This window comes from Plectropomus leopardus, chromosome 6 (genome assembly GCF_008729295.1).
Source record: "Plectropomus leopardus isolate mb chromosome 6, YSFRI_Pleo_2.0, whole genome shotgun sequence".
NCBI lineage: Eukaryota > Metazoa > Chordata > Actinopteri > Perciformes > Serranidae > Plectropomus > Plectropomus leopardus.
This window is the reverse complement of record NC_056468.1, coordinates 25,863,040-25,966,351: the sequence shown is the minus strand read 5'-3', so window position 1 is coordinate 25,966,351 and position 103,312 is coordinate 25,863,040. Positions and strand designations below refer to the sequence as shown.

Genomic DNA, 103,312 nt, shown 5'->3' with positions numbered 1-103,312 from the left:
ATGACCTTCTCACTCTCACTGCTCTTTGACCTTCAAAGGAAACGCAGCTTTAGCATTGCACTACTGTGACACTCACAGTCACGATGGGCCATTGGAAAAAAAGATCAAAATCAATACAGCAGATAGAGATTTTTTAAAAATGTATTCTGCAGTAGGGTTGCAGCAATATATCAGTTTTAAGGTATATTATGATATTAAAGTGGACGGTTATCATACTGTGTTCATTTGCTTATCTACAATATTAGGGGGAGTAGAAGGACAACTTAAACTTTATTTTAGATCATTTCAAAAAGGAGACTTTTTACACATAATTTAACAAACTAATGTTTTCAGGGTTTCAATTATAGTTATAACAAAATCTAACCCTTCTGTTTTTATTTCTTAGAAGGTTAATTCTGTCTGATAATAATAATAATTCTCTAATACCGTAAAACCATGATATTTTCTGGTTAAGCATGATCGAGGAGAGAGTGGGGACGACAAGCAGCAATGGGCGGCAGGTTGGAGTTAATCCCGCAGCCGCTGCAGTGAGGATGTAACTTTTGTACATGGGGTGTCCGCTCTACCAGATGAGCTACTGTGTGCCCTGTGCACTTCCTTGTAATACAGTGGGATTTAATTAAAGTCAATTCAAAGGGGCTTTATTTGCCAGGGACACATGTTCACATTGACAAAGCAAGTGCATGTGTCACTGCTAATTGGGTGACACCTCTTACACACCCACCAGAAAACGCACCTCAAAGCCTGTTGCATGCCATTGTAACAAACATGTCATTAAACTGATAAAAGCGGTGCACAAGATTGAATGTGCTCAATGAATATGCAAAGAATGCAGATACATTTAAAAAAAAAAGATAGCTGATGAGTTCTTTGATTGCATTTGGTCCAATGTGTCTCTCCACACAAACTGTTTACTTGCCTTTCAAATGTTGGTCAATACTAGTGCGCTAGAATAAACAATAATCTCTTAAAGGGCTCTGGTCAATACTAGTCGGACTACAAACAGACTACAAACAGATACCAAAATCTTGACCCGTTGCCTACAGGTTCTGTATATGTATGAAGATATCTATTTCTAAACATAAACTATAGCTCTACCATTGACAGTTAGGTTGGAGATTTGGGTGTGTTATGCAATTAGCCGCTAATGTGGCCTTGAACTGCTAGCTTCAAGCAGAGATCAGGAACATTGGTCTGATAACCTCAATTCTTTTCAGCTCTGCAGCTCCAATTTTTTGTTTTTTTTTGTCAAACTTGTAACCTTGCAGCATCACTTAAGGCGGGTTGACAGACATTGTATCTTACAGTTCCCCAAAGTGAAACAAAAGGCTTTACAAAACTTTGTTTTTCTACATATGCAGTTGTGCGCTGCCCAAAAATCGTTGGAGGCCCTCTTAAAATGAGAACTACAACATTACTTCTTGTCAGGCAGAGAGCCTGAAACAAGATGAGGTTTACTATTGTAGGACTATTGATCCATTTTCTTCATCCATTAATGTATTCATTTGTGTGTGCTCTTTGATGCAACGCTATTAATAATGCAGATTCACAACATTTGCCACTGAGAAAATCAGCATTACATCTTTCTCTCTCTTTTTCTCTCTCTCTTTCCCTCTCTCTTTTACTCTAACACACGCGCGCGCGCGCGCCTCACGCTCCGCCTTAAATTCCGCCAACTCCAAGATCAGCGCGCATCACCAGAGAGAGATGTTGTGAGTGAGTGTTAGTGTGCGTGTGTGTGTGTGTGTGTGTGAGGGAGAGAGAGAGAGTTAACCACTGTCAAAGCCGATTACAGTCTATCGGGTCTGTGATTCTGTCACTGTGTCCACTTGCGGGTTCTCCTCCATGTGAACGAAACGCCTTTCGCTTTCTCCTGCTTGTTTGTTTATAGTAGCGCGTTTTTGTTTTGCTTTTTTGTTTGTTTTTTTTGTAAGCAGCATGGATTCATTCTAGTGTTCGTGGGACTCGGACATCTTTACTATGAGTTCCTGTGCAGAAGCGCTCCCGTCAGCGGGGCAACTTTTCGGTGCGCTACGGCGCCGCTGAGCCGCGCGTCTCTGGGTGGGAAAGTTCACACGCAACCCCTGGCTTCGGTTGTCCCAACTTTCTTCTCTCTTCCAAAACGTCAAAAATGCAGAAGAGCGTCCGCTACAACGAAGGGCACGCGCTCTTTCTGTCGGTGGTCGCGCGTAAAGAGGGGACTAAGCGCGGTTACCTGAGCAAGAAGACTGCAGAGAACAGCCGATGGCACGAGAAGTTCTTTGCCCTTTACCAGAATATACTCTTCTACTTCGAGAACGAGCAGAGCGCGAGACCTGCCGGGATTTACCTGTTGGAAGGATGCACCTGCGAGCGCGCGTCGGCGCCCAAGATGTCCACTACTGGGAAGGAAGCGCTGGAGAAACAGGTGATTGTTTTAAAAGAGCAGAGGGATGTCAAAACTAAACCTACCGTTACTAAAAGTTCCAAAATCTTTTTTTTTAATCAGATGGTGCAACTTCCCAAAATCTGCTCAAAGCTCGTGACATTATTATGCTGCAGTCACTGATTGTAATATGACAAATGATTAAAAGACAAGCACGCCCAAAGAGATACATATCTAGAAGCTAATATGTTGCTTTGTAACAGAAATTTATATTGATTACCGCTTGTTTGTTAAACTTTTTAAAAACCAGAATAATGACAAGTACAACTTCAAATTGTTTCATCAAACTGATGTCCTTGTGAAAAGAGCAAGTGGCTCATGCAGCATCTAAGTGGCTGCAGCAGCTCTGCATCTCTGCTCTCTGGTTTTAGCATCCCTGCAGCATCAAGTGCTCCAAGTGCATCATCCCTGAACAGGTGATCATCCCCCAAAGACTTACATGTGCAAATGGGAGCAGGCTGGTAGGAGGGTTAGGTTTCCCACTGCTTTTCTGAATTCAAAACAAACAAAAAAGTATCCTCCTTTATATGCATTTCTCTCATTTTTTACTCTCTCTGACATCATGAAATTTGCCAATCCCAGCTACAAAGCATACTTTATATGTAACCTGTTGAGTGTGAATTCAATACTCTTTCACATTTTCATCATAAATGGAGTGAAGTGATTCTAAACACCACCTATGTGGATTGGTCAGGCACTGTTGATATGTCTTTGTAGTTAACACTAAAAATAATTTCAATTCTGATGGGAGGAAACCAAAGCAGTGCAGCAACAGGTTCTTGTATTTAACCTCCTTAACGCTTGCACATGCATATTTTATATTTTCTTGATCCAGCACTTCAATAAATCTACATCATCTTTACATTTAATTAAATATTCATTTGCAGGATGCCATGTTTTTATGGCTGCAACATTACATCAAATAGAAATGCTTTCATTTAGCTACACATATTGCAGCGTGGCGTCTTTAGAAAGCTTGTGATCTAAACTGCAATTTGTGATATACCTCTGTGGGTTTAAGTTATGCGTGTTTGTCAACCTGCATCTGAATCCTACAATGCTGAGGAAGGTTAAAGGTTTAGGACTTTAAAGCAGTGATATGCAGGGAAGTATTCTTGAGCAAATCTGTTGGCGACTGCTCCTGGAAGTTGCCTTAGTATTGTTGCTCCAACAGTTAGCTGGATCTTGTTGCTAGGAAACATTTGAATTACCATTTGCACATGTATTTCATTGAGAAAAAATGAAAAGCACATACACTGATCAGAAGGATATTGTCAGTCCTATCAATCAAAGCATTAATCATTACAGTTAAACAAAAAACAAACAAAAACTGTTATGCAAAAACTGCTTCATTAAAGTAATCAGTGAAACAGAATAATTTCTGTTTCTGATCCCAGTTTTCTGCTGGCCTCAGAGGCTGTGTGTGTGCACAGGCATCATGCCCATTAAAATGTAGGGGGAGCGATACACTGGAGAGCATTGACTTTTTTACAGTTTGAGCAAGTATTTAGGAGACAGTAAGCGGATGCACAATTAATCATATGAAAGGTGTGGAGAGGGCCAAAATAGCCATCAGTCATTGTCACTTCATCACCAAAAAAAATCTGTCCCCACTGACTCCCACCTACTTATAAAGGAGATGTCTGTCTCTTTAAATGTACAGTGTGTGTAGAGACAATTCATTCCAGATGTATGCAAATGGAGAAAAGGCTTCAGGAGAGCCAGGAGATGGCAGATTGTGGGTTTAATCAAGTCATACATAAAGCAAGATGTCTTTATTACTGTAATGGAGTTGTTATTAATCATGATGAAAGGAAGATAAATCTCTGTTATTTGATGGCAAAACTACATGTGGTTCCAACCACTAATATGATGTAAGCCAAAAAAACCTGGCTCTTATGATGTTACAGAGCTTGGCAATTATAATGTCTTATTTTATCCTCAGTCATGCTGACTGCCCCCCAACCCATGATGAAAGGAAGATAAATCTCTGTTATTTGATGGCAAAACTACATGTGGTTCCAACTGTTTAATTAGGGTTCTTTTCAATCTGCCCTCAGCTGAAACCTCATGTGCTGCAATATAACTGTTTAACTGGAACACACTTTAACTTTAACACACAGGAGGCACCAAATAATGCTGACATTTTATGGTTTAAGATGCTGTGTGTGTGTGTGTTTGTGTGTGTTACGTGAGTCTCACTGAAGGAGAATTTCAGAGTTCAGCCTGATCCGGGGCTTTATTCGTTGTGTGCGGGTTTGTTAGGATACAGTAAGAGAAGGCCTTCCATCTCTCTATCTCTTGCTCTTCACTGTGTTTCTGTGCAGTGGAGTGAGTCTGCCAGCAACCTGCAGTATCACACCCCCACAGTGAGCCACAATGCAACCACACAAATAACACAGCCACTGCGCCTCTCACTCTCCGTTGTACTCTCAGATAGACACAAACCCTTCAAATAATTTGGAGAGCAGTAACACTGGTCTGAATGGTTTCCACAGCGACAACTGTGAACATGTGCATGTATAAAACGGCTGTAGATTTCGCTGTGTATAATTTTCAAATCATCCCTCCCCCCATCATCAAGCGTGGGGTGGGTTATTGATCCCAGAGAGAAGCACAGTTCATCAGAGGCCATGAACCAGGGGAGATGACTGTTCTATGCAGTACAGTGTAGGCAGTTTCCAGATGGCTGCCCATATGTCAAATTGTGCTGAGCGATTCAAAGGCCTGGTGTTGCTTTATTGAATGACAGTTTGTCATGTTCAAACAAATGAGCCAATCATTCATCATTCGATTTTTGTAGGACTTTGTTGGTCTGTGAGTTGGGAGCATCATCTGATTGAGTCAGAGCCAGGATCCGAGCAAATATATAGAAACAAAGCATCTGTGAAATCAATGTAGCTACAGAGGCTGTTTTAAACTGAACAGAAAATACAGCCCTAAAATATATATTTTTTTAAAATGCATTAAAGAGGTTTCTTCAAAGAAAAGTTTTTCTTTGCTTATACTCCTCACAGGTTTAGGAACTTTATATTATGGAAATGTATCAGTTGTCCCCTCTGGTAAGGAAAGGAGTTGGATTGTTGTTTTCCCTTGATTTCCTTGTGCAGAGCAAAAATTAAACTGTAAACAGGCCTCACTTGTCATGTTAGAGGTGGCTGTGGTTCAGAAGGTAGAGCAGAGGTGGGTTGAGCAGGTGGAACTGCAGGCTTACTGTGGTTAGTGGTTGCCCACATGTCAAAGTGTCTCACAAAGTGGACTGCTCCTGACACTAACACAGCAATACTGTGCATGAGAAAGATACATCAATAATGTAGGCTACTGGTAATGAAACGAAAGTTCAGTCAGGGTCGGTATGGTGGCCCTGAGGTGCTGAAATTGACAGCATCAGCATCAGCATCAGCTTATTCCTACAAACAAAAACGCAGTTTTTAAAACCTGCTATTTTTGTAATTTGTTGTTATGATTTTCTGTGAGTGTTCACAGGGGTTGATCCAGTGTAAACATTTTCAAAACCAGTTCGATATTAAAATGGATTTTACCAGGTGTCACACCTGACACAGCAGCCACCTCTGAGTGGAACATAATGATAATGAATATGCACCTCAGTTATTTCATGTAAACAAACCATGTAAATATGGTGTCAGCTGGGCGCTTGAGATCAGACTGGAGACATGACCATTTAAAAGATGGTTGAGTAGACTACATGCAATCTTCCTACATTTGTAACATTACTTTTTAACAGAAAACACGTATATATTATTGTTATATTATCTAAAAGTGACACAGTGACAAAGTGATACAGTATAGCCATAAGCAAGTGGGTTGTTATTAGTGATGGTCATTTCCGAGCAACTCTCAGCTCACTGGAGATTTCCCTCTATCCATTGTAGTGAAATAAGGAGGTTTCATATAGATAATTCCTCGTAATCATAAATAGAAACAAGGCATCCAACAAAACTTTGTCTCAAAATGGCAGCACTGTGTCACTTGGAGCCAGTTAGGACATCCCTTTCATCAGCTTCAAATACAAAATGTTATGTTTTCCTGAGAGACTAAATCTACCTTGCCTTTTCTTGCCACCCCAAAAAACACATGAACTCCCTAGTAAACCAACAAAATGTGCGCCACTTTTCCCCCTCCCACCTTTTATTGAAATCTGATCTGCTTCGTGTTGACGTGCTCAGCTCCGCAGCTAATGTGTAAACAAGTGTCTTGTCAGACACAAGTGGCTCCATAAGACAGTTTATAAACAAACATTAAATTGATCATGTTGTCATACTGCTTATTACTAATGTAATACAAGCTTGATTTAGAGCTGTGACGCCTGATCTAGCCCACTTTTCAAATTTCTGGAAACATAATGACAAATGCTAGGTCTGCTAGTTTGCATTAAAAAAAAAAACGGTTTAAGCTCATACACCAAACTAGAGCAATAAAACAGAAAATCAACCCAACTCTTGTGTTTACCTGACACAGGTGTTTGTGTTGTATTTACAGTCTGTCACATGGTTCCATCTGCCCTCTTGACTATTTTTCATTACTTTTTTGTAACAATTTACAATTTGTTTTGAAAAAGAGAAGATGAAACATGAACTTGTCTGTTTTCCTGACAGTGCCTCCAGCAGTCTTACTCAGAAGAAAATAACATTTTAATAACCTTTCATTTTTCTTTCCAGAACTGAGTGTAGCCAGAAAGTTGTGTATACTGCAGCAAAAAGTTTTATTCACTGCCAAATTTGGGGCTGTGTATGAAGGCATTGCACGTGTAAAATAATCAAAACCAGCTTTCCCTATTTATTCAAAATGACAGACAATATGATGTGTTGTGGCATTGTGTTTTCTAAAGTGTCATGTTTTTTAAAATGCCATTGTTGCAATATTTTATTTTATGTTATTACCAAATTAGCTGTTGAGGTGCTCAAATTTGTGGTCTTTCCTCCATCTATGCTTAAAGCACCTGTCTGTGGTGCAGTGAAATTCGTCAGAGAGTTAAAGCATGGGAGATAGAGGTTAATTCAAACCTGTTTAATCTGGCTGGACTGACTTTAATGAAGTGTGTTTTTGTTGAGTTATATGCACGTTGGGGTTCTTTTCAACAGTTTCTAGTGACACTTAAGAGCTGAAGTGCCAGTGCTGACTTCCTGATGTGTGTGTGTGTGTGTGTGTGTGTGTGTGTGTGTGTGTGTGTGTGTAATTGTTTCTATTAGAAAGCTCGTCAAGCTCTAAACAGCCCTCTCAGAGCCTCATGTTTTTGCTGTTGCCCGCACTAATCGTCTGTATCAAGGAACCCATGCTTCCCATATTACTGCAGTCTGATCTGCTTTCCTCCGCAGGCTGCTTTTCATTTTCCTCTTAAGTCTTCTGCCAGGAGTTTGAGCCATTATGGACCTCATTAGTGTCAGATAAGAATTTACAGCTGCCATATGTCTGAAAATCTCTCTCTTGTGTTTGAAATACTGCACTAATCAAAGTATGGATGACAACGAGGGTGGATTGTACTTTCAACAAAACACTCCTGGTACAACATCATTGTTCTTGATCTAATTTCTATATGCTCCCTTCTTCATAAAACATATTGTCTCCATTTTGTCAAGATGTTTGTGAAATGGTACATCTTTGGGAAATACGCTTAGATGTTTTTTTTCACGGGGTTAGATTAGTAGATTGATGCCACACTCCTGTTTGTGTGTAGCTGTGGAGCTAAAGCCAGGAGACGATCAGCTTAGCATAAAGCTTAGGCTCTGTCAAAAGTTTAAAAAAAAAAGGTTAAGTTATGAGCTATAACTGTTTTTGAATGGCAGCTGGGAGCAGTGACTTCTCAGAGTCTTGTCATCACTGTGGGGTTACCAGGCAACAGTCTGTAAAGTATCTAAAGCTGTCTAAGACATGAAGAGGAATAAAGTATAATATTTCCCTCTGAAATGCAGTGGAGTAAAAGTAGAAATAACATGAAAAGAAAATACTCTAGATACCTAAAATTTGCACCACTGCTATTTACCATATAAGCTTAGTCAATAAACTTCTCTCTAGGTGGAATTAATATATTCTTGACTGTCCTACTCATTAGGTGAATGGGTACATGTGCTGCACACAGCATGCCACAACAGCAGGCGAAATGTCTTCAAGAAACTCAAGCATGTCCAGTTGCCTTTGATATAGCGCCTTGCATACAAGACGTTTAGTGAACACTGTAAATTGTAGCGTCTACCAGTAGTTGGCGTGTGGGGTGTTTAAGGGGCATGTATAATTTGTAGCTACAGAAAATTACAATTACAGTTACAATCAGGCAGAACCACTTCTTCTTCTTCTGCTTTTTCTTCTTCTTCTGCTTCTTCTTCTTCTGCTGCTTCTTCTGCTTCTTCTTCTGCTTCTTCTTCTGTTTCTGCTTCTGCTTCTTCTTCTTCAAGTGGCAGAACCACTTCTTCTTCTGTACCGTATGTAGTCTATTGAATGACTGGCATTTTCTCAGTTAGACTGAAAAAAAAAACTTTCTTCCTCCATTATATTTCTGGCAGATTATATGTTACACTGCGGGTGGAACCACTTTGCACAAGTCAAGAGTTTTATTCTGATTGCATTCTCTGTGGCATGTAAATGCAGATCTTATTGGATCACTGTTTTTAGCATCCATTTAAAAAGTTTAGTTGGAATCTCTAATCAGAACGATTTCAATCAAATTGAAGAAATATTGTCTATGTAATCACAGCTAATGATGTTATATTAACAATAGATCAGAGGACTATGCGTGATGTGAAAGTGCTTGCTTTCAGTGATTAACCCGCAGAGAATTACCATCAGACTCTGCAGAGCTTTTAGTGTCTTTTAGCACATTGTTTGTTTGTTTTTGTTTGACAGCTCATAGCTTGACTGATTTGTTTCACTCCCACTGCTCTCTTTAGTGTCGTTTTCAGCAGCACTTTTTATCCACTTTCTGCTCAGCTCCAAATTTTCTGTTTGGCTCCAAAATGGCAATATAAAACAAATATGTTGCACCGTATTGATCAGCCTGTCATGAAAGCTGAATGTGGCAGGGCTAAAGTTGTTTATAAAACTGGTCAGTCACCACATTGCCTCAGGTTAGACAGTGGAGAGGTGAGAATAATACATAACACAAACATCCAGCAGGTATAAGTTTATATTTCAGTACATCTCCTGAACGGGCGCTGGGCTGTTCTTAGGGAAGCCCCTGGTGATAAAAGCTCTTGGGACATCGAGCCTCTGTACTATTCAGTGGCGTTATTGTCATTGCTGAAGTTGCCCCCATCTATTATACAAGCTCCTCCTGTCACCAGCTACAGGTGCTGATGTGGAGTGTTGGCATTGAGAAAAGCAAAAATCATCCCGCAAGGAGTGTATAAAACAAAGTTTTGTGTCAGATAAAAGGATTTTCAAGTAGTTTCATGTGTGTTTGTTGTCTGCCGTGCAGTTTATGAGCAGTGTATTTTACAGGATAAGGTTAGGCGCACTGGCAATTCTCAAGAATATAGTAAAGCAGATTTACGGTGTGTTAAGACACCTCCCACTCCTGTGGGAGTCGTAGAGCAGACTCTCCAATCCAGCATCTATTGCATTAAGGCGTCAGGATGTTTCCAAACAATTCCTCCTGGCGCTGGAGGGACAAAACAACTGTAAAGCAACAACAAATGTGTTAGATGGGAGAGAAAGGTTGATGATAGCTGTATATTATGTGTGTCTGTTTTTGATTTATGTAGAGTTGGAGGACAGCAGTGAAAATACACAGTTGAGGAAGGGAGCTATCTGTTTAATCTCCAGATAAACAGACAGGTAATCCCTGATCAGAGTGCTCTGAGGCAGCCGCAATAGTTATTAGTATACTCATATACTGTATAGTGTGTGTATGTATGCGAGTTGTGCATGTGTGAACATTTTGTGGGTGTTTGTTTGTGAGTGTGAGAGAGACGGCCCCATACTTTGTTAAAAAGAACTTTTTTGGAGGAAGTGAACAGCATGGAGGGCAATGAAGAAACAGCGGGATGTGGGATGTTGATTCAGTGATTGTCACATTAGCTGGTACATCATTAGTGGAATTCAGCGGTTACATAAAGAACTACTGCTGCTGCTGTTGTCGGATTAATGTTTTGTATCTTTTCGCAATGACAAGTCTAGGGGATTAAAAATCTGTTCTTGTCTTCGAAAGTGAAGTAAAGCTGTTTGGATATCTAGAATTACAATATGGGTCTTATAGAAATATACAAAGAGGGGAAATTTTAAAACTCAAGTGAGAAAATGAACTGTGTCAAAACTAGGTATAGCCATAAGTGAGCTAGTACACAAGTACTTTGAGCATCAGTACTCATTCAGTGTACAGTGCATGCAAACTACATGTGAACTTGACTTTAAAGGACTTGACACACTAATGTTGGTCAATGTTGGGCTGTTGGTGAGCATCTGTCACCCACGTCACTGCACTGTGTCCCACACTGTTGACCCTTGTTGACATTTTTTCCCACCAATTCAGCATGGGATGGCTGTTGCTGAGAGTGGGTTGTCCTTTAATCTGAAGGTTGGGGGTTCGATCTCTGGCTCCTCAAGCCAACTTGTCAAAGTATTCTTGGGCAAGATACTGAACCCCAAAATTCTCGTGATGGCTGTTTCATGAGTGTGTGAGTACATGTCAATGTATAAAAACTGAGTAGCGGTTGTAGTGTAGTGTACAGTAGCCAGCATATAAATGTGTGTGAGAATGGGTGAATGTCACTCGTAGTGTGAAAGCACTTTGAGTGGTCAAAATGACCAGAAAAGTGCTATACAAGTGCAGGTCCATTCCATTTACCGTGTTGGATTGGCGGCAGAAATGGCAGTTTCTGTGTCCGTGTCGATGAATGAAATCACTGACACGAGGAGAGAAACAGAAACAGCTAAAGTCAAGAGACAGTTAGATCAAAACAAACTTGTTATATGAGTTCAGACTGTTTTTCTTTAGCCATTGAGCTCTTGAGCAGAAATATTTCCTGATGTTTTGTGTTGTTGTTCACTGGCGCATAATAAATATGGTTTGTTCTTTCAACATTGGATTGTGTTGTTAATGTGCTAACTGGCTAACTAGCATCAAGACAGTCTTCCGCTTCCTCTTTTTGAATGATGAGTACAGGCAACTGCTGTCTGCTGTAATGACGAGTTATGTTTTCTCACACAGGCACAGAGAGCATACATGGTTGTTGGCTGTCAGTTGTAGTATTTTAAATGTGTTCATATGCGACTTTTTGGCCAAGACACTGATGTGGGGCGATGTTGGGCAACACATCAGTCAGCTTTGTCGCTACAAGTTCTTTAATATATTTTTGGCGTGTCTAAGCCTTAAATATATAATCCATATTTATATATATTTTTCTATTTAAAAAGGAGTAAAATCGTATTATATTATAGAGGTATGTGTAGTGCATAGCTTCGGTCAGTGCTTCTCTCAGTGTTTTGTGTTTATCATGAGACTACTGTTAATTGGCTTGGTGTTAGCCACTGCTGTGTTAGCACTTGCTATCTGGTTGAACTGACCAGATGGAAAGAGAGCAGCTTCAGACTCTAAAGACAGTCCCTCAGTGCTGCGTTTAACCTATGTAGCACCAAAAAGTTGAAACAGATGAAGTATCATGCTATGGTAGCAGCAGAGACTATGCAAACATGCCGCTGAATCAACCCTGAATGTTGAGGCTGAAGTGAATAATGATGACAAAACCCAACCTACATTACCACAAACCGCTTGGAGGTGGCTGGGGTGCTTTTTTGATCGACTGGAATGCTACTCAGCACAACTAGTTGTGGAAATTCAAATCAGTAAGGCATGATTTGATTTGGCGCGGCTTAAGGTGCCAATCAAAAAACTCTTCTGGAGGTTTGTCATCACTTTGAGGTTGCTTTGAGTCCAGGAGGGCCTTCTAAAACCAAAAATTACATTTTGGCTTTTGTATGGATTGAACAAACATATAACTTGTTAACATGTAAGCTTTAAAGATGCTGCTAGGCACATTTTGTCACCTTTGGACAGAGCCTCACTAGCTGTTTCACCCTCTTTCCCTTCTTTATGCTAAGCTAAGTTAATTAGCTGCTGGTTATAGCCTTATATTTCACACGATATTTGTGCATCGATCTCATCTGAATCTCAGCAAGAACGCGAATAAGCATTTTTTCCATGAAACTATTTATTATAGCACATATGATGGATGACACCTGGCCACTTATTAAAAAAGATGCATGGGTGTGCAGTTACTGCAGCCCTCTGTGCAGTAAATAAGTTCAAATTTGTAGTATTGAATGCAGAAGGTTTTCATGACAATAGCAGTTTGTCTCTTTGCTTTTGTCCTTGGAGCATTTTATGAAGCATTCGGCACAAAAAGTACATTATTGCCCCTGTGGGAGCACGGCAGAAGCTGAGAAATGAGAGGAAAATAAAGAGATGAGAGGCAGATTGTGAGTGTGATCCAGAAGACTGGTGGGTGGAACAAGTGAACCCACATCCCTCCTATTTATCTCTCTAAAGCTTCTTCTCATAAATGACTTTCATTGTTTTAGTAACCGATTTAACCCTTACAATGGCCAAGAACATGTTCTACATCCAATTCTAGACATGATATTAATCTCAGTCTGTCATAAAAACCAAAAAGATTCTATTTGCAATATTGGAGTTATTTTGAAAAATGCCCACAGTGTTTGATTATTATGTACCTTTAATTACTCTCATGTGTTTTGGAGGAATATTATCACACTCTGCTTGGTCTTTTCAAACCTAAATAACTGATATTTGTCGTGAAAATAATAATAATCACTTGCTGGTTGGGCCATTTTGTTCTGCCATGAGAATGCCAACAACAGGTGGTTTAAGATTAGCTCTGCTTTAATCATCGCTCACGATCTCTACTTGCAGTTCTTTTGTAGTATCCTATATTCTGCTGTCTTTTCTTCTTTAAAGAAAAAAAAAAACACAACATGGTGCCTACACTCCCACACATTCACAGAGGAAATCCAGTTTATGGATTATATCAGTTCCCTCTATAGTCTCACATACACACGCATTAATCTGGTCTCCTCTCTGTTGTATTTCTCTGTAATGGTAATTATCACCCTGTGGGATGCAGGATCACTGAGCAGTCTCTGTTTCACCAATGCAGTGCAAAGGTGGAGACGCATTAGACATCAGCCTCCAGTGGAGTCCGTTGTGTTAAAACTGCTTGTTAATGATTTTTCTTTTCCTTTCTACTTTGTTATCTGTGCATATGGATCTGGAGGATAGGATGAGACAAAAAAAAAACTTTCTACTTTGAAACTTATTAGATGTTAACTGCAAACACTGTAATTGGTTTTTCCTGCAGCACTGGATTAAATTTAATAACCTTTAGTAGTCCACGTATTCGTTGATGCTCTGTAATAACTTTTAGTTTGCTGTGCCTTCATGCAAATAACAGTTTGTCTTTGTACTGTTGCATACCTATTTGCACTATTTTTTGCTCAGTGGTGGCAGTGTCTCTTCTAAATATTTGCTTTTCTGCAAACCAAGTTCAAACGAAGTGAGGCCAACCTGAGTGGTTTGGCACTGATATTCTCATGAAACACACAACCACAAACATGCACCATACAGTACTGTATAAGGAGGTTAGGCACGATGATCCATTTCTCTGACCTACCTGAGAGCTAGTTCCACCAACACAACTTTTGCATAGCGTTATTTGTATGACACATTTCTCAGAATTAGTGAACAGCCTTATTTTCATGTTAATATTAAATAACCATGCCAGTGGTTATGCATTTGTACCACAAAATATTTGCAGGTCACATTGAAATCAGTCAACCATTTGCAAGCTGCAGTATTTTAGGAATTCTTCCCCAGCAAAACTCAGCTGAAGACGCAAAACGTGACATCTGCAGAGTTTTGCTGGCTGCTAAGCTGTTTCTTTAGTACACTAAAATATGTTTCTGAAAACATTTGAAGCAAGAAACAGGCAATGCAGTAACAGATTCGTGATTCATATTTGATCAGCAGTGCCTAGTTTGACAGTTTGACCAAAGTTCAAAGCAGTGATTGACAGCTGCTTAAAGCCTCCTACAGACGGTGAGATTTTAGCAATCTTCAGAGTTTAGTGTAAGCTACCCTGTGCAACATGGATGTAATAAACTCGGGTAAGACATCAAGTTTGATGTATGCAGATTGTGCGATGACATTACTGACGGAATTGCAGGCTATGACAAAAACAAAACATTGTCAGCATGCATCATCCATTTACATCGCTGTAGTGGTAAGAGCAAAATGTAGGAAGTAGAAATTTATTAGCATCTACTAGCATTTAGCACTGTGGCAACCATCAGTGCATCATTTCATGCTGCATTTCTGTTGGTTGGTTAGTAACAGCAGTCACTCAGTGTGATGGTCATCCAGAATTTCTGACACTGTCAGAATTTTAACTCAGGCTGTCTTTAATCGCAAGACCTTGACAACGGCCATCCTTGAACCTCTCTCACTATGCAATGTAGGACTACCATTTTAGAGCCATGACCAAAAATATGCATCACACGTTTCTTTCATGTTGGTCATCTATTGTCTTGGACTTTGCAAAATTGCACAGTGTATACAGGGCTTTCAAGACTCCTGGGCTCTAATGAATGTTTTCGTTCACATACAGTAAGGCCATTAGAAGTACTACAAGGCATAAGAGTAGGCACAGGAGTATGCCTTTTTCCACAGATTATCTGTCTCATTCAGTGTTGTATGAATATAATGAACGTTCATTTTTATAAAAGTTGCCAACTTTAGCTTTTAAGGGACTACTTAGAGGTTTTCATGTTTTGTTGATATAAATGGAAACAAATTGCTATCTGGAACAGCATGAAAATTACATTTGAAGATCCATAAGTGTATGTATACTCAAAAGAACAGATGATTTGTAGTTAACGAGAAAGAAATTAAAGCATTCTGGTATTGTCTTTTAAAAATGATCCATCATGGCAGAAACAGCTCCAGTTTCTCTGTTCTGTTCTAGCCTGTACTTAAACTATACTATAAGTGCTCTATGTGAATGTGCTGTTTCTTTATTATTATTGTTCAGCCAGCCTTTCAGTACTTTCAGTGTATAGATATTTAGTCCTAGTGGGGATTAAACCTTTAACACTTTCAGCATTCATGCCTCCTTCTGCCCATTGAAGTGAACAACATCAAAGCAGTAAAATGCCAGTCACTCTGAAAGGCTGAGTGTGAGAGCTGAGAAAAAAAACACAAGGTCCATCTGTGGTACTGTACAACACAATTTGGCCTCCCATCAGTGCAGATACCAAAGCAGACAGCAGTGTTGCATCATTAGTTGCTATTCCAGTCCCCTAATCATCGCTGGATCCCAACAACATTCTGTCATCTCTGCATTTAAATATTTATAACATGCGAGTATTTCTGGATCCCCCAGCCGTAGTTTGCCTAATGAATCAATTACCAACAAGTCCAGTTTCATCTTTGACTCTTTAATCTTTAATACAGAAAGACGTATTTCATCACAGTGCCACCATGAACCTCAGGGTGTGTGGTAGGTTTTAATTTCCGTAGTCTTTGTTGGCCAGTGAAATGCAGTCTCACTCCTCACCTCTGTTTTCACAGATTTAAATGACTGACCCCAAATTCCTTCTGAATAATAAAAGTTGCCTTCATTTTGCCTGTGTCTTGCACATTGGTGGCAAAATGCACTCTTTTGTGTCACACCGTCAGTTTCACAGTGTCATTTTCCACAATAGCTGTTCCTCAGATTAGGTGAAAAAGATGAGTAGTAAATTGGACGTCAGTAGCATAAAGAGTGCAAGAGTGGAAAAGAGTCTCTGTCTCTTTGTTTCTTTTGCTTTTCCACTCTGTCTTTATTTGTTTAAATGAAATCTCTTACAGTACAGTGAAGACCCTGAGGGATGGAGGCTACATTTGAGCTGATCTGAAGGGAGAGCGAGCCGGTCGTCCTGAATGGTACTGTAGAGTTTGGAAGCTGCGTGTTCACAGCTCAGAGAGAGTCGGACCTCTTACTGCTTTAACATGTTCCTTTTCGACTAATGAGGGCACAGTGCACTGTAATTCATTGCACTGCATTGTTAATGTTTTCAATGCCATGAGGTCCAGCGTGATGCAAAAATCTGCTGTAAAGGATGTGATACCATTAAACTTTAATGATTGCCTGGGGGCAACTGGGTCACTGCTGCAGCACATAGGAGTATAAGGCAGGGTTAAAAACAGTAAATAAAAACAGGATAAAAATATGTAGCAGACATAAAAACTGACAAGTATGTATGAGAAACTGGACTTTGCACGTAACGAAGAATTTGGTGCATTACAGTTGTATTATTTAAACTAGAATGTGAGCTTATATGAAAACAAATTATATCAATATATACCATATGAAGTATAAACACTGATGGATTGTTACTACATTTACTACAGCACTGTACATAGAGGTTTTCTGTGGAGTTTTCTGTAAAAGAATCAAAGTTTACATTCACTTTTTCTCACCAAAACACATTGTGCATCCTTGGGGAACAGACACTTTGCAAATGTTTTATGAGGAAGGAAATGCATTCCACCTCTTTTGAATATTTTAAATTGTGCATTGTTTAAATCCATGTCTGCTAGCTTGCTGTCTTCTTCTTCACTGCCTTTGTGAGCACACTGCTGTGCTCTTTTGCTTCCTTGTTTGCATGAATGACACAAACAAAACAAAACAGGGACACATTTGTAAAAAAAAAAAAAAAAAAAAAAAAAGATTGCTCTATAGTACTATCCACACGAAATCTTGAAGTACAATTTTTGGTACTTGCACTTTGCTTACATTTATCTCTCCACTTCAAATTTCTAGTATTTTGTGTTCTTCGTTCTTGTTTAGTGTTCTTGTTATTAAGTTCATTTAACAGATACGGAGTATTTCTATAGGACTTTTATTGCAGCAGAGTGGTAATGCTGCTTTCACTTAAAGGTCAGCGGTGTAGGATTTAGAGACATCTATTCACAGAAATGGAATATAATATACATAGCTATGTTTTGCATTAGTTTATAATACCTACATATGGAGCAGGTCCTCCTCCATTAAGTTCACTATGTGGTTCTACAGTGGCCCAGAGGGATCAAATCAGAGACTGGTTCTAGATAGGGCCATTTGTTTTGGAGTTCTATTGGCAGTGTTATCTTCCCTGTTTCCACCGATTCCCCCCACAAAACAAATACACAACTTAGACAAACAATAATGATGATAAATAACAAAAAAGAGAATGTTTTGTTTGCTAATTTGCATATTTCGTTTTCTTCTTTGCTTCTGGGCTTTCGCATTTTCATTTGCTCTTACTCTTGTGCTTTAAGTTAGTAGGGGACGCTTGCCTAATGCAACCAGTGTGCTGGGTCCGTCACTGCAAATTTGCAGTCGGTCAGTTCACTGCAAAATGCCCCCCCCCCCCCCCCCCACACACACGCACACACACACACACACACACACACACTCCCCTTGTGGGTGGCAAACTAGGCAGCTGCCTAGAAAATCAGTATCTCTGCTTTGTAGTTCTCCTACACACATGTAATAACAACATGAGAGATCTTTGTGACCAAAGCAACCATACGAGTCAGTATCAACATAGTGTGAAATATTTTTGTCTTCACTCTGATAAGGCTTTGAAAGGTTAGATTATAAACCCTGATATACTGTGCTCTGCATTAGCAAAATTGTTTTATTTTCTACTTGACGCTGCTTCCTTCTCACATCTAAAATTGCTGGATGGATCAATAAAAGCACTAAATGAAAAGAGGCTGCGCTGAAGAGCAGAAAATGGAAGTGCAAAAACACAGCGTAAGCGTCAGATATTGGGTTGCCATGGAAATGTTATCTTGTTAGGCGGTGACACAATTCAGAAATATGTACTTGGTTAAGAAATATTATGTAACCGCTCCCTCTCTCGACCCTTCCCTGTCTCTCTTTCTCCCTGTCAAAGGCTGTTAGAGCACCGATTATTGTTGATGTAATAAAATCCAGCCAGCCAGTGAATCGGAATGACAGATACATAAAAAGCAGGGATGGGGGGTTGGGGGGAGAGGTGGAGGAGGGTCTCTGAATGTGTGTTCCAATAACCTTGGTGACTCTGTCCTCAGTCCATTCCCACTGCAGGGGCCCGTCCATCCTCCTTCAGGATAAACGTCTCTCCTCTGGACTCAGTTTGGTTCACTGAATCCTTACTGAGAGAGACACAAAGAGAGGGGATGTGGGAATGGAGGAGGAAGAGGAGGAGGAGTGGGTTTCGACAACAAGAGAAGTGAGGACGCTGGTTCAGCGGGGCAGAGGAGGCGGAGTGGGATGATAGGTGAAGTGCAAAGAGAGAGAGAGGAGGAAAGAGGTGGTTGGATGATGAGAAGTGGAGGAGGAGAGAGAAAGTCCATGTGAAGCTTAGTCTTCTCTGTCTTCCCTGACTAAGAATAGCAGCTCTTCTGCTAACCCAGTGCCCCAGGACATGACCATTTGAATAAAAGCCTCTATCACTTCACATAATGCCTGGTGTGTGTGCTCTAATGTAGGTGTGTGTGCTTGCATGTGTAAGTGTGGGGAAGTATTTTGAAGGCAGATACTTAGGGAAATTTAGAATAATAAGAGAGACAGACAGGACCAGAGAAAGACAGAGAGAGAGAGAGAGATAGGCCTAATTGATGTTGATGATAATAGGCTGGTGGAGAAGAGAGGCACAGACGAGACTTGATGCTTTATTTCAATGAGCAAATAACTCCGTCATTTGTGTCGAGCCACCCACCCTCCTCTGGTCCTGTCTTCCTCTCTGTCTGTGTGCTCTGCCCGCTTCATGAACGACCCCTGGAACTTTATATGGGATGAATCTGGGCAAAAAAAAGAGTGTGAAAAGCAAATGTACTTGAACACCATGTTTCCATATGTGTGTGCCATATGTCTGATTGGCTGTGACATCTCAAAGGAGCAACCAAAACATCCCGTGCTGTGATATGAAACCATTGTTGCAGCTGAGGCGTTCGGTGTCATGGTCACACATATAAACAGCTTATTTCTCTTTCTCTCTTCAGCATTACTTCTTCATTGTGTTCGGTCATGATGGACAGAAGCCTCTGGAGCTGCGGACCGAGGAGGAGAGTGAGTGCGATGAATGGGTGGAGGCCATCCAGCAGGCGAGGTACACACAAAGTATTGCATAAAGTGTACATGTGTGCTTTACCCTCTCTGTTTTGTACAGCAGGAAAAATGACATCACACAGTACGATGTGATGTGACAGAACATTAAGATTAGAGAGCTATAATATGGCCAAACTGGTGGTTTCTCGTTTTCTAACCCATTAGATATGAATCATGTAATTTACTGCAAAGCTGATTGTGTTCCAAAGAATATTAAACTTTTTGTGCCATGTGTCTATCCATTAGATTCAGTTATTTCAGTGCGGTATAAAAGATTGGAAAATTTGATTTATATCTGCAGTAATCCATCTTATTTTCATTTGTAAAGCTGACATTATTGTGGCATGCAGTCACCGCAACAACTTTGGAAACCTCCTCCTCGTTGGTGTGTTCAAAGAGGCTCAGACATTTAAGGTTTGAGATTTAGAGTGTAGACATGGCTCTTATAAAAAAATTAAAATGATAGTTTGGGATTTTTGAAGTGGGGCTGTATACTTAGTCAGTGTATTACATGCAGTAAATGTCGGTGCAACACCTGTTTGCAGAAACAGATGAGACGAGTACCCAACAGTTCAACATTGCATTGCTGTGGACTCATCACATATTGTGGCTTTGCAGTGGACTTCTGCATCTAAATACTATGTTTTAGGTAACCCTCTACCTCTGCTGTATACACTCTGGGATGCCACTATCGTGATGTCAACAAATGCAAAAAACATAGCATTCAGACGGGAAGGTAACACTGGACTCCTGCATGAAAGTCCATTGTTTGTGGGACCTATCCATCGTTCCTTCCACCTGCCCCACAGGCACCCTCACGCTTTTATGTTATGTTGTTATTGGCAGCCTTTCAGCCTGACGCTGTGCTGCTACATTTCATGCGGATGCGACAAGCTCCATCTGGCCATGTTCTCGAGTTATGCCGCCTGAGGGTGAAACTAGGCACAGGTTCAGTGGAGGGAAGTCTACCACATTTCATCCACACATACTACCCACATTATTTTGATATAAAGCGTGTTGAAAATCAGCGAAGTATCCTTTTAAAGTGAGCTGAACATCTGAATAGGACTGGACCAACTTTAAGGTTAATAGTAACACCCATGCTATTCCCCCTATGACAAGTCGAAATAATTGCTGTGAAAAAGGAAGTCACTGTGCACTGATATATAGTTTTCACTTGCAAATCTGAGCCATTATTTACTTCCAATGCAAAGAGGAAATTTAATTAAAAACATTCAACAACCCCAAAAATATCAGAAAATGAAAAAGAATGCACATATGTTGCAAAAACAATATAAAAGCAGTCAGTATGGTCCTTAAAAGTTTCTGAAAACTTACATTTTTTTCTTGACTGAACAAAGCTAGTCTAGTTAAGTTCAGAAAACGTTCAAAGGTTTAGTCATTATTATTATTAAGAGTTTAACACTCAAAAACTGACCAAAAATCCCTATCAAGAATGTGTGTTTGCCGCCTGATAAGGTTTAAGTTATAGTTCTGAAAACATAACAAAACAATCTCACAACTGGCACTAGATTTCGATTCAAATGTTGCTCAAACAAATGGGTGCATTGAAATATGTGACATCAAGTTTACCAACAGTCTGCCCACTCCAAACCTCTGAGAACAGTGAGGGCAAAAATACTGACATATCATGTGAAAATAACTCTGACCAGAAAATCTTGTGTTCAATAAAGGCCCCATTTCTCACAGTGAGAAGCTGTTTGAGAAAACAGGTTTATGGAGCTTTTCACACAGAATGGATCATTTGAATCCCCCCCAGCATTCATTTCAATACACTTCAAAACATCAGGAGGTTTTGTAATTCCTCTCTTTTACTGCCACAACACACAAAGGGAGACAGATTAAAAAAATATAAACAATCTTGTAAAAGCTGCTATTCAGTCATGTTTATGATATAAGTGTCTAATATAAGTCATGTCTTTGTATATTTTTCCCCTTTTTCTTCAGTTACTCTGACATCATCATTGAACGAGAGGTGTTAAGGCAGAAGTACTTCCACCTTGTACAGGTAGTGGAGACTGAGAAAGTGGCTGCCAATCAGCTGCGCACCCAGCTGGAAGATCAGGACACAGAAATCGAGAGGCTCAAAGCAGAGGTACAGCATGCATGTTAAGACACGAACACACACCTACATACCTGACAGGTGTCCATTCAGTAACTCTACCTCTTCTTAGGTGGATTTAAACTGTGTAGCAAACAACCACTGCGTGTGTGCATTTCCCGAAACATTGAAGACAACATTAAGTCCTGAGCACTGGAAGAGGCAGTGTAGTTGTTGATGTCTTTTCAGTGTTCTTTATTAAAATAATCCTCTTGGGCCACAGTTTGTTTGGCTTTGCTGTAGACACGTGAGTTCCTCTTCCTCTGTTATATTTCTGATACATGTGTAATTTTGAATTGAACTGTGGGACCAATTTTGTATATATATAAGTGTTATAAAAAAACAAGCAACCAGAGGTATTAGAATCCCAAACAGGACTAAAATCATAACCATCGCAACTCTAGACAGCATATGTATATCCTTTAAAAATACAAAAATATAAACTTATCTTGGTTATAACTACCATAACAGGTAGCTGATGGTTTTCATCCACTGCCCCTTCATCCCAAAGGTGCACACTAAAAAAATGCTGGCTCAATTTTAAGCCAGTCTGGGTCAATCTAGCACCAGTTCACTACTGTGTAAAGGTAATGCATACCCATTACCATAAAAACCACAAGGTCACCAATAACACCCCCAAAAATTTTGAGTTATTTTGTACCAGTTTCAGTGTTATGTCCTATATTTCCAATATATATATATATATAGTATATATATATATATATATATATATTTTCTATATTTGGTAATCAGTTATTTTTTGTAATCAGTTTTTGACCCAGTTTTAGTGTTATTTATATAATTTCCATTAGGTTAATCAGTCATACCAATATGTGTTATTTTGATCCACTAGTGGTGTGACATTTTGGTTGGCTCCTGAACATTACCAAAAATTATGGTTACTTTTACCCAGTGTGATGTTATTTTTGACCTTTATATCTTACCATTAATTAGACCAAAAAATGTTGTTTGTTTTTTTTTTTTTTTATAAAAAGTAGGTTTAGTGTTATTTTTGTTTTTATACTGGGTTATTGACCCATATTCAAAAGAGTTTTCCTGTGAACTAACATACATTTTGCATTAACATTCACTGTCATTTAAAACACATCGTTTTCATCCTGGTAGTCTAACAAATACGAGTCCTTTCTCATAAAACACTCTGATGTCTTGACTATCTTGAATCATGCTTTGTTACATCTATACTCACTCACTCACTCATCAGCACCTCAACACAACTCTGTTGCTACCCATCACATGCACACTTGCTACCCATCACATGCACACCCACCCCCACACCCACACGCACACGCACAAACACACACACACACACACACACACACACACAAACATATGTACATCCCTGCGTGTGCTTGTGTGTGCGTGAGTGTTAGTGTGTGTTCTCACAGCTCTGTTTATGGCAGTGGAGGAGTGGAAGTGAACGTTACCCACCACTGAGCGTAGGTGGAGAGGCCCAGCGCTCAATAAAGACAGTCCATCAGCTTCCTCACAAACAGCTGTCAAACCATTACGCTTATCAAACACAGCACGTTTCTGTTCAGCCCTCACAGCATGATAAATCAGACACTCACACACAAAACACAACTGACCTCTGTAACATTGCTGATCAGAACTAATTACAATTCTCCCTGACATGCACAAGCGACGGCAGGTAATTATTGGTTTACGATAAATAGATCACCAGCACTAATTGTTCCTTAAGTAAACAATAAGTGAGCTTACTTTAGATCCTGACATCACTTTGCTACTTTTGTTTTGCAAATTTTCAAACAGTGTCATGTCATACAGAACAGTGCAACACAGCTTGCTCATTAGATATGCCACATCAGGAACTATATATCTCGGTGCCCTTTTTTGTTTATTTATTAATATTGTGACATTAATTTAAACCATATTACCAGCCAATGAGTGTGTAAACTGACCTCCAGAAGAGGTCATCTGTAACAGTGATCCTTTTTTGAAGCACTTAATTTTATGCATTAAATTAATTTTATTATTTTGTGAAAGTTTTCTGCAAGAAAGTTAGTATTTGGTACATATCTTGCTAAAATTGCTCAATTTAAACCCAGTAATTAATTTATTATGTTGAATATTATGCTTGCCTGTAGACAAATTTCACTGTGCTGCATGTTCAGGCGATCTGATTTGCATAAACAAAAAGACTGTCTAGGTTATTCTAGCAATTAAATGGAATTAATTAGCTGAAGATGCACCAACTCAACCTAATTAAAAAGTTATTTTTAGTAAACTAGGAAGCTGTTGGAAAATTATTCAAACATGATTGACTCTTACAGTAAAGTTTAACATATTTCCTGTGATTAAATTTCACATATTTTCTGTGATTAAATTTAGTGTCTGTTGTCATGTGAGGAGAGATTCCTTCGTAGATTTTCTCTGATGTGCCTCATAAATAAGGTGCTGCAGGGTTTGACCCAGTCAACAGTAAAAAAAACCAAAAAAAACAAACTGCAAACCAGGAAAAGGATACATTACATTTTTATAAAATTATTTGGTGGATTATTAAACCACGGGGTTATGGTAAGGAAAAAAAAAATATTTTGGCTTGAAATACCTGCTTTTTATGGCACAATTTGGCAAAAGACGCAGGAATGTCTCCGTAGAAAAATAATTACTTTTTGTGGCACTACCTCAGGTGGAAACACAGCAATGTCTTGGTAAAAAACAAGCACTTTCTGTGGCACTATTCCAGCAATAAACGCAGAAATGTCAAAAGCATTTGCTTTACATGGCACTATCCACAGTAGAAAAACAGTTATCATTCGCTAAAACACAACAGATTTTGTTGTTGGTTGGTCTCAAACAGTGGTCAAACACCATTCACCATCCTCTCCACTGCTGGATGACAAAGTCATCTCATATACTGCGCCACTTTTCAACCATTGATATAATATGATGAGACATACAAATGTATGGTAGGCTTATTCGGGGTTCGCAGAACCATACAATGCCAACATTTACTTCCAGCGACTGGGCTGCAGAGTTACTCTGAATGTACAGGTGCTTGATTAAAATTGAATTCTAGTCTAAGCAGCAGTTTGGCCGAAGGGAAGCTGTTTGCTTGTTCAGCCAGATGCTAACATCTCCACAAATCACAGCTTGACCGTCATTTCCAATTCAGTGGCAGCTCTTTTAGTCAATAATGGCTTGTATATTTTATATATTTGTATAGGCTATATCTGTACTCAGGAAGAAACAACACTAATGGATTAGCCTGCTAGCCTGCTTTTAGGTGTAATTCCCCCTCAGAGCAACAAGTGTGGAAGCTTCTCCCTGCTACACACACTGATTATATCTCTTTGGCAGGACACAGTGAGCCCTGTTGATAATGAAAATGCTAACGACACACATCTTATATTAGGAAACATCTGCCTGTGTAATTGGGCTGCTCATGAAAAAAGGATTAGACTTTGAGAGCCAGTGTGCAGTTGGTGATCCATCTCATTAAAGCATACTCTTGTTTATTTGTTTATGTGTGTGTGCTGCTCCATGTTTATGAATAATTAAACCAACTAGCCACTGTAACTGTCAACAGTTGGCAGACTGGCTCCTCACTCCTGCCATTTGCATGAAAGCGCTAGTGGATAAGAAAATGAAGATGAAAGTGTGTGGCTGGAAAAGGCTTTGGTTTTGTTTTCGTGCTTTTCTCCATCTGTGATAAACTGACGCTGTCAAGAGGCCTGAAAGTAAAAACAAATAGATGGAAGTGATATAGTACCAGAGCCAGTTGTAACCTCCGCTGGTTTAATTTCTTCACTGAAGATAGCGTTGCCAAGAAAAACCTTTTACCGGCTCTGTTTGAAGTTAGTCATCACTGTTATTTAAAGAGAAGTTGTGCTATCTATTATTAGATTTACTATGTGAAATGATTTTTTTTCCTCAGTGTAGTAACATTTTAAGTTTGGTCTGTGTGGTGTATTCTCTTTGTGATGTGTTTCGTGTACGCCTCGGCTTTCAAACCTGCAAGATGACATTAGCTTTGCGGTAGGCAGCTGGCTTCTTCTCACCTGCAGCGAGTAAATGTCACATGTCTAAAGGCTAATCTGACTCTGCTGTGTGAAAAGTCGGAGCATTTCATGGCTGTAAAAACAAGAGCTGTCTTTTAAAGTCTTTAAAAGGCCTCCACATTACGGTTTCCATAGATTCATTTGTGCTAAAATTATCTTCCCCTGCGGAGGATTATACTTATACTAGGATTATACGGCTGTGCACTACAATGCACTGCAGGTGATCAGGCACACATAAGCCTTAATTTGCTTACTGTCACCAGCTGATAGCAGCTCTCCTCTTTCATTGTCTCTTTCTGAATGAAGGAACCAGATTGTCAAAGATGAGGAAGTCTGATGTTTATCTGTCTATGTTGGTGCAAACACCCCAACAGCTCACAGAGCATGACTGTCACATGTACAACGTTAAACCAAGTGTCTCTTTGTCCCTTTAGAAATATATCTTTATGAATAAAAGGTGAATTGTGTAAAATTTAGGGGGATTTGGTGGTGTCTAACGGTTGCAACCAGTTAAAACTTCTCCCAGGTAAAATTCCTTTGTTTATCGGGGGCCTAATTATCCACAGAGGTTTTGTCCTCTCCAAAACAAACACACAAACAAACAAACCAGGCAATTAAAACAGCTATAAACACAGAATAAAATGCTTTTATGTTAAAAATCAGTGAATGTCTGACACAGTTTGGCATCTTGGGGACAGGCTGCTAGTCCACAACATGCTCACCCCTTTTCTCTCATAAATATATGTGTGCTCACCCTTTTCTAGTGCAGATGTTCAGGCAGTTTTTTACCAGTAGCCGAATTATCTTGACAGACCTGGTAATTTAAACTAATCAAAAACCAAAGACAGCAGTTTCAGTTTAAAAATCCACGTATTTCCAACATTGCATGTCGCTTCAGGCTGTTAGTCTGACAAATGCTAAAGTGAAGTCAACTTTTTTTCACTGATATTTTAAGATCCAGACATTCAGGATTATTCAGGATTATACACTAAAGAAAACACACTTGTTATATTGTATTTCATTTCTGCCAATATATCCACCTAAATCTTACGCACTTGTTCTTCAAATCTGATTACTTCCTGCTTTGGCTCAGAAGACCATTGTTCCAGTTTAATTTGATTTTACTGTAATTTATTAGCTCTTTTGTGCAGACATTTAGTCACCCACATCATGATCATATTGTTTCTGACTGAATTTCTCTTAAAAGATTATCGCTCTGAACAAAACTAAGGAGCGAATGCGGCCTTACCATGTCAATCATGAAAATGAAGACCCGGATATCAAAAAGATCAAAAAGGTAAGTAAATATTTTCAGGGCTTCATGTGTTTTGGTTTTTTTTAAAAAATCTTTTATAACCCATCTTTCTTAGTTTCTCACCCAGGAGTTCTTGAATGAGTTGTGTGCAAGCATGTTGCATGCACAGTATACACCTTTTCTGTATATGACTGTGTCTAAGTCAATATGCTTGTACTTCCTTAGGTGCAGAGCTTTATGCGGGGCTGGCTCTGTCGGAGGAAGTGGAAGATCATCGTCCAGGACTACATCTGCTCTCCTCACGCTGAGAGCATGAGAAAGAGGAATCAGATCGTCTTCAACATGGTGGAGGCAGAGACTGAGTAAGTCAGTACTTTGCAGGACATAAAAGATATTCCCATTTTGTAATTCAGCTTTCAATGGACAATGGCAATTGAATTTTTAGAAAATGTGTGGTATCAGGTGATGTTAAAAGTTGATCTAAAATGACCTACTCTGAGATAGAAGATTTTATGCATATCAGCCATCATTCATGTGCATTTAATGGATTGAAGGATTGAAGTGAAATTAATCACAGTTAGATTTTCAGAAACTGATAAACTGAACAATAACCTACATTAATTTTTTTACTTGTGTACACACACAGACACACACAGACACACACACACGCGCACACACACACACACGCGCACACACACACACACACACACACACACACACACATATATATGACTGAATGCCATTTGGTAATGCAAGAGAAACTGATAGTTGAAACCTGAAATTAAAGCGATCTGTGAGCACCACTTACATAAAATTATCAGAAATGTATTTGTACAGTTGTGGGCAAACAGGAAGACACATTCAGAAATTATCAATCTAAGCTAAAACAAATAAAGAAACATTTAGTAAATTTTATCATTGAATGGTAGACAATATTTGAAGTTATATTCCAACATTACAAAACCTAACTGCTGAAAATTAACTGTTGAAAAAACCGATGGCTTCATTAAACATATTTGCTCCTATACTGTATGTGTTCTATCTGCTATAGTTCTCTGTTTAGATCTAAAGCCAGATATTATAAGATTATGCATATGACTTTGTTTTTCTATTTGTCTGTGTATGATTGTGTGTGTGTGTGTGTGTGTGTGTGTGTGTGTGTACATTTCGACTTTGCCCCATCTTGCATGTGTGTTTATGTTTGTGTGTTTGTGTTTGTGTGTGTGTGTGTGTGTGTGTGTGTGTCATGACAGGTATGTGAACCAGCTCTATATCCTGGTCAACTGTTTCCTCAGACCTCTGAGGATGGCTGCCAGCTCCAAGAAACCCCCCATCAGCCATGACGATGTCAGCAGTATCTTCCTCAACAGGTGTGTACATGTTGCGCCTTTAACTATAAACTGTATAAAATAATGAATATTTGATTAGCATGGTGCATTTACAGCTATTGTTAACTGTGATAATGCCAATGCTAATTTTTACTAGCTAAAACCAGGCTTAAAACCATTGCAATAAAACATACTTAACAAAAAAACTAAACATCTGACTCCTTAGAGGGACTTTTTAAGGTGACCAAAATGTTTCAGGTAACTTTCATGAGCTGAAAACACACTGAAATAGCAACAGCTACGGCTATACCTATACTCTGTGAATCTGGGGTCATAGTAACACTACCTAAGCAATCTTGTTGACGTGGTAACAACTTGTCAACAGACAGCACCCACCTGCCAGTCAAAGCAACCACACCCTAAATTATGGATAACTTTAAGCCTCAATGACGTTTAAATTGGACAGTTATATTGAAAATAACCCCCTGTTACAGAGGCCAATTATCTATAGAGACAAAAACTGCTTTTTGTTTCAGGCTGTAAACATGTTTATTAATGGTGTAAATGTGGGCATCTTAACAAGGGTTTCCCCTTGAAAGTCGGAGACTTGAACTATCAGTCGCGGGCCCTAACTTGATTGAGATTGCTATATTTCGAGCAGTTGGGTTTTTTTTCTGTGCAGTATTCTTCTGAGGATGTTTTGGTCTTTAGATTTTGCTGCAGAGTGAGTGCCCAGAGAGAGACTGCACCGTAAGGTGAAGAAGTGGTGAATTTACTGCTCATAGTTAATGACAGTTAAGGTTAATGGGATACAGTCAGTGTTGTTAGCTTTGATGTGAATGCCTCTGTCACACTGAATATCCTGTGGAACCTCATTCAAACTTTAAAACTTTGTATGGAAAACAAAACGAATCATCAAATATTCATTCTGAACTGAAAGTCCTAATATTAACATGCTGCAGGGATGCTTCTATGGGGATTCACTTGCTCGAGGAGTCAGTCTCAAATGGCCATTCAATGAACTTGGCACTTCTGTGTTGGCTTAATTTTTCAGCTCCAGAGGTTGCTGCTTGTTTTTATCTGAATCAGTGAAGTGTTAGTCACGCTGGAGGCACAAACAGTGACAGATACTGAAGATTTAAAAAACAAACAAACAATAAAATCATTTCGTTATTTTGTTTTTTCACACTCTTCCTTCAGTGAGACCATCATGTTCTTGCATGAGATTTTCCATCAAGGCTTGAAGGCGAGGATAGCCAACTGGCCAACTCTGGTGCTGGGTAAGCTGTTACTCACACAACACACAAATACACACTGTGTGCAGCCACTCGGGGACATCAAAGTCAGGTTTTCAGTGGTCCTGTTTGTCTCATTCAAACGTCAGTCTTGACGTCTACTGGCTTTCACACACACACACACACACACACACACACACACACACACACACACACACACACGCACACACATGCTCATTTCCCTATCTCAGTCAGCAACGAGCACACTCATTGTCTTGACAGACAATGACCACCCAGACCAGAAGGCATCCCACAAATTCAGCTCCCAAAACAGAAGCCCCCTCGACAGATAAGCATCACCTAGGAGACAGACTGCTGAAAGACACGGCAGCAAATTTCTTGTGACAAATACAAAAAGAAAAGGGTCGACTGATTAAACAACCTTATCTGACGCTCTGCTTCAGGCTGACACTGAATATAGATTTTTGATCAACAATGCGTTGTAGATCATATATATTTCTACAGTTCTTTCAGGAAAGATTGGTTCCTTTTGTAAGTTTACTGTACAAAAAGCTAAAAAAAAAATGTATTCAAAAGGAGATGCATTTCTATTGTTGGGGTAAAATTGTGTAACAATGTCATATACATTTTTTTTTGGTTTACAACACATTTTTTTACACATCTGAATGATTTCTTTATTTCTTTTTTTTCTTTTTTTCTTGGAGATGAGCTTCGATTGTTAAGAATGTAGGACAGGCATAGGCTATATAAGCTCTTGCTTCTGCCCAAGCCTTTCCAGTCACTACTTAGTATGTAGATTGTTGATTTTGTTCTTACTTGTTGGATTGTTCATGCTTATTGTAATATGGGATGACCAAATAAAATAGTAAAACCACTACTACTTCTTCTTTTTCTTCTTAATCCCACTAGTGGAACTAAAAAAATGTTGTATAAATATCAGTACTATATACAGTGTGTGTGTGTGTGTTTCTGTGTGTTCTAGCTGACCTATTTGACATCCTGCTGCCCATGCTGAACATCTATCAGGAGTTTGTGCGTAACCATCAGTACAGCCTGCAGGTTTTAGCCAACTGTAAGCAGAACAGAGATTTTGACAAGCTGCTGAAACAATACGAGTCTAACGCTGCCTGTGAGGGAAGGATGCTCGAGACTTTCCTCACATACCCTATGTTCCAGGTAGATCATCAGCTCACACACTTTTTTACAAAAATACAAATGCCTATGTTTTGGGGGTTTTTTCCAAATCCTTTTTATATTTTAATATCTTTGTTTAACATTGCATTTTTCTCCCATAAGATTCCTCGCTACATCATCACCTTACATGAGTTATTGGCCCACACGCCTCATGAGCATGTGGAACGCAAGAGTCTTGAATTCGCCAAGTCCAAATTAGAGGAATTGTCCAGGTACGTGCCTTGTTGTCAGAGCTTTTCCTGGCACATTTCGATATTTAACGCTGAACTAACTGGTATGTTTGTGTGTTGCCAGGGTAATGCATGACGAGGTGAGCGACACGGAGAACATCCGGAAGAACCTTGCCATAGAGAGGATGATAGTGGAGGGCTGTGACATCCTGCTGGACACCAGCCAGACCTTCGTCAGGCAGGGTGAGTCTTTATCAGGTCACAGTACTGCTTACCAGACAGCAAAGCTCTGGAGGTTTTTCTGACAGTAAAAACCTTCTGCCTGTCAGCCTGCGAGCTGAAAGCAACAGTACCTTGGTGATGCTCAGTCACTGAATCATGACATTGGCTTCTGTAATTATTTCTACTGGGGGAGATTTGTCTCTCTGTCAGTTTTCCCAATGAAAACACGATTCTACAAATTGGCTTTGGTTCTCCAAGCTAACTTCTCAATTATTATTATTATTAGTAATTATTTACATTTTTATTTTCAACACACATAACTTAAAATAACAATATCTTCTAAATGAATTATTCCCAAGCATTTCAAAATAGAATTTACTCACATTTCAAGTACAATGTTGCAGTTTCCTTCATGAAACTGTCAGATTAAACCAATTCTCCTTTTTTAAATGAAAAACCTTTAAACGCTTGTACTGGCTTCACTTTCAGTGCAATTATTGTAGCTTGTTTTTGTCAAAAAGGCATGCCACATTAATATACTGTAATACTGTAATGCAAAATTATAGCTATAAAGACACTTCTAGTTCTCATTGTCTTACTGTGAAGATACATGTCTGTGATCACAAAGTCATTTTGATCACCTTAATCTCAAAATCCCCAAATTGTACTGTAGTTATCTACAATTGCTCAGAGCAACAAGTAGTTGGAGAAACAGTGCTATAAAGGCACTGGTCCAAGACCTGCAAAATCTGTGCTCTTAAGAAAGGCACTGAAGCACAGTTTGCGCTAGCAGTCGTTATTAGAAGTTGATAATTGCTACATTAAATGGGAAATAGCATTTTTTTTACCTAACTGGACATAGTATTTTACAATATGCCTCTGATCTACCCATTCACACACACACACACATATTTATACACCAATGATGGTGGAGCTGCCGTGAAAGACGCTGGTCTGCCTGAGCAGATAGAAGAAGCTGGGACCTTGTGATTGAATAACAACCAGTGCTGCCCACTGAGCTACAGCAGCCCCGAGTGTGCAACACTGAAGAGCCATCTCATCTGGTTTGTTTGGGTCACTTACGAATATAGTGCCAATACCAGTTTTGACAGTGCACATCTTTTCTTGATCTGAGAAACAGTTTATTCCCCTGAATCAATCCATTTTAATGATGTCCTCCTTCATAGTTTCTCCTCATATTACAGGTGCACTTACAACATACACATGTATGCAGAAATAAATACTTCAGAAATTTTGCTTTTTACACACATTTGTTTTTGCCAATGCAGATGCTTAGCCAGTGCAGCCCTCCAAGCTTAATGTCAGCTTAATGAAATGCAATAATCCTGTGCCCCTGCTGCTCATCAGGCTCTCTGATCCAGCTGCCGTCGGTGGAGCGAGGGAAGCTAAGCAAGGTCCGTCTGGGCTCCCTCTCTCTAAAAAAGGAGGGGGAGCGACATTGCTTCCTCTTCACCAAACACTTTCTCATCTGCACACGCAGCTCCGGAGGAAAACTGCACCTTCTCAAGGTGAGAACACCTTGACCTCAGTAGTTTAAGTAGATGTCAGAATGGAAATTAATTATTTAATTGAAGGTAACTTTTAACCAATTCTCCAATAGACCTTTCTTAATATTTGCTGTCAAACTCTTGCAGCAAGGTGGAGTTTTGTCACTGATTGACTGCACTCTCATAGAGGAGCCAGATGCCAGTGATGATGAGTGTAAGTTCACCACATCTATGAAGCTGTGTGTCTTTGTTGGGAGACACACAGGCAGTTCTTATTGGTTCATTTAGGCCCTTCACCACTCATGGAGGTTAATTAGGTGTCAGACGATAAGTGTCCAGAAATTACTTCCATTTAAATATCAGATGCTCACCCCTTTAAATGTCAGGTTTTGATCTTTTGACACTGATGATCTTTGTCAATTTTTTTTTTTCTTCCTGAGGATCCATTTTACAAATACAGGAGACTGATGAAACACCAAAACACACAAACACACACAAACACGCACACACACACACACACACACACACACACACACACACACACACAAATGCGTGCACATACACACACTCAGTGCTGAGACATCACATGTATGTGCACTTTAACAGACACCTTTACACTTAAGCTGCAGGGGTGCGTAGAATGGAGATAGCAGGTCTGCTTAATTAACCCTGTGTGTGTGTCTGTGTGTGTGTGTGTGTGTGTGTGAGAGAGAGAGAGAGAGAGAGAGAGAGAGAGCTCAAGCATTTATTTTTTACTACCATTGTAATTAAGAAGACCATAAAAAGCCATTTGTTTTCTTTTATCACACAGCTAAAGCTGGCGGTCAAGTATTTGGTCAGCTGGACTTTAAGCTGGTAGTAGAGCCATCAGACACACCCTCATTCACTGTGGTGTTACTGGCACCATCGCGACAGGAGAAGGCGGCATGGACCAGTGATATTAGCCAGGTAATGCACAAACACTCACCCAGACAAACACAGAATAACAAGACCCTCCAAATAGCAAGAGCATGTCTCCACTGGGCACTGAGGCGGCTTAGTAATAAGTAAACACAGACATGGGTGCAGCTCCCCAGGGGCGAGTTCAGCTCACTGCCTCAGTACTTCACAGACAGAGTAACACCGTACAAGCATGTCAAAGTGGATTAATTCTTATCAGACAAAAATTAATTGACAGCTTTAAATGTTTTCTTTTTTTCCATCAATCCCTTGTCAAATCATACTTCTGAATTATTTTCACAACCATTTTCAGGATTTATGATACATAAATGAGCACTTTAGGTAAAGTGAATCTAGATTACTTTTCTGCTTTAGAGATCTAGTGTGAAGGATTTAGGGGGATATATTGACAGAAAAAGAATACAGTGTAATAAGTACATCCTGGGTGGAGCAGCTTCTTGTTCAAAACAAGAAAAGAGCTTTAAAGAATTTTTTGAGGCTGTCATTCTACCATTGAAAGATGGCTTTATACTGTCCCTATCTGGTGGCAAATGCTTCTTCAAGAATAATGTAATTTAATGTAAGTGCACCATTATTCATGAAATATTTTAAAGATTAAACCATTTTTAAAGCAAATGTTTGGTGTAGTTTCCTTAAGCTCCACTGTGTAGGATTTAGTGGGACATTTTGGCAGAAATGCAATATAATATAATAAATATATTTTCTTTAGTGTATAATCACCTGAAAATAAAAAAAAAACATTTTGTTTTCATGACCTCGGAATGAGCCGTTTATATCTACATAGGGAGCAGGACATCATCCACGGACTCCACATGTAGAATCGCCATGTTTCTGCAGAATGGACAAACCAAACACTGGCTCTAGATAGGTCCAGTCATGATTTTGTGTCTGCCCTCATAGTTGGCGGGCCCTCTGCAACAATGCAAAACTATTACATTTTAGCGCAAAAATACTTCATTCAGTTTAAATCACTGGGTCAGTTTGTTTTGGGGAGGAAGAGACCTCTGCAGATAATTCAGCTGGTAAAAATATGCCTTGTAAGCACCTTGATCATCAGTCATCAGACAATAGAGATGAGAATTTATTAGCAGGTTCTGGGTTTGAGGCACGTCTGTGACAGGATGAATAGCATCGGGAAAAAACACTGATTTGTTAAGTGAAACTGCTAAATTCAGTGTTTTTTTTACTGACTTAAATCACCTCGTCTGTTTGTTTTGGAGAGGAAGACACCTCTGTGAATAATTCGGCTCCTGATAAAAACCTCCAGAACAATGACCACTGAAGGAATCCTAACCAGGAGAAGTTTCAGCTGGTTGCAATTTGCAAGCCTCACGATCAGATGCCAATAAATTCCCCTAAATCTTACAAAATGAGCCTTAAATGGAGCGTGCAGATAAACAAATAAGCACTGGAAAGATTATTTCAAAGTAAATATTTTTGGTGTTCTAAGTTCTGTTTGTTAAACAAACATGAAAAAAATGTAAATATTGTCACTTTTTCGTTCTCATACTGTCATTCTCTCACTTCATCTTTCTGTTTTTAGTGTATAGATAATATCCGCTGTAATGGCTTGATGACCAGTGTATTTGAGGAGAACTCTAAAGTCACTGTGCCTCATATGATCAAGTAAGTATGTTTGTGTTTGTGAAGAGGAACACCCATCTCTTCATGCCATTGGTGCAAAACATGTGGTGTAACCACTTGGGTGAAAATGTTACAGTCTTGTTGATGTACAGTAAATTGTTAGGCTTTATGTTATGTTTAAGCTTTTCTTTATTAAATATTTATTCCTGCTCAGAATTATTCTTTGGTATCCACTCTTATTTTTAGCTTCCTTCTTTGTAATACATTGATTTTCTTTATTCATTTATCGATTTTGTACTTGGCTGTTTTTGCTCGGCTATTTTCATAACCTTTTCCTTGCTAAGCAGCCCAGCAGTCACCCATGCTCAGTTGTGTGTGTATATGTACGTACGTGTGTATCCATCAGATCCGATGTGCGTCTCCATAAAGATGATGTTGACATTTGCTTCAGCAAGACGCTCAACTCCTGCAAGGTCCCCCAGATCCGCTACGCCAGCGTGGAGCGGCTGCTGGAGAGGCTGACCGACCTGCGCTTCCTCTCCATAGACTTCCTCAACACCTTCCTGCACACGTACAGGATTTTCACCACGGCAACTGTGGTCATGGACAAACTGGCCGACATCTACAAGAAGCCCTTCTCCTCCATACCTATTAGGTCATACAATGCACACACACAAATATACATTCACAAACAGAGAAAAAGTGTCGACTCAGATAACTCTTGTTGGTTTTATGTGTCCATATGAGTGAGTGAAATGTGATGAGTGTTGTGAAAGTGTTTTATGAGCTTTCCACTTTTCCCTCTTTTTTCTTCCCATCATCCACCAGATATTTATCTATATTCCAGTTCTTAAAAATTAAGATATAGACTGGGATATAGACTGCTATATCCCAACTATGATTGGTTAATTAACCCTAAAATATTATACAGGCATTCATGGTCCCCAGAGGATGAATTCTAATGACTTTTGTGGTCCTTTCACTTTTCGTCTCGTCTCGCACAGGTCAAAATTTTTGATTTACCCAAGACTTTGGCTTTGACCTCATACCTGCAACACTAATGAAATTCCCATCAGCCTCAGCTGTACTTTGTGTTTAGTGCTAACTAGTTATCCTATTACAATACTGGGATTTCTAGCTTTGATACAATACCATAATGATATCGATATTCAATACCATTTTCAGTACTACAGGAAAAAAAAGACAATTGAGGGCGTAAAATTTTAAATTTAACATGGCCATCTATGTCAGAGAGAAGCCAGAAAGTAGTGATCAACAGTATCAATACTGTGGAAAATTTGTATTAAGCATTTCAAATATTCAGAAACGGTTGTTTTAACCATGTCTATTTCATGGGTCTTTTTTGAATATTATATATTTAATATTCAATCTTGCAGTTATTATTTTTTCATGTCTTTTAAAGAGCATTTCTTTACAAAGTTTGGAGCGCTGCAGTTTCCCTTCTTTTACAAATAAATAGCTTGAACCTCTGAGGGGCATTTCAGTTTTTGGATCCAGAGAACTAAATTGCCCCCTAAAGTCCACCTGTGGTTGAGTTTATTTTCTCGATTGAAGAGGATTCCCCCATTTCATTCTTGTCCCTTAAGCCTGTCTCACAGCAATCAAATACTGACGCTTGGGAAGTGAACCTCAACTCAGGTACTGACACACTGAAGTACCTTAACAGCGCCTTTCTACCAGATATGTTGACAGAGGACATCTCAAAGCTTTCTCTTTGTTTTCAATGGAAAGCAGGAGAAACCGTCGTGCAGTGAATGGTTGGAATGTTGCAGCTTGTTTGCCGGTCTGTATTTGCATAAAGTAAAATAGATTCAACTTTATGTAAATGAGTCGATCTGGCGCGATGTGGTGGATCCAAGAAACTTGGATCAAGTTATTAAATAAGGTGATGTAGTTTTAAAATGAAACAAGATTCAGCAGGATCTGGTGAAAATGTAGCATTATTTTGACTTGTAGGGCCAGAGTTGGGAGTGAAAATGTGTTGGACTCTGCATGGCACTATTATGTTATATAAATACATAAACACAGACTTTAATGCAGCTTTCTGCGTCCATTTTGCACTGTTTTTTTCTCCCATTCAGTCATGTGTTATTATCTGGGAGATGGAAAATGTGCTGCTATTCTCTCACTCACACACTAACCCCCTCCCCTTCTTAAACACACCTTTCCTTTTCCAAGAGATTCATCTATCATCTCTCCATCATCTTCCCTCAAGCCAAATATTCCATATTCAGTCTCTTCTCCTACTTTTCATGTCTCAATTCAACCATCACTCTCATCCATTTTATCATTTTTCTGTGTCATCCACCCCCCTGTCTCTTCATGTCCCCTCTAACTACAGGGCGCGGTACCACTCATTTGATCGTCTGTCTATCTCATCCATCTGTCCAGACTACAGTCTGAAGATCAAGAAGATTGCCATGGATCAGTCCAAGTAACGTCTATCTCTGTCCTCCTTCTTACTCTCTCTTTACAACTTCTCCTGCCTGTTCTTCTTCTCTGGTCTTGGTCTGATATGTTACTGATGCATGACTTTCCCTTTTTGATCTACATATCTCTTTATATGAATGAAAGAACTCATTCTAGTTGTAGTTTTACCAGTTTGAAACACTTTAGGTTGATGATACGTAGACAGCATTAAGAGAAGGGAAATATATTCCTCAATCTGCAGCCGGTCTGTAGCACATTCTCTCCCTGGAACATCACTTCCTCAAGGCTGTTTTATTTTTCTGTTTTCATATCGATCCCTTTATGCCATTGCTTTTCTGTCTGCTTTGTGTCCTTTTCCCAAGCATCTTCCGCTGCTTGCTTCAAAGTTCTTCAGCATTCCTCCTCTCTGCTTTTCATGTATCTTTCCTTCCTCTCTCCGTCTTTTATTTCCTCCCCTCCTCTTTCAATCTGGGATGCAATTTGTTCCTCTATTTCCTGCTGAATAAGTGGCTTGTGTGAATAAATGATGGATGTGTTTATCTATGCATGATTACTTCTCCCTTGATGTAGCTCTGTACACATGACTCTCTGAGCGGTGTTAATGTCATCACGAAGTGCTTGCTGATTAAAGCTTTTGCACTTTCATTGCCTGGTAAATAAGGCGTTTAAATATTGCAAACGCAGTTTTTGATAAAAGACTAAAGACTTAAGATATATGTATATATATATATACATATATATATATATATATATATATATATATATATATATATATTTTTTTTTTTATTTTTTTTTTTTTTTTTACTCTAATCTATGAAGTGGATACTTTTTTGTTGACTATGATGATCCCACTTTAGGCAAATATGCCGGTACTAAAATCATAGAAACTTTCCGCTTGAAGGATTTTTGAGGGGGCTTATAAACACATTTGATGAACAGTTTTTGAATATGTTGATGTTGAGTTTTGCTTTCACACGGGACACAAACAGCAGTCTCTAGAGTGAAAGTCCTGTATTTGACCTATCCATCCATCCTGACCTCTTTCCTACGCTGCCTTTGTTGCTTTTTATGCTACATCACCAGACTCCCTTCTTTGCTTCTCTCATATTTACTACTTTTACTCATAATAAGCTACCTGCACAAGAACCCGTACACCCTTTGAAATGATAAAAATTGTAATTAGAACAACTATACATTTATCTTTACTTGTCCTGCTACTGTTCATTAAAACTAAGAAACAGTGCATACAAAGGTGTAAAAGTCCTACACTGTTCATCTGATGTGGATGCAAACACTCCAACATTAAAGCTGAAAGTCAGGACAGTAACATCAAAGACATTGTTTTATTTACAACCCAGTCTGCTCGAGTGCAGACACAACACTATAAAAATTATGTCTTTGTTCTAAAATTTTGACTGCGCTGTATGTGCCCACTCATTATCAGTCACTTTGGATAACTACATCAGCTAAATGCCCATATGTGACACTAAATGCCTGTGGGTCCTCAGTGTGCTGTGATTAATTAGATTTTTTTTCTTTTTTTCTGGGACACTCTTTATACTTCTTTATAAATTCAAACTCTGTTTTTCCTACTAACCAGGTGTATGTTTCTAAGACAAAACTTCTTTGCTATTAAAACTTTTACTCTTTAAGGCACATGGAAAAACAAGCTCTTATTTTCAGCTGTCACATTTACACATTTTCTTTTCATCCCTTTACGATATCTTCTTATTTTGCTAACAAATTACTTTTTCTTCTCCTTCCAGGTCCTTGGAGCTTTTCTTTGCCACCAACCAGAACAACAGAAGTGGCGAGCACATAAACGACAAATCTCCTCGTCTTTGTCGCAAGTTCTCCTCTCCGCCTCCTCTGTCCATGCCATCCCGCACCTCCTCCCCTGTTCAAACACGAAAGCTATCCCTCCACTCCCCCATCACTGCCAGGGTTGGAGGCCTCGACCTGACCAGTCCTCTGTCAAACCCCAGTGTCAACCATAACACTTCCCAGTCTGCTGCCAGTAGCCCCACATCTGCCCACACCCCCCAAACCCCGACGCCTCAGACCCCGACTCCAACCACTTCCTCTCCTCCTCCTCCTCCTTCTTCCACCTCTCCCCCACCCAACAACTCAAAGTTACCTCAGGACCAGGTTCCTCCCATCCCCTCGTCCCCGGATCAGAGTCCCTGCTCGACTGCAGAGGGGGAGGAGGTGCCCAAGTTCGACCCCTTCTGTGGCAAACTGAGACGGAGCATTCGCAGAGGTACGTTACAGTTTCCACACAGATACAGTGCAAAAATATTGATACTGTACAAGCATTAGGGCTGGAATTGTTGAAAATGCCATAAAATGATTAAATGAAATGATGAGAGACAAACAGAGAGAGTATGTCTGTTGGTGTAGAGAGCTGGGTGAGAAAAATGCATTCAATTGTGTATTTGTGCGAACAACTGCCAATAAAGCAGCAACTGAATCCTGATTTTTGACATTTACACCCTTCTGAATATCACTTTTAATTGTCACTTTAACTGATTGTCCCTGTGGAGATCTTCCCCTGACCGTTTTATCTCATCTCAATACCTCTTTCATGTTGCTGATTATGTGGCTTTTAACACTGCGGTTCATAACCTGCCTCTTCTGCTCATAGCTTGAAACCACAATTTTAACAGACAGGTGATAACCAACCTCTTGATATCCAGGATCACCAATGTTGGTTTTAATGAGGAAGTTATCCAAAGAAAGACAGAAACCTCAGGACGACATTAGTGACACGGAGGTTGGCTGGTGGCCAAGTTCTACAAACCTTTTTTCTCGGGCTGTAACCAACTCAGAATAATGTCAGTCACATCAGATCTGGAAGTTCAATAATAATTTTGACTATTCATTTATCTTAAATTTAATTATAATTCATTTTAAAGTATGAGCAAGTGTGACAGCAGCATACAGGTGATATAGAAAAAAAGCTAACAGCGCTTACTGCGAATGGGATACGTGCAAGAACATTTTTTGTCGACACTAGATATCAGACAAAAGCCAGAGACTGTATTGTATTAGGTTGCTGTGAGCCTTAATTACCACAACTAAGAAGAAGAGAGAAGACATTACCTCAGGGTGCAGAGTCACTTCCTCATATGTGCCGCTGCAGAATGCACGCAGCTGCTTGAATCAGCAAGTGTAAATTCACAGCGCTCACTCCACAGCAAAAATACAGGGACCAAATCATCCCCACCCCCAACAAAAGGAACGACTGCTTGACTTGAAGCAATCTCAGCTGACTGAGCGGACTCCGACTGATATTTGAATTTCCACCTGTCAGGAAGCAATCCTGCTTTTTTTTCTGACAAACTCTGAAGCAATGTATTACAATACTACATATGACATACTGTCTATAATACTGTTCACATTTTTTTAATACTATAATGTCTTGATGCCCACCTTAAACCAGCATCTTGTCAGTCCACTTTCAGTCTGCCTCTTTTGTCTCTGCTCCATTGTCTCTTTTTTGTCTTATACACACACAAACAGGCGTGTGCAGAGTTTTGTTTCTTTTGTGGTACCCCACTACGCTTAGCACAGTGAATGCTGCCTTCATTTGTCTGAGTATAATTAAACACAGGAAAGTATGACCTTTAACCTGTACCCATTAATGACAATTGTTTGGGGATCAAATTTCCCTCTTTTTTGCATTGTGGGGGGCATGGCCATGTAACATGGATATTACCACTCTCACTAAATAGCACATATGCATGTAGACATTTGGTCAAAGGATGATCTTCTTTTTAATCATACTGTAATTATGGAAGCAACAGGGATAAAAACGTAATTATACATTTTGTGGGTATGTCAGTAAGGTTAACAATACAATAATGTAATGATTGTAATTACTTTTTAGGGAACAGCAGAACTGTGAAGCATCTGCAGATTTTTTAAATTCTTATTCTGTGCCTCTACACCATGGTTAGCTCATTAAGATATTCTCTGTGACTGAACATTGACATTGTGGAGCTTTACTGGCGAACTGAAATGCTCATGAAGAGCTTGAGGTCACTCCTCAAATGGCAAGTGTTCCCTTTTAGAGGAAAACAGGCGCCTGGTGGGACATCATTATATGCTTACATTTGTGTGCTTGAGTCTTCCCATCACAAATGCTCAGATCCTCTAATAGTGGTGTTAAACAGCCTTCTCAGGCTGAGGAGAGAGTGTCAGGGCATCTGAAGCAGCACAGCAAGGACAAGCTGCAGTAAGACCCTCATTAGCATGTGTGCGTGCGTGTGTGCGTGTGTGTATGTGGCAGCTGCTTACTGCTCACTAGGAGACAAGAGCCATTAGCACTTGTACCATGAAGCCACTCTCACCTCCTTTGCATACTGTCTCGCAGTTTCTTTATCTCTTAATTGGACATTTATGTGTTTATATGTATCTATGAACATGCAGTCATTTGCATATCTTCCTATCTGCTTGTTCATCGTGCCCTCTCTCTTGGCCTTTTTCCGTCACTGACAAACTGGTGTGATATTCTGAGCATATGTTGAGGAGTCATCAGATGAAATAGGCAATCTCTGTCTATCAAATTACATCAAAATGAAATTGGTTGTAATGATACAACACATGCATTTCTAAGGCGAAACAACATGATGCATAAGTAGCAACTGAGCATCTACAGTGCAGAGCTTCCAGTAATCAGGTACTGTAATGTTTACTGTGCTTAAACATTACAAAATGTCCCTTTGAATAGTGAAACCCATGGATGCATAATAGGGAAATCAGATCAGTTTCACTAGTATCACTATTTCCCTTACCTGTCTGATCTCGCGCGCGAAAAATATCGCGAGACTAGGGCGACCAATCAGAGCCGCTGCAGGGCTGGCGCTGAGGGTAGACCGGATAGCAGTGAGAGCACAGTGCTACTGCTATTGGTAAATACTAGAGGGTTTACTAACATTATTCACATCCAGTGCTTTCAAACATGCACTGCATAGGTTGTCTGATGTTACCGATCTATGGATGTGTCCCTGGACGTGGTGCCATTGCGCAGAGAGAGCGGGAGAAACCGGAATATTTGAATCGGTGAGTTGCGATAGTGCTATTGTTGTTAGCACGCTGCTATTGTTTAGCCTTGGCGGTGCTCTGAGTAAAGGTTGCCCATGTTGTTATTGAATTGCTGTTGTGAGCCACACATTGCAAAGAGGGTGCTAACACAGTCTTTAAGACTGTGTTAGCGGCTACCGCTAGCTTCTTTAGCCTAGCGGCTAACGCTATCATGTTAATCGTGTTCTGTCACGAAACTGTTCTGTCACAGTGCGATATTTTGATAGTAGATTCATAATTTGGCAGTTGATTATTGCTGTATTTGGAAGTAGCACAGCTGTGACAACAAACCAAATCCTTTGTTAGTTGCTACCATCTGTCAGATCAGGTCAAGCCTCTCGATGATCCTCTTGAGGTTGAAGGTGCAGGCGGGCAGTCTGTCCCATACTGGCATGAAAGTAGTTGTTCTTGTAGCCCAGTTTAAAGACATGGCCATACTTTTCATATTTTGAGCTCATTTGCTTTTGTTTTATGTTTTTGTTTTTTCTGTTGTTGTCAGTAATACCTGGTACCTTTTCATCACACTTTCTGTGTACCGGGTTTTCATTTCATTCTGCCCATCAGTATACAAGTTCCTCCTGTTTAGTCCCTACAGTCTCCTGAGTTATTCTTCTCTACTAGTCCTGTACCTGTTAGAGCGAAGACCCCGCTACAATAGCAATTACTCCCCATGTTAAATTGAATTTGTGAAGAAAATTTTGTTTTCCATATGCCTCCAATGAACAAACAATCCAAAAAAGTGAACACTTTTTGATGAACTGAAGTAAATGGGGACTATGTTTAACAACGACAAAAAATATTTTAAAACATCCGTTCACAAACTCTCACACAAGTCTTGCAGTAGGGTCCAAGTCTTACATTTTTACGTTCATGTGTTTGGGAAGCACTAAGCACACAACTGGATAAATGAGACTTAGATTGTACTGTGCAAGTTCAATTCAGCAAGAATGTTCGCCTTTTTTTGATTCTCTGTTCACTGTGGAGGCATGCAAGAACAATTTCCTCACAAATTAAGTGTAACACATGTTGAGTGACTGATATAGTAATGGTCATTTTGCAGGGAAAGTATTCCTTTAAGGTCAAATACAGATTGGTAGCAAATTAAAGGAAAACCCTGAAAAAATGACTGCAGAAACTGAACCGATGAACAAAAGAAGAAACTCAAGCAAGTCCAGTTGCCCAGGATTTAGCAATTAGGACTTCAGAAACATAATACATGTTACAGATGCTGCCATACAGTAAACAAGCCATCACTGAGTGGTTTGAAAAGTGAGTTTGAAAATTATATAAATTATATATGCCATGGCTTTCACAATCCCCAGCTTTCAACCCAATAGTACACCCATGGTACACGTAAATGCAAATTATGTAAATTACTTTGACGCATACTCACACATTAACAAAATGTGCAGGGAACAATATAAATGTCCTGGTGTTATAGAAATGGTCATACTGAGTAATCTCTGCATGGCTGTGAACTTCAGTGTAATAAAGTTCTCCTCTCCAGTAGAGCAAAATGGCCAACACTATGACCATAACATCATCACTATCATCATAACCATCATCGTTATTCTCATCCCTCTCTTCATGTCTAGCCGTGCTGGAGTCAGTGTCACTGGAGAAAATCATTCCAGAGTCTCCTCAGAGCAGTGAAGCAGGAGACATGTCTCCAAGTCGGTCCCCTTCCACACCTCGACACCTCCGCTACAGACAGCCGGGAGGTAACACTGTGTGTGTCTGTGTGCTTGTGTGGTTTTATGAGTCATTACTGGACCACAGTACCATAACTAGAGGCCCTCGCAGTGGGCAGTACTGTGCCCACTGACAGGCCACTCTGCAGAGCCAGGCAAACATCCCTGACCCTGGAGGCAGACATCTTTAGTGCAGCATAATATGAAGCTCAGATAGAGCCAGACCACGGCATAAACGGTCCTGTGCGGCTAAGTGAGAATGACTGGTGTCTCAGGATTATTTTCCCTGATATTACCACAGTGGGGGTTTCTGTATTGCTATTGGAAATGCAACCCGGCAGAATAAATGTTGCGTTGCACATTTTTGCAAACCACCGGTATGAAATATTTATAGGTTATAATGTAATGGATTAGTTGAAACTTACCGTTTCTTAACGCTGCAACAATGCTTAGCTTAATGTGTGGTTATGTTTAGGCACAAAAACCTCTTGGTTAAGGTTAAGAATAGTTGAAATTGACTTTAAATACCTGGTGTTGGTGCACAATCACAACTGGAAATTCCATTGATGTCTCACTAAAAAAAGTCACCTGGTTCTGGGGGTGCCCAGTGGCTCACCTGGTAGAGCTGGCACCGCATGTGTAAAAGCTATGTCCTTGCAGAATCAGTCACAGGTTCGATTCCAACACATGGCCCTTTGTTTCATGTCATCCCCCCTTTCTCCCTTTTCACGCTGAAGCTATCTTATCCAATAAAGGCAAAAGCTAAAAAATAAAAACACCTGTTTTGGAGGCACAATCACAACTGGAAATTACACCAAGGTCTTGTTAGAAACAACTGTTTTTATTGCTTATTAGTCTCAGACAGCAGTCTGCGCTGCCCTCAGCTTGGCAGCCATCTCACATAGGTGACACACCATGAGCAATCCTCTCCGCCTCCTGATGACCCCCTCACAGCTCAAATTCATGTAAACAAATCTATATCACGTTTGAAACATTGATGTGTTTTTATTTATGAAATGAACAAATGAATCCTTTCCATGGCTTGCAGAAATGTGCAATGGCAAAATTTTCCTCTGACGACTGTGCTGGGAATGTTGCTAACATGCAGAAGTATATTTATGGTCTGTGATGTGCATGTACTGTATCAAGAATGACAATGTTGATGAGTTTTGTGAGTAAATGATGAATAGGTGAATTTTCAGATTTGTATTTTTTATCTATAGATTCTAGTATTTATCAAACACGCTGCACTGGCCCAAATATATGTTTGTCTTTTTTACATGTTTGTGCTTGATGTAATAAGTACAGGAGCCAAATAAACGTGGCCAGTGTCTACAAACATTATCTTCACACATTATTAGTTTGAAAATTTGGTTACAGTCATAGTGCTCATTAACACATAACCTGTAATGTGCAGAGAATGTGGTCTTTATTAGATTTCATAGGTCATTTACATGAATATTAAGGCAAACTTCGAACTGTTTGCCACGTACATACTTATGTGAATATTTCAGCACAAGGTTTCCAAGCAACTACCAACTATTTGGTTACTATTTTGGTTGTTATTATTAATTAGATTGACACAGGAAAATTGGTTGCTGTGAAAAAAAAAAGTACTTCAATTATTATAATATGCGCTTTGACATTTAGGTTAAACAGGTCATCAGGAGTTATTTTAATTTGTGACCGATCATGTTTCATTAAAAAAAAAATTTAAATTTAAAATTTAAATTTAAAAAAATTATAACAGTAATGTTGCTGTTGATGATAATTATGTGTTTGTGTGTCTGCAGTCCAGTCAGGGGAGAACTCGCGCTGCTCCGTCTCTCCTGCCTCAGCCTTTGCTATCGCCACAGCAGCAGCAGGACATGGTTCACCACCAGGTACACACACACACACACACACAATGATGAAACATGATGTGAAAAAGTTTCAAAACTACTAAAGATGAGAGTTTTTATTTCTTGTTTCAGTTTGCAGTAGTTATTATTTTCTCTGATACTAAATTAGTAATATTTATAGCCTACAAGTCTCACAAAAGTGTGGAACTATTAAAAGGAAACAGTTTTTTGTTGTTGTTGTTTTTTACTTTGTTGCTTCATCTGTTAGCAGGAGCTATTAGATACTGTAAATATTAGGATTCAGTTATTAATACACATTGTGTTATTTTTGCCTACAGTGCATTAGGAAGTTAACTAATAGGAATAGCAATGCGTTGAAACTGTGAAAATGTTAAGTTGCTGATTTACCCAAATTACTATTTTCCACTATTTCTCCTGCCACCCTGGTTCTATAGCAATAAATTGTATTTGTGGTGGTCTAAGTACTGAAAAAATGCTAATTAAAAAATTCAACAGTATGATAATTTTTTACAAATGGTGCCGCGCTGACACTGAATAATCCAAACATCAAACTGTGAACAGTTTATATTGAAATTACTTTGGTCCATCTGAAAATGATTAACAATGAGGTCTGTGGGGATTTTCTGGACTTTAATGTTATTGAAATTACCCTGTAAAAAACTGATTACAAGATCCCTTCACACAGAAAAACACAAAAATATTTAAAACGCGTACTTTTACATTCAATGGTAAAGCAGCCTAAATTTTGCTGCAAATATTTTTTTTTTACATCCATAAATGTTTTAAATACATAGTACATTTTTTGATTGCAATAGTTTTAACCACTAACAGATTTTGCTTTTGTTGGTTAATACCATAGACTGTATATGAAGATGGACGACACATCTCCACTTTCTCCCACTGAGCAATAACAAAGCCAGAATATCTCGGATACAGCGCTGCTGTCTTGTGCTGATGTCATCATTTAGCCAGTGTCTGAGAGTTCTCCGCACATCGATTGACATGCACAGCTCTCTTTTTCTAGCATCAAACAACTGATTAAAACCAAACTGATCAGAAGAATGAAAACTTGAGCATAAATCAGCGTGATAGGAGCTATCTTAAAATGACAGAAACCATCTTTGGGGAAAATTATTTGACTTTGATATTTTGGTTTGTCTTATGTCCCGTCCCTTAACATGGAAAAGAGGGGATTTTTAACCTGTACTGCAGCCCACCACAAGGGGGCAAACGTTGTCTTAACTGTCATTTGTCCATCTTTATTATACAGTCTCTGGCAAATACTGTTAAGCTTATCACTGAAAGTTTTATTTTATCACATAAAATACTATTTTTCTCATTCGCTTTTTCCTTTTTGGTTTTTAATTTTTTCCTCAGTGTTTACAAACAATGAAAGAACTTGTGATAAAGAGTTCATCATCCGCCGAGCTGCAACTAACAGAGTCCTCAACGTGCTGCGGCACTGGGTTTCCAAACACTCACAGGTCTGTCTGCACCCACCGCTGTCTCTCTCTCCCTCTCTCTCTGTGTAGGTGTGTCTGGGGTCCCCTGTTTTTGCGGGGGTGATCACATCTGTGGTCTCATTAAAGCAGGTGTCTGATGCGTTCTCTCTCTGCTCCGCCGCTCTCACTTGAGCATGTAAACAGCCACATGCACACAAACACATACTGAATATTGTTGCCGTGTTAACCGGACGACGAGCTCAACTCGCCTCAGTCCACCTACTCCTCTGCTAAACAGCCAGTGTTGCCTCTAATGAAGTGAATATCACAGTAATTGTCTGACTCCCCGCTTCGAGGTCTAACTGCATCGATCTGTTTTATGTATTTTTCTTCAATAACACAAAACGCTGTGATGACAGGCCAGCTTTAGTAGGCTTATTAACGCCGAGGCAAAGCGCAAACACACACATATGAACACCCACTCACATTTTTCTTTGGAAGGCCAAAGAACAAAGAGCTTGTTAAAACTGACCTTTGAACAAGAGTTGAATTGCAATGGAAGTGAAAGGAAAGAAGAGGAGGGAAAGGAGGTGCAGAGGCTGTTAGATTAAGGCGGCTCAGGAGGAGGGATGGACCGTCGGAAGACATGAAGGATTATGTAACAGTGATTGATGATAGATCACAGTATGTGGGGTCTGGAGAAAGCCACCCGATACATACAATGACACCAGACCTATTTACATTTGTCATTCTTTAGAGATTGTTTATACTGTTGTGGTTGCTGCCTCCTTTAATATCTCTGAGTGTATCAGGATCATGTCGCAAATCAAAGACGAGGACACATTTACTGTAGTATTTGTTCCCTTTCTATGAGTTTCGCATCAGTGTGATACCTTAACCCTTTGAAACCTGGATCAGCATCACTTCTCTTGTGCTAGGTTCAGAGGCATTTTCACAAGTATTTAAACTTTTGAACACTGAGCAAATTGATTTGATTTCTTTCAAAAACATGAGGAAAAGGCAATGAGCAACTTGACAAGCATTGTGTCACAAATTGCATGAAATCAGTCGATTTAGATAATTACTTTTTTAAAAAGCTAGGGAAAAATATCCACATTTCTAATCATCATACTTATATGTAGTTATTTTACAGAACTGATATAATTTTAAGCCCTTTTTTCAGGTAATTTCTATGTTTTTGTTTAGTTTCGTTTAGCTTTATTTTGGTAATTTTCTTGTACTTTATTTGTGAGGAAATTTTCCTGTACTTATTTCTTGCTAATTTGGGGTTTATTTCTTCATTGCTTTCTTCCCATGCTTTTGGAAGAAATTAAACCCATTTCCCCAGGTTTCAAAGGGTTAAATAATCATGTATTTAGTTAAGCTCAAAGCAAACATTTTCATCTGATTATTTTATCTACCATCACATTCTTGTTACATTTTTTGTTGATGTTACTTTCAGGTAATATTCGGTTAACTTTTTTTTTTTACATTTTCCTTTTTTGTGATTTTTGGAGTTGGAGTTTTGGAGATAAGTGAGAAAAAATATGTTTTCATCAGCCTTAGCTTCTGGTTTAAACGTTTCTGTTAGAATTAGGTTTGGGTTAATGTCGGGGTAATGTTAGGCGTGTGGTGGGTTCTGGAGAGCCCATTACATTTGTTTATAAGGGTCTTTTCTTGTTCAGAAGTTAATTTGTGTTTGTGTTTAGGACTTTGAGATGAACGGGGAGCTGAAGATGTCGGTGATTTGTCTCCTGGAGGAGGTGCTCAGAGATCCAGACCTCCTTCCTCAGGAGAGAAAAGCCACTGCCAACATATTAAGGTACTGCATGTGCAAAAATACACACGAAAACATGCAGCATGTGTATGAATCATTCAAATATAACACCTAAAAGTTTATTTTTTTCTGCCATCATATAATAGTTGTATAATCGCAATATTACACTCGAGGGTCGAGCTCAAATGACGTTTTAGTACACCCTAGACTGTAATATTGCTTAAATAAATTATCATGAAAGCTTCTGTTATTCTATTCTTTTGTATTCTATTTTATTTTCTATTCCATTTTATTTTGTTTTTATCTTTTTTATTTGATTCCATTTTATTATATTCTGTTTCATTCTGTTTTGGTCAATTCTATTAAATTCTGCACTGTTGTATTCTGTTGTATTTTGCTCTAGTTTACTTGATTCTGCTCTAATCTGTCTTATTGTGGTCTGTTCTGTTTAATTGTCTTCTGTTTACTTCTGTTCTGTTCGTTTGTGTCCTGTTGTCTTATTTTTTGTGTTATTCTGTTTTAGTCTGTTCTATTCCACTCTGTCTCCTAGTGCCCTTTCTCAAGAGGAGCAGGATGATGCCCAGCTGAGGATCGAGGACATTTTACAGATGGTGAGAAAACAGCAGCGGGACATTGACTCATTGCAAACATGTTGTTGTGATTTTATGAAAAACATGTTGTTATTGTGTTGAATCAATGAAGCAGCAAAAAACTGTAGAGAAGAGAAATCCTACCTCTTGATGCATAATGTAAACCTCTAGTTATTGCAGAAGTGTATGCAACTTTTAATTTGAATTTGGATATGAATGTAGTTCTCTATGGGATGACCAGGTTCTATGAGGCTCCGCTAAAGTACTTACACATTAATACTCACCTCCCCCAAATATGTTTCCAGTTCCCATAGATGAAAACAAGTAGGATACATGAGTTAATTGGCTAAATGGCTGGGAGTCACAAACATACATACATCACCTTTGTAAGATGTGAGAAGCCTCAGTCAGTACATGCTGTCCTCTCCTCCAGGCAGGAGGGTTAAATACACCGTCTCCTGACTGACGGTCTCCAGGGAACTGTCAGCTGTCATAAAATATACTCATCATAGCCAGCTTTCTTTATTAGATATTTATATCTCCTTGTTATCTGTGTTATGGTGTGATTATTTGTTTGTTTCTGACTCTGTCTCTCCATGTGTGTGTCCATGTGTGCATGTTCAGGCGGACTGTCCGAAAGCGGAGTGTTTCGAGTCTCTCTCAGCGATGGAGCTGGCCGAGCAGATCACTCTGCTGGATCACATCGTCTTCAGGAGCATTCCTTATGAGTCAGTCCTCTCGTAACTCTCTCACACTGTGATCTGCGTCAGGCCAAGCAAACTAAATCACCTTTAGGGATACTGCTTATTATGAGACCAGTTAGCTTACTAACTATAAAAGACAATAGCAAGAAAACTGAGGGCATTGAATTTTAACTTTGGTTTTACTTAATATTGTATTTACATTGAACCACATTGCATCTCCATCTAATTAATATTTACTGTGTTGCCCTCTCTCAGAAATAGGTGACTAATGAGATTATCAAACTCTTTGCTTTGTGACATTAAAAAACCAACTGGAACAATAAGGAAACGCATCTTTTGAATAATTAAAACTAGAAGAAAATTTCTTCTGTGGTTTCTCAAAACTTTATATTTGGCTGGATGACAGTAGAGTTTCATCCAGCAATACCATCCACAAAATGGCGTTAAAAGATCACAAAAAGATGTAAAGGAACGGCAAAGAGACACAACATAATTCCAAAAAAGGTAAAATAACTTGAGACACAAACAAAAAAAACAACCCAAAAGACACAAAACTACCTCAAAAAGACACATGACGACTACAAAAACACAAAACATACAGAAGAAGACACAAAACGACTAAAGAGACACAAGATCAACTCAAAGCAACACGAAAGGACCAAAAAGAGACACAGGTTAACAACAACAACATGGCAAAACCACCACAAAGCTTGTGTGTCTTGCTCATATATGTAGGAGAGGTGGTGGGGCCCTCTGCATGTTTGTGCCCCGGAGCCGAATGTCTCATAATCTGGCCATGCACCTAGTTTAGTTTTTGACTTGTTGACAGCCCTCATGAGACATCTCTATTTACTTCTGTTGTTTCTGCTGGTGACGTGACAACATCCTGAAGTCACAGGCTTCAGCTAGTTTAACTTACATCGTGTGAGATTAACGTGCAACATTTTAGTGTGTGTGAGATCTCATTTGACTTATCACATTCACTGCCCCCCCTCTCTCAGAGAGTTCCTGGGACAGGGCTGGATGAAGGTTGATAAGACAGAGAGGACGCCATACATCATGAAAACTACTCAGAACTTCAATGATGTAAGCTCTTTCTATAACATTAACAACCTTTTTTTCTGGCCTTCCTGTAAATCAACGCATCTCTTACATTCTCTTTTCTTTTCCATTTAAAGATGAGTAACCTGGTGGCATCACAGATTATGACCCACACCGACGTCGGCTCAAGGGCCAACTCCATAGAGAAGTGGGTAGCTGTGGCTGACATCTGTCGCTGTCTCAACAACTACAACGGAGTACTGGAGATCACAGCTGCCCTCAATCGCAGCGCCATCTACCGTTTGAAGAAGACCTGGGCTAAAGTCAGCAAACAGGTGGAGTAATTCACCATCAATCCTCTCTGTGTGCTTAAAAACAAGTCTATGTTAGGTTTAGCTAAGCATAGAGGGTTAGAAGAAAATTCTGTGGTCTCTATAATGCCTTCACATGTATGCTGAATTGATGTCATTAGAGAGTTCTTGGGAAAATGATGCACAGGCATTTATCTGTAATTGTATGTCTTTGCTCTATTCTGATGACACTAAATCGATTAAAGCCATAATTATCCAATCACCAGCCAGTCTGTCTCTTCTGCAAGCCTGTTGCCTATTCAGGGCCAAAGACAATTGGATTTTGTCATTTTATTATCATTGTGTTTTATTAAGACTAAGTGAATCTTGTGTTGCTCATAAAAGTCTTTCTAAATGACTATATGGTTTATTTGTGGTCTTGTCCAGACTAAAGCCTTGATGGAAAAACTGCTGAAGACCGTGTCCTCTGAGGGACGGTTTAAAAACCTGAGGGAGACCCTGAAAAAGTGAGACATTGCAAATTATATCAGTATACCTATCACAAATTAGTTAATAAAAATGTGCTTTTGTTGACTCTGACACAATTTGTCACACACAGTTTTTCTTCACACTTTCCTCCTCCAGCTGCAACCCTCCATGTGTGCCATACCTGGGAATGTATCTAACAGACCTGGCCTTTATTGAGGAGGGAACACCCAATTTTACCGAAGAAGGTCTTGTTAACTTCTCCAAAATGAGGATGGTAGGCCTCCCATACACACATTAAAACAATGCAAAACATCTGTGTGTGTATATTTCCCTTTAACTGTCAACTTAATTTTGGCATTTCCTTTAGATATCCCACATCATCAGAGAGATACGGCAGTTCCAACAGACTCCGTACAGAATAGAGCATCAAGCCAAGGTACATTTCTTTAAACACATACATTTCTCCAATAAGAGTGACTTTTACTTCTCAAGAACCTCACCAAAGCAGCACTGAACATCATCAAATGTACGGTACATTTTTAGAATAATAAATAATAAACCTTATTTATCCTGCACTGTTATTAAAAAAATATTGTTACAAAGTGCTCTATAAAACATCAAACATAACATTCATAGAGGTGGCCAGATAAGGCTACTGAAAGGCTTGAGGTGGCACATGAAAATCAAATGCCATAATTAAATTTCAGGAATTTTATTATGCTATTATGTTGAAATATATATGCTAGTTGAAAACCATGTCAGTATGAAGAATTGCTTACTGATAAACTTATGTTTCTGAATTTACAATACGTATGATCTGACATGCAGAGAGTAATACCGGTACAGTTAACATTTTAAGTCCCAAAACAATCGTGTTTTAATGTGTTCTGTGTCTGGCAAACGATTGTATCAGTGTGACCCTCTGTGGCTGCCCCTCGGCAGCTACACGGAAACCGAGGGGCAAAACCATAAAAATTGCCAACTAAAATGAAATACATTATGATATGACACCTTTAAAGATTAAATGTAGTATGTGGAAGTGAGTTCTGAAAATAGTAACACAAGGTTAGACAACACGAATCCTTTCTTGGCTGCTGTTGTAAAGGATTGTTGTTGATTACTTTGATATGCGGTGGTCTTTCAAATTATATACTGGTAATATGTTTCTGAGAGCTAAAGACCTGTGTTTCTGCTATCCATAGTTCAGTTTAACCCCTTGAAGCTATAAATTGGGCCAATCTGAAATCTGTGGACAGCAGTTCAGAAAAAGATTAGCTCTAAATTCAGTTTGAATTGGCAGCATATTTTCAGAGACATTTTGGTTTATTTCCTGTTCCACCTTCAAAGACTATCTATTCAACTAGTGGCTTCAAATGCTAAACATCTCAGTCTTTGCCTTAATATCGTAAAATTATGCCGTAACTAAAATAAAATATGCCACCAATCTGAAAAAGGAATGGAACGATATGAAAATTTTATGTCACTATTATATCATCTTCATGTCCCCCTGACCAAAATAATTAAGAGTCACCCTATTATTCAGATAATAAACATAATATGCTTCAAAGTTAAAAAATGCGCTAAAAAAATATAAGAATCACTTAACCTCAAATCATGTTAAGAATTAATTTTTGTTATTGCATTACAGGTAGGACACTCAATCTTTTTTTTGTGAAAATCATTTTCAGTTAAAAAAAACAGCAACAAAAAAACAGTAAAGCCATGCTTTTACACAAATTGAAGGCATCATATCTTTGGATATAAAATATGTCAATAACTGATTAAGATCCTTTGCATGTTTGAGGTTGGTGCATATACAGCCTGTTTTAGCAGTGTCTTGTTTTTTTGGAAATTCACTATATACGTTTTTTTTATGCTTTCTGTCCAGGTGACCCAGTACCTTCTGGATAAGACTCTCATAATGGATGAAGAGACACTCTATGATCTCTCTCTGAAGATCGAGCCCAGGCTTCCTGCCTGAGTTACAGTTGTTTGTGGCCAGTGGGAGCCTGCCAAACCTGCACCCCTAAGGGCGACATGCCCACGTAATCTTATCATTCAAGAGGATATCAGGAAGTTTTGAGGGTGACTCCAAAATAAAAAATGAAAGAGATACAGACTGAAGTTAGAGATACGTTTAGAGTCAAATGTGAGGCCAGTTGAACAAGCTTTTGCGAGAGGCTGAGAAAGCATGAGAGGCAGAGAGGCTGAGAAGTTGCTGGACTGGATTGTTTTCAGGGAGAACAAGAGGAAAAAGTTTTGGTTGCATTGGGTTTTGAGGAAATGACATGTTGCTGTTTGCGCTCATTATTCCTCAGTGTGTGGTGCACATGACATCACACTTCCTCAGACCGCCTGAACGTGCAGGAAAGGCTGAGAGCATTGAGTGAAATACAGTGGATGTAACAGAGATGTAGCATATACAGATAGTGTGACAGAGAGATGTCTGAGCTCGTGTCTCTGTGCTGTTGTCTGTGTTCCGTTGCCTGTGCGTTTCCGTGCCATGTCCTGGTGCAAAAAGCCCCAAAAAATGCTTTCTGTCATGATGGTCACTGCATAAAAGTTGCATGATTTTAGCTTGGGATGTAAATGTCTAAATGGCCTTCAACCTGACCCCTGACCCTCAGCTTAGCATGCTTCACTCTTTCAGGGTGACTCTCTAAGCCACTATGCATCCTCAGTGGGCTGGGTATGGCAAAAATGCCTTTAAGCCTTCAAATATAATGTAGAAAGATATTAAAAACAACATAATTCAAAGTGCAAAATTTGATATATTTTGATGAAGTGGCAGATTTTTCTCAATGATGAAACACTGAATTATGTATTTAGTCTGTCTTTGCCTAAAGACAGCCCTTGAGAATGAAAAGCTCTTTCTAAAAAAATACAAAAAAAATAAAAAATGTCGGCATGAATGATACAAAATTTTAAACTGTCAGTGCCTTCCACTAGTGTAGGTCAATTCCCCCAAAACTGCCATTATACAAGCATAAAATTTTATATAAATCCTGCTTTGAAATCTTAAGACTACCTTTTAAAATTGGAGTATAGTTTAACTCATTCAACTTCTCTTTTCAGAAAATAGGTCATGTGGACTTAACAGTAGCATGTTAGTGTGAACACAGTAAAGTCATTGCAGTAAATATCTCCCTCTAGTGTTTAAACATTGTCATAACCTCTACTGACCCAAAGCTTTTGCGGCGTTTGTGAGCAATTTGATTTCTTTGGCTTTTACAAATTGTCAGAAACTGACGTGTGTAGTCAGGTCCCATTGTGTAACTCTTGGATGTAGGCTGGGACAGTTTTTGCACTCTCTGAGATGTAGCTTTGCTTGAGTGGCAGTTTGATCGTTATTTACCACGCTATTTATTTCATCAGATACCGTATTCATGTTTGTATATAGTGCTGCCACACATATCATATGATTGATGAAGACATAGTTTGAATTGTTATGCTGTGAATATACGTTTTTTTATTTGTCTATTGCTATTATGTTGAATTCTAGTTTTGCATCCCTTGTATTGCGAGAAATCTATCACTTTATTCCAAAAAAAGAAAAGAAAAAAATCTTTTGAAGATTAAAAAAATGTAGCATTTGAATAATCAGAATTTGTTTTCCGTATTGCTGATATGATAAACCTAGTTGTCCTGCATGCACACAACAGCTGCATGTTGTGCATGTCTGATTGGACTCTCCCTGTGCATCCTCCCTCTGCTGCTCTATATTAATATTGTCTCTGTAGCTGTTGGGAGGCTCTCTTAAAAGGCATAGAAACAATATTTTGTCCATCAAAACTCGCACGTTTGTCTCGTAGTGTAGCACATGAAGTCAAGCATAGTCTTAAGGCCATGTCATCCGCAAAACTGCCTGTAGTTTTGGAGTAGCAGTGTTGAAAGTAATGCAGGACTCAAAGAAGACAGAGAACTGTCCTCATAAAGCGGTAACTTTGTTCCAGATTGATCAGAGGAAATGTTTTCAGGCGTTACTTTTAGAAAAACTTGACCTGTACACTGCGTCCGTAATTCTGAGTGTCTGTTTCACAAACAGGTTTTAGAAAGACAGGATGCTATGTTTGTAGTGTACTATCATTTCAGTGTATTTGTTTGCATTTCACTTGTAGAAGCAGGGGAAATAAATTCAACATGCCTTATGTGTTTGCACATTTTCTTAGACTTTAATAGTTTCAGTATGTAGTTTCTCCATCCTCTGACAACAGCTGCACTTAACTGTCCCCTGTATGTCAGATTTTCAATATACTGTCAGGCCTACACAATCTCTGATGCGTTTAAAAATTTTAACTATGATATAGACCAAAAAAATCTCAGGTAGAACTCTGGGAAAAAAATACTATTTCATGTTTTGGATTTTAACCTAGAAAGATACACAAAACCATCATCAATTTAAACAACAAAAGTAAGACAGTGTGAACATTTTTTACAAGGGAATAAGAATTTTTTTTATGGTCACTAAACAAAATTTAAAATTTAACTAAGAAATCCTCCTGCTCACTTAGAGGTTTTATCTGTTTTTTAGGTTTAGGAATACTATCTTGTAATTTTTGCTATTGTGCAAAACGTACTATTCTATGACTTTTTTGTTGTTGCTTTTGGACATCATACTATACGATGACTTTTTGACGCTAATTTGGAAGACATAATATAGTATGACTTTTTTATACTATTTTGGGTGGCATATGTTTTTTAATGCTATTTTTACAAAATATTATATTCTGACTTTTTTGTGCTATTATAGAGAAAAAACTCACTCAGAATGCTGCAAAAAACACCAAAAACACCATACAATGGCATGTTGAAAAAATGACCCAAAAAGCAAGGCTATAGTAAGGCAAAAATTTGAAAAAATAACATGTCCCAAAAACATCTTAAAACTGCACAAAATAGCGTGCCGAGACACGCCATCGTATAGCTGATTCCAAGATTGACCAAAAACACCAAAATAATACATGTTGAAAAATGGCCCAAAAAGCAAGGCTATAGTAAGGCAAAAATGTCAAAAATGACATGTCCCAAAAACAGCTTAAAACAACTTAAAACTGCATAGAATAGCGTGCCGAGATACGCCATGGCAAAGAATGTTGCAAAAAAACACTAAAAACACCATAATATGGCATGTTGCAAAAATGACCCAAAAAGCAAGGCTATAGTAAGGCAAAAATGTCAAAAAATGACATCTCCCAAAAAAAGCTTAAAATAGCTTAAACCTGCATGAAATAGCATGCCGAGACACACCATGGCAAAGAATGTTGCAAAAAAACACTAAAAACACCATAATATGGCATGTTGCAAAAATGACCCAAAAAGCAAGGCTATAGTAAGGCAAAAATGTCGTCCCAAAAACAGCTGAACACACCGCACAACAGTATAAAATAGCATGCCAAGACACACCATAGCATAGTTTGTTGCAAAAACGGCCAAAATCACCATAATAATAAATGTCAAAAAAATGACGTAAAAAGGCACTATAGTATGGCTAAAATTTCAAAATATGACATGTCCCAAAAACTCCTGAAAACACTTCAAAACAGCATCAAATCGCAAGCCGAGACACACTATAGCAAAGTATGTTTCAAAGGGCCAAAAACACCACAATAATACATGTTGAAAAAAATGACCAAAAAAAGCAAGGCTATAGTATGGCGAAAATGTCAAACACACACCATTGCATAGCCAAACAGCCAAAAACATCTCAATAATACATTTTGAAAAAACTACGAAAAAAGGCAAGGCTATAGTATGGCTAACATGTCAAAATATGACATGTCCCAAGAACTGCTGAAAACAGCATAAAATAGTGTGCCAAGATACGCCATTGCATAGTATGTTACAAAAACGTCCGAAAACACCATAATAACACATGTTGAAAAAATGACAAAAAAAGGCAAGGCTATAGTATGGCAAACATCTCAAACTATGACATGTCCCAAAAACACCTGAAAACACCTGAAAACAACATAAAATATCCTGCCGAGACACCCCATAGCATAGTATGTTGCAAAAATGACCAAAAACACCATAATACTGCATGTTGAAAAAATGATCGAAAAGCAAGGCTATAGTATGGCTAAAATGTCAAAATATGACATTTCCTGAAAACAGCATAAAATGGCGTGCTGAGACACACCATAGCATACTATGTTGCAAAAACGGCTCAAAACACCATAATAATGCAAGTTGAAAAAATGACCACAACAGGCAAGGCTATAGTATGGCTAAAATGTCAAAATATGACATCCCAAATCAGCTGAAAACACCTCAAGACAGCATAAAATAAATGTGGCTACAACATAAAACCATGGCGAGACATGCCATGCCATAACATAGACAGTTGCAAAAACGACCAAAAACACCATAATCTACTATGTTGAAAAACTGACCAAAAATGAAACACCATAGTATTGCAAAAAATGGCAAAAAATCACGTCCCAAAAACTGCTGAAAACCGCATAAAATAGCATGCCGAGACACGCCATAGAATGTCATGTTGCAGAAATGGCCAAATATACCATAATATAGCGTGGCGGAAAAACAACAAAAATTGCCTTTACCATAGTGGCTGTAAACAACACAGTATATTAGGCTATGTCCTTTTTGGCCATTTTTTCTGACATGCATTATAATGATGTTTTTGTGGACATGTCACGCTTTGAAATGCTATACTATGTTATTTTGGGCCTTTTTTTTTTACATTCTCTATTGTGATTTTTTCTGCCGTTTTTTAAACATGCTATAGCTGTTTTTTCAACATGTATTTCAAGATTTTTCGACATTAGAAACTATGTTGTTTTTTACGGAAGCCCTAAGCGGACGTGTTTTTTTTTTTTTTTTTACAAGCCGTTTTCTCGATATAAAAGATTTTAATTATGTTTATTATCTCGTTATCTCGAGAAAACGAACTTTGTTTTCCCGAGATATTAAGTTGTTATCTCGAGAAAACGAACTTTTTTTTTTTTTTTTTTTAACTCGAGATAACAAGATAATATCTCAGGAAAACAAACTCCGTTTTCTCGAGATAACGAGATAATATCTTGTTATAACGAGATAATATGTCGTTATATCGAGAAAACGGCTTGTAAAAAAAAAAGAAAAAACACGTCCACTTAGGGCTTCCGTAGTTTTTGGTCCTTTTTCCATTATGTTATATTATGACGTTTTTTTAAGATGCTATAATATGATTGGTTCGAGATGCTCTTCTGTGTTGTTTTCAGCCCTTTATTTGGCATGTCATATTTTGACATTTTTGGACAAATTATACATTGTTATTTTGACTTTTTGACGGGATTTTGAGAGACATGCTATAGTATGATTTTTTTTTTTTTGCAGTACTTTTGATGACATGCTTTAGTGTGATTTTTTTATGCTATTTCGGATGTCATGCTATATAATATGAATGTTTTGTGCTGTTTTGAAGGCTAACAAGCTAAGAGACACACAAGGCAGCACACTCACATGAGAGCAGAGGATGAGACATCTCATTCTGCTACATTTTATTTAACAGCTAATGAAGGATACGTTAAACACATTTATACATGTTTTGAGTGCCTTCTTTTCAGAACACTTAATATTAAGGTTAAACCTCAAGCTGAAGTGTCACAGAGCACATAACCTCAAAAACTCTTATCTGCTATTCAGTGTGGGAGGTGATGTTTACAGATTTATAACAGGCATCAGGAAGTACCTGCATGATATGTCAAGCCAAGTGAATGTTATTTATAAAGCCCATTATCATAAATCACAATTTGCCTCAGAGGGCTTTACAGCACGCAACATCCCTCTGTCCGTAGCCTCATAGAACATTATGTAGCTTGGATTGTGTGACCATCAGTCATGTTATGAAAGTGTGTAAAACAGCAACACATTTAAGGTGTTGCATTAGTGCCTGGTAAATAGTTTGAGTTCATGTGTATGTGTGAGCATGCATGTGTGTGAGTGCATGTGTGAAGTGGCAGGCAGACATGCTGACTGACAGTAGAAAGAGGATTTTCTGTCTGTCGCTCAGCGAGAGGCTAATCCCAACGAGCCAGTGTCCCCATCTCTCTGATCCCTTCCCTGTTCTTCAGCCTGCTCTCACTTTGCAGATCGAGTGTCTCCGAACAGAGCTGCAGGAAACGCACAGGCCCTTTGCTGCCTCCTCTCTTCAGACAAACTTCAGGTGAGTGATGGACTCCCTCTCCTCACCTCTCAGAACTTTTTCTAGCAGCTCTGTTTTTGTTTCCTGCCTCTTTGCAAACACATAATTAATTTCGAGAAGTTGTGTAGCAGTTGTTTAGGCTGCTTTTTTAAACATTATTCACTTTTGTTTGTGATCAAATTGGGCTTTCCTCTAAAAAGAGTGCGATATTCTGAAATGAGACAATACATTTGTTTTGGGGGTAAACATAAAGAGCTAATTAGGATTGACTGTATTTTTAATGTTTTTAATCATCAACAATTTACGTTACACGGCATATGTACAAACTTCCAGAGACTGCAGCCTTTTCATCAGCCTTTTGTTTTTTATTTTATCCATGGGTGAACATTTACAGCTCATTGTATAGTAAACACAGCAACCTCTTGCATTAGGGCCCTTTTTATCTGCCACATATTATCAGGGACACAGCCACCTGTCAACAACTGTTCCCCTTTAATTTGTCCATTTCTCAAATCTCCAGCAGTGTCTTCTACCCTTCAAACAGATCGTTCATCAACATGTTTTCCCAATTTCAGAAAACAGAGGTTAATGGTGGCTCAATTCATTACTTTCTCCATTCATTTAATCTTATAGTCACGGATGGTGAGCTCTCTAATCCTACCTTTCTCACACTCTTTCTAACTCTTAAACTCAACCTTAATGTGACCACTAACACATACCACACTGCCACTCACTCCCTGAGCTAGGTCAACATGTTTTGCCAAAGCTCCTCTCAAATGCGCTCTCTCCCTCTCCTCCTCCTTTCCAGCATTTATTTGGCCTCCTCCTCACCACTTCTCCACTCTGTCTCTATTGACTTCCTTCTTGTCTTGTGTAACCTCAGCTGAATGACCCAGGATGTCAGGCAGGATCATATGATGTCCAGGGCTGATGCCAACTCTAAACTGGCACATGAGCTTAACCTCACCAACTGCAACTATCAATACTGTGTGTGTGGGTGTGGCTGGCAGGTCACTGTGACCCATAGCTTAAGACAAATATAAGATTTGCATTCGTGTTTTGGGCAGAAGATGGGCTACAACAGCATCTCACAGAAGTGCTGTAATATTAATTAATATTGCAGGTTAAGATGCTTTATTTACTGACAGGTACTTTAAGGGCAGATGACATTATGTATGACAGTATTTCTCTCAGTGTCCAATCACAAATCATCTTATCACCTGACATGGTGGATCTCCCAAGATAACCAATCAGAAGGCTTCTGTCTGCTTCTAGAATAATCTCATCCCACAGACTGCAGTAGTATCTGTTACTTAAGCATTTGATAGGTTAATGCAATTAGTAGTTTAGTCTGAGTATGTACCTGTAAAGATGTGTGTTCTTATTGCAAACTTAAAAACTTCTTCCACTCCCAGGAGGCTGGTGTCCTCAGCTGACATTACTGTCTTTCAGAGGCTGCAGCAAGCAGAGTTTTAGAGCTAGATTGTTTTCTATTTCTTTGGGAAGAGGGTTAAATAACACTCCATAGTTTGGCTAAATGGCCATTTCCACAGAAGTCCCTTGACCTCTAACCTCAAGATTTCTCAATGAAAATAGGATCTATGGGTAACCTACCTTTTACTGACATGCCCACTTTATGCTAGTTTCATGCAGTTTTGGACAAAGCCATACAGTTTTTCCTATTTGGTACATATTAGTAATTTCCGCCTATTGTATTGGAATATTTCTGCATACTGGTGTCCCTAAACAGTCTTATAAACGCATAAAATGGGTGTTACTGGAAAGCTGAGATTCTAATGGATTCAATTAGTCCAATTTTATACATATGTGATGATGTAGGTCACCAAAGTAGCCATTTCATTGTAGTGAGACCTATTGTGACTTTATGATAATCAGAGCCTAATGAAAATTTACAGTCATAAACTAGATATCTTGGGGATTTAGAGCATCTATGGATTTAATAAGAAAACTGACAAAAAAGGCTGTTTTTCAACAGTTTCCAGAACAGAGGTGCTTTTTGCTTTACCTGGTATTTTGGAGGATTTTTTGACCATTTCACTTAATTCTTGAGTGGTCAATAAAATGGTAAATAAATTAGCACCACATCTGTGTAACAAATGGTGTCAACAAAAAAAAATGCTAAAACCACTTTTAAGACATAATTGAACCTGGGAATGGCCATCATATATTTTTTATCATACTATTCTATTCTAAAAGATTGAATAGGCGGCTAACTAATTACACACTTACACACACATATTTATGAAAACTTAACACAGTGCTGAGCTGCAACTCAAATTAATCTTCAGGTTCTAACTTTCAAATGATGTATACAACTTCTATGTGGCGTATACTGTTGACCAGCTATCTAGAACCTCTGTCCTACCCCTTTGAAAGACAAAAGTGGGTCTATGATAGGGAGGGGATAAGATGACTGTAGACCTGTATAACAAACATTAGGAAAAGTATTACCGGCTTCCATCTGTATCCTCACAAACTTTATCACCACAAGACTTGAATTCCTACTTTAATGTGTTTTCTGTGTGGTCACAGAGCAACAAATACAAATATCGCTGCAGAATTGTCAGTGGTCATTTAATTCAAAAGCCACATGCACTGCTACTTTAAAATATGTATTTATCGTTGCAGTCCCACACTAATGTTTACACATTTATACAATGCTCTAATCTCACCACTGTTAGAAGAGAGTTCTGAAGAGAAACATACAGCCACAACACATACAACAAACACTCTGCCACACAGATTGTTGCCTATGTGCTCTCCTCCAGCCGTCTGCTTTAACAATCTGGTTTCTAATTATCAGCCATCTGTGACATTCAAGATGCTGCAGTAAAGTTCAGGCTTGTAGTTCAATATGCTACAAAGTAACGCAAATAACATAAACATAACCTGACATGTAAAACTCCCTAATGAGACTATAATCAACTATTACTGCAAACAGTATGGTACACATTGGTAAATATGTTGCCAGATTTAAAGATGTAACTTGATTAACAGACAGCACAAACTAACAGACTGGACAATGTTATTTTTTCGTGTAAACAAATCATCTATTCCCTTTGGCTTTTCAACAGGTAATAACCAAGACCAGGAAACCATGGCAAACTCTTTCACCCGTGTGATGTCTGGCCGCAACACGGCCGTAATCTTGGCCGGCATGGGAGCTGGGACACTGGGAGCTGGATACCTCCTCAGTGACAACTCTGCTGCTGCTGGTGCATCTGCTGAGAGGAGGAGGCTCTATCCATCCAGGTATGATAATACCGTTTTCAATAAATTAAATATAAAAGCAGATCAATTAGTTACAAGGGTCAGCTGACATTTTATATTTCAGCATGTGCTATTCCTGCAGACTGAGGTTTTGAAACCTGCAGATTTTACAAAAACAATAAACAATTTCATCATAAAGCATGATTATGTTTGAATCTATTGAGTTACAATGTATGTTATACACGTAAAAACTCCCTGAATCAAATTTATGTTTTGTTTTTTTTTTCCACTGCTGAATTTCAACATGACTATTTCTGTTACGTGTCATTGCATATTTTTTTTTGGCAAAACCTCCCTCTTCAATTACAACAACTCATGTCAGCATATATGAAATACTGAATAATCATAGGACAAAATGAAAAGGTACTACATACATCAACATGTGTTTAAAAAACTACAGACAGTTATACTCCTATTCCTGTACCGGAATCTCTCCAAAACTTTGAAAAATATTTCTCTTACACTCATTTCCCACCAAAATCAACACATGCACATGGGTATTTTTTAACACGTATAAACCTACTAAAAATAGGCTATTGACTGCTTTCCCGTTGCCGAGAGAAGAATTGTCTACGGTGGATTCAGTGTGTGTGTGTGAATTGTTTTGGTATGTCCACTCGACATCAGGGACAGGCCAGAGATAAGCAGCAGAAAGAAGCGTGGACAGAGGTCTGTGAAAGCTGAACAGTGGTTACTTCTCCTTATATGTCTCTTATTCAGTCTCTCTTTCAAAGTCAGTGCAGCCTAACTTGGATCAGTGTTTTAGCACTGCTTAGGAGGAGACGGACAGTATTCAGTGGCGGCGCGTCATTGTATCTGACCAGTTAAGGAGCTGAAATTAGCACTTTCACATGAGTATTGTGTTACAATCAATGCCGACAGGAGCCGGAGATAATAAATACCACTGACTATGGCAAAATCATTTGATCCGGGTGTGAATGCTGATTGTACACATTCCCATTGCACTAAAAAGCCAGAAGTTGGCTGTTGTTAGTTAGTTTTTGTGCAGTGGGAATGATGCTTTAGAAGGGTTATAGACTATGAAAACAGCTGTAAACCTTTTTTTCCAAACACTAAGTTAGCTTCGTTCTACAGTGCTGATTTCCCAGACCTGAGGAAGCACAACAACTGCATGGCAGCAGCCCTGACACCAACCATTTATGGACGCCTGAGGGACAAGACAACCCCCAACAACTGGACCGTGGACCAATGCATCCAGACTGGAGTGGACAACCCTGGACACCCCTTCATTAAGACTGTGGGCATGGTAGCTGGAGATGAGGAGAGCTACGAGGTTGGAGTTCAAATTTGGACAGTTTTTTTTCTCTCCTCAGTCATAAAATCGGGGGAAAATGAGTATTTGATTTTTCCTATCAGGTGTTTGCTGAGCTCTTTGACCCAGTGATCAAAGACAGACATAATGGCTACGACCCTCGCACAATGAAGCACCCCACTGACCTCGATGCTTCCAAGGTAACATCTTCATTTCTTTCCACTAATTTCTTCTATACATCAAATATCCCCAACATACAGTGACCTAATACTTTCTCTTTACCAGATATCCTCAGGTATGTTTGATGAGCGCTACGTGCTGTCATCACGTGTCCGTACTGGTCGCAGCATCCGTGGACTGAGTCTTCCCCCTGCGTGCACACGCTCTGAGCGCCGTGAAGTGGAGCGTGTGGTTGTGACAGCTCTGTCCGGCCTGAAGGGAGACCTGGCTGGTCGCTACTACAGCCTGGGGGAGATGACAGAAAGAGAGCAGCAGCAACTTATTGATGTTAGTGCCCAACAGACGCACTCCCACACACACAGACAAGGCTCTGTAGTTTTATCAGTGGCTATTGACATCTAATGTTCCCATGATTCCTCTGTCCCTTTACTGGTCAATCAGGAGCACTTCCTGTTTGATAAACCTGTGTCACCTCTGCTCACGTCAGCTGGGATGGCCAGAGACTGGCCTGATGCTCGTGGGATCTGGTAAGATTAGGAGAAAGTCATTCTAGAAGAAATACTTCTGTTTTGTAGTTCAGCTGTAGTCACTATAGTTTCCTTAAAGTGTCTAAAAACATTGTTTCTGAAGAGATGTGGCTCAGAGGTTTGCTAAAGAACCATGTGCAGTCTTTTACTCACAGTCATAGTGGCTGTTTTCTGCTGGGTACAACTGGATTTTTAGAGACAGTAATAGAAAAACAAAAATGACAACTGCTGATCTGTGACCATCTTCATCCTATTACTATTTTTTGCATTGTTGCTGTCTTATTTGATGACATTTGCCAATTCGTAAGATACAAGGGTTATTTAAAAAAAGTAAGAATAGATTATGCAGAAAACTCTGTGCCCCTGCTACTGCAAGGTATAAAAATCACTAGAAAACAACAAGCAGATTTAGATTCACTATTAGTATTTAATGATTTAAAGAAAAATCAAAATATCAAATTACCAATTCTCACACTGCTTGTGCAGCACTTTTTGGATTCTTCCTTAACTGTGGAAACATGAAAGAAAAACCTACTTCATGAATTCAAGTTAACACAGGTTACTTTATCACACAGTTGCTCAAAGTGTGGCCTGGGTTGAAATGACATCTTGTGGAAAGCTACTGTTTGCATGGTAACTAGCAGTAATTGCGTACTGTCACCAATACTTGCCATTTTAGCTAAAGTTAGAGATTTTGCGGGACAACTCAGCAGTTTAATGAGGGAATGAGATGTGTAGTTTTCCTGTGAATCCCCCAATTATACGATGGCTCCCTAAATTGGCATTTAGTCACCAAAACTGTAAGCACCCCTGTTTAAATACATACGCCAATGACTGGCCTGACACTGCAGCCATTTTCGGCTGAATGACTAAAGTGTATCAGTAGATTGGTACCAACATTAAAACCCAGCTTTGAATTAGAGTTTTATTCAATTCTGTCTTCCTGATTTTCTCAGGCACAACAATGAGAAGAACTTCTTAATCTGGATCAATGAGGAGGACCACACAAGGGTCATATCCATGGAGAAAGGAGGGAACATGAAGAGAGTGTTTGAAAGATTCTGCAGAGGTCTTAAACAGGTATGGATGTTTCTGTCTTCTTCCACCACCACTCAACAGTGCAGATTTCTAAAATAACTGCCTTCAAGACTAAATGAAAACTTTACTGCAAAAACAACATATAAAGGAGAATTAACACATCAAATATCAAGAAACGGTGCCTTATCTGCCAAAGAGAATTGTATATTTATGTTGCAAAAAGTAAAGAATATAGTCTTTTCTTGTAACTTTTAGGTGGAGCATCTAATTCAGGAGCGAGGTTGGGAGTTTATGTGGAATGAACGTTTGGGCTACATCCTCACCTGCCCTTCCAACCTCGGCACTGGGCTAAGGGCTGGTGTGCATATCCGCCTGCCTTTCCTCAGCAGGGTAATGCAAGAAAACACACAGTTCAACTTCAACTACACATATTCCCTTTTGTATTATAAGTGTCATGTCTGGAAATGGTTTCATATACTCATGATCTAGGACCCACGCTTCAAAAAGATCCTGGAAAACCTGAGGCTACAGAAGAGAGGCACAGGAGGCGTCGACACAGCTGCTACTGGAGACACCTTTGACATCTCTAACCTCGACCGTCTGGGCAAGTCAGAGGTAAACACTTGAAGAGGAAGGCAGCAGCTGAAGTCCGAGTAGAAATGAGCAGCAGGCAAAGAGAGATAGAGTCAGACAGAGGACAGCAGACATCCTAACAGGTGTGTGCTGTGAATAAGTGGACCCACTGCTGTTCTTTAATCTGTAATCCAGGCAGGGATGTGCCAGCTGAGGTTAAAAGACCTCTGTCTTCTGAGCTGAGCCTTTCCTACGGCACTTTCTCACAGGCTGTGATAACAGCCTCCAGAAGGCACTACCAATCGAAGGCTGGTAAAGGTCATAGGTAGTTGAGGTCAGGGTTATGGTTGTGGTTAGAGTTTGCCAATCATGCCCAAGCAGAGGAAATCCTAAAATCAGGGCTCTTAAGTCTCCTGGTGTTAGCTGAACTTGCCAATGCTGCCAGAAGTGAGGAGGTTATGGAGGGAGGGAGGATGATATGGGCATCATGTTTGCCAGTTAGAGAACTACACAGAGCTTAGAACCACGAAGAACTTACAACGGCAAGCACAGACAAAGGTTAATGGCTCTCAACTACCTAACATGTAATGGAAAGAGTGCTAATGAAGAAGGACTCAAGTTATTTCACTGACTAACTAAACCTGGATTACCATCAATTTCTTGTGCTGCCTTCAGATGCCTTTCACAAGATATTTAACCCTCAAAAACAACACTCAAAAACACAGGCAATGGCAATGACACTCTTGGCAAGAAATGTCCCCCATATTGTGAGAATTTAGTAAAAAGAAAAAGGTGACAACAAACAACCTGAAAATTAGTTAACCTGAAAATTAGTTTTCAAAAACATATTTATCTATTTATTATTATAAAATATATAATTGTCAGAATTATATTTTTAAACCTATGTTACAGAGAAAAATATATGTTTTCAGCACTTTTTGGGGGTCATTTTCTTGTTTGGTTTCACTTGTCTCCTCTTTTCTTTTATGCTTATTTTTAGTTAATTTTGAGTTGCTCATAGCCTTCTCCCTGTGTTTTTGAAAGTAATCAAACTAACTTGCTTAGTTTTCAGAGGGTCAAAAAGGAGCATTTGTAACTTAGTGAAATTATTAAAATGTGTTGTATGTAACTCTGGAGAAAGATAATTGATGCTTTGGGTTTGTAGTTGGATCCAAGTGGCAATCTCTAAGGCTAAAAAATTACTAGTTGAAGGTGTTTGTCTGTGAAGGTCAGTACTCCTACCCACTGAAAGTGTTTGGGGTAGCACAGAGTCCAAGACTGATCGGCATAACAAAACAACAATGAACATTGGATTTTTTGTAGAGCTGCTCCTTCATCACCAGTGGAGCCAGTTGATAAATCAAGCTTTTGGCAAATCCAGTTGGAAAAACAGTAAAAATATCATACCATACTCTTGGTCTTGTTTAATTGTTGTTATTGAGTCAATTTCTGCAATAACTTCACATATTGCTGTGTTTACTCTGCTAACATCAGAGTTAGCACTTATCACTTTGGAAGTGACCGGCTGCTTATGTAGTCCACTATGTACAGATCACTGATTGGCCTGGACTGGATTTTAATGTCTGGACATGAGACTGGGCTGCACTGAGTCCAGACTGATTCAAAGGGTGAAACCAAATGTTGAGCTGATGTCGTCAGGTTGGTTTTACCAAGCTAAAAAAAATAAAGTCAATGTGAAAGTGCCAAAAACTGCAGTTCATCAAAAGGCTTCCTGACGCCTCTTCTAATGTTAAGTCAGTCCAAATAGACTCCAACATTAAAATGCCCAACTGTTGCTAGTTAGCATTAGGGTTAGCTCCACCCCTTTATTCAAATATGGTCACCTCTGGATCCAAACATTCAAGATCGTGACGGCCAAAATACCAAACTCTTGACTTCAGAATGGGAGTTGACAAACTAACCAACCCAAAGCTTTGGTATTTGACCACCTGGGAATGAGACTCCGCATTCAACTATCTTTCTCCAGAGTTGCATACAGCACCTTAAAAACCCAGCACAAATTTCAGATTAAATTTTGCAATGGTATGGGAGAAAACCCTAAAAGAATACAAAATGCAAAGTAGGTAAAATCTGAATTAACTTAAAAATCAGGACCATAGTAAATCATTATCATGGATGTTAACTCAATTGTAACCTGACTCTGTGTAACAACTATACACTGATCACATGACTTTTGACACTGCCATGCATCCACAGGTCGAGCTGGTGCAATTAGTAATTGACGGCGTAAACTACCTAATTGAATGTGAGAAGAGGCTGGAGAGGGGGCAGGACATCAAGATCCCCTCCCCCATCTCTCCGTTCAAGAAGTGAACGTCACCTCTGCTGGGAATCCTGGAGTAGAGCAGGCACTCCAACCGCTGGTTGTTAAACTGTTGGTCCTATAAGATATTCATGGCATGTATAGCACTGTACTGACATACATGCACAATAAATGAAACTCTAAACACAATAAACTTTCTTGATGAACCATGTTGTATTTTGGTGATGTTACAGCCCCTGTAGTGGAAAGAAAAAGATTACCTAAAACCTTAAATAACTTCTCAATGGTGGTGGAAAGTAACTAACTACATTTACTATGTTGTAGCCTATATATTGTGAGAACAATTTTGAGGTACTTGTACTTCTAATTGTAACTGATGCTTCTTTGTAGTTCTGCTCCACTACATTTCAAAGGGAAACTTTGTAGTGTCTACTCCACACCTATCTGAGAGCTATAGTTACTCTTAGATGCTTTTCAGATAAGAAATTTAACTTTAAAAAAAAAAAACACATTTAATCATCCTATAAAATATGATACATTGTTAACTATAAAAGTAGTGGTCAGAACCTTTTTGGCTTGTCGCCCCTTACGAAAAAGCAGGGTCTACTTGGGGCCACTTGTCAAGTTTCAGATGTGAGTTAGCAGTTCCAGCAAACAGACTCCCCCTAAATGTTTCAAATTATTTCATTAAAATAACAGGTTGGAAATAAAGATTAAAAAAAAACAAACAATTTAACAAATCTGGCTTTTTTTTTTTCTTTTTTCTTTCTTTTTTCTCTACCCCATTAATCATCTCAACTCCACCTAAACTAATTTTGTGATCCACTTGGGGCATGACCCTTAGGTTTGGAACCACCAGACTTAAACATTAAATAACCAAAGAGTTTATAAAGTAATTTAAAATAGCTCCACGTTGTCCTGTTACAACAGTAAAATGCTGACTCCACATTGATATGCCACTATCTGTAAAATAAAGCCAGCCACAGGGGGCATTTCTATCCAGTACATTTTCTTCTTGTACTTTTAGTGCATTTTTTCAGAGTACCTATGTACTGTTTTTTAAGTAATGATTTGAATTCAATACTTTTACTTGTAATAGATTACTTTGCATTCTTAGTCAATACTTTTACTTAACGTAGAAGATCTGAGTAATTCTTTCACCACTGCTTTTCTATCAAATCCAATCAAGTCATATTTTTTTACCGCATATGCGACAAACATTAAGTTAGATTAAAAAGCCACAGCTATCATACAATTTTAATTCCTATAAACTAATGCAAAACAAGTCAATAAAACAGTGCTGCGTGTAGGTCAAACATAAAAGACACTTACCACTGCTCTGCTAGTTCTCCCTCAGACAGAGATGCCGTCATTAAGCCATGGCCGACTGCCAGACTTAACAAGATAGAGCTATACTGGACAATAATGTCATGACCTTTGCCACTCTATAATTAAGTGCTCAACCCTTGCTTGTCCTGACTCGCAAAAAAAACTATAGCCACGGTTACTGAAGCAAGTAAATTTCTATTCTAAAAATAAATTAGTAGCATCAGGAATAAAAAAGTTCCCCAAAGGATAGATTACTCTTCAGCAGCTGGGGGTTAACCTGGCATTCAGACCTCATCTGCCTTTAATCCAGGGGTGAAAGGCCAAGCTCATTACCAACAGACAGCAGATGGGCCACACAGAGATGGCTGGTTGATACTACAGTATGATATAGCCAATTTCATCTTATTGACATGCTTTGCCAAGACGTGGGGATTATACTTTATAAATAAAGGCATCCTGCCATGAGAAATTAGTGTTTTAATTATTTGAGTGAGTGGCCCTTTTAAATCCTGCTGCCTACAGAGTCACTCTTCCTTTTCTGGAAGCAGATTAATGACGTAGCTCTATTAATGCTATTAGAGATCGACACTAAACAGCACACACAGAAACTGTGTGTGTGTATGAGTGTGTGTTAGTAAAGAATTAATGCTGCAGTTATTACAACCTGAACAGGGCAAGGATTTATCTGATGGATGCTGAAATTGAATTTCCTGTGCAGGGATGGTGAATAGCCACATCACACAGAACCAATTGTAGTGTGGGGTTTTTCAACCACTTAAAGGGAAAGTTCACCCAAAAATCAAACATACATATCTTTTCTCTTACCCGTAGGGCTGTTTATCAATCAATATAGTTTTGGTGTGAGTTGCAGAGTGTTAGAGAAATCGGCCGTAGAAATGTCTGCCTCCTCTCTAATATGATGTATCTAGATGGCACTTAGCGTGTGATGCTCAAAGAGCCTAAAGAGTACATTTAAAACACTCAGCAGCGATGTCTCTTTCCTGAAATCATGACCTCGTTACTCGAGACAATCATTAGACCTTGTAAGCAGTTTTATGTGGGAGCTATTTTTATTTCTAGCAAACTGAATTGCCAACTGTTTCACCACACAGACGGAAGCATCTACTGCTAGCTCACCTAGCACTACTGAGCCAGCTAACGTTACAGCTCAGCTGAGGAGGACGCCATTAATGTTTACATCTTGCTCCGTCACAAGCATGAGCCTCTCCAGTAGATGCACATTTTTTTCTGCACGGTGATTTGGTTGGCTGGTGTAGTTTTGTAGAAAGAACATGAAATCGCTCAAAACATGTCTCTAGATTATGTTGAGTAACTCTGTCATTATTTCTGGAAAAATACATTGATGTTGAGTTTTTAAAATATATATTTTGGGAGATTTGAGCACCACAAGCCGAGTGCCATCTAGCTCCATTATATTGGAGAGAAGGCAGACATCTCTACAACCAATATCCCCAACACTCAGCGACTCACATCAAAACAATCTAGACTGATAAACAGCAATCTGGTAATAGGAAAAATATTGTTTTTGATTTTGAAGTGAATTGTCCCTTAAGAGTGTATCATCAGCATTTGCAGTTCTACTAAGAAACCTGCAAAGTCATTTTGGCTGTACAAACATTGATTAGTTACACATTGACATCTCCAGGTGTGGCAGCTTCAACTTCAACACATGACTCAAGTGTTTTGGATGAATGTCTTACACAGAAACAAAAGACACACTTTAAAATCAAGTTACGCAAACTCTTATTGACACTAGAATTCCTTTGAAAGCTGGATTATGGATGAATTGGTGGGACTGTAGAGAGCCCTTAACATGTATAAATAAATGATCGGTATTAAAGAACAGCTGATGGACACTCCCCTAATGTGAAGTGTCTGAACGAAATTAGTTATTGGTACTCAGCCAGTGTAGTGGGGTTTGTTTAGGCTATAAACCCACAAGAAAGCAGATCATTTTCATTTGACATTAGAGGTCCGGCATGTTTTCAATTCTCTGCATTTTCCCATTTGATAAAAGACTCAAAATGAAGCCGTTTGTATCTTTGGTGTTAATCTGTACGATGCTGGCAGCAGGTAAGTGCAGTAAAGGTGAGCAATCACGATAAAAAATAATGCAGAAGTTAAATTTTTAATGACCCTTGTGAACATTTTGCATTCTGCTTTGCCTGCAGTGGGTGGGTTAAAGTGTTTCACCTGCTGGGGTGCAAACCCTGGCACCTGCACACAGATTTGGAACTGTCCTAACCATTACGACCGCTGTGCCACCACCATTGGTAAGCTGAATTTACAGCCATATTTTTTCTTCTAAGGTGTGATTTGCATAGTCTGAACTGTAATTCTGTGGCTCTTATCACATATTTTTTATTTAATGGAATTTTCTCTGTCTTTCTCTGCTGCAGTGGCTGAAAACATGGTCACAAAAGAGTGCATGAGAAGCGATGTATGCAGTAACGTGGATTCTGTGGGTGTCAGATGTTGTGCTGAAGACTTGTGTAATGGAGCCAGACACACTGGAGTTTTTCTCCCTCTTATTCTAGTGCCTTCAGCAATCATCACACTCTTCATTTAAGTCCAAACACCCTAATTTTTACATTTTCATGCTGTAACAATCTGCTGTGGTGCCTTAAATGTTTTAATGTGAGGGAAATATCCTGGTAATCAAAGACATTTTAAGCAGTGGTTATCTTTGAAAGATATTTGGAGCCCTTGAGGGAAGCTGTTAAAATTTATAATCCTGGAGGAATAATGACAAGAATTTGCTTTTAACATCTTTAATTATTCTGATTATTTGTAAAGTGTAATTTCTGCTTATTTTGTTCTTACTTACATCCTTAAAAGACACTGTACATTTTTAAATATTTGTTATTAAAATACTACTAACAATATGCCAACTTTTGCTCATATTTGAACAGCAGCTTTGCCACACCCTTTTTCTTTCAGACTGCATTTACTTGCAGGTGTCTTTTGGTTCCTTTCAACCAACAAAGCGTAATTATAGCTATCTCAATCATGTAAGCTTTATGTTTCAGGAACTTTTTTGAAAATGACTTCAATTGGAGGGTGTACCATGCTTTATCATTGTTGTAGTTAATGTAATCAGACAGTAGAGGGCAATACAGGAGAAATCAAAAAATGGCACACTTTCACTGAGAATGGTGAGATTACCAAATCCAAAACTATTTGTGTGCGTCAGTCTGATGAACAACTTCTTTTTTAACATTTCTATGTAACATATTTACCAAAAGTGCTCATTCTGAAGAATGTTACTCTTACAAATTTTCTATTGTTGTTTTGTTATTAAGCAGTGTTTTAATGTAAGTGGCCCAGATGCTGCAAGGGTTGGAATTTTTTGGCCGTACCTTGTTTTGGGAACTTAGAATTTAAATACGATGTGACTGTTGACTAGCTAGGTACAAAATAGCAGCTATGATTGATGTAAAATAAGCAAAAGCTGCATTAGAAGTTGCAGACCATAACCCAGTTTGATTTACTGTGATAATTATATTGCAATTATGTAATTAATGGACATTTTTGAAAGTAAAAACATTGCAGAGAAATCACCAACTGACCCAGTGTGCACCTCCGAAAGAGCAGATCAAAACCACAACCAGACTCATGATCAGCTCTGATCTCTGTTTAAAGTGGTTTATTACACTGTGACTACATATAAATAAACTTACATTACTTTGTTCAGTTACTCTTGAGGTTAGTGTGGTCTGCCAAATAAAAGGCAAAACTAAATAACTGGGGTTTCTCCATTGTGTAATTAGTCTAGTGTCACAAAATAACTCCTCTCTGCCTGTGTGTGAACTGCATTCATCACAGTATCACAGATATAGTGCAGTAAATCACATGCACGCAGTGTGTGAGTGACGCAGGGTATGTTATTTGTTGTGATATGTTTGCGCTTGGGTCAGTTGCTGATATCAACTTGTGAAGCAGATTGATTTAATGCATTCTGAAGCCACAGAGCTGGGGTCATATTCATAAACTGGTGTGTTGGGCAGTAGATACAAAAGCATGTTTTCACCTATAAAAGCTCATCTATAGATGTAAAGAATTACTATCTGTATTTGTCTTGCAGTTATGTAATGTTGATTTATGGTCTCCTCAGGCATGTAAAATGCATATACTGTATGTACATATCAGCGGGGATTTACTGGCTGACTGTCTCCCCAGCTTCCAACATAAGCCAAGCTGTCCATTAAAAAAGGATCAAGATGGTTGATTTTCCTGTCTGCTCTTACATTTTAAACCTTGAGATCATGTTATTCTTGCTTTGCTGGATTATACTAGGGAAAATTACACTTGATGTGTTGTTCTGTTCGCCACCTGCAGATGCTGTAAATCACCAATGGATAAGGTGCTTTTTTCACATCACACATCACAACACAGATGCTATGTCAGGCTATGTCTAAAACAAGCAATAGATTCCTTTTCAATAGAGGGTACTTTGTAGCCTGCCAGAAATGAGACAAACTAAGACAAAATGACCAAAAATAAATAAAACTGGACACAGCAGCAACATTCATTTTAAAGCCTGATGAATTAGGCTTAATAAACTGACACTTGTTATAGTATCAACAGCAGACATCACCAAAGCAAACAACAGAGATGTGCAAACAATGTCAACTCCACAAAGACTGCAGGGCTGAACACTTTACAGCAAAGAGAGCAGTGTAGAAATTGCACATGTAGTGCACACACAACGCATGTTGCTTCAAAACATCTTCTGGGAAGAGTAACAAAAATGAGTGTGTTGTTGTACTCACCTGTCTGAATGTCATTCTGAAAGCACTGCAAGGTCCTCTGCAATCTGCTCCAGGTTCAACTTCACTCCTCGCTCATTCCAAAAGCACAAGCCCACTGTCTCTGTCACGCTGTGCCCACCAAAGTTTTCTGACATTTGAGCTGAAGAAGACTCTGCAATCACATCAGAGATCAACGATTACAGCAGATAGTCATAACACACCTCACTGAAGGTCAAAGTTCCTCAGAAGAACTGTAAAAGTCCGTATGAATGTTGAATTTACCATTGAGGGATTATGTTAGCATTTAGCATGTTAGCCAGAGCCAGGATGAACCTGTTGTTGATGCAACATACTGGGTGTGTTTGATTTTATTTTATTTTTTACTTTGCGGAGGTGCAATAATGCTAACCATTCTCACACATTTTTTTTTGTTGCTTTTGCTTTGTCAACCTACATGTATGAAGTGCAAAAAAAATCTTAGGCCTAAGTAGCCAGCAAGTAATGATTGTTTATTTAAAAAAAAGTTTACTTATAAATACACAAAAGATTTACAGTTCGTAGAGACTATTGTGACAATAGTGGAATTTATTATCTACTATATTTATATGACAGCTATAGTTAGGCCCTGCTTGTTACTTGCAGATTAAAAGCAACAATTTTCTTGCAACTCTCAATCATCACTTCCTGTCATCTCTCTACTGTCTATGATGGAGGCTTATTATACAAATGTTGAGGATCAAGTCAGATCTATAATATATCTATAATAGCCAAAAAAAAAAAATACCCTGTCATTGACAAAACATGTAATGACAGAAAGGTAGAAAAGCATAATAAACTAGCAGTAGTGAATTTTTCTCTCAGTGATGTATTCACTAACCAGTCCACTGTGGATAATATCTTAAATAAACATCATTTCCGTTTTCTGTTACTTTAGTGTTATTAATAACACAAGCATGTCTCTTTCTTTATAGGGTTGCATCTCATCCACAAGGACTTATGACCCCTTTAGGTCTAACAAGTGACAAACTAATTTCCCATCCACCATCACAGGCCACTATAAATACATTACAGAGTGTTCAAGATGGCTGTGCCCAGTGCTCGAAACAAATAATCAGACTTTATCTCATTCGATGGCATCCAAGGCGCGTTTCATTCTCTAATGAAGACTGAAAATTGCAACACATCGAGCGAAAAAAAGACATCCGCTAGTTAATTGAATCATCGCGGCTGAGCAGGTTTGAGATTAATTCCACGTAAGGAGAAGATCAAAAGCAAGCCAGTTAGGAGGAATTCAAGGGGAATAAGAGCACTGAGGCTTGTGGGATAATCCCATTAAGAGCTGCACATTCATTCAGACTGAGGATCCACAGATGTACAGTATGTAAGAGATTAGGGCTGTGATGGAGAGGGGTCACAAGCAAACCTGTATTCTCACAGTTTCAGCACACAGCGGTGTATTATTCTGTGCTCTCGGTATTAAGCCTTTTTAATTATGATTCTGAGCAATGATCAACCACTATGAAAGCTATTTCAGAGTTTGTCTCTGGAACAGATTGGATTACAAAAATGAAGAGAAATGCATGCGTCATTGCTTAATACTGATTTCCAAGGACATATTTTAATACAGTGGAATACACATAGCTACATATTGTAAATACACTGTCTGTCACACACACACACACACACACAGTACAGTAATGACGTATTTTGTCTAAGATTAAACTTAATTCTTCTACAATATTGGGAAATATGTCTTTGCATGAATATTAACACTGTGGAAGAAACTCACTATAGCATCTGCCGCAGAAATAAACTGTTCATTGGCAAGGTCACCCACTCATTGTCCAGTATGATATTTTACCAAACCACACACTGTTCATCAAGGCTATACACCACTGATGAAGGAATGCAAAAGTCCGTAACTAAAACAAGACTGAAATAGTCCACAGCCATGGTAGCAGCTCTCTGAGGCTGTTTTTAGGCACAGTGGTGCTGAGCTAAATGCAAATGTAAGCTTGCTAAATCAATGAAAATGCAACCTAATGTTCAGCAACTATAATCTCTACTGAGTAGAGGTTACAGGTAGGTGTTATCCTGCTGTGCCATTACTGCCTGTCGCACCTCCTCCGGTGCCCAGTGGTCGGCTAGGTGCAGGGTCATCAGGCGGGTACCACCAGTCACCAACATTTTGCTCCTTTCAACCCGGAACATCTCCTGGTGGTGTAGCAGTCGAGGTGCAGCCTTTGAGGGCCTTCAGTTGGTGTGCACCGGTTACACCCATGTCCCTCATAAGGCGAACAGCTGATGTAATGACGACGCCATGGCATCCCACTTCGACCGGATAGATGATGGTTCTCCAGCCTGACTCCTTGCATTCAGCAGCGAGGTCCGAATACTTTAGCATCTTCCTCTTTGAGGCAGTTTCAATCCCCTCCTCCATGGGACAGTTAGCTCGTAATGGTCTTAATGCTGCTGGACCACATCACTACGTATGTCCGGGGGAGGCTTGTTCTGGTGATCTCCCTGGGGAACTGCAGCTTTCTGCCGAGATCGATTCTCATGCTGCAGACCTGGGTGGCAAGAACTGCCCTTGGTGGAGATCTTGGTTTTTATCTTCTTTTATCTTGGTGGCCTTTATGTCCACCCTGTTTACCGTGGATGAGGTAATTCCACACAGTTTAAAGTCACATTATCCTCTGGAAAAGTGTGGTGTGATAGCACCACACCTTGAGTTTTCACCGTCAGCTGTTTCATGACGCTGTTCCCTGCATGCTTGTCAGAAAGCTCTGCCGTGTACGGCCTCTCAAGGCTTTTGATGGACTGTTGGGCCAGCAGGGGCATCCTCTCACCGCCCACAATGAAGATGGTGTTGCTGTTCCTGACTCCCCTCCTGAGTGAGAGACTTCGGGACTTGGCAGGCTTGATCTTCATCCTCGCCAAGGACATTCAGTCATTCATTCTCCTCAGCAACCTCGATGTACAGGGCGCTGTCGGCAGGAGGGTGGCGATGTCGTCCATGAAACTTCTCACCGGGGGCAGTCTCTGACCAGATTGCAATCTGACTTCTCCCACCACCTGCCTTGCTGCAATGAGAACTATTTCAAAGGTGGCCACAAAGAGTATGGGGGATGTAGAGCATCCCATGGCAATGCCTAGCTCCAGCTGCTGCCATCCAGTTGTATACTCCTGGAGGGTGAAGCCCAGCTGCAGGTCCTTTAAGTAGTTTGAGACCAGACTCCTGATGGTGTCGGCCGTGTGTAAGAACTCAGGGGTGAAGTTGATGAGCTGGTGTGGCACTGATCCATAACCATTTGCAAGATCAAGTCAGACTACATGCAGGTCAGACTTTTCATGCTTGGCCCACTGGATCTGCTCCCAGATCAGCGATGAGTGCTCCACACGCCCTGGGAAGCCAAGGACCCCCGCCTTCTGGGAGCTGTATCAACATAGCCATTCTCTAGCAGGTAGTTGGTCATTCTTTTTGCCAAGACAGAAAAGAAGATTTTGCCCTCTACGTTAAGCGGGGCGATACTTCTGAATTGGCTGATTTCCCTGAAGTCCTCTTCCTTGAGGATGACTACGGCCACTGCTCTTCGCCACTCCACAGGAATGCACTTCTATTTCCAGGCGGCTTGCATGAGCATCTACAGCAGCTTCAACACTGCTGGGCAGTTCTTATAGAGCTTGTAGGGTATCTTGTTGGGGCCAGAGGCTGCTGCAGCTCTGGCCTTCCTCACAACCTCCCTGACTTCACTGAGCTTGGGGGGAAGGGTTTCAAGGAGACGGGACACGATTTTGGGTGAAAGTGTTCTTGTTTCCATTTCGAGTAGTACTGACAAAGTATGTTTAAACAGTAGGTAAGAGAGGCTGAATGCATTGGCCAAATTGCAATCTTGGAACCCATGTGCTATGTCTCATTACGAGTTAGCGTTATATTGCTTTTTTTTTTTTTTTTTTTAATTAATCTGCATTTGGATGTTGATAAAGATTAGTGATTAGCGAAGATGAGGGGAAATCTTGGCACCAATATCCGCTGGCTATACCAGAATAGCCCAAAATATTGGCCCTCACTCTCTGAGGTTTATATCATCATCAGATGACAGCCGATGGGTTGTGAGCATGGTATAAAATGTACCACAATCACTATCTAAGTGTTGTGTTTCATGTAAGTACAGTTGAGCATCCAAGACTGATGGGACTGTCACTAGTTTGCAGCATTTTGTCATAAACCAAAGTACAAGTACCATTAAAAATTTGGACTTAAGGATTTTGTTAGATGAGAAGGTCACAATCAAGTTAGTACAATGATGGGGGCATGAATGTCTCTGCCAAATTTAATTATAATCCCTCCAGTGATTGTTTCGATATTTTGCTTAAAACCACTAATTTCAACTTCCTTGTGATGCTGGAGGAAAAGTCAAGGGATCACTAAAGTCATTAAAATCCAACCTCTGGGGACCACGAATATATGTATAAAATATCCTGCCAATCCAATAATTAAGATATGTCAGGCTTGACCAAAGCGGTGTCACTAGCCTGGCTACGAAAAACAAGATCTGAAACTCCAGACGAACTTAAAAATCTCTGTGGCCTCATCAACTATCCTGATCCAAAATAACAGTGGACAACAGCTGTCTCATATCAAGGCAACTCACTGATATGTAAATGCGATACAGCAGAAAATCTTATGCCTGATGAATAGACGTTAAAAACCCACACAAGCACATCACTTATCGTACTAAGTGCTGGATTAGACTGAAGGACATTCCCATGTTTTCCGATCTGTCGTCAGGGGGTAAAATGGATGGATCCCGCAGAAGCACACCAGTGACACAAACACCAAGCAAACACCAAGTGAACATGCAGTAAGAAAGCTCATAAAAACAGACTGACTCACAAATGCAGAACATTAAAAATGTGCTCTATCATGCAAGTCATATTTATTTTTAAATTGTCATGGCAATATAAACAGAGGAAACAGCAGAGAACCTCCCCAAAAAAATAAAACTGCTAAAAAAAAAATGAGAACAGCAGAGGAAGGGTTTGAAATCAACGCTCTTTGCCAAGAAATATAATGTAATACAGATTTTCCTGACAAAAAGAAAATTAAATCGACCATCCTCCGTCTATTCGAGATGAATAAATATTTGTCAAATAAATATTCCATGATCAAAGCGAACAAAATTAGGTCACTAAATAAAATATTTGGCAAAACAATACAAAATATGTATTAACGGCATTAGTCAAACTGGTGTATTTACAGAGAGATGGATGACTGTGTGTGTGTGTGTGTGTGTGTATGTGTATGTGTATGTGTGTGTGTGTGTGTGAGAGACAGATCTCATTCAACAGAGCAGAAGTTATCCAGAGCGTTCTCTCGGGTCTTGGGCAGCTCGCGTTGCTCCAGTAGTCGGTACTGGAAGGAAACACGGTTGATATAGTTCCCACTGGAGACCAGCCTCACCACTGAGTTATCACAACCAATCTTCATCTGGGCTGAAGGGCCGAAGAGAAAAACAGATACTTTACAGTGGAGCACATTCTTGTTCCACAGCTAGCCCTTCTCAGCCTGGTTATGACAAGTGCATGTGTCTTTGTTCTGTTTTGTGTGTCTTTGTATGTAGCATTGCACCAATTTGACCAGATAGAGATCAATCAATAAAAATGGTATAGTATAATAGCAATAGATATTGCAATTTAGTATGTAGCAATAGTTTATTACAATGTATAGTATATTACATTTGTGGGTTATTATTTTTGTATTGGTGTTTATTTGTTTGTAACCTCAGGTTGTAAAATACAATTTGCATTGCAAATATTTCACAACGAGAATCGTATATCTTATATTCTTTTATTTTAAAGGACTAATCTACAGTATCATCTGTTGTAATTTCTATTATTGGGATCAAATTCTGAACTGCCCTTGCCATGAGTGGACCCCGCTGCTGTTACACTGTGGTGAACAGTGTTTTCATGTGTGGGTTCATGATATGGAATTTAGTTTAACTTTTACTACAAAGTTGCTCACTGCCTTTGTACCATGTTTTTACAAAAATACCAATTCCCTCAGGATTCAAAGGTTTAAATGCTCTGAAAGCAGCACAAGAAAAGTGATGTCACTCCAGCTTTCAAAGGGTTAAATCAGGATTATTGTCAGTGAAAATCTGTAAAAGCTGAAAAACGGTGAGGCTATAGGCATAGCATTGCATAACACAATACTGTCATACAGTCACTGTCCAGAACAACGAGGCATATTTTGGATGGAAACTTGCAGTTACAATTAAAATCTTAGTTTCACACTGGAGGGAAACTAAAGCGGCTCAGACTCACCGAGCCCACTGAGAGAAAAACAGAGGTCAGCTACAGGGAACATCATAGAGGTGTCCACCCCATTTCCCCCTAGCAGCTCCACATAGTCACCTGACCCCGAACAGCCCGTCCATATCTGCCTCTGTTAAAAAAAACACACACACACACAAAAAAAAAAAATTTTATTCTATTGCTAGAGTGCAAGCAGGAAACTTATTAAGACTGAATATTAAAGGGATACTTTTATGATACGATATTCAACTAGCTTTGTATCAAAACACTGTGAGTAGTGTAAATGAACCGTGATAAACTAACCTCCATCTAATCATAAGACTGATCAAAGGGTAACACTAGGCAGTGCTAATCGAATAGAAATCAGGATTATGTTAGTGCACGGCCTATTTCTTGCTGAAATTGTTTTCAGAAAAACATATTAGTGCCGTGTTTAGCTGTAACAGCAAGAGTTTGTGAACAGAAAGTGGGCGCCATACTGTTTGCTGCACAGTGAACATGGAGGCCGACAAAAAGTTAGATCAAAAAGTAAAACTAAGGGGATCTGTTCAAAAAAACAAGACTCTCTTACTAAGCTGCATATTTCTCACTTCAGATGTTTTCAGAGACACGTTTTAGCTTACCATTTAACTGTTGTACGAGATTATTTCTTGCCGACCAGCAGCTATTGTTTCACATATACGAGTTTGCATTCATCACCAACCAGCAGGAGTGTTTATTGGTCTGGTGCAGTGCTGTGCATTCTGGTAGTTGTAGGTTTTCTATTTCTTTAATCTGATGTCGCTAATCAAGTAGCATCAGTTTTCAAAGTATTTGCATCTTTCTACTGCATAGACAATATAGTTTCATTTAAAGGCCCTATATACAGCAATGAAATCTCTTGAAAGTGCTATATGAAAGAAACTCTGTGGATTTTTTTTGACCACTAGTTGCGCTATGAAGCAATGTGTTGATGAGCAAGTCTATGTTTTGTTTGTATCTTCTGTTTACCAGCATATGCTAGTAGTTAAAGTAGTGATAATAAGGAAGGAAATGCATTCAACACATTTGTCAGGTCTCAATGTATTGGTAAGAAATACTAAAAATAAAGTTTGTTCTACATGCTGTTGGTTAATGTGTGGTTGGCCTTTTAATTCAGACAATAATTAAACACGGCTAATAGAGAGAAATACATAAGCAGCAGTGTGATAGTCTGTCTGTACTTTGGTCCCTCATATGTTCTATCAATGCTCCTTTTTTATCACATCTGTTTGACAGAAAATGCAATTTCATGCAGCTGTATTTGCCTGTAAAACTGAGTAGAAATGTCAGGTTGTTGTATTTGGCCTAACACATGCAGTACTTGCAGTTTATCATAATGTCAACAGTCTGGCAGCCAGTGTCAGGACAGCTGCCAACATCATTTTATTCTGTACAGGCTTTTATCAAGATAATTTACATCATTTCTGTTGTTCTTGAACCTGAACTTGAGATTTGGATTTCAAGTGGTGTTCATTACTGAAATTTTCTAACTGGCTTTGAGCTATTAAAGGAATACTTCACCAACAAAATGAGCACTTGAAAATCTATTAGTCATGCTGCATTACCTTGAATTTGGGAAGAAAACTTTTTAAATGCCTCAGTAGAAAACAGCAAACATTGATTTACTGATTTATAGGGAACAACGTTGAACAGCAAAACTATGCCTTAAAAAAAACGTAGTATTGGAATCTATCTTCGAGGAGGGCATAGAAAAGTTTCACTTCAAGTTAAGTTTTATATAGCAAACGTGCTAGGGAAGTACTGAGCAGACGACTGTTACAAATGAGATTATACTGCACTAGTTGTGTGAGAGTTTGTAAACAGATGTTCTGATATAGTTTTGCTGTTAAACATCAATCAATCAATCAATAATATCAGAAAGACAATTTTCTTCACAAATGCAAAGTAACCCAGCATGACTAACTGTTACAGAAATGGTCATTAAGTAAGTGAAGTACTCCTTGAAGTAGATAATTAGCTAAAGCTTAACAATGAGCTGGAACTCACTGTAAAGGTCCGTGCAGCAGTGGGTGACACCTTTCACATTGTCACATCGTTTTCATTTTGACATTTTGTTTTTGTAGAAAAAAAAAGAGAAGTTGATCGCTGTTTTCAAAAAGTTTGACTCATATTTTCTTTGTACAGTATAAAATGATTCAATTATACTATACATCGGAAACTGTTCAACTACTTGATTGAGCATTAAATATGAGGGGTTAACAAACTGCAATCTTTTTATGCCCACATTGCTCATGAGAGCTGACTGAAGCCTCCACGCAGCCATTGTGAACCACACAGGTGTTTTCAATTTACCGAATTAGACCTTAAGCCATGGAAGTCTAATTATACTTTGTTGCACCTGTTAGAGCACGACAACATCTGACAACAGAATCACTCAGAGCGCCACGTGGGTCTGCAAACTGTTTGCCAAACAGAACATTGATTTTGGACAACTCTCTAAAACCCTGGTCTCGTTTCAATTAGAAAAGTTTAAGAAATTAACTCTCAATGTTTCAGCTGACTATTTCTATGAAAACGTCAAAAACAATACGAATGAGGTCTAAACAGCTTAAATAAAACAAATGGGCTAGAAATTCTTTGACATTATGAGAAATATGCATATTTGCTTTCATGCCATGAGTTTGATAAGAATATTGGTATGACTGTCATGTCTGTAGGGTAACATTTCATAGGCATAAATACATATTTATTTCAAATATATTCTGCTGAGCCAAAGGAGAGTCAGTTTCACATAGCAGAAATTTGGAAACAGGGGGACACAGCTAGTCTGGCCGTTTTCAAAAACACAGATAGCTATTTTTACACCTAAGTATTTGTACAGATTAACAAAGCAGATAAAACATGTTAACTATAGGTACCGATACACAGATTTTGTTACACTCTGACAGATCAAGGCTTGTGTTTTCCAGCCTTTGAGCAAACTATGCTAACTGTCTACTGGATGTACATTTTTATTTAATGAACAGACAAAAATATTGTTTCAATTGTTTCTTTGTGAGGGAAACTGATTGATTGGGGGTTCATACTTAGGTAATGGAGGTAGTTTTGACTGGAGGCTGATGGATCTTAATGGTGAAATTTTCTAAATGGAAATAAGATTGTGTCAAGCAGTAATATTATAAAAGTTCATATGATCAGTCTGGCTGGTGCACAGACATATATTTTATTATTATGTTAAGAAGAATTTCTTCAAAGTTAGAGCACTGCTTCCATCGCTGGTTTATTTCACAGAAAAAAGAAGATGTCTTCTGTGTGTGTGTGTGTGTGTGTGTGTGTGTGTGTGTGTGTGTGTGTGTGTGTGTCTTTGTGTCTGTCTGCTTGTGTTTCACCTGCGGGCTGAGCTCATTGCTTTTGGCCTGCTCCAGGCTGAGTTCTGTCAGTCGGATCTCCACAGGGTAGATGATGGAGAAGCTGCAGTTCCTGCGCTGGTGTGGCATCACCATGGTGAAGCTGCCCTCTGGACTCTGAGACATGATGTTACAGGCTTTTCAAAAACACACACACACACACACACACACACACACACACACACACACACACACACACACACACACACACACACACACACACACACACACACACACACACACAGGAGGAGAGGTTTCAAATTAACAGTTCCCCGTCACCAGAGAAACTCATTACTGACACCTCATGTCATAAATTGGACATGATCAAGGCTGACTGCGGGGAGGGGACACAATTAGGGCTGAGCATGGAAATCCAATTCCAGTTCTGATGACAAAGATAAGAAAATAATGAAATTTGATTCGATAACAGTATGGTAGAATAGACAGGCACCAACAGGAGTCGGAACAGTTTACTCCTGCGGGCATGTTGTTCATTTAGAAATATTTTCGTGGTGAAGGAGGCGTGCCAATCAAAGTCAAGGAGAGAATATCAGAATAAATGTTATCGAGTGTTATTTGTTCTGCAAGATTTCAAGAAGAGATGAATGACTGAAATGAACTGTTGTGTACGTGTTTGTTGTTTTTTTTCATATTGGATCAACCGTCACTTACACCATTTACAAAGGAGCAGAATGAATGCAATTAAAATCTGCTTTAATTTTGATCAAATTTGCCAAAATCGAGTGAAGTATTTGTTTTTGTCAGCCATGAAGGGTCCACACATGTTGAGGTAGATAACATTGCACATTCTGAGATATGACTGCAGTTTTAACCACTTGTGGCCACTTTGTGACACAGAGGCAGGATTGTAAATAAAGCTCACTCATTGACTTGAGATTTTTGCATTTTCCAAAAAGGTGCCTTTTCCAAAAAATGCCTTCAAACTCCCTTTTTTCGTGTGTCAGTGCTCAGGCTTTGACTGTGATTGTTATGTTGCTTGACACAGTGTTAACACCGTGTTTGTCAAGCAGCTGGAAAACAGGTGCATGCCTCTCATTCAATCCTGTCCTGTCGCTCTCGGCCTTGATTAATGCTCGACCAGGCGCAAATGTCCAGGAAGGACACACATGCATGCACACAAGTCACCAGTCTAGTCTTCATTTCAAATCTCATACAAATAAACAACACAAATCTGACACAGATGCAAGGCTGAGTTTGTTCAAATGTGTTTCTTATGATTTTTTTTTTTTAGTTTTTTATGGATGTTTTTTCTGTTTGTTTTGCTTTCAGACTTTTCAGCCCTCAAGTGACTCCAAGGACTCACGGAAAGGGTTGTGTAGCTTTTTGACAGTGAGGGTGAAGCCGCTGTCGGGGCTGTGGGTGCGAAAGAAGACCATAGCGACGTTCTGAGAGGAGCGGCTGCTGGCTCCGGGTGTTGTGGAGGAGCAGTAGTCGGTGTAGCGCTGGTGCAGAGGGAGCTGGTGGTCCTGCCTGCTGGGGAACTTCTCCCCCTTCAGAACCCAGCCGTCAAACATCTGCAGCAGGAGAATCATAATGTCTTATTTTGTGAACTCATGAAAGTATCAGTAAAGTGTTGGGAGCCAAAAATGATGCGTTAGGATCATTTACTCCTGTGCCACTTCACATACACAATGCAGAGACCACTGATAATAAGCGTTACATTAAAAGTTAGAATAGATTTGTTTCCCAGTTTTGTTTAAAAAGACCGGTAAAGGAGTCAAACAGATACCATCAGTAGGACTTTTTGTCTTTACATACAGTAGAAACTGGTCACCATTGGGCACTGGGCAGTTTGAGACCAACCTTTTTTTTTTTTGCATCATTTATGCTGTATTATAAATAAGTGTATCGACAGTGTTGGAAAGGCTACTTTTGAAATGTAACAGGTTACAAATTACTAGGTACCTGTTAAAGTCATGAATAATGTAAACTGTTTCAATTACTTTATCAAAGTAACGTAACTTATTACATTTGGCGATAAAACTGTAAAATGTCAAGAAATAGGCTATGCCAAAAGAAGACATTCCTGCACGGAAAAAAGATTTAAAGCAATAGAATTAATGTTTTGTTTTGTTTTTCAAAATATAAACTTTTTATCCAAAATACTTTTTTTTTTCATGTATAACCACTTTGTAATCACCAATATTTTGATTAGTAACTGTAATTCAATTACATTTTTTTTCTCAGCCTGTATAACTGACAATTGCATTTATTTTGTAATTTAATTACATGTAACATGTAGTTTGATGTAACTAGTTACTCCCTGACATTGTTAGTCCATATGCCAGTCTCCTAAAATATCCTTGTGCTTTCATTATCTTTATTTTATTTTTTATTTCATTTCTTCAGATTTGTATTATTTATTTGTATTAAACTTTACATAAGCTTTAAATATTGCACACTACACTGTTTTTAAATTAAAAAAACACAACAATATTTTAGCTAATTAAGATTAAGTTAATGTAAAGATATATTGCTTTACTTCAGGTGTCATTACATTACATATGACTGTGCCTGTGAGTTGGCTGTTTGTACCTATGAGCTGTGTGTACCGTTCATGTCATGGGTTTTTGTGTATGTGTGTGTGTGTGTGTGTGTGTGTGTGTGTGTGTGTGTGTGTGTGATTTTAGCTACCTGCTCTGCTCTGCAAAGCACTTTGGTTGAAATGGGTCGCTTTTAAATGTGCTTCATAAATACATTTGTTGTGTATGTGTTGTGAATCATATTTAATTTCAACCATAATCCAACATGAATTGACTGGATTAAACTAAGTCTAATTTATGCAGATTTTGTGTTCAGAAATATAGATGTGGACTGTTTGGTCGTGTTGTGCATCTTTCTCCTTCTAAAATGGGATATGTGCAGGTCAGATGAGACCCTGACCCAACCTGTAACTCCACTCTGTGTTCTAAAGTCAACCAGTCTTTGTCCCTGTTATGCCTTTTACCTCTTCGGCCCACATAAACGGTAGCTGCAATGTAACTGGGAGGCTTGGCTTCACAACTAAAGCCTTCCCACACTTGCTCTGAGTAATGTGACCAATGCATAGAGGATTCAGTGGGGCGTTTGGCCCTTAAAAACCGCCTTAACCCTGTTTGGCACCATTTTAATCAAACAGAGGAAGATGAAATAGGATTCAGAGTTTAAATTTCAAAGACCCTTTTGTGCATGAAAGTCGGGAGTCCTTCACTCACAAAAGGGTCGGAAGATGTGTGGGCATTATTTTTGGTGAGTGAAGCCAACCTTTATGAAGTCTCCGGCGCTGCAGTCGATGTTGACGTCAGACAGCTCCAGGCTGATGACCTCACTGGGTTCAGCGATGATGAAGGCAGCACAGGCCAGCTGTGGCCGAGATGCCACGAAGGTGAAGTAGCCATCAGTGGCAAGCATGTCCAAACATCCTGGAAAACGCACGCACACACACACAAACATTAGTGATTCATAATGACAGAGGAGGGATTCGCAAATCATTTTTGATCAGCTTTGACTACAAGTAATCATCAAGGATTTGGTGAGACCTTAAAAACTGAACTAAAAGTGTGATTGTGATAGTCAGCTTCTTACTCATGCATAAGTCCTACAGTGTGCATGAGCTGTTTTTGTGCACATACAGATTTTGAATTACAAACTTGTAGCAGGCAGCTCAGTATGACATAATCAGTGTTGTTTAGGTATACTAGTACATGAGACACAAAAATACCATAAGTGGGACTTTTCCTCTTTACATACGGTGGATTGTGAACATGATGGACAGTTGGAGAAAGTGTTCAGCTAATTTTTACATAGGATGAACATATAGTTATTAACTTAAAACATACAAAAAATGAGCTCAATTACAGTTACATAAAGGTAGTATGGCTTTGGAAAGACTGTGCCAAAATTATCTAAGTGTCAATTCATCCTGATAGAAAAAGACTTTAAAAAAGAGACATCTAACAATTTGTAGTGTGCACTTTTGGGAAATATTAAATAGATGCCCTATCATCACTGCGAGTACAGTATTATGTACAATAAATACGCACGAATGGATTGATTGATTGATTGATTGATTGATTGATTGATGGATAAAGTATTCAAATCAGTATCTGTCTGTACACTAATACTGTAATGAACATCTCTGCACTGACTGTTTTCAATTTATCACTTAACATACTTTTAATTGTGCTAAAGGTCTACTTGTTGCCACGTCTGTAAGCCGAATCAGCTATTAAATAAAGCCATTATTTACTGTTGCACTTACTGAGAGGTCGGCGGAAAATAAAATCCTCTGATTCTCTTTTCTGGTCCAGACTGAGCAGAGAATATAATCCATCTGCAGCTTCATTGTCCTGAATAAAAAACATAACAGAAATCAAATTTTAGATCCCAGATGTTCTCGCAGAGCAGCTGGAGCAGAAACAGTTTAACCTGTCTGATTTAAACTGAAGCAAATTATTGATTAACAATCGAAACTCTCACCTCAATGTAGCGACTGAGCCCCATCCTTGATGAGAGGGAGATCAGAAAGAGGAACAGCTGTGTGCGCAGAGCCACCGTCATGCTGAAGTGCGTCTCTCGGTAAAGTGTTTCCTGAAGCAGAGAGGGAAAATAACAGCGCTGTGAGAGGTGGCAGCTTTTATAGCAGCACACACAGACAGGCAGGCCTGCATCAGAGGGTCACTGACAAACACTGAGCCGCGCTGGCTTACAGTCATTCCAATCATGTATGAAAATCTGTCATTCATCATACCAGTGTTAGTACACTATTTTTGGCTGTGTAGGAAGTGAACTAATAATAATTGTGTATAATTTTGTGTCACTAATCAACTGGGTCAGAATGTAAACCTGCCAAATTGCATACATAATATAGTTTAGTCAGTTATTACAATTTTGGTGACACTTTATTTGTAAAAAATTAAGGCAAACGTTGGCATGGCAAATAGTGAAATAAAAATGAAGCAAATAAAAAAGCACATGTGAATTCATCAAATGTGCAACATATTTATCACATTCTCATTTCACACTGTTGTATTTATAGTGATTTTGAGCATTTGGTGTCATAGAAATGAACCTAATTGACTGATTAATACATTCTCTTTATGATGAATGGGTATTGTCTCTGATAAAAAAAAAAAAAAACAATGTAGCGAATTGCTAAAGTCACATACAAGTATTTTTTTTTTTACTTCATATGTAACATCTAGTATTGCAAAAAGTTAAGAAATCCCACATGTGCACATTTTATAAGAAATTAAATGCTTACATTAAGCAAGTACGCTCATGCAAACTTGCATGTGATGATTCAGTTCGCAACAGTGAGAGCTTCAGGTTTGAACATTCAACAAAATAACAACTTACAGTGTTTGTGAGGGGGAAGCCAGTGAGGGATCATGGTGCACTGGTGGCCAAAAGATTAGGTTTGTGACTGAAAGGTCTCCAACTGAATCCCCTGTGAGGTTCAGGTCTAATGTTTGTAGGCCTCAGAGCACTCTGTGATCAGTTAGTTGATAACACTAATTTTGTTAAACTCAGACACACAAACATACTAATACTATACCTGCTTAAATAATATACTTTTTTTTTTTTTTTTTTTACATTTGATGATATAGTGACAGTGTTTTCATTATTTTGGCAGGCATAAGACGGATTTGAAAGGGGGGGGGGGGGGGGTGGGGACCTCCACCAGAAAATTCTGACCATTAATCACTTATTTTGGATAAATTTGTATGTATCACTGTAGGCTATTTTGCATTAATATATGGTGTAAATATCTTTAATTTTGTCAAAAGAAAATTCCACTGCTCCTTCTGTGTTTTTATTTGAAGGAACAAGACGTCTACACCTATGTTCCCACCAGAGAATGGATGTTAAGTGTGTGGTTGTGTTGTTCCTTGCACGTCTGTATGGAAAGGTGTTCACACCATTTGTGCAGGTGATGCTCTGAGGCGGAGGTGGTGGGCGGCGTCCGGGGCTCCACCCCCAAATGTTTTATCAAAAGCTCCAAATCTTTAGGTTTTGAAAAATACATTTAACTTTGTGTTGATCAGATACCAATTGATGCCAATGTTGTTTATCCTACTACGCAAGAGTATTGAATACCCCATTTACTTGAAACTTTTGGGGATCCTTGATTTGCAAGTAGAGTAGCCCAGATTATTATGGATTCACATGTATCACATTTCTCAGCTAAACATTAATTCTGTGAACCTCCAGCATATAATAAAAACAGATTTCTAGAGAAGTGTCTGGCTCCACCACTTATTCTGCTAGCGAGACCAAAAAGCTAAAACATTATAACGTACAGTTACATTCAAAAGCACGATTAATTATGTGTTTTAACAAAACAAGACCAAACTGAGGAGCATCACTTCATGCACAACAAAAAGACAAAAAGGACCAGAATGTGAAGGAGAAAGCCAGAAAGAGTGACAGAGATGGAGGAGCTGTGATGTAATTTGGTTTGCAGTGACATAGCAAATTCATTTAGATGAGACTAATCGTTTGTGTCCACGCTGCCTTTGTAAAGGTCAAACTCAGATGTAGCCGAGTGGAAGAGATGACGATCACCCTGTCAGCATTCATACACACTTCAGCCCACACTTTCTCTCATTCATCTGAAATGAAGACGAGGGACTCTGTGTGAAACTCTGGCCCGCAATTATCCTCAGCTAATGATAGCTGACATTTTCTCAGTGATGAAGGTCTGTGACGCCACACGCACGACTACAAATAAAACAAACAAAAACAATAATGAGTATGATGAATAACATTTGGTCTAATGGCCTCTCAGCCTGTCGTCTTACAATGCTGATGACCTATTCAAGGTGTATTACATTCATTTAAAAGCCAGTGGTCAGCGGTAATAATTAGTTGTCTTACAAAGTCCTCGTGTTGAGACGATGTCTGAAGCTATTAGCCGGGGTCTCGCTGCAGAAGTGTGCTTTGCTAATGTAAATGACAGCAGAGGAAAAGGGAAATGTTAGCAAAATGCTTAATGTGTGTGTGCATGTGTCTGTGTGTTTCATGTGCTACAAGTGCTTGTCCCTTGGCGATTTCCACACAAATGCTGCGATGTGATGCTGTGATACATACTGTAATTGTTTAAGTCCAATTTATTTAATGAATCGATAGATTTTAATGAATGAGTAACCCCTCACAGTCTCATTACGCTGCTCTGAATGATGAACAGATATATCAATTTGTGTTATGCTGGTCTGTTCACAGAGTTCATCTTCTAATCTAATCCAATCTAATCTAATATCTAGCCCCCTCTTCCCATTTTACCACCCCATAACCCCCCACTCCACCCTTTGACTAAAAATCCTGAATGAATGAGGGAAGACGCATGCTGCACAAAGAAAACACAACAGTGGCCAAGAAATCCAACAAAAAATTATATAAAGAAAACATGACAGCATGCAAAAGTTCCCTGCTAATATGTGGCATAAAAACACAGATAAACACATGCATACTAAATCAGCTGTTTGAATGATTTGTTTGGTATGCAAAAGTTGTCAGATAGCCCTCCTCAAAGGCCGTGGCCATGGAGTCTTATGGACAATCATAAATTATTCATTAGTGAGTTGTTACAAATACAATTACATTCTAGTGAAAACTGACACATTGATGTTAATGTTATCTTTTCATGCATTTCCTGACTAAAGGGAAGTGTTAATATTTATATTGCGTGACAATAATAAGTTTCCTTTCAACAACTGATGGGAAAATTAATGGATCTTAACTTTACACAAAGCAAGCGAGAGGAATGTGCTCAGACTGTATGGGCTGTTCGTTAGGTTATGTATGGAATAATGCCCGCTCAGTCCGTTCTCTTTTCAAATACCGCCGCTCAGTGGGTATGATACGCCCCCGGACAGCCGGACAGCACCTGTCGTGGCGGCAAGTGGCTTCAGTTTATAACACGGCCGGATGAAAGCTGCAGAATGAAGCGCTGGCCGTAACAAGGAGCAGGAAAGTCCTTAGCGTAGGCTGGAGGGCAATAGATGGGTCCAGCAAACCCCGGACTTTCACCGTGCAGCCAGCTGTTCACTTCCTGTATGAATTATGAGCCAAACCATTGTGTTTTTTTTTTAAACATAAACACAAAGCGTTCGACTGACGTTGTAAGTTGTACATTTCCTGTGAAAACTAAAGTGTATTTTGAAGACATTTTACAGGCGTAAATTGACACGTCATCCCGTTACATCAACAACAAACGCAGGAGGATATCTAGTGTGCGATATGTAGATGTGAGCGGCACTGACCAAGCGGCAACAAGTTGGGATGGGAGAGTGTTGGCTTGCTAGCTAGTGTTCAGGCAGGAATAAAGCATAACACTGCAGGAGGAAAAGCATTCATAAAAATATCATTTTTATATCAGTTTACAAAAACTATCCCAGTCTACAGTGATATAATCCACATTAAACTTATATTAGCCTATATTTTAGTTTTCCTCTTTTTTTTAACATATTTGAAAGTAATGAAATAGAGAGACAGTACAGTGTTGGATACTGAATATACCACAGCAGATGAGTAATGTCTGAGGTACACTCGGACAAAACACATGCAGAAGTGCAGTGCTCTGTAATACTCAACCAGTTGTAACAATAATGGCAATATTTTATGTTTATTTACTATTTTGATTGAATTTGGTGATTATTTTAGACAGCAGTGCGTGGGTGCCTGTCATAGCATTGCAGTCTTTTTATGTATATTTTTTTATTAAAATATTGAGGGGGACATTTTGAGCATATTTGAATATCATCTCCCAGCACCCAGTCTATATTAGAAAAGCTGCCCTGCCCTGATTTTGCTCAACATGAAACATGAAATTCAGATACGATTAATCATAATACGATAATTCATTGAGAAAGCTCCATGTCCTCACTAAAATAGATCCAAGTGCAGCTGCCTCAAATGTCTCAACAACACACAGACTACAACTCCATCTAGTGGCAACAGTGGGCTTAATTTTGGGGGTCTATGTCATGAATTAAAGCAGGAATCAAGAACCATACCTACAGTGTTATTTTAAAAAATGCAACTATTTCTTAAAGACAGAAGCAGTCCAGGAAATTTTAAGTAGTGTGATTTTTGGAGTGCCCTCTGTGTGTGGTGTCTGCCTCAGCTGGCCAGATGTGCCACTCAGCCCTCCATGAGGTCAAAGTTAAATCACAATGATTGTTGACTCCACACATTAGCGTCTTAACCCTGCCTCGTATCCCAGCATGCAACCTCCTTCTGCACACCTGCTCCCTGCCAAAGATAGCACATATAGCTAAGTATTTTGGCTCTGTTGTTCACTGCGTGTTGACTCCCTCACACACATACACACTTCTTGTGTGGATCTGTCCGTCAACGCAGCGGTCCAGCCCAGCTCTCTTTACTGCCTGACTGACCCATTCATCTCCTGTGGGGGCCGTAATGAGCCGACCCTCCCCGTTTGGACCGACCTGACAGAGAGAGATTACTTTAAAGCCTGCATGGATTTTCTCCCTTGTCCCCCCTCCCCGTAGCTCTCCACTGAAAGTGGTTAATTCAAAGTGCATTAATGAGGAGCGATGGATAACACACTCTTCTTTTAATTACCTTCCAGCGGAGTTCTTCAGGGGAGGCCTGGTGACTCCCATCTGATGCTGGCCTGTTTGTTTGATTCGCTTTTAGAGTCTTTTGTCTCATACATTATGTAGTCAGGGTAAATTATAACAAAGCATTTACAGGTCAGTCAGGCATACTATATATTAATGTAATAAATAACAGGACATACAAAATATAGCTCCATAAAAACGGTCTTGTAAACTTGTTTAACATCTATCGCACACTTCCCAGTTTCTACTAATTATTGTCAAGGTTACTGGACAAACCTTGATTGTGTTCATCATTGAGAATATTGATATTACATACTGGAAAAAGCCACTGGAACATCTTCTGAAGAGTTTTTTGTTGCCTTTGTGTTAAAAGCAACTGTTAAAGCAACAAACACATTTAGAAATTGTGTAGTGGTGATTGATGCTGCATGCAGATGGTGAGAATAATTCTACATAATAGTTTAATTACAGAGCGCACTGTGGAATAATTGTTCGAGAGCAGCAAGGGACGTCTTTTCTCGTGGAAACACAAACAGACAGACTGAAGTCATAAAACCGCAGAGTGTCCCAAAATGTAACTGAAGGGGCTGAGGGAGTAAAATCATTGCTTAAGAATTTAACTCCAATTTTGTTTGGGCGATTGGCTGATTGCAAAAAGATGTCTAAAAGCTTTTCAAAACACTTTTTAACCAAATTTAAGACAGATTTTGGACAAATCTTCTCTTTCGTATTCAAGCATTGCAGGTAAGTATAAAGTGGAGTGTTATATAGCCATGTGCAGATTTATGTAGGAATATGGTTGTCAGCATGAGTTAGGTTAATCTACAGTTTGCAAACAGATAAGTGTAAATCGCTAGCTTGGAATTACAAAGTTAAATCTGTGTTAGGAGCAGATTTGAGATATTGACTTTCAAGTTTTTATATTCCAAATAGCAAAAAAATGATATGAACCTTTTGGTTTTTTTCAAATAAAAAGTCAAAAATTGACATAACTTAAAGAAAAACACCTCACATTATGAAGTCACATGATAAGAATATATGAAGAATCAATTTTGACAAAAATCTAAAGATAGACCTTATAATGCTAAGGTGATGAGGTGTAAAGCAAAAAAAGGAAATCATTATGTTTATTGGTAGGTTTGAAGATTTTTATGTTTGTGGCATTTGAGACCTCACAAATTTAGAACGATTCAATGACATTTCAAGCCTAATATTTATAAAATTATACAGTTTAAAAATGTGTAAAGACCTGCATGCACCAGAGTCTATCATTGTGCGTTTCGTCCTCATTCCTCACTCATCACTAACTCACTCAAGCCTGATCCTAAAAGTTGAAATTAATTGAAATTATGACAGGATGCTATTGAACAACCTCTCTTGTAAAACTACTTGTTCTTTCAGCGAAACAACTCATATCAGAGTGACATGATTTTTATTTGGCATGCATGGTTAGTCAGAGGGGTCAGAAGAAAACAAATGATTGTTCAAAATACCTGCTTCAGCGTAGTGTATAATAGGGTAGCTGGGTTCATGATTCAGGAGCACTTCCACTTCCTAATACAAAGTCTCAGGAGGCTCTTAAATGTCAGCCTGCAGCTTTTCAGCTCATGTCTTGGAAGTCATTCTTCCAGCTGCAGGTAGAATAAGCTACCTTAAAAAATGCCCTGTTCTTATTATAGGATCTGTTAAAATCTCTACAATTTTGTTCAATAATGTTTTACAACTTTTACTATAACTTCTACTTAATGTTGTCACTGACATTAACACTTTTCTATAATCTAAGATTGAATGATCCACTTCATGCTCTGTTTGGAGGATGATCCCCTGTTTTTTCTTACCTTATTACTTGATATTTCTTTTCTTTTTCTTTGTTTTTCTGCTTTCATAAAAAATGTTCTTGTTGTTCTGCACATTTTGTATGATTTAATTATCCTCCAAAAGTTTTTTGTTAAATTCCATGTCTCATCGTACTTATATTGTATTATTTTTGTTGAGGCCCCTTGAAAATGAGATGGCATATTAGGGTTATTCGTAATAAAGAAATTCCAGCTAGTGACCACTTACTTGTACAAAAACAGCAGAGCCTCACCTGCGTCATTGCGTCTGGAAATTCCTATCTGATGGTTTTAAGCCATGGCAGCGTTAGTGGCTTCCTGAAGCACGTGCTGGACTTTGGCACCAGTGCAAGGAAGGATGAGTGCGCCTGTGCCAAAAAAAGGGAACACTGTTAAGAGTCCAGTGTCTTTTTCATTCATTAGGCAGAGGCACACAGTAGACAATGATAAGACTAATACATTTTCAACATTGAAATTGAATTGTTAAAACATAACTTCTACTCTTTTTGCACAAATTATCCTAATCTTTGCAGATTTTAAATACTCAGTTTGGCTGACGCCTGAGAAGGCGTAGTTTACTTCTAACTCTGCATCGTTGTAGAGGAGCAAGAATTCTGCTACTGTATATGTTGGGAGCAAAATCTACCAACTTTAAACCCGATACAGTTTTTTATTCATAAACTGAGCACTGTCCCTTCTTTTTTTCCTCGCAAGCTTTTAGTAAGGTTTACATTGTAAAACGTTAAAATGTTTAGAATTGAGTTTCAATTGGTTTTCTTATTGTTCCCCTTTTAAAAATATGCTCTTATCTTTTCATGTTTCTTTGTAATAGCTCTTAGCACATGATTTTATCTTATATGTTTTTGACCTTTGTCTATAGTTTTTTGCTTTTTTATTTGCAGCACACTGAGTTTAAGCCTGTCGTATAAAATGTGCTCTATGAATAAATTTGACTTGACTAAACACAAGTTCCCAGTTTGAAGTTCCCTTAAACTCTGAAACGTGTGCAGAGGGCCGGTGGGTGGGCCTCTGACACTCAGTAAATGTGTTCCTTCATCATTCAGCCTCCACTGTGGTCTGGCCAGTCTTCTCCAGCCTAATAAACATTGATTAGTCCACATAATCAATGCACTCAATGACAATGATTCAGTGCACTGCATAAATGTATCGACTGCAATCAGCTATAAACAGCAGCCCTCTTTTTTCATGCATTTTCTGCCTTTTATTAGCTGTGTTTTAGATGGAACAATAATTGTATGATTCTCTGTAGAGTTAACAGACATATTTCATTAAGTGATGCTGAGATGAGATAAAAATATATTGACCATCTGTCTAGGTTTTTAAAAAATATATAAATAATTGTGTGAATGAATTAGAAAAAAACCATTCTGAACAGCTGTGTGAGCCTCAGCAGTCACCACATGGTGGCAATGTTTAGCTGCTGTTGGCGTCAAAGTACCACAGCTCTGTTGCTTTCTCGCCCTGAAGTGTTGCACAAGAAATTATATTTTCAGTATCTCAGTAGAGGTGAGTGAACTTGTTAAAAAAATAAATATGAGTGGAAATCTGAGTTTTTCAGGCTTTAAACTCAACTATAATAAGGGGATCAAATCATGAAATGAAGAAGAAAAACGGTTGGATATTGTTGCCAACGGTTCTGTTACACAAAAGTAGTTTAGCCACCTGCGTTCAGGTTCAGCAGATATAAAGACATTTACATGTCGATCTGGGTGAGAAAAGTTTTTGGGGAATTCCATAACACACCTATCTGCTCATATATAACACCATCTAAGATCCAAAAGATGAATCATCTTTCATTTAACAACTGAATTCAAGGAAGACGTGCAGTTAGGAAAACCCCAACGTGAGGCGTGTAACTTTGCCGCTCCTGGTTTCCTCGGCCATGCATGACCAGGTCATGTAATGAATGTTGATAAAGTAGAAAAGCCCGTTTAATCAGGACGGATCACTGTGCAGAGGTGGAGAATGTCAGAGAGAGCAGGCACAGCTGCTTAGTGAGAAATCCAATATTGACTGTCGGGATAAATGTCCTGCATATTCTCTCATCTGTCCCAGGGGCCGTGGTATTATGCCTCTCACGTTAGCACTCCTAATTGGATTAAAAATGGCTTGTTATCGGGAGAAAAATGACTGAGAAAACTATCATGATTATTGCCTCTCAACAATGTTGGCTCTCAGAGCTGAAGGGCTGAAGTAATTGTGATGGCTTTGGAAAATGCCAAAATCGGGCCATGCAGACTGTTTGGAAACAAGCAGTTGCTTTGATTGATTGTGTTTTAAGATCAAACTGATGCAGTCACATTCAGTGCCTTATTCATGGTCTTATTCTGTGGTAATAAGGCTAGAAATGTCACATCGAAGTGCAGCATTCATGGCATTTAGATGCAAAGTTTCATACTTTTCAAATTGCTATATAATCAACTAAACACGTATGCATGCACGCATAGCTGTGAATGCACGCGTGAACAGAAATGAAACAGACAAATCCATCAGACGTCCACTGGGTTTTGGTTTGTATACCACCAGGAGCACCCATTAACAGAAAATAAATGCCTGACGCCATAAAGCTGACAGTGTCTCATTCATACTGACACACGGGCTAAATTACACATAAAAGCACTGATAACATCATCATTAAATATTGATTTTAAGGGTGGTTGAAACGAAAACACATCAACACGTATTCTGCAGATGAGGGGATTTGGATGGGACTCAAAGCAGATTGAAGCGGAGTGGTTAAAGAAAGGCAGCTGCGGTGGCTTCTCGTGGGAAAAAGATGGACAGCAGAGAAGCGGAAGAAGAAAAGAAGAGAGTAAGAAAGAGGGAGAGGGGGTGAGGAGTGAGGGGAGGTAAGGGGAGAGGGGAGGTAGAAAGAGATTTAAGGCTGAGGCTCAGAGCAGATGTTAGTGTTGATGATGATGGATGCAGGTTGTTGAGATGCAGAGTTGTTATCATGAGAGGCACTCGCAGCCTCCTCACAGCACACTTTCCCCCCAGATGTCACTCTGTGTGTGTGTGTGTGTGTGTGTGTGTGTGTGTGTTGCACAACAGTGGAGTGGGAGATGCTGAAATGAGCAAGCCACATGCACAAATTAGGTTAGCGCTAAATCTACTCTATCTATGTTGGTTTTTATGAAATTGTAGATTGAAAATTCTTTTAATGCAAGAAATTTCCTCCTCAGTCTGAACTTAGATCGACTCCAAGTAATCACAACAACAAACGGGAGCAACGAGATGCAACAATGGAGAGTTTAGAGGCTGATTGTGTCACAGATGAGACTAATGAACAACTATCTTTACATTGACAGACAAAAAGCAGCTTCCTCTAAAGGCTTCAATTGGATTAATTTGAAGATTTTTCAACCTGATATCACCGGGCTACCACATACATCTCTGCAATAATCTATATTCACTAAAAGCCACACACGTTTGCTGCACACACAGACATACAGGCGGCAGGTGGTGTGTGTGTGTGTGTGTGTGTGTGTGAATGGGACATGTTGAGTGGTAACCTGCTCTACACTCTAACAAGATAAAAGGTGCAGGACAGAAACACGTCGGTAATTGATTGCTAATTAGTTCTTTTGTTGTCGTCCATTGTGTCCTGACAGAGCTTTGCCCCGGCTGTCTATTCACCCGCAGACTCTGTGGCCTCGCAGGGAGGAAATAAGCATAGCCAGTCCATAATGAGACACACTGATGTAACCCCGGCAGGAGAGAGAAGCAGCTTCTGTTATCAAACTCCTGCATGAAAATGAGAAGTCTTTACATTTTAAAGGGTGGATTCTTTTCCCAATTCGCTTCACATGTATTCTCAGACAGAGAGAGTATGTTAGGAAAAAGGGTAGAGGAACGTCATACTGTAGAAGATGTTCCTCATTTCTTAGCCCTGACTCTACGTGCTGGCCAGATGGGGTCGCTGAAAATATTGGGGTGGTGCCCCACAACCAAAAGACATGACTAAATTTTGAAATTTACATTATTTTGTTAAAGTAACCTGGTTAAAAACTGGCACTGTGGAGAAATGAATTGAATTGAACTGAGCTGAATTGAAGTGAAATTTATTTCAAACATGTAAAAAAAATAAAAGGAAAGAATGAATTTGTAAACATACACAAACATACATGTATGTACAAACATACTGTATGTCAAAAAAGGAAAGGGAAGAAGTGCATTAGTGTATTAACTCCCACCCCTTCTCCATCAGTTGTTGAAAAATAATTTACCTTCTTTCCTTCAAGTTAAGGACATGCATACTCTGGTTTCTCATTTTACAGTAATTATTACTAATAATCAATGTGTAGAGACTAATATAGGTGCAGTTAACATTTTAAGTTCCACACCAATCTTATTTATGTTTTTATGTATCAGGGTGAAAACAGGTCTAGCAGCGCACACATCCAAAAGCAGCTAAAATACAAAGTGCTGGACAGAACAAATAAGGTGCAAAAATATGCAAATAGAGTCTGAACACTAGATGATATTTTTTATTTTTGCATATATTTTTGTATTTACCTATCAGGGTGGCCTTGGGGGCACCACTTGGTGTGAGGAAGAGTACATAGAGAATGTCTCTCATGTCTCTCATAGCTCAGACTTTTAGGTTGCCATGCAATCAAATACATTTCTTTAGGAATATGTTATATTGAACCAAATAGACCCAACCAGGGCTGTGCTTTTATGGGCAATCCCAGTCTTGCAACCATATACTTTCTCAACACTCTTTGTGGAAACACTAGCTTCAAACAACACACCTGGCTACCCGGACCTGCTGGGAGAAGGCTGACTGATGTTTTTCTCCAGCTGCACCAGCTGACCCAGCCACAACTACTGACGATGTCCACACAGGAAACCTGACATCACCATCACCAAACACTCAAGATCGGAACAACACCAACGTGAGGTCAATGAAATACAATGCAAAACTCACGCCGTGAACGGCGCACGGCTAATGCATGACAGCCAGTATACGAGTCCGCCACACATTTTCAATAACTGCTTAAAATATGGTTAAGCATGGTAGCGGCTCCTGAGCCTGGAGTCTCCCTCACACATCCTGTCAAACATGCACCTACAAAAACACCGAGATGTAACGAGCTGGCAGACTTGTCATGTCCACGCAGGGTAATTTCGCACTTTCCACAAAGTTTGTATTTGTATTTGTATTTTATATGATACTTGGGCCGAGAACTTACCTGTTTTCCTCAGTCTGTTGTCCGATGCTCCGTCTGTCAAGCTGCGATGCAACATTAGTGTTCCCAGCAGGCCTTGCAGCATTTTCCACAGTGTTTAATTTGCCTTTCTGAACGATGTTTTAAGTCCAGTTGTTGTCCAGACGGTTTCCCCTCCAAAACGAGGAAGAAGAAAGCAGAAGGGGGCTTTTTTTGGCTGTTAGCCGAGTTTCCGCTCCTGGTTGAAGAATCGCGGCCGCGTGAGTGAGACGAACCGGAAGTACCTGAGCGGCTGCCATGATAAAAGCTGTTTGAATTCTGCTAATATGAAGGAAAGGTGCGTCAATGCTTTATAATCCCCTTTAGCACTGGATCATGGATGTGTTATAGTGAGCATAGGATACACTCGTGGATGTATGGATACACTGCAGCGTCCTTTACCAAAGGAAGAGAGAGAAATCCGTCCCACAATTCTTTGCGGCGACAAATGTTAAAGTGACGCGGGACATAGGCCGCTATTTGGGGGGTCAGCCGTGGATGTATTATAAGGAAGTCAGCTGTTTCATTACATTATGCTTCCACAGTCTGTATGAGCCAACTTAAAAACACAATCATGTGAACATGGAGCCATTTACTGAGCTGCGTGCTGCTTCTTAAGCTTTTGGATACACAGGTTTATAATCCCATTTTTGCCCTGAATTTAGGCTATATATTTTTCAAAAAAACATATTTGTTATTGCTTCTTATATTCTCATTTTGTTATTTTTTTTAATCATGTTTTATGTGTATTTAATATTTACTATTGACAATAAACATGTGTAGTCTATAAGATCAGAATCAGCACATTATCCAGAGCACCAGGAGATGTTTAAAGACAGCTGATGTTTTCAATTCAGCACGTTTGAAACGAAAGAATGATCATATGTACAGTAGTGGGTTATT

General features: G+C 39.1%; 4 protein-coding genes across 7 annotated transcripts; 3 read left to right on the top strand and 1 right to left on the bottom strand.

Annotated features, from left to right (window-relative positions):
• Positions 1–2,116: 2,116 nt before the first annotated feature.
• On the top strand, positions 2,117–56,800 carry LOC121944391 (ras-specific guanine nucleotide-releasing factor 2). Of its 4 annotated transcripts, none has more exons than XM_042488162.1 (29): positions 2,117–2,407; positions 19,464–19,570; positions 21,538–21,685; positions 26,942–27,031; positions 27,215–27,351; positions 28,243–28,359; positions 29,518–29,597; positions 30,556–30,749; positions 30,870–30,979; positions 31,062–31,180; positions 32,528–32,688; positions 32,815–32,881; positions 33,479–33,615; positions 35,171–35,253; positions 35,618–35,866; positions 37,574–37,666; positions 39,429–39,922; positions 44,343–44,468; positions 46,232–46,321; positions 47,678–47,784; positions 49,452–49,564; positions 50,070–50,130; positions 50,734–50,837; positions 51,815–51,899; positions 51,992–52,189; positions 52,592–52,671; positions 52,790–52,907; positions 53,001–53,069; positions 54,522–56,800. In XM_042488162.1, exons 1-29 carry the CDS (start codon positions 2,132–2,134, stop codon positions 54,612–54,614), a joined length of 3,906 nt encoding a protein of 1,301 aa, XP_042344096.1. In that variant the 5' UTR covers positions 2,117–2,131; the 3' UTR covers positions 54,615–56,800. The 4 variants fall into 4 exon arrangements, with proteins under 4 accessions (XP_042344096.1, XP_042344095.1, XP_042344099.1 ...); XM_042488161.1 differs by having other exon boundaries at positions 50,043–50,130; XM_042488165.1 differs by lacking the exon at positions 37,574–37,666.
• Positions 56,801–63,897: 7,097 nt separating this feature from the next.
• LOC121944240 (creatine kinase U-type, mitochondrial-like) lies at positions 63,898–69,995 on the top strand. The gene is made up of 9 exons (XM_042487970.1): positions 63,898–64,052; positions 65,166–65,364; positions 65,448–65,543; positions 65,629–65,850; positions 65,965–66,050; positions 67,007–67,130; positions 67,344–67,478; positions 67,578–67,703; positions 69,879–69,995. The coding sequence occupies exons 1-9, from the start codon at positions 63,898–63,900 to the stop codon at positions 69,993–69,995; spliced, it is 1,260 nt and encodes a 419-aa protein (XP_042343904.1).
• A 3,324-nt stretch (positions 69,996–73,319) lies between these two features.
• LOC121944092 (CD59 glycoprotein-like) lies at positions 73,320–73,864 on the top strand. Its single transcript, XM_042487765.1, has 3 exons — positions 73,320–73,368; positions 73,467–73,568; positions 73,695–73,864. The coding sequence occupies exons 1-3, from the start codon at positions 73,320–73,322 to the stop codon at positions 73,862–73,864; spliced, it is 321 nt and encodes a 106-aa protein (XP_042343699.1).
• Positions 73,865–81,068: 7,204 nt separating this feature from the next.
• Positions 81,069–102,589, bottom strand: LOC121944765 (corticotropin-releasing factor-binding protein-like). The gene is made up of 9 exons (XM_042488655.1): positions 102,395–102,589; positions 97,433–97,546; positions 90,236–90,346; positions 90,018–90,105; positions 89,021–89,178; positions 87,081–87,291; positions 85,739–85,893; positions 82,377–82,497; positions 81,069–81,542 (listed from the first exon to the last, which is right to left on the bottom strand). The coding sequence occupies exons 2-9, from the start codon at positions 97,439–97,441 to the stop codon at positions 81,388–81,390; spliced, it is 1,008 nt and encodes a 335-aa protein (XP_042344589.1). The 5' UTR covers positions 97,442–97,546; positions 102,395–102,589; the 3' UTR covers positions 81,069–81,387.
• Positions 102,590–103,312: the final 723 nt, after the last annotated feature.

What these genes read in the sequence shown, in the direction of transcription:
- LOC121944765 (XM_042488655.1), bottom strand. An exon ending in AAAGCTACACAACCCTTTCC is followed by an intron (nt 85,894 to 87,080) that starts GTGAGTCCTTGG and finishes GTTTTTGAAAAG; the next exon opens with CCTGTAACATCATGTCTCAG. An exon ending in TTTTTCTCTCAGTGGGCTCG is followed by an intron (nt 81,543 to 82,376) that starts GTGAGTCTGAGC and finishes TCGGCCCTTCAG; the next exon opens with CCCAGATGAAGATTGGTTGT.
- LOC121944240 (XM_042487970.1), top strand. Translation starts at nt 63,898, where the DNA reads ATGGCAAACTCTTTCACCCGTGTGATGTCTGGCCGCAACACGGCCGTA. An exon ending in CTGACCTCGATGCTTCCAAG is followed by an intron (nt 65,544 to 65,628) that starts GTAACATCTTCA and finishes TCTCTTTACCAG; the next exon opens with ATATCCTCAGGTATGTTTGA. An exon ending in TCTGCAGAGGTCTTAAACAG is followed by an intron (nt 67,131 to 67,343) that starts GTATGGATGTTT and finishes TGTAACTTTTAG; the next exon opens with GTGGAGCATCTAATTCAGGA.
- LOC121944092 (XM_042487765.1), top strand. Translation starts at nt 73,320, where the DNA reads ATGAAGCCGTTTGTATCTTTGGTGTTAATCTGTACGATGCTGGCAGCA. An exon ending in CTGTACGATGCTGGCAGCAG is followed by an intron (nt 73,369 to 73,466) that starts GTAAGTGCAGTA and finishes CTTTGCCTGCAG; the next exon opens with TGGGTGGGTTAAAGTGTTTC. An exon ending in CCGCTGTGCCACCACCATTG is followed by an intron (nt 73,569 to 73,694) that starts GTAAGCTGAATT and finishes TCTCTGCTGCAG; the next exon opens with TGGCTGAAAACATGGTCACA.
- LOC121944391 (XM_042488161.1), top strand. Translation starts at nt 2,132, where the DNA reads ATGCAGAAGAGCGTCCGCTACAACGAAGGGCACGCGCTCTTTCTGTCG. An exon ending in AGCAGTATCTTCCTCAACAG is followed by an intron (nt 28,360 to 29,517) that starts GTGTGTACATGT and finishes CTCTTCCTTCAG; the next exon opens with TGAGACCATCATGTTCTTGC. An exon ending in TCGAGGACATTTTACAGATG is followed by an intron (nt 50,131 to 50,733) that starts GTGAGAAAACAG and finishes GTGCATGTTCAG; the next exon opens with GCGGACTGTCCGAAAGCGGA.